This window comes from Geotrypetes seraphini, chromosome 3, assembly GCF_902459505.1.
Source record: "Geotrypetes seraphini chromosome 3, aGeoSer1.1, whole genome shotgun sequence".
Lineage (NCBI taxonomy): Eukaryota > Metazoa > Chordata > Amphibia > Gymnophiona > Dermophiidae > Geotrypetes > Geotrypetes seraphini.
In genome coordinates, this window is record NC_047086.1 from 93830419 (window position 1) to 93974597 (window position 144179).

The 144179-nt window shown below is 43.3% G+C and overlaps 1 protein-coding gene across 2 annotated transcripts; it reads left to right on the top strand.

Moving 5' to 3' along the window:
• Positions 1-12431: 12431 nt before the first annotated feature.
• TRIB2 (tribbles pseudokinase 2) lies at positions 12432-78645 on the top strand. Of its 2 annotated transcripts, none has more exons than XM_033939729.1 (3): positions 12432-12501; positions 47215-47507; positions 76837-78645. In XM_033939729.1, the coding sequence occupies exons 2-3, from the start codon at positions 47353-47355 to the stop codon at positions 77303-77305; spliced, it is 624 nt and encodes a 207-aa protein (XP_033795620.1). In that variant the 5' UTR covers positions 12432-12501; positions 47215-47352; the 3' UTR covers positions 77306-78645. The 2 variants fall into 2 exon arrangements, with proteins under 2 accessions (XP_033795620.1, XP_033795617.1); XM_033939726.1 differs by lacking the exon at positions 12432-12501 and adding an exon at positions 13272-13887.
• The last annotated feature ends 65534 nt before the right edge of the window (positions 78646-144179 follow it).

Consider the following 144179-nt stretch of genomic DNA (forward strand, 5'->3'; position numbering starts at 1 on the left):
AGATTAAGCAGCAAATTTCTGCATCTCAATGGCCACAAATTTGGTTTTGGAGAATGAGATGTACAGTGTCTGCATCTATGAGGCAAACTTGGTTTTTTTTGTTGCATAGAGCATTTTGGACCCCTGTTTGTTTACAAAAGTTAGATTGCTCTAAGTCTAATAGATGCTGGCACTGTAATCTGGAAGCGGGGACACTGGATCATTTACATTATTATTGTCCCTGTATTAGGATATTTTGGAATTCAATTTGGACTCAAGTAAATTGTCTATTAGAAAACCATGTTGCACTTTCCTATGATACTATTCTGTTCGGCATGTCTATGAGGAAAAAAAGTCAAATATCATCACATAATAACATACTTTTATTAATCATGACAGGGGTTGCCATTCAGCATATTACCAATAATTGGAAAATTTATACTAATCTCAATTATACATTTTGGTGGAATTCGCTATGTCATATTTTTTAAAATGGAAAGAGCAATTGCTATGCAGAAAGGGAATTATAATAATTATATAAAGATCTGGGGGCCGTTGGAAAGATGTTGTAATGAGTAAACATAATTTTCCTTAGATAGATAGATATACACATAGAGGGGGGTGGGGGTTGTTATGGAATTTTTACTAAATAATGTGATTATAATATATTTAAGATATGTTTGATTGCACTAATTGAGGAAGGGTGGGTGGGAAGGGTTATAATTTTTGTTTTTAGGATTATATGAGAAAGAATTTCAAGTGTTATATTGTAGTTATTAATGACATATTCCTGTACACTTGCTGTAAGACTTTAAAATGAATAAATAATTTATTTAAAAAAAAAAAAGTTTGTTGTACACGCAATGTCAAGTACTTCAAAGCGTATAACAGTTTAAAAATAGGAGACAAAAATAAAAACACGCTCCAGGGAGGGTGTTTTCCCCTATAACAGACTCCGGAAGAGCGTTCCAGTTTTCTACCATCCACAGTAACCATTATCTCTTCATCTCTCTAAGAGATCATCACTTTACAAATTAACAAATACCCCCCTCCCCCTTTATGAAGCTGCGTTAGGTTTTTTTTAAAATTGTAGGCCACGGCAGTAAAAGCTCTGGTGCTCAAAGAATTCCTATGAGCATCGGAACTAATATTGTTATGACTGGTGATAAAAAAAGCCTAATGCAGCTTCATAAAAGGGGGCCAAAGGGGGTGGGGGAATAAAACATAAATAGAAAATAATATAATACCATTTTATTGGACTAATACATTTTTCAATTAGCTTTCAGAGATCAGAACCTCTTTTCTCAGGTCAGTAAATATATTGCTGTTACAGTAACCTGTCCTGATCTGAAGAAGGAGGTTTTGGTCTCTGAATTAGTCAAAAATGTATTACAATTAGTCCAATAAAAGGATCACCTTATTTCCATTTTATATTTCTAAATATTTATCAACACAGTTACAATACTACTTTATCCTAAAGCAAAAAAAAATAAATAGAAATGTTTTTTTCTACCTTTGTCTTCTCTGGTTTCTGCTTTTCTCATCTTCTTGTCACCTTCTTCCTTCCATCCACTGTCTGCCCTTTCTCTGCCTCTTCTATATGGCATCTTCTCTCCTTCCATGCCCCTTCCAGAAACTTCTCCCTTCCATCTCTCCCTTCACCCCATTGGTCTGGCATCCATCTTCTTCCCTTCCCTCCCCTTCTCCAATGGTCTGGCATCTCTCTCTTCTCCTTCACTTCCCTCTTCCCACACCCCCATGGCCTAGCATTTTACTCTCTCTCCTCTCCCTTCCCTTTTCTTCCCTCATCTTCCTTCTCAGTTTATTTTCTGCATCTGACTAGATTAAGTTCTTACTACCCTGTCATCAATTTCCCTTTTCACTGTCTACCTATAGCTTGTCACCTCTTTCCCTCACCCCCTCCAGTATTTCACTAACTCAATCCTCTTCCGCCCATCATGTGCCCTTTTTTATTTATCCCCTCCTTCCATCATGTGCCATCTTTCTCTACCCCTTCCATCCAACATCTTCTCTCTCTCTCCACCAGTGTTCCCTCTAAGCGGGCGGGTGTTGTGAGCAAACTTTTTTCACTGTGAGCTAAAAATATCGGGCGCCAGCAAGTTATGAGCCAAATAAATATGTTGCTTTCTACCACAGAACTTCCTTACGTTTGTATGGAATCTATCCCCTTTCAACTTTAGAGAGTGCCCTCTCGTTCTCCCTGCCTTAGCTACTAAGTCTATTCCCTTCAGTACCTTGAATGTTTCTATCATGTCCCCTCTCAATCTCCTCTGCTCAAGGGAGAAGAGGCCGAGTTTCTCTAATCTTTCGCTGTACGGCAACTCCTCCAGCCCCTTAACCATTTTAGTTGCTCTTCTCTGGATCCTTTCGAGTAGTACCGTGTCCTTCTTAAAGTACCAGTGCTGGACGCAGTACTCCAGGTGAGGGCGTACCATGGCCCGGTACAGCAGCATGATAACCTTCTCTGTCTCTCAGTCCAGCATCTGCCCCTTCCATTCACTGTCTGTCTTTCCCTGCCATCTCTCCTCCTGCCCCCCCCCCCCCCCCCCAATTTGGTCTAGCATCCATCATCTTCCTTCTGTTCCCCTCATGGTCTGGCATCTCTATCCTTCCCTCCCCCCTGTGGTTTTTAGCATATCTCTCTTCTCATTTCCTCCACTCAGATCTGATCATTCTCTGCTCTCTCTTCCCTTTTCTTCTCTGGTCTTCCTTCTCTATTTTCTGCCTCCATCTAAATTAAATTCTTTCTTACTATTTAGTCCCGTTTCCCTCTTTTCACTGTGTCTACACACAGCTTGTCACCCCTTTCCCTCACCCCTCCATTATCTTACTATTTTCTTCCCCCTTTATTTATCTCCTCCTTCCATCCAGTATGTGTTCTTTCCCCACTTCCATTCAGCATCTGCTCTCCCTTCTCAACTGACATCCATCTGCCTTCTGCTCTCTCTCCCTTCTTCTCACTTCCATCATCTGTCCCCTTCTCTCTCTCTCTCATCTCCTGCATTCCATCATCTGCCCCTTCTCTCTCTCTCTCTCTCTCCCCCCCCCCAACTTCCATCATCTGCCCCCCTTCCCCTCACCTTTGTGGGTCACTTTCTTTCCCCTGAGGGTGGCTCATGTCACAGGGGAAGCTTTGGCCGAGCAGAACCGCTTGATTGACAGTGGAACTTACTTGATTGATGTCGATGCTGGGGCCCGTTGCCGTTAGAAGGAAAAAAAAAAAGGTGGAAAAAAGGAACCTGTAAAGGCGAGAGGAAGGGAAACCTCCAGGACAGCTGCTTTTTGCCCTCCTTCAGCGGCCCAAGAGTTCAGACCAGCAGCGGCAGCTCTGTATGCTTTTAACTTCGGCACAGAGCTGCCCCTAATCAATAGTTTAGCGCGGTTTCATGAGGCAGCCTCGGGGCCTTTGATAGCCGGCCCGCTTCGATGATGCGATGTGGGCCGGCCTAGCAAAGGCCCCGAGGCTGCCTTATGAAACCGCGCTAAACTATTGATTAGGGGCAGCTCTGTGCCGAAGTTAAAAGCATACACAGCTGCCGCTGCTGGTCTGGAGGTGCGGAGACAAGGCAGGAGGCAAACGCGGTGGAAGGCAGGAGTCCCGGCGAAGGCAGGAGTCCCGGCACAGCGACTGCAACAGGAAGTTGCAAGTCAGCTGACGCCGGCCTTTCGTTGCGGCGGGGACCGAATCCTTCGCGGACCGGCAAGATTTTGTTTGCGGACCGGCGGTTGAAGAACTGTGCTCTACACTGTGTGCGCTGTGACGAGAAACTTGTGCGCTGCGAGGTAATATTTTGTGCGTCAGCGCACCCCAGCGCAGCTTAGCGGGAACACTCTCCACTTCCATTCAGTGTCTGCCCCCTCTCTCCACTTCCATTCAGTGTCTGCTCCACTCTTGTTCTCCTCCCCCACTTCCTGCATCTGCTCCCCTCTTTCTCTCTATCCTTCCCACTTCCATACAGCATCTTCCTTCTCTTTCCCATCTGTACTTCCATCCACCATAGGCTTCTCCTCTACCCTCCCCACTAACATCCAATGTCTGCCCTTTCTCTCTCTCAATCCATCCCTCTCCCATCAGCATCTGCCCCATGTCTCTCCATTCCCCTCATTTCCATCAGCATCTTCCCCCTTTCTTTCCCTCCAACTCAATTCCATCCAGTATCCTTCCCCCTTATATCTCTCTCCCCTTTCCCTGCACGCCAATTCCATCAGCATCTGCCCCTTTCTCTCCCTCCATCACCCTTCCATACCAGTATCCTGTTCCCTTATTTCTCCCTCCACCCCACTTCCTACTCCCTCCACCACCCATTCATACCAGTATACTGCTCGTATTTCTTCACAGAGAGAGTGGTTGATCATTGGAACAAGCTTCCATTGCAGGTGATCGAGGCAGACAGTGTGCCAGACTTTAAGAATAAATGGGATACCCATGTGGGATCCCTATGAGTGTCAAGATAAGGAAATTGGGTCATTAGGGCATAGACAGGGGGTGGATAAGCAGAGTGGGCAGACTTGATGGGCTGTAGCCCTTTTCTGCCATCATCTTCTATGTTTCTATGTTTCTCTCTCCCTCCTCCCAGTTCTCTCTCCCTCCACCACCCTTCCATACAAGTATCCTGCTCCTTTCTCTTTCCCTCCATTCTAATGCCATGCAGCAAGTTCCCATGATGACTGCAGCTGCTGGCTCTGCTCCAGAACAAGTAACGTCAGAGGGGGTGGGCCGGCTGCCAGTCCACTCCTTTCGACGTCACTTACTTGTTCCGGAGCAGAGCCGGCAGGTGCAGTCATCGTAGGACCTTTCTGCACCTCTGCACAGTTACCGGTCCATCCCCTCCGATGTCACTTATTTGTTCCAGAGCAGAGCCAGCAGCCACAGTCATCACAGAACCTTGCTCATCTCCCCACAACTGCCAACTCTGCTCCGGAACAAGTAAGTGACATTGGAGGGGGTGGACTGGCAGCCACGGGGAGATGCAGGAAGGTCCTGCAGCAGAGTATGGCGGGGGAGGTTCCGTACCCGGTATGCCAGCTCTACACCCCCTTAGAGCGTGCACCCAGGGTGGATCGCCCTTGGTACGCCACTGCCCTGAAGTAGTCATTATAATGAAACTTGACCACAATGTATTCTTTAATGTGAATCTATAAAAATCTCTTTTCTAGTTGTATATCTATGAATCATTTATTTGCTTATATTAAGGGTCACACATGATCTGCTTTTTCTTCTGCGGAGGTGAGGGAAGTGATGTTACTGATCCACAGAGGATTGCCTTTGTTTTGTGGTCCCCACTATATTCTGCATGGATAGCTTTTTCCCTTAACGCTGGTGACCTTTGCTATTTACAACTGTCTTATTTTGGTCACACCATCAGAAGAGAGAAATCACTGGAGAAGGACATTGTGTTTGGGAAGATCAAAGGAACCAGGCGAAGAGGGCGACCTGCAGTCAGATGGCTGGACATGTTGAAAACAACCATGGAGATGATGCTGGAGGACCTTTCCGGAGAAGCACAAAAATGATTTCTTTTTAGATCCGCAATTCATCAAGTCACAAGTCGATGCAGTGGTGTAGCGAGGGTGAAAGGTGCCTGGGGCAGTGGTACCCCTCCCCTGTCTTCATCTCCAGCCCCCCCAACTCCTTCCCCGATTCCACCTACCACACGCACATCGCCGTTCCCTTCCACCATACCTCTACTTGTTCACTGCCATGAGCAACAAGAGCTTCAATGTGCTCCTCACGACCACATCATCTCTCCTGCTGATGTCACTTCCTATACATGACACCCAGAAGTGACATCAGCGGGAGAGATGACATGGTCACAAGGAGCATGTTATAGTTGTTGCTTGCAGCACTGAACAACTAGAATTACGGGGAAAGGGAAGGGGGGTGCACATGGCGAGTTGAGGAGTGGGAAGAGACAAGGAAGAGATGAGAAGGAGTGCAACATGATGCCCAGGGCAGACCGCCTCCCCTTACTACGCCACTGAGTCGATGGCACCTAACAACAACAAAACATTTGATTCGATGTATAGAATCAAGGAATTTGGATTTAGCTCACTCTTTTATTGGTAATTCAAAGCAAGTTATATTCAAGTACAGTAGGTATCTACCTTTCCCAGAGGACTGCAATTTATGTGTGTACCTGATGTAATGGAGTGTATTCGACATGCTGAAGATTATAAGGAGCAGGTGGGATTTGAAGCTGGTATCTCTGATTCACAGCCCTCAGTGATGCAGCAGAGGGAAGGCCCTGGCGGAGAAGGCCGCGAAGCAGCCTGTTTTAGTGCCGCCGCCGCTGTTTGAAACAGAGATATGTCGGCCTCGCAGTGAGAGGGTCGTTGGGGTTCTGCTGCACGGGGGGAATGGCTTCGTATTATCGGTTCCAGAAAGATCTCAAGACTTTTTTTTATTTCAGAACTGTTATGACATCTGAAATTCAGTTTGTTTAAGGATGATCTGTAATTTGTTTATTTGTTAACCATTTAAAGCTCTACTTTATAGGGAAGATGTGGCACACAAGAACAAGGCTTAGATTAGATTAGATCTAACGCAGCATAATGAAATTGCTTTTGGGGTTGTGCTGCAGGGGTGATGGGAGGAAGGGATATAAAAATGCTGCACAAGGGGATGAATGAGAGATGATCGTTGTACGTACACACACACACAAAAGAAAAATACATCCCCCGAAAATAAGCACTTTTTGGACCCAAAATTAACATAAGACAGTGTCTTATTTTGGGGGAAACATGGTATTATTCATTAGACAACAGCCAATAAATTTGCCTTAAACAGAATTTTCATCCATTATATGATTGAGGGATGGAAGTTTTATTCTTTTTATTCTTATTATTATGGGAAAAACCTAGGGGTCATGTTAGACCCTTCTTTTTCTCTGTTACAATGCCTTCTTCAAACTTGATTTGGAGACTTAAACCTTTTCAAAGCATCTATAATTTAGTCACTGGTCACTGGTTACTATAATGCTATATATTTAGGGCTGCCTATTGCTAACAGTGCAGAATGCTGCATCCCATATTGGTTCTAGGGCATAGACAGGGGGTGGGTAAGCAGAGTGGGCAGACTTGATGGGCTGTAGCCCTTTTCTGCCGTCATCTTCTATGTTTCTATGTTTCTATGTTCTAGGATCATATATTTTCCATGTTGTTTGCTCTGCAGTGGTTGCTCATTCAATGGCAAATCAAGTTTAAAGTTTTGCTGATGATCTATTGTGCATTAAGTGGCAATGCTCCATTGTGCATATCTACTTTGTTACATATTTATAAGCTCACAAGAGCCCTTCACTCTGCTAAATTTAATCTTCTGGATGTCCCTACAGTACGTCAACTCTGTTTATGTGAAACTCATGCTCATACATTTTCTTTAGCTGGAACCACTCTTTTGTGATAATTAACCATCTGATTTGCAATCTGAAGAATACTTGTTAACTTTCTAAAAAATAAAATAAAAACCTTGAGAAAAAAAAAAAAATCAACAAGCATTTCCACAGCTGGTTTGAACAGATAATGATTTTTCCTCCCCTTTCAACTAAAGGATATGGATCCTGGCAGATGCAGTAATAGCCTCTGACAGTTGTAAGAATGACAATATTATGCTGGTTATTGCTTTTCCATATGTACACCCACCTTGAACTTCAGGTAAGGCAAGGAGAGGAGGAGTGGCCTAATGGTTAGAGATTCTGCTTCAGCTCCATGAGGTTGTGAGTGTAATTCCAGCTTATTCCCTGTGATCTTGGGCTAGATAGTGATGTGAGCCTACCAGGACAGATAGGGAAAATACTTAAGAGTCTATTCAATGCATTGTAAAAGCTCTTTGAGTGAATCTCTTCATGGAAAAGGCAAATAATAATAACGTAACAGGTATTTTAACATTACCTATGATGTGCTGTAGCTCATGAGGCAACTATGTGGATATGGATGTCTGTTAGAGCCAGACACACAGGTGATGGTGATACCCTATGTTGAGGGCTCTACACTGACACATGGGTACTACTGTCACCCATATAATAGGTCCCTGAAACAAACTCTCCTCATCCCTGCAGTCCGTAGAACTATTTTGTAGATGACAACTTCCAGGCACATGGCTGCAGCTCTATTCATCCTGCCCCCTTTAGAACAGGAAGTTGATTGGGAGGGGGGGAACCAGAGAGCCAGCAACTGCATGGATAGAAGCTCTGGCCCCATGCAGTGGAGTATCAAGGGTGAGTGTGCCACTATCCCACCCTATTCTCCATCCTCCTCCTTTCCAACCCCCCCTGTTGCATGTGTGCCCCCTTCCCTACTCCATACTTTTTTAATTTTCCAGGTGCGAGCAACATTATCCCTCTGATGTCACTTCCTAGGCATGGGGACTGGAAGTGACGTCAGAGAGAGGTGACACCAACATGGGCAGCAAGTTTGTAATGCTGCTTGTGCAGGGAAAATTTGAGGTACGAGGGAAGGGAAGGGGCGCCCATGCATGGCAGGAGTGGGGGGCAGGAAGGAACGAAGGGGGGTGGAGAGTAGGATAGGTGCCAACGCCCCTACCAAGACCATGCCCGGGAGCCTGAGCCAATCAGGACCTTAGGCTCCTCCCCGGTGCATCCCATAATGCATCAGGAAGGGGAAGGCAGACCTGCTGGCTGGAGAGAGGAAGCATCCCTCTGGCTGACATCTAAAAAAGGTATTGGTGGGTTCTGGATGGGTTTGAGGGGGTGTTGGGGGCATGCCTTTCAGGGGGGCGGGTTCTGGCTGGAGGGACTAGGCATCCCTTCTGCAGATGATCTTTGGGGTGGGGGGAGTTCCGGCAGGAGGGAGTGGGCATCTCTCCTGCTGGGGGCTGTCTCGGGGGGGGGGGATGTTTCTGCCTCAGCTACTAAACTGATTGCGGCTAAACTGATTGCGGCAGGGAGATTCCCTTGCCACGATCAGCTCAGAGGCAACCCGACCTATACAGAGTCTGGCCCTTAGACCTAGTTTTACATCGTCTAAGGCACAACTTATAAGTTCCGTCCAGGCAGCCTCGTAAAACTTTTTATTATCCCTGCAATATGACTAAGTCTAGGTCGGCTAACGTCCCACCCAAATCCTGCCTTCACTACTCTTTCAAAATTGCCCCTTTCAGCTCTGGGCACACAATGGCATTCAGAGGCCTAAAAAAATCTCTGGATACGTCTAAAAACCCATTTTGATTGTCGGCACTTGGACAACATGTCTTTTAGGTCATCTAAGTGCCAACTCAGGCGAGTTCTTAGAAAGAAATCTGAGCACAGTTTCCTGCATATGCCCCCCTGCCCCTTATCCATGTACCTACAAATGAGGTCATACCCATGTGTTACTTTCTCGCCTCTGAATGGAGAACAAATCTCAGCCTTTATAATTTAGCTCAGGCAACTGCTTAGCTATGTCACACTGTTTATAATATCTACATCCTTTCAGAGGTACCAGATGTAACAAAATATTTTATAACCTAGACATGCCATCAGAAAAATCTCACTCTTTGGCACTATACTCTATCAGGAACAGTACACAGATATTAGACACCATAGATAAATCTGAAGCCTTGAACCCCATTAAACTTTAGTCCCATGGGCCCCTTCAACAATTATGATCAACCTTCCCTCCCTCCCAAACCATGTAGATGGACTATGTATAAACTGTTCACCCTACCTATTGGTGAAAAAACCTCCTGCTGTTTCTTTCAGTTTGTGTGGTTGGGTAGGAGTACTGTATGGCTCCAAAAAAGGGAGGACGGATTGAGACATCCGGGTTTTACTTCTACTGAAAGCAATGGAAATAAAACCCGGATGTCTTAATTTGTCCTCCTTTTTCTAGAGCCATATGGTAACCCTAGATGCAGGGAAGCAGTCTGCCTCAGGTGCAGACCATAGGGGGTAATTCCATGGCTGGTGTCATGATCTGGGAACCTCTAACCCCTTGTAGCAGCGGCAGTCTTCACCACTCATTGCTCCTGCCGGCATTGGACCTTCCCCTCTGCTGGGTCCTGCCTTTGCAGAAACAGGAAGGAGGCAGGACCAGCAGAGATGAAGGCCTGATGCCAGCAAGAGCATTGAGTTTTGAAGGTTGCTGCTGCTGATGTAGAAAGTGAGAGAGAGGTATCCATCCTTTAGAGGGGGTAGAGAAATGCTGCACCCGATTGGTAGTTGTGGAGAGATGGTTAAGGAAGAAAGCTGTCCAATGGGGGGGGGGGGATAATAAGGAGGAAGACCAGGGAAGGGAGAGGAGAGAGATGCCAAACCATGGGGGAGGGAGGGAGGGAAAGGAGGGAAAAGAGATGCCAGAGCATGGAGAGGAAGGGAGAGATTGAAGGAAAGCAGAGGAGAGAGATGCCAGGGCATGGAGGAAGGGAAGAACACAAAGATGCCAGATAATGAGGTAGGGTTTGGTGGGAAGGAAGGAAGAAAAGGAGAAGATAGAAATGTCAGAGCATAGGGGGGGGGGATAGGGAGACAGAGAGAAAAATGGAGAAGGGGTATAGCTGAAATGAATCATGTACTGTGTAAAAGAGAGAAGAGACACAGGATAGACAGTTTAAGGAAGGTGCATAGAAATAAGTAAGATGCTGTATGGAAAGGGGAGAGGGCAGACACCAGATGGGAGAGGGTAGACAGTGGATGGAAGGGGCAGAGAGACAGAGAGAGGGCGGACAGCGGATGAAAGGGGTAAAGAGAGAGAGGGTGGATAGTGGATGGAAGGGGCAAAGAAAGATAGGGCAAATACTGCATGGAAGGGAGAAAGAGGACACACGCTGCATGGAAAGATGAGGAAAGCAAAAACCACAGATGACAAAAGGTAGATAAAGATTTTTTTGGTGCTGTTGCTTAGAACAAATGTTTATAAATTTAAAAAAAAACAAACAATGGAAATAATGTAGTCTTTTTATTGGATTAATTTCAATTTTTTTAAATAACTTTTGGAGACCAAAACACCCTTCCTCAAGTCAGGACAGGATACTAACAGCAGTATACTATACTGACCTGAACAAGGAGGTTTTAGCCTCTGAAAGCTAGTTGAAAAATGTATTAGTCCAATAAAATGGTATTTTATATTTTCCATTTTTTGTTGCTTGGAAATGGACATTGTCAGTTTGTACAGTAAGTTATTTGTGTGTAATATTCTGAAGACTGTTGTTATGCTTTGCACATGAATAATTAGGACTAAAATATCACTGGTATTGAGCTGATGTTTGTTTTTCTGTTTGCAATGCAGAACCCTGCATATTGTACTTTTATTGATGTTCAATCAAAATAAAAGTGGGAACCCCCCCACCACCACCACTACTATAGCCTTAAAATGTTTATTTACAATGCCTTAGAGTAGACCCATAAAATTGCAAAAAATCATCTTTCTGCTTGGAGTGGGGAAGAAAATTTAGACTGTGAAGGGACAGGGATGAAAAATGCAGGGATGGAGGGGATGAAAATGAATCTTTGTTCCCTAGTCATTCTCTAAAGCATACAAATCATTAAGGCTGAGCTGTTCCCTGTGGTTTGAACAGGAAATAATGTGAACGTTGTGACAGTCGCAAAATCTACACGTTTATAGCCATTTAGCTTTTGACACTAAATGCTCTTTGCCATGTGCAAACGTGTTATATATTACATCTTAGCAAATAAGGCTAACTATTACATTGGCCTCAAAGTTATTACGCAATAATAAGAACCATCCGGCCGTTACAAATAAATTATACACCTTTCCAAATTCCAAGGAGCCTTGATGCGATTAAAATTCTGCCTCCAGGCAGGGGAACTCCTCCTACATAATTACACAGGAAGAATCGGCTGCAAATATACCTAGATTGCCAAGAAAAGATGGGGAGAAATTCATTGAGAAAACTCACTTTGCAGCTCAAGCCCAACGCTGCCAACATGCTGTAATGCACTCACATGCCAAAATCTTTCAACAAGACATTGTGTTCGAATAAGCCCTTTAAATATGCAACCTGCCCTTTAAGTATGTAACCTTTAATAGGAAAACAAAGCAGTTAACAGACAAATAAATAAATGAAATCAAACCCCTACCACTAGTAGAAAATAAATTGCCTAAAGAAAGGAAATGGAATAGCCAGGCAGACTGTAATATAAATCTGACAGCTCCTAGCGTTGAATCAGCCAAACAGCAGCACCTCAACAAAGCACCAGTTTCCGAGACTGAGCGCGGAGGGATATATCTCCTCGTTTACCCTTACGCTGGCTCAAAGGGGGAGCTTGCAATAGGGAACGCAAGAATTACACCACCGAAAAAAAAAAAAAAGAATGAGAGAGACAGGGAGCCTCGTGAGCTCATAAGCCCTTGGAATGCAGGGTTCTTTTATTGACAGCTGGCCCAACCAATAAGAGATGGGTTTACCGGGAAATGGGTGGGCCCTATTCTTAGGCAAGCTAGTGTGCAGAGAAGGAAAGGCTCAGTTATCCTTAGCAGAAGAGGTTGGTGTAAATGAGCTGCTGACAGTCAGTGGTGAGGGAGGTAGACTCGGAGATTCCTGGCCACGTAAGTACAATCAGTACATCTTGGGAGATGATGTCTTATTGAAAGGGATCGGCCTAGGCGATCCCGTTTTTTGCTACCTCTGCAAAAAAAAAAATAAAAAAAAATTATATATATATATATTCATTTTCCTGAAATATTTTTTTAACGGAATCTACAATTCCCCACGTTCCTCTCCTTGTAAGACAATCATCTCAAAACTTACCCCAGAAGCCGTTAGAATTCTGCAGTATTTTTCTGTTGTATTTTTGCATTGCCAATTAGGAAGAAAGGCCCTGCAGGAAGAGCCCGTACCGTGGAAATCTGAAACCATTGATATTTCCTTGTCCTTGATTGCACTTTTTTTTTTTCTTAAAGCTAGCATTGCAGTTTTTTGAACACATTTTTGTGCAAAATTTGACTGGACTGACTTTTCTTCCCCCTGATTGCAAGTATTAATATTTTTGGGGGTGATTTAAGAGTTTCTAAGTGAAATGCTTTGTGGTTATTTTTTTGTTTAATTTGTGCACAGCATTTGGTATCACAGAAGGTCCAACGCCATCTACAGTTAAAACCTCTGCAACTTTTTTTTTTTTGTTACATATTACAGTATGCAGCTGTAAATCCGGACAAAGTGCTAAGCTTTTTTTTTTTTTTTTTTTTTCCTCTTTTTATATGTATATAGTCTGATTTTCTTGACACTCTAAAAGCACAAAGAAAAAAAAAAGAACAGTTGGATCTATTCTTGGTTCGCCTGCCTTTTTTTTTTTTTTTCTCTCCTTGTTCCATTCGTTTGCTGCAGCAGCTGCTGCTCCTTGAGGTCAACCGGACTAAACCCTCAACATTTTAGTTCTGGAACTTATTTCTTAACAATTTTGAACTGCATCTTTCAATCTTGCCAAACACCAGCACCCTGCTTAGTAATCGGAAAATCTCGAAGAATTCCCATCTGTGATATTGTTACACGGGACCCTCTGCCTCGCATGCGGTTCATATTTTCCCCCCTTTTCTGCAGACAATAGAGGCGCTGCTGTTTTAACTAGACTTCTCCCAAACCCTGGGCTCTGCACAAAGACACCTCTCTGGACTTGTGGTGATCACCGGTTATCCCCGCTGGAGTTCTGTGGCTCTCCCATCCTCATGAACATACAAAGGTCGAACCCCATTACTATAACACGTTATGGGAGATCACGGAACAAAACGCAGGATTTTGAAGAGTTGCTGTCTTTGAGGTCCACCGAGCCGAGCCAGAGCTTCAGCCCCAACCTCGGTTCCCCAAGCCCGCCAGAGACTCCCAACTCATCGCATTGCGTTTCCTGTATTGGAAAATACTTATTGTTAGAGCCTCTGGAAGGAGACCACGTTTTCCGTGCCGTGCATTTGCACAGTGGAGAAGAGCTTGTGTGCAAGGTAAATCGTTGTCCTCTGTTTTGTTGTTATTTTGCAAAAAATATATATGTTATTTCCTCACAAGAAAGGCCATTGCATTAAAAAATGTCTATTCATAATAAGTTTTCGTTATGCATTAGATCAGATCAACAGATCAGATCATAGAGAACCGAGTTTTAGATATGTATTTTTTATAATTATTATTTTTAGTTAGACACTATCGATGTTACGTAAAAGATCAAGACGTTATGGTATAGTCTGGGTCTGAGCTTCCTATTGTTTCTCAAAATAGAACAGGGAATCCCTTGCTAATTTTTAAGCTGCTGACGACTTGCTGTTGCAGCCATTGTTCTTCGAAACGTGCAGGTGTACAGACAGCTTTGCTCATTTTTAAAGCAGGAAGGCATTGAGGTCAGCATACGGTGCACTGATCCCCGGCCCTCTCTCTTTCTCTCTCTGTCACACGTACACACGCTACCCTCCTCCCAGGAAATAATTTGAAAACTGTCTTTGTGTCCTTTGTCACAAGAGCAGACTGCAGGTTTACAGCATGCAGACTTACAGACTTTGAATTAAAAAAAAAAACTGACGGTAGGGATCATTGCCTGCACTTTTGTCAGAACGGCCGCACTGTACAAATAATGTTTTAGAATATCTTTTGCCTTAAACTGCTTGTTTCTCTGCTGGTCTGAGTAGTCGAGTTTAATCTGTCACCAGAAAACGATGGTTCTTGTGCATTTCATTTAAACGATTTGAGCAATGCTTTCTTTGATGCTGGTTAGGTCATATCAATTTTGTTTGCAGCTATTTTAAAAGTTGAGTTCAAAGAAAAATGTACATGCTGCCACCATGGCTTATGAATGAGTCATGTAATATGCCCCCCCCCCCCCCTTCTCCAATGTGTGTGGTTGCAACCACACCCTTGTTTAATATCCCTTGGTTTTGATCATTGCCTTTCCCTAACCTATTCAGTTTTCCTCCCCTCCCCCTCCTGATAATGCTAGCTGCAGATTTTATGTAAACAGGGTGCCTTTATTTTTAGCTTCTGTGTCTCTTTTTTTTTTTTTCTTTTTCCTACTATTTCTATTAAAATTTGCAAGTGTTATCATCCTCCATTATCCCCCCCCCCCCCTCCTTCTTTAACTTGGAGAAATTCTGTTTTGCTGTCAAGGACAAATAAGCCTAAGTAATTTGATTTTGTTTTCTGCTACAAAGATGACTTCTTAAAACTACCAGCCAGGGTTTTCATAATATACCCTCCTCCTCCTCTAACTGCCTTTATTTTTTTATTCTTGAATAGGCAGCAAGCAGGACAATAACAGGCAGCCCTGACGTTTCCTTGATCACCATCCATGAGCTCATGTCCCATTCACTTTCACTTGGGACAAAGTAGGACTTTTCCTAAAAGACTGACACAGAGACATACCGGTTCTTTTGCAAAGCGGCGCTGCTGAGCCGCCAAGCTTTCATATTGGGAAAACATTAGGCCTCAGCTTCATTAATGTAAAACAGTTGCACCCAAAAAAAAAAACATAACTAGTACCCAAACCAGTTAATATGCATATCTCAATGGAACTATACAGTCCTGCCGTGAGCTCCGGAAAGATTGCTATTTTTTGCCACTCAGGGGTGTGGTAGAGGGTGGCACCCACCATGAAGCAGGGCGTCCACATCCCGTACCCAGACCAGCCCCAACATGAGCCCCTTGTTCATTGGGGTACATCAACTCTCTTCCGCGGTGACAGTCCTCCACTGTTATCATCAATCTCTTGTCCATCTGGTTCAACCTGTGACTTGGGTAGGCCCACCACCAACCCAGGGTAGTACTGAGGACTTGCCCCAGGCATCCCCAATGACTGGCTGTAGCCTAGCTGTCAGTTTCTCACAACACTCTTTCCAGCCCTTTCTGTAGATCAATGTTACGAGCAAGGTAGTATTGATGCCCCTGTATAAGACTCTGGTAAGACCTCATTTAGACTATTGTGTACAATTCTGGAGACCGCACCTTCAAAAAGATATAAACAGGATGGAGTTGGTCTAGAGCAGGGGTGTCAAACTGAATCACATGACTAAGTCGTGGGCCGAATTTTTTATTAAGATACTTAGGGGTCCTTTTATTAAGGTATGCTAACCGATTTAGCGTGCGCTAAATGCGCACCTTAATAAAAGGACCCCTTAATCTTAGTTGACGTATAGGGTCACAACCTCTCCAACCTCTCTTTTAGGACCTAGTTTATGCCTACTGTCTAACACCAGCTCTGGCAGGATTCACATTTCAAATCTGACATATTGTAATCACAAAACAGAAAATAAAATTATTTTTTTCTACCTTTTGTTTTCTGGTCATTTTTCAAATCATGTTGTGGTCCCAAGCTCTGGTTGTCTTCTGATAACTCACTTGCCAGGGTCTCCTTCTTTCTCCATGCTAACCATTTATCTTCCATCTCTGTCCTCTTCTGTTTCCCTTCCCTCCCCCCCGAGGTCTGGCATCTTTCCTTTTTTCTCATCACCTCCCTCTTTCTTTCATGCTTTCCTCCTTTTGTTACACTTAGTGATGTCACATCCTGCTCTTGCTCGTGTTTCTGCTCCAGCTCACCATACCTAGACATAGTAACTGCAACAACTGTAAAGCTCTGTTAACTCATCTGTCTCCCCTATTCCTGACTCTCTCCAACTCATCACTCTCCAAACAGCTCAATCATTTGTCCTCTCCTTTCTTCTTCCCCCTTCCTTATTCAATTCTCCTCTATCAAGATTGCTCCCACTGTTTTTTCTACAGAGAAAACTTCCTCTTACCTCCACCTCTCCTCCCCAGTCCCCCCAAATACTAGCATCCCCAATCCCCCAACTTGTAAGTCTCATCAGTAAAAAAGATACTCTTGGTTTACTAACCTGTCCAGTTGCATCATTTCTACTATTCCACCTTAGACCTTGATACTCAATCTCTAGCAACCTCTCTTCCTCATTGTATTACAACCAGAACGAAAGAAGTTATCCTGCCATTATATCGGGCGATGGTGCATCCGCTTCTGGAGTACTGCGTCCAATATTGGTCGCCGTACCTTAAGTAGGATATGGCGTTACTCGAGAGGGTTCAGAGGAGAGCGACATGTCTGATAAAAGGGATGGAAACCTTTCATATGCTGAGAGACTGGAGAAACTGGGTCTCTTTTCCCTGGAGAAGAGGAGACTTAGAGGGGATATGATAGAGACTTACAAGATCCTGAAGGGCATAGAGAGAGTAGAGAGGGGCAGATTCTTCAAACTTTCAAAAAATAAAAGAACAAGAGGGCATTCGGAAAAGTTGAAAGGGGACAGATTCAAAACAAATGCTAGGAAGTTCTTCTTTACCCAACGTATGGTGGACACCTGGAATGCGCTTCCAGAGGACGTAATAGGGCAGAGTATGGTACTGGGGTTCAAGAAAGGATTGGACAATTTCCTGCTGGAACAGGGGATAAAAGGGTATAGATAGAAGATTACTGCACAGGTCCTGTTGGGCCGCCGCGTGAGTGGACTGTTGGGCACGATGGACCTCAGGTCTGACCCAGCGGAGGCATTGTTTATGTTCTTATGCCACTTGCTTTATTTGTCCTAAGAATGCTTCTGTTCATCACCATTTTGATCAATACCATCTGTGATTTAAACAAAATAAAGCAACCTGCAGAAGTTTGCCGTCAGCTGTAGCGATCCTAGCAGGCTGCAGTCGGCCTCTGTAGCACATTTCCTCTGCTTTGGTCCCGCCCCTCCTCTGACGTACGGGAGACCACGGCAGAGGGAATGTGCTGAGGAGGCCACGGTAACCTGCTAGGATCGCTACAGCTGACGGCGATCCTCTGCAGGCTTTTCTTTTGTCCGAAGCTCATCTTCATCCTGAGTTCCCAGATTCTCTTGAAGAGCAGCAGTAGCGGTGATTACGCTGGTGGCAGGCAGGGTGCAGGCAGGGATGGAACGGCGGGCCAAATCTCTGCGACGACAGGAATTGTCTGTTAGAGAATCGCGGGCCAGAGTTTGACATGTCCGGTCTAGAGGAAGGTTGCTGAAATGGTCAATGGTCTTTGTTATAAGGTGTACGGGGACAGACTTAAAGATCTCAATATGTATACGTTGGAGGAAATGTGGGAAAGGGGAAATATGATAGAGATGTTTAAATACCTACGTGGCATAAATGCGCATGAGTCGAGTCTTTTTCATTTGAAAGGAAACTCTGGAATGAGAGGGCATAGGAGTAATCTAAGGAAAGGGTGGTACATGCGTGGAAAGCTCCTGGAAGAGGTGGTGGAGACAGAGACTGTGTCTGAATTCAAGAAAGCATGGGGTAGGCACGTGGGATCTCTTAGAGAGAGAAATAGATTATGGTTACTGCGGATGGACAGACTAGATGGGCCATTTGGCCTTTATCTGCCATCATGTTTCTATTTCTATGTTTCTATATCTGATCGGTGACTCCATCCTTTCAGTATAATCCCACGGATTTGGGGTCCACTCAGTATGCAAGCCTTTCAGTTGACAGGGCCATACATTCCCCATCTCTACCTCTTTGATTGCATTTTACTGCTGATGATTGGCCAGATTATGTGTGTATTTTCAAATAATGGCACAGTTACAGAGATCATGCCTGGTAGTGCGGACCAGCTGTACATAAGACCAAGTCCCCAAGTTGTTGCTGATGAATTAGATAGCGATAATCTTAGGCTGTTTCATTTTCTCGTGTCAAGCTTTGAGGAAAGGAAGTGGTTGTGATCTTCGCATGCCCCCTTGACTCATCCTGTAAACCTGGACACCTCTATGGGCCAGGGCCAGGCCCAAGCAGCTGCCATACTGTCTCACTTCTGCCCGCTTGCTGACCCAAGACACGTTAGAAATTTCCCACGATTCACATCGACCTTCCTCATAGTGCATGCCCTGTGGGAAGAAAATGAACAAAAGTCATTAGCAATGTGACTTAATTAGTGTATTCTATAAGCCCTTCCTTATATATGACTTGTAAGCATCTGACTTCCTTCTACTTATGTGTTGTATTATGGTTGGCAATATAGGTTGCCTCCTGCTGCAGAGGTGGCTGTCCTAATCCTGAAGGAATGGGGGCCAAATGATTGTGGATCATAGCCTGCTTTTACTAGGCATCACTTTAACAGTGCATTGAACTGGAATTGGACATGGGGGTTCCACTGGTATACCAGGAGGTTCTCCCCTAATGGAAGTCTCTTATCTAGATGTCTCCTGATATTATCTGCTGGTCAGATGGGCAGCTCGTTTAACTGATGCAGAACTATTTCCACCCCTTTACCTAACTGATTTGATGCTACCCAGGCGTACTAAATCTGCTTTTCAATATCGCCCAACTGCACATTTCTGATCAGTGGTCCTTAGTCTGCCTCACTTGCCTTTGATGGAGCCACCAACTCACTAATCCTTAGTGCTTCAAAGAAAGCCAGTGAGGAAGCTTCCTGGAACAGACATTGTTCAAATCATTTTCTTCTATGTCAGACATAGCAAGCCATATATCCAGTAGAAGAACATCATGAGTGATGGACTGCCTTTTGCCAGGTGGCAAGTCAAATGCGCGCAAGACAAAAGCGCGTGGACAATTGCGCGCAGACAACTGAGCGCAAGACAATTGAGCGCAGCCACAATTTAGCGCAACCACAATTCAGCGCAACGACAGTTCAGCGCACCACATTTGTCTTGGCGCTCAGACATCTTCGCCCAGTTGTCTTGCGCTCAGATGTCGTGCTCGTGCATTTTACTATGAACCATTCGCGCTCAATTGTCTTGTGCTCAGATGTCTTGCGCTCACTTGTCTTGGCGCTCACTTGTCTTTGCACTCAGATGTCTTGCGTTCACTTGTCTTCGCCCATTTGTTCGCACGCATATGTCTTGTGCGCATCTGACTATGAACCCTTTTGCCAAGGGGGTTTGGCCCCATCTCTTTAGCTCAAACCATCATCACCCTCTTTACTCAAAAAAGTTTTTGGTAGGTTCAGCTTGCCTCTCTGCCTGCGCAAAGAATGCCAACACAGCGAGGTGAGAGACAGCTATCCCCTTGAATGTGCACATAGCCCGTGCATGCATAACATAATCCATTTGGGCATCAGCCCCTGTATCCACTCTTTCTCACGTGCTAGAACCCTTGGGAATAAGCTCTGTGATGGACAGATGGAACAACTTTCATGCTTCTTGACTGCAAATTTAGGACTCTCGCTCCCTTGGGGTCTACCTATGGGGCTAGTTTCCTGAAAAGAGCTCATTTGCAGTGTGAGAGAAAATCAACTATTTTTCAGCTATTTTGTTTGCTCACTCTGTATCATGCTGTAACTTTTAGCATCAGGCAGTGTAGCATAAATACCCTCATCATGTTGACTTACTATCTCACAATGTGCTGTCTGCCTATTGATTGCCTCAACTACTGCCCTATTGTCCGACCAGAAAACTGCCCTCCTGTGCTTTAAATTCTCACACCATACAAAGTAATTCTTCAGCCAATCCCCGCTGCGATCCAGGCATCTGGCCACTAGGTGGCACACTAAGTTTTTTGAAAATATATCCCTAAGTCTGTACCTCCTGAGGCATCAGAATACAGTTCCAACTCTGTACTAGACTCCTGCTCACCCTGCCATACAGAGAGGCCATTGTAGGCACCCAGGAAGGAGTCCTTTATGCAGAAATCTCCATCTGTGGGCATGGCGATTCTTATGAAGTGGGATGGCCTGCTGTGACCTATGATAACCTGCTCAGTAAGATGCGCCTCATTATGATAACTCTAAATGCAAAGTTTAAATTGCCTATCAGCGATTTTATTGCTTTCAAAGTAACTTTTCTTGACTTCCATGGTTTGCAAGATCAAGACCCTCAGCTTGCACAGCTTCTCCTGGGGAGTCTAGAGGGTTTGCAAGATCAAGACCCTCAGCTTGCACAGCTTCTCCTGGGGAGTCTAGAGAATGACACAGTGACAGAATTTGTCACCGTGGTTATCTGCGGGAAAGCATTTCTATGTCATTTTTTAAGGAGAGAGGAAAGAATCAGAGTATGAATAGGCACAATCACTGACTATCAAGCCTTGCATTGAAGAATGCTGGTGTAGAAGGACTGAGGTTGAGATAGACACTAAATAATTACAGTCTCTAGTATCCAGAGCAGATATTGTGATGTCATAATGCCTCATTCCACCAATGTCTAACAGCCAACCTTATCAGTGATGTCACAATGGGTTCATCATCCTATAGCTGGCTCACATAAAAATCAGGGCATGAATGGGCACAGCCACTGACAAGCCTTGCATTGAAGAATGCTGGTGTAGAAGGACTGAGGTTGAGATAGACACTAAAGAATGACACGGAATGGTTTCCCGCAGGGACAGTGACCCAATTCTGTCACTGTGTCATTTTTGACAGAATCAAGCTCTTTGAATGCATAAAAATACCATGCATGTTGCTGGATCCATCGTCTTCTCGTGGACCAGGAAAATGCCAAACTGTTCCGCCACTGCCCTGAAATGCTTCAGAAAGGATGCACATCCCTTGGACTTGCCAGGCCCATAAAGAAGAAGTTATCCAGGTCATGCACAATGTTTCAGGTTGACACCCCGCTGGCCATCACCCAGTGAAGAAAGGAGCTGAAGGTTTCAAAATGTGCACAAAATACAACACATCCCATAGGCAGGCATTTTGTGAAATAGTATTCACCTTCAAAGCTAAAATGGAGCAACTAGAAATTGTCCAGGTGCACTGATTGTAGCCTGAAGGCAGGCTCTGTGTTTGCTTTGGCCATCAGTGCACCAGGGTCAAACTTTTGGACTAACCTTACGGCCTGATGGAAAGAGGCATACTGAATGTTACAGTACTCAGCTGGGAGAAAATCATTTAGGGATCTTCCTACACTTGCTTGCCTCTTTGGGGAGATAACTGCTAGTGATGACAGAATCAAGGGATCAAGTGGGGGGTGGGGAGAAACAGGGAAGAGTCCCCCATTTAAACCATGTTTAGCACCATAACAAAGTCCTACACAGTTGTCTTCAGGAGAAATCTTCTTCATATTGGCTGGATTCTGGAAAGCAAACAACCATTGGAAAAGGAGAAATAGAGTGTAGAAACAGGAAGTCATGTAGCAGTGCTCTTTTTTAATACTCTCAAAATGGTCTCCCTAAAACAGTGTCCTTCAAACTTTGTCGAGCTGCGGCACTCTAAACGTAGTGGCCGCGGCTTGTGGCACCCGGAAATGCGCAGATGTCACTGTGATGATGTCACACGCATGCATGACATCATCACATCAACATCTATGCATGCGTGAAAGCCCTCCAGACGGGCCCTGAGCTGCCAGTGGGGGGGTGCCAGTATGGAAAAGGGCCGGAGAGAAGGAGAGGCGCCGGCTGATTGCCTATAGGATGTGCCTCTCATCGCGAGAGGCACGTCCTATAGGCAGCCGTAGCCTCTCCTACTCCCCAGTGTGTCGCGGCACACCTGAAATCTCAGGAGGCACACTGGTGTGCCATGGTACACAGTTTACAGTACACTGCCCTAAAAGTTAACCTTCAAAGGTAGGTGGAGATGTGGAGGAGGATACAGGAGAAGCAGATAAAAGCATGAATAACAGCAGAACCTTGCATAGAAGAATGGGATGTGCTGAGGAAGTCCCTTAGGCAGGAGATCAGCACAGACCAAACCCCACGCTGAAGAAACAGGGGAATCCCCTGAGGTCAAGCAAGCCTCTGGTCAAAAAATGACTCTTAAGTTAGGAAATCACAAAGGAGCGCCTTGTAGACCTTACATGGGAAAACTGTCATTCAAAGCCTAAAAAATATAGAGTACAACCAGAAAACAGGCTGAGCATATTAGCACTGCACAAGTTTCAAATAGTAGAGAAAAAAAAGACCTTAGTTATCTTGCTCTAAGTCCCAAGTTCATGAGACTGCATATATTTTATATATAGGAGCTTCTCCATTCATTAGTAAAACAACAACAAACCAAATTCCATTTTAAGTAGTACACCACTCTATTGCAATCTTTAAATAAATTGCAAAAATGTGTCTTTAAACACAGTTTACAACCAAAATGGTTGGGAAAAAAAAAAAGGAAAAGTCCATTTGTATTCTTTATCTCACATTCACAACAAAGCCTCCAGCTTTATCAAGGGCTGCAGAATTAATTCTCTATCAGCAGTCTTCTCTTAACACAAAATTCTTTACCCCCACCAAGGGATTGCACCAAATGGTTCAAAACACAGAAGAACACTGTCGTGCAACAACTCCTGGGCTGAGAAATCATAAAGGGCCAGGTTAAGTAAATGGCGCTCTGATTTAGGCACCGAGAGAAATCCACGATAACCACTGTTCTACTGAATAAATTGCCCTTTATAGAATAATGTTTGGAGTGGATTCTTGCATGAAGTCTTATGCCTAGGGTAGTGGTCTCAAACTCAAACCCTTTTGGATTTGTAGGTACTTGGAGGGCCTCAGAAAAAAAATAGTTAATGTCTTATTAAAGAAATTACAATTTTGCATGAGGTAAAACTCTTTATAGTTTATAAATCTTTCCTTTTGGCTAAGTCTTAATAATAATATTATAATTTATAGCTAATGAGACATATGATCAAGAAACTGTTTTATTTTACTTTTGTGATTATGATAAACATACCGAGGGTCTCAAAATAGTACCTCCGGGCCGCGAGTTTGAGACCACTGGCCTAAGGTTACCATATGGCTCCAGAAAAAGAAGGACAGATTGAGACATCTGAGTTTTCCTTCCATTGAAAGCAATGTCTCAATCTGTCCTCCTTTTTCTGAAGCCATATGGTAATCCTACTTATGCCATTTGAAATCTGATGTAAATTCTAGTCTGCAAGTTGGGCACATAACCCTGGTATTTTTTCACACTGTGCCCATATATTTTGAATGCCTCATTTTGGGTTGCATATGAGGCACTTTGGGCAGGCAGCATTATAGAACAGTATATAGGCAGAAGTGCATGTAAATCCAAATGAATGCCAATTAACTTCAATAATTAGTTGTTAGCACCAGTTGACTAATTAGTTTACACACACATCTGGGATCTGTTCCCAAATTGACCTATATAGAATCTGGGGGAATGTTCATCTTTCTAGAATTCTGTGCACCCTGCTTTGGGCTTCAAAACATTCTTTGGATAGAAAATGACTGCTTGTGTCAAACAAGAGTGGGGAAGACCTTTATGGCGGGACCTTACGGTTAGACTGCTGTCTAGGTGGAAAGCAATCTGCTTCCTGGCAGAAAGAAAGGCTTTTCAACCATTGAGACAGATGTCCCAGAAGGTACTTGATAAGAACATAAGAATAGCCTTACTGGGTCAGACCAATGGTCCATCAAGCCCAGTAGCCCATTCTCACGGTGGCCAATCCAGGTCACTAGTGCCTGGCCAAAAACCCAAGGTGTAGCAATATTCCATGCTACCGATACAGGGCAAGCAGTGGCTTCCCCCGTGTCTTTCTCAATAACAGACTATGGACTTTTCCTCCAGGAACTTGTCAGTGAAAGCTACCTTGCTTCCTCTCTCCACACCACTTGCAGAGGCATACTCTGAGAATGCAAAAATAAAAACAATTGTCCAATTTTATCAAACAAAACAAGCTATTCAAAACACTAGCCTTGGCAGAACAAGTAGGAGTACATTTTCACTTTGGCATAAGGTAATGGGAGCCAAGAGCATTGTAATGACCAACAAAATGTCTGGAAAGACGGAGCACTGGCTGGCATCATCAGTTGTTACTTACTAGACTGTCATGGGTGCTTATACCATCAGGTGGAGCCCCTTAATGAGCCTCGGTGAGAGTGATGCTTTCTATTGTGCCACGGCTATTTCTCAATGAGAAAATAAGGCCACATCTTAGTGCCTTAGGGTAGATGAGATTACAGTCTCCATACGCCCAATGAGACGCTGTAAGAGGTGATGAGGGCATAATACTGACAAGAAGTGGACGAGGAGATTCCAGTGATATACATCAGCCACTGGTGTATCTGTTACTTAAACAGGTGATGGTGAGAGCTATTTCTTTGTTGGAGAATGAGATATATCCTTAAGAAGTGCCTGAAGGTAGGGTTACCATATGGCTCCAGAAAAAGGAGGACGGGTTGAGACATCCGGGTTTTACTTCTACTGAAAACAATGGAAGTAAGGAGGACAGATAGAGACATCTGGGCTTTACTTCTCTTGAAACCAATGGAAGTAAAACCCGGATGTCTCAATCTGTCCTCCTTTTTTATGGAGCTTTTAGTCACAGTTATATCTTCTAAATATATTATTGCTTAAAACTAATAAGATAATATGAATATATATCATAAGGTGATATTTGAAATCATGGTTATGGATTTTAACACTGCACGTTAACACTTTAATTTGGTCACTGATGAGGTTTAACAAAGACAAGTTCATCTACACTAAGCCTCCCCATTCAGATAAGTACAATCTTGGTGTTATAATAGGCTAAGAATATTGAGGGAGGGTGGGGACAGGTGGTTGCAATGATGGTCCCCTTGTTAAACCCATTATAGTGATTGCACTATTTATTGGGTAAAAGGTCTGAGCACATCACCTTATATATATTCATATTATCTTATTAGTTTTAAGCAATAATATATTTAGAAGATATAACTGTGACTAAAAGCAGTGCAATATTAACGTGAAAAGTCACAGTATATAATTTAATATCTCCCCATTTATATCACACTCCTTTTTTATGGAGCCATATGGTAACCCTACCTGAAGGTGAAAACAAAATAAGTGGTGAAGATAAAAAGTGTATCTGAATTCAAGAAAGCTTGGGCCAAGTACTTAGGATCTCTGTGGGAGAGGACATGGAGGGCAGACTGGAAGGCCATATGGTCTTTATCTGCCTTCAATTTTTTCATATTTCTGTGTAAAATAGCATGAGTTCCTCCCCCCTTCAGCTTCCCAGCCATCTTAAGTCCTCCCTTCTTCAATCTCCAAAGACCCTGTCCAGGAAAAGCCCAGCTGTACCTTTCATGCAAAAGTAACATTGGCGCGATATCTTTGTTTACACTAACTGTGAAAATGGTGTTTTGCTGAGGAAGAGAGAGTTGGTGTCTAGTTTTTGCAATAAATTAGATATTATATGATGCAAAGTGACTTACTGCTGAGTTACCTACAAAGAATAGGATAGGAGGCTTAAATATGTTATGGGAAAGATTGATGAAACTGGTATAACAGCAAGTTGGAAGAATAGCAACTACATGGGGAGAACTTGATCATTGCGTTATTGATGATGCAAGACATCTTCATGCCCATATGTCTGCTTGGGGAGGGCATGTTGAACAAATTCTGAGACTGAAATGAACCTTATCTTTTACTTTGCAGCAGTAGCTCTTGGTTTGTTACTAATGGAAAAAGGTCACCTAAGTGCTTGCTAAATAAGAACATAAGAATTGCCGCTGCTGGGTCAGACCAATGGTTCATCTTGCCCAGCAATCCGCTCACACGGCGGCCCCCTAGGTCAAGGCCAGTGCTCCAAATGAGTCCAGTCTCACCAGTTCAGCATGAACTTGTCCAACTTTGTCTTGAAACCCTGGAGGGTGTTTTTCCCTATAACAGATTCTGGAAGAGTGTTCCAGTTTTCTACCACTCTCTGGGTGAAAAATTTCCTTATGTTTGTACGGAATCTATCGCCTTTCAACTTTAGAGAGCGTCCTCTCGTTCTCCCTACCTTGTTTATTTGTTTTGCTCCAATTTTTTGAGTCTTTTATTTTACAAGGTATTTAGTAACAGCATTGGAGTGTGATAATGTCTATTATTATTGCCTTGTTTTCTATGCATTTCTGCACCTTTACTTCCATTAAAAGCAATGGAAGTAACACCCAGATGTCTCAATCTGTCCTCCTTTCTCTGGATACTCAATCTTCTAGGGAGATATAAATAAACTCTGTGATGATGATACAATATACCACTATTATCACAGCTCTATTAATAATTAAATACTAATTATAAGTAAAGTGCTCAGACCCTTCAACCAAAATTGTTTAGTGATGTCACCAAACTATGGCTGCCATTGGGACCATCATTGCCTTTACTGTCCCAATTCCTTCCTTCTTTTATCACACTGATATCACCTAGTGTAATATACTCTGGAAAAATAATTAAGACAAGAAAGGACTTATTTATTTATTTATTTATTTTCATTTATTTATTTAATTATCTATACCGTTCTCCCAAGGGAGCTCAGAATGGTTTACATGAATTGATTCAGGTACTCAAGCATTTTTCCCTGTCTGTCCTGGTAGGCTCACAATCTATCCAATGTACCTGGGGCAATGGGGGGATTAAGTGACTTGCCCAGGGTCACAAGGGTCTTTAGTTGTTGTTGGGAAGGCTAGGTGAAATCACTTTAGGCGTCCATAGACTGAAGCTTTGTGAACGTGCTAATGCTCATAAGCGAATGCAGCAAATGCCATTTAAATAAAATGGCCCCTATGTGCTCCTTTTTCTGGAGCCATAAGGTAACCCTGAGAAAAATTGGCGATAATTCACCTGAAGAAGGGGTTGATAAAACCAGGGATTAAATTGAATCATGGAAGGGATACAAACTAAGAGAGAAATGGAGAAGGTAGAACCTGAGGAGGGAAACTGCTGTGGTGGTGGTGGTGGTGGTGGTGGTGACAGGATTATTTCTTGCCTGGGGAATTCTGTACAAGAAAATTACACATAGAGAGTGTTCAGAATTTTCAATTATTTTGTGCAGAATTCCTCCAGGAGTAATCTAAATAGCAACTGTGTAAAATTGCTGTCTGTAGATGTTTGCAATCCAGAAGTGTACTGTAAATGCTTCAGAAATGACCTCCATATTCAGCAGTGCTATCCGGTTCAAAGGAGGACGATATGGCTCAATGTGAACTGCCCTTCTCTTTTTGCTGTGATCACTGTTTAATGTGTGTTGGGGGTGGAGGTGGAACCATGCGAGACACTATCACTGCTGCTTGGTTCCAATGCATAACTCTATGCACAAAAGGTATTCTGAATTGCACAGCTGGATAGAATTTCCTCAGGAGTACACTGGGAGAAAGGAAAGAAGGAACACCAAAAGCAGCAACATGAATGAGTTGCATTCTCTCACCAGCAAGAAATACAACCTGACCAGAGACAATATGGACTTCCAGGAGTCTCAGCTGTAGAAACAGTCTCAGCAGGGGTTGAGTACTTTCCTCTTTTCAAAGAGGGATACCTAGTCAGCATCCTACAGGGGAGTTATTTCTCTCCAGAAAATAACGTATAAGATCATTCTCCTGGTAGTTACATTACTACAGTTGGCTATCCACTCTTTCTGGCACAACACTTGACCCCTTATCAGCTTTCCCACACTCGCCGGCTCTGGCCCAAAACATCTGTTAATGGTTCCTAGTCCGAGACAGATTGTGTATGATTACACTCCCAATGCAATTTTTTTCCATTGTTGGTCCCACCTTATAGAGTGCCTTACCAACCCACTTGCATTTACAGACCTTCCTGAAAAGGTTCAAAATCGACTTTACAATAAAACCTTTCTTTTCAACAATGCCGTCCCTCAGATATGATGGCAATTCTTAGCTTTATTTATGTATTTATATTCACTTCATTAGTTTTCCTCTCCCCCTCCCCCTGCAGTAACACCTCTGATGCATCTTTCATTCCTTCCTTTACCTGTTCTACCTGTCCTATCAATTATTGCAGTTCTTATTCTCCCCCTCCCCTTTCTCTGTCACTCTCAAATATTTGATGTGCGGGACAGCAAGTTTTGATTAAACTTGGAAACCTCCTAGAATGGCACAGCAGGACTTAATTGAGCAGTTCCACAGGCTTGTTGATGGGGTTAAATTGGTGCAGGCTGATGTGCTGGACGTTTGCATCATGCCGACAGGATTCTGTAAAGGACGTCTAACTTTAGGTGTCCACAATGTGGACATCCATCGACTTGGACGCCCAAATAAAGTGGATAATAATCCCAATTAACAACTTTAACAAGCAATAATTGACACTTAGACATCCAAAGGCTGGACGCAATTACCAAATAGGCATCCACAATTTCATGGACGCCCATTGAAAAAAGCTGCGCCTAACAGGATAGGCATGGCTTTGATACAGACATCCATTTACAGAATTGCATGCCGCCCAGCATCCTAACGTGTCTACCTAATGCCTAAAATATAGGCGTTGCAAAACCAGGTCTACTTTTGGGCATTAGGTGGAAGATGTTTAATAATGCATTACTTAAATAAAGCACATTAAAAAAAAATATATATATATATATATATATATTGCATACTAACCCTTCTAGTTTTGGGGGTAAAGAGGACTCATTTGATAATAATAGAAAAAAGATGTTTAATAATGCATTACTCAAGCAAAGCACCTGAAATATATATATATACACACACACACACACACACACAGTATATAGCATACTAAACCTCATTTATGAAAGTTTAAGAAAATAAAAAGAGAAACCCTATTCACAATGGCTGTGGTTCAGAGCAAGTGGATGTGTCTGATGCACAATCTTGACATCATTGTGCTATCATCAGTAGGCACCTAGATGACAGAATGTCACAAAAAATAATAGGAACCCCTGCCTGGAAGGAAGCACCTGTGGCTCAGTGGTTAAAGGCATTTCTTACATCTTCCACAGATCATGAGTTCTAATCCCCCCCCCCCACCCAAGCAGCTTCTTATTTGGTCTCATAAGAGAATATGGATTGTGGACTTTGCCATTTACATTTGCACTCTGCCCTTTCCAGTATTCAGGAACTAATTTTCCCATCCTGTTCTGGCGAGTTCTTTTCCTGTCCCTTCCCCATTCCTGCAAGCTCTGTCCTCATCTGCACAAGCCTCAAACACTTTAAAATAATTAGAACATAAGAATTGTCACTGCTGGGTTAGACCAGCAGTCCATCCTGCCCAGCAGTCCACTCACACTAGCAATTTACAAACCTTTTCTTCCTCTAAAGGAAAATTCTGAAAGTACCAGTGGGAGGCCTGAGGCTCTCTGTTGTGAAACCCAACTTCACCATCACTGCACTATGGCTGAAGAACAGTACTACATGGGGGTCTGTGATATTAAGAAATTTGACAGGTAGAACTCGGTCAATTTATAAGAGGAAGCCTGTGCCCTCTACAATGTGAAGGAAAGTGATGAATCTGATATATAGTTATCTTTACTGAATATCAGTCAGTGAGAATCAGTGAACTATTTTTTCTAAGGTGATCAGCAAGGCAAGGTCCTTCTCATGGTTATCCCAATCACAAACAAAAAGGGTATAATTAAAACCAACTCTTCACTGGCATCCAAAGTATACAGGTGGGCCCACATCCAGTGGAAAAATACATATCTCATGATCGCTACAGTCAAGTATGTATGTTGATAAAATTCACCACACAGCCCTCAACTAAGGGCCAGATTCTGTAAAGGACGTCTAAATATTAGGCGTCATTTTAACGTCCCGAAGCAGAATGCTGAGTGCGATTCTATAATGCACAGACGCACTACAGAGAATCACGCTCAGCGAATCTAAGCGCATCTATATATATTTTTTTAATTTATATTCTTTTACAAATTGTTAAACAACAATTTTAGTAGAAATTAACAACTGAATAAGAAACAAAATATAAATTATAAAATAATTTCACATTTATGACTAATTCAAAGTCCACAAACTAAAGAGAGAGAATCCATCACCTCCAAGGGCAATTGGTTCTAAAAATAACTAATAACTAAACCACATTACAGAGTGCAGTTGGATTACTTAACTATCTGCCTGGTTTTCGAGGGACTCCATGGGAGGACCTGAAGATCTTCGAGCTGCCTGAAGTTTGAAACCATGAAATTCCACATTATCAGTCTTATAGAATAGACGAAGAACTGCTTCCTTATCCTGGAGAAAGATGAAGGTTACCAGTAATGTTGCTCTAGTAGATATTACTTCTTGCAAAGATGTTTCCAACATACCAGTAAGATCCAGTTCTCCTGGCATGATTCCTTTGCCTTTATCCTCTTTAGGAATATTCAAATAATATAGCTTTTGCAGCGGTGGCATATTATTTTCAGGAAATTTCAGTATGGATTTTAAGAAGGAATTAAATAGATCTCACGATGTTTGAAATTTGGAAACCTGGAAATTTAAAAGTCTAAGATTCAGACTTCTATTTGCATTTTCCAAATTTTCCACTTTTCTAATAAGCAAACATTTTTCCTTCAATTGTGAATTAATGGAAACCTTGATTTCTGCCATTGATTTTTCTAAATTATCAATTCTATTGGACTGTTTTTGAAACTTCTCTTCCAAAGTTTTAAATTGTATGCTAATGCTTTGCACTGAGGAAACAAATTGAGAGCATACCTTATGTAGAGATTCCAGTCCACTCCAAATTGCCTCCATGTCGATCACCTCAGGTTTTATTAAAGGTGGAGGAATAGATATTCCAGGAACTACCCCAATGGGTCCCTCCTCCTCCTTCTCTGCCTCAATGCAGGCTCCGGTTCCTCCATTCTCTAATGTCAACTGCAGAGAAGTCGACAAGCTGTGTACTGCATCCGGGGTCAGGGGTGAAATCTGCAGCGCCGACGGAGAAATCAGCTCCGGCGCCTCCTGAACTGCCGACGGCGTCCCCGACATCCTCCCAGGACGCGGGGGAACTCCAGGCCCCAATGGGCTAAGCGAAACGTCGCCAAGACCGAGGTCTGCCCACCTTGATCGCGGATGAGCCCAATCCAACTGGGGCGGCGTATTCTGTTATTGCCGCCTACCGCGATAACGATGTAGCAGAGGAGGCTGGAAGGCTGAGGAGGCTGCTTGCCCCTGCGCTTAGGCATAGTAGAAGGAAAGAAATACTGGTTTGAATATGGGTTACCAACAAAGTGCAGGAGCAACCTTCAGACGCGACTCACTCTGTCGCATCTTGGATCCCTAAGAGCCTATTTCCCTAAGCGCATCTATATTGTTAGACGTCCTATGCAGAATTGCCTTTTGAGCATTGCATAGATGTCCTAATAATGTCTATAACATTATCATGTGTTAGCATTATGACATCATTAGAACGGTGATTTTATGATGTTTTTGTTCATTAAAATGCTGGCACCACTATTATATTTATTTATCTTTTAATCTATATTCTATGGGGTATTTAAATTTGGCTCCTTTATCATATTTATCTTCTGTTCTGGTTGCCTAGTGTCACAAGGGGGGATTTGAACCAACAACATCAGGGTGCTAAGGCTGTAGCTCTAACCACTGTACCTCAAACACTCAGATAATAAACCCTATGTCAATTCCAAAACCAAGCTTATATCCTCTTGATTTCTAAGCAGTCATTTCTATATGGTAAATATCAAACATGTAGCTTCAATACTTGTCCAGTTCCTCTTTTGGCCTCTATGTTCCTCAATCAAAGCACATTAAAAAAAATATATATATATATATATATATTGCATAGTAAATCTTCTATTTTTGGTGGAAAGAGGACTTCTTGTAAAATCAGGTCTACTTTTGAGCGTCATTTGGGTGCTAGATAGGCTTGAGTTAGGAGGTCGCAACTTAGGCGTGCTTGCTGCGTCCGCCGTGAATGGGGCTTCTATTTTGGGGGGTATAGAGGACTCCAGTTTGATATTAATGTCAAAAGATGTTCAATAATGCATTACTCAAGCAAAGCACATGAAAAATATATAGCATACTAAACCTCATTCCCAAAAGGCTAAGAAAATAAGAGAATCCCTACTCATAACAGAGCAAGTGGACATGGCTGATGCACAATCTTGACATCATTGTGACATCATCAATATGCACCTAAATGGCAGAATGACACTAAAATATAATAGAAACATGTGCTGGGGTTCCTAACCATATGAGGGATTTGAACCCAACACCTTGAGAAGATGGAAGAAGTGTCACAGGATATTTATTTTAAGCAGGGGTTCCTGCATTGTGAGATGATACCTTAGGAGATCATAGCCATCTCAGGGAAAACTAAGTTTCCCTCTGCATCTTGGAAGTGACAGAGTGTAAATAAAGTCCACAATCCATATTATCTTATGAGACCAAAAGGAAGCTGTTAAGGTACTGGGGGGAGGGGGATTTAGACCCCTGACCTCTGGAAAATTGAAGAAGTACCTTTAACCACTGAGCCATAGGTGCTTCCTTTTAGATGGAGGTTCCTGCCATTTGAAATGGTACCTTAGGAGATCATAGCCATCTCAGGGTAAAAATAAGATTCTTTCTGGACTAGAGAGTGACACGGGGACAAATTTTCCCCATCCCCGAAGAAACTCAATTTCCCATCAGATCCCCGTGAGTTTTGTTGCTGCCCTGTCCCATTCCTGTAACCTCTGCCTTAACCGCACAAGCCTCAAACACATGATCGAAACGTTCAAGATACTGAAGGAAATAGACTTAGTAGATAAAGACAGATTTTTCACCCTCTCCAAGGTAGAGAGAACGAGTGGGCACTCTTTAAAGCTGAAAGGGGATAGATTCAGTACAAACGTGAGGAAGTTCTTCTTCACCCAGAGAGTGGTAGACAACTGGAACGCTCTTCCGGAGTCTGTTATAGGGGAAAACACCTTCCAGGGATTCAAGACAAAGTTGAACAAGTTCCTGCTAAACTGAAATGTACGCAGGTGAGGCTGGAATCATTTAAAGCACTGGTCTTTGACCTGAGGGCCACCTCAGGTACTTTCAGAATTTTCCTTTAGAGGAAGAAAAGGTTTGTAAATTGCTAGTTCAGGGGTTTTGGCTGGGCTGGAGCACCTTAAAGGCAGACCTTTCTTCACTTTCTGATTGATGGGATGTGGGGAAGGTCTTCCTCAAAAAGCTCTGCCAAGACTATGACAGATGCATCAACAGGGAACAGAACAAAAAGATCTGACTTCATGTACCTTCATTATACTAGATAGTTTATGATTCTGCCCGATCAAAAATCTTTAGCATAATAGCCTCAACTTTATGAAATTCACTACCCATACACCTCGGATCAGTAGGTTCTTTTCCAGAATTTCAGAGCTCACTTAAAACATTACTTTTTCATGACATTTTTTCTGATTAACTTTACTATACCCTGATTACTATCCAGTTTTTTTTCTCCCTTCCAAAGTTACGGGACTGTGACCTAGCGTGGAGGGGCATAATCGAAAGGAACATCTAAGTCCGTTTTCATCTAAGTCGCAAGTCGTCCAAAGTAAAAAAAACAGCCTAGGACACATTTTTGAAAAATACGTCCAAAATTTTTTTTTGTTTCGAAAATCGTCTAACTATACGTCCTGCCGATCTGGTCGTCCAAGCCGCTAAATCGTCCATCTTTATACCACATTTCCGTCCAACTTTTCGTCCAAGTCAAAAACACCTAGAACAAGTCCTGTTGGACGTGGGAGGGGTCTGCAAAGTCATGGACTGAACATCCAGACATGGCACCTAAATAGTGGTGGTACCTTACAGGGCACTGCTGTGAACTTCACAAAAAGGGTGCCATGTCTTCTCCTCACTACAGCTCCCTTATAGGTCATGGTGAGCCACCCAAACACCTCCAGAATCCCCTAGACTCACTTATTTACCACCCTAATAGCCGTTAGGGCTGCAGGAGCCACTTATATGCCAGTACAAAAGGGTTTTGGGGGTGTATAGGGGAGTGCACATGTTTAAGTATCAATGCAGTGATTAAAGGGGCTTATGGGCATGGGTCCTCCTCTCCATGAGTTCCTAACCCACCCTCAAGACGGCTTAAGCTACCTCTGTGCTGGACAACTAGGCTTTCCTATGCCAGGCTGCCAGGTGATGATGGTCTGGAGGTAGAATTTTAAAAGTGTGATTAATATTTTTATGGGGGTGGGGAGGGGGGTCTGTGATCACTGGGGTAGTGTGTGGGGGTCTGTTTTATGTGTTTGCTGTGCTTATCTGGTGATTTTAGGTGGGTTTTTGTTACAGCTCCTCAAACTTGGAACTCCCTCCCTATTTATCTCAGAGAAGAAAAGAACTTAGATAAATTTAAAAGTAAACTTAAGAGCTTTCTTTTCAAAGACGCTTATGATATTTAGGAGTCCCAGCCTATTTTTGCTTATTTTCATAAGGCTACTTCTTTTATTTCCCTCCTATTGTTTTTTTACCATAATCGTCCTTCTTTCTATCATTATTATTGTATTTCATTACCCTGCCTTTCCCTTTGTTTTCTTTTTCTGTTTATTCTTAGTCGTTAATTTAATATGTTTTGTTTAGTGTCCATCTGTCTTTTATAACCCCCTGTAGTATCTGTAAATTGAATGATTTGTTTATCGCTTAGATATTTGAGTAAGCGATTAATCAAATACTTAATAAACTTGAAACTTGACTTAGACCATGTTTTACATGGTCTAAGTCACAACGTCCAAGTTCCGTCGATCCTGGGCTGTATAACTTTTGCTTATACATGCTGTAGGACTAAGTCTAAGCCGGCCCATGTCCCGCCCAATGCCCGCCCTCGACACTCCTCCTGAAATGCCCCATTTAGCTTTGGTCATTCAGCGGCACTATGAAGGCCTAGGTCAGGGGTCTCAATGTCCCTCCTCGAGGGCAGGAATCCAGTCGGGTTTTCAGGATTTCCCCAATGAATATGCATGAGATCTATTTGCATGCACTGCTTTCATTCTATGCTAATAGATCTCATGCATATTCATTGGTGAAATCTTGAAAACCCGACTGGATTCCGGCCCTCGAGGAGGGACTTTGAGACCCCTGGCCTAGGTCATTTAGAAATACATCCAAAACCCATTTTTATTATCGGCACTTGGACGTATTTGGATAATGTTCGTCCAAATGCCGGTTTTTGGATGTTTTTCTCTTTCGATTATGAGCCCCATAGGCTCTAGACCAGGGTTAGGGTTAGGGGTCTCAAAGTCCTTCAGGGCCGCAATCCAGTCAGGTTTTCAGGATTTCCCCATTGAATATGAATTGAAAGCAGTGCATGCACATAGATCTCATGCATATTCATTGGGGAAATCCTGAAAACCCGACTGGATTGCGACCCTCAAGGAGGGACTTTGAGACCCCTGCTCTAGACATTTCCTTCTACCATTTATCTGATCTTTCATTTAAATATGGATTTCCCCTCACTTGGATTTCCCTCTTCTAACTTTCTACTTTCCTTATTCTTAATAATTATGCTCTTCCTCAATCTATCAATATAATTATATGAACCGCTTAAACAGCTTGTTCCCCAAGCAGTATATCAAATTCCATTAAATACTTGAAACTAAAGAGACATCTTGAGGCCCCTCTGTCTAAGTCTGAGGATCAGGAGGTGCTACAAATCAAACATTTGGAGAAGTATACCCCTCAAGATCTTTAGTGGTAAGGCTGGGGGCTTTCACTTCATTTGGGAGACAGATTGGCCATTCTACTTTTCAGATATCCAGCCTGCTGTCCGCTGATGGAACTTCCTAATCAGAGAATATGAATGAGGTTCAGAGGCTTATCACTCTTTTCCCTAGCCCCAGCAATCTGCATGGTTTTGTGAAAGGGCTTTCTCACTATCAACCAAGACAGCAGAGACATGCTAGATTAGTGATTCTCAAACCTGTCCGGGGAGACCACCAGCCAGTCAAGTTTTCAGATATCCTTAATGAATACGTACAAAGAGGTTTGCATATAATGGAGGTGACAGGCATGCAGATCTGAAAAACTGACTGGCTGGTGGTCCCCCAGGATAGGTTTGAGAACCACTATGTTGTGCTGGGTTCTGGATAACCTCTGTTGGTTGTGGGGTTGATTTTTTGGTTTGTTTTTTTTAAAATTAGGATTTCAAATAAAAATCAACAAAGTAATCGCATCTTGAAAAGAAATTTCTCATCACAGAATTACACAATTATAATAGCAGAAGAAAAGAGAAAAACAGGAAATCTTAGGGCTCCTTTTACAATGCTGCGCTAGGGCCTTAACACGCGGAATAGCGTGCGCTAAATTGCTGCATGTGCTAGCCGCTACCGCCTCCTTTTGAACAGGCAGTAAATTTCTGGCTAGCGCGTGCTAATCCGGTGTGTGCGTTAAAACCGCTAGCGCGGCTTTGTAAAAGGAGCCCTTAGTCTACAGTAAGAAGAGATCCAAAATTAAAAAAATTTAGGAGAGCAGTATTTCAAGAGGCAACCCCCCCCCCCCCAAGGTTTATTAGACTACCATCCCTGTCAACAACAATTAAATATCTTCCTTAAATTATGAGATGATCTATCCATAAACCTAAGGGACAGAGATCTAGAATAACCGCTCTGACTACCACGCTGTACTAATGTTCCTGAGATTGTGCTAGACATTCTAGGGATTGTTTTTTTTACCTCAAGTGATTTGAGATATTGAAGCAGCAGAAAAAGATGCAGTTTTCTCCATTTACATTGAGATCTAATGAACAGCATTTGCTGACTATCCCTTCTCTTAAAATTATCAATACAAGACGGCAATTTATTTTTTCTATCACAGCCCCCCAAACATGGAATTCGCTTCCTATCTACTTGAGGGAAGAAAACAACTTGGAAAGATTCAAGAGTAAATTAAAGAGCTTTCTTTTTAAAGATGCCTTTGATATTTAGCTAGCTAGTTTCCTAGCCAATTACTGTATAATCTTATTGTAGTATTTTAAATTCCCCTTTCCTCATGTACTCCCCCTGAATGTCTTGTTTTCTTTCAAATAACTTGTAGTTCTTTTCACTTCCTCTCCTTGTGTTCTTAGTTTTGTCAAGTCTGTTTATAATCCTACTGGACTTAGCTTTTGTTAGTATTGTATTGTTTCCCAAGCTTTGTAATTTTATTATCATGTACATCGCTTAGAATTATGATTAAGCAATTAATCAAAACCTCATTAAACTTGAAACTTGAACTTGACCCCCATATAGAGAATGACATGGGGACAAATTTGTCCCTGTCCCTGTGAGTTTTGTCGCTGTTCCTGTCCCTGCCCCATTGCTGTAAGCTCTGTCTTAACCGCACAAGCCTTGAACACTTATGACTTTAAAGCAGGGGTAGGGAACTCCGGTCCTCAAGAGCCATGTTCCAGTCGGGTTTTCAGGATTTCCCCAGTGAATATGCATGAGATCTATTTGCATGCACTGTTTTCAATGCATATTCATTGGGGAAATCCTGAAAACCCGACTGGAATACGGCTCTCGAGGACCAGAGTTCCCTACCCCTACTTTAAAGTATATGAGGTTTGTGCAGATGAGGACAGAGGCAGAGACAGGAAAATAACTTGTCGGGATGGGACGGGAAAATGAGTTCCCACAGGGACGGGGAAAATTTTTTCCATAGTAGCAGGAGGCCAATGCTCAATCCAGGATTTTGCCAGGAAATCTAAGTCTTTTCCGGATGTTCCCGCTGCAGAGGACGAATTGGAGAGCGCCTCTCTACTGGGCAGCCAGGATTTGCTGAGCCCAGTGATCCTATTTTTTAAAAAAATGTATTTGTTTATTGGGAGCTCCCTAATCCATTGCCTGCACTTTGCGGCAAGATGGAAGATTGGGGGTGGGATACAATTCAACATTTGGCTCCAACCAAGGTGTTTGACAAAGTAGATCATGGATACTTTGTGGAAAATATGGAGGAGTATGGATTTAATCCCTGTATTGTAGGTCTTCTCTGCATTCTGTATTCATCTGCAGAGTACCTAGTAAAGTCAATCAGTTTAATTTGAGGAACTCACCCAGGATGACTTACACACTGGCAAATAAGCCTTTTCTATGTCTGCCACCTAGATCTGGTAATGCAAAAGCCTGACTTTCAGCATATGCTGATGATGTGTTCCTTTTGACCCAATGCCCAGCTGATCTGGAAAGGGTACAGGCTTGCTGCCACATCCTGCAACAGGATCAACTGGGCCAGGTGGTCTGGGCTTTCTGTAGGGCTGTAGCAGGTGAATAAGATCCTGCGTGGGTTTAATAACCTTTTCTGGATCCAGAGGACCCTGCTACATCCATTGTCTACCTATCTGTACCAGAGACCATGGTCTCTGTCAACTGAAGATTGTTGGAGGTTCATACGTTTATTTTTATTAAAAACTTTCTATACTGCATAACAGCCTAAAAAAGGAGCTAAGCGGTATACAATATTAAATATATTCAATAAGAAAGGAACTCCATTTAAAAATCGGATAGAAAAGAGTAAAAGCAAAAATTTTTTTAAAAATGGCAAGCAATCAACATCTCCATCATAATAACAATTCTATTAAAAACAGTAAATCTTAATAAACTATAATTAATGCATAGAATTAAAAAATGTATCCATATCAAAAATTAATCATTATATGATGGCTGCAGCTGAAGAGCTTAGTATCCCTCTGGAGAAAGGTTTTAGTGTTTAATCAGCTGAGGTCAGTGTGCCGAAATACTACTAGCTGACTGTCCTCAGCTTGCAGTACTCTGGACCTATGTTCCCTCTAATGTGTGTGTGAGCGATCGCTCATAGATTTTAAGAGCATCGCTCACAGATTTCTAATGTTCTCTCATGCGCAGGGCCGCTCTGCTCTGGCACACGTTCGGCTGTGTTGATCCTATGCTGTGGCCACTGCTAATGTTTCCTTCAAAATGCTGAGACTTCATGTGGCAGCCTTGTGAGATTTGCGGAAGTATCACGAGGCTGCCATGAAATCTTGAAAGAAACAGCGATCCTCCTCAAACTCCTATAATATAATGTAGCATATACATCTGCAATTCCTTATATTGTAAGTTGCCTTGAACTTATTTAGGCATAGTGTGACTCAGAAATACTGGATTAGATTAGATTTTAAGAGGATACTGCATTGGAATGAGCCCTTTAAAAAATTAACAGCAACAGAAAACCAAAATCTCAGACGAGGCAGACTAAAATATTTATTATATATAAGGAAAGAAATTGAAAAGCTTCATCTCTAGGGAGAGCTGTATAGATATGACAGTTCCTAGCACTGAGTACAGGGGGATGAAGGTATTAACTCTCAAAGCAGTGGTTCCTGAAGCTGAGCTTGAAAGGACATTTTGCCTTGTTTACCCCTGTCCTGCCTCAAAAAGAGATCTTGCAAAAGGAATGCTAGAAATAGAATGATAGACATGGAGACTTACAAGATTGGAATACTAGCTTCGATTGACAGCCAGTCCATCCAATAAGTGACAAGCTTCACAGGAAATGGGCAGGCCTAGATTTCTAGGTATTCTAGTGTGCAGAGGAGGGAAGGTTCAGTCAGTTTCTAGTGCTAGTGTGCAGCTGACAGTGGTGAGGGCAGAAGACTGAGATTACTAGCCACCTAGGTACCATCAGTACATTGTGGAAAATGCTTTTTTGAAAGGGGTTGATCTGGTCATCCCTTTGTTTTCCCTACCTTTGCAAAAAAAATAGTTTCAGTTTTTAGGAAACTGTGTTTTGGCAGACTACAATTTCCCATTCCATTGCAAAGCAGTCATCTCAAACTTTAACCAGAGAAGCAATCAGAATTCTGCAATATGTGCAATATTTTACAGTAAGTAACGAAAGGCTCTCCTTCACAAAGCCGAGCTAGTGTTTTTAGTGCCAGCCACGGTGGTAAGAACTCTGATATTCATAGGAATTCTATGAGTGTTGGAGCTGTTACTGCGGCTTTGTAAAGGAGGGGAAAGAGAGGACCTGCAAGACAAGCCCCTGCTGTAGAAATTTTAAACCATTGATCTTTTCCTAAGGGCACTTTTGAAAATAAAGGGTGGCGCAGGGGTTAGAGCTACAGCTTTATCACCCTCAGGCTGTGGGTTCAAATCCCTTGCTGCTCCTTGTGATCCTGGGCAAGTCACTTAATCCCCTTATTGCCCCAGGTACACTAGATAGAGTTTGAGCCCACCGGGACAGATAGGGAAATATGATAGAGTACCTGAATGTAAATCATTCAATGGCTGCTAAGGCATGTTTTTGATTTTGAGCAAGTCACTTGGCCCTCAATTTCCTCAGATATAAGTTTAAATTATAAGCCTTTGAGGACAGGAAAAGACCTTCTTAATGGAATGTAGTAAGTTTTAACAGAGATTTCGGCAGTTGGAACCCAAGCACAGTACTGGGTAAAGCTAAGAAGAAAAAATTAAAAAATTTAAATTGAATCAGGTTGGGCAGACTGGATGGACCATTTGGGTCTTTATCTGCCATCATCTACTATGTTACTATGTTACCTCACCTTAAGTGACTACTAAAAAGTCATCTGTTAGCACAGTGTATTGCAAACAGTGTGCCGTGGTGTAATAGTGTGCCACGGTGAGATTCTAGGTGTGCCGCAAAAGAGATGAGTCTGTCACTGCCGGCGCCAGCATCTCTCCTCTCTGCCCCCCCCCCCCCCATAGTGATGGAGGGATTTCCAAAACTGGGCAGTTTATCCGGGTTCTGGAAGGCCCCTGAGCTCAGGGCCGCGCTTATAGAGCCTCTGGGCATACACGGACGTCGAAGCGACGACATCGTGCACATGTACGTGACATCACCAGTCAATATCTGTTAATGCTCAGAGGCCCTGTAGATGCAGCCCCAACTTTAGTGTACCGCAGCAGAAAATGTTTATGAGACACTTTGCTAGTAGATGGAAAAGTGTGTGTATGTATGTGTGTGTGTGTGTGTGGGGGGGGGGGGTGAACTACAACCACAGCCATTGTTTCCCACAGAAATCTGTCTATTCTCTCCAACCCACTAACCCAGGGATCTCAAAGTCCTCCTCGAGGGCCGCAATCCAGTCGGGTTTTCAGGATTTCCCCAATAAGAACATAAGAAATGCCTCTGCTGGGTCAGACCCGAGGTCCATCGTGCCCAGCAGTCCGCTCACGCGGTGGCCCAGCAGGTCCAGGACCTGTGCAGTAATCTTCTATCTATACCCCTCTATCTTCTTTTCCAGTAGTATGCATTGAAAGCAGTGCGTGCACATAGATCTCATGCATATTCATTGGGGAAAACCTGAAAACCCGACTGGATTCCGGCCCTCAAGGAGGGACTTTGAGACCCCTGCTCTAACCATTGTCTTCAGAAAAATTAGTGAGCAACATCAATTAACTATACTTGCTCCTCTGCTAGTTTTTCACTGATGTCAGAACCAGGTAGGGCCTATATGTACAGTATATATATATATATAATTTATTGTTTTGTATTTATATACCACTTCCATACAGCCTAAGTGATTTACATTCAGGTACTCAAGCATATATGTACAAGAGGGAGCCTAAAGGGCTGATTGCCTAGAGTAGAAAGTCATACGGGGACAGAAATCAAACCCATCTCCATATACTTCAGAAGCAGTTATTTCATTTAATTATGTTATTGAATTAGAGCCTCTGGTAGAGACCCATAAGAACATAAGAACTGCCATAGTGAGACAGAACGAAGGTCCATCAAGCCCAGTATCCTATTTCCAACAGTGGTGAATCCAGGTCCCAAGCACCTAGCTAGATCGCAAGTAGCAAAACAGATTTTATGCTGCTTATCATAGAGCAGTGGATTTTCCTAATCCATCTCAATAACAGCCTATGGACTTCTCTTTTAGGAAAGTATCCAAACCTTTTTTGAACCCCACTAAGCTAACTGATTTCACCACATAAACTCCAGCGTTTAATTACACGTTGTGTGAAGAAATATTTTCTCCGGTTTGTTTTAAATCTATTTCGCAGTAGCTTCATCGCATGCCCCCTAGTCCTAGTATTTTTAGAAAGAGTGAACAAGCAATTCACATCTAACCTGTCTACTCATTATTTTATAGACCTCTATCATATCCCCCTGAGACAACCTATTTACAAATAAGCAAAGACACATCATTAATTTGGAAATATTCGTTGGGAAGCGTACAGATTTTGTACTCCAGCTGATGAGGACCCTCAAACCTCCTCTGCACATGGTCAAAATTCCCTTTTACCAAGCTTGGCATCAATGTTCCCTGAAAGCCAGTGTTTCGCAAACTATGTGCCTCCTGAGATTTCAGGTGTGCCGCGAGACACAGGGGAGGAGGAGCAGCGTCAGTGCTGGCTGATTTCCTACAGGATGTGCCTCTCGCAGCTAGCCGGTGTCAGCGCGTCTCCTTCGCTCTGCATGTCTTCTCTTCTGGCAACCCGCACTGGCAGCTCAGAATCCATTTGTAGGGCCTTTGCACATGCAAGGACGTCAACGTGATGACGTCAGGCATGCAAGTGATGTCATTGCGTCAACACTTATTAATGTTTCAATCTGCGTCCACTACATTTAGTGTGCCACGGCTTGATAAAGTTTGCAAGACACTGCTCTAAGCCAAGGAAGCAGATGTGCAAGTCATGATGTGTTCTGACCAGCAGTTGTTTTGGCCTGGGCTGGTGTGTGGTGGTGGGGAGTTGCAAAGATGAACAATTTTTGAAAAGTATGCCAAATTATATTTAAAAAATGTGGTTAAATTATTTCTATTGAAATGAAAAGAAAACATAAAATTGTACATAAAATATATGTATACTCATATACCGTATATACTCAAATATGTTGAGACCCCCATTTTTGCTCCCCAAAAGGAGGAAAAATGGTTGACTCAAATATAAGATGGGGGCTTAATTTTCAAGTGCCATGCCCTGCTAGGATCTGCACCCAGTGTCCCCTCCCCTGCTAGGCTCTGCACTCAGTCCCCCCTCCCGGACAAGTTCTGCACCCAGCCCCCTTCCCTCCCTGCCCTGTAAGGCTCTGAACTCAGCCCCATTTCCTACAGGCTCTGCACCCAGCCCCCTTCTCTCCTTGCCCTTCCAATGTCACAGCCAGCGGCGCACCTGGCATGCAGGAACAAGCTTTTTGATGCCTAGTGATGCAGGAGCAAGCTTTTTGAGCTCCCGCTTTGTCCTGCGCCGCTCTCTGAATGGCTGCTGGCCATGAGATTGGAAGGAGGGGTTCAGCATTGGGCAGGAGTGCAGAAAGCTCGCTGTTGCCCATACACCGCTGTACTGCAAGGTACGCAGGGGAGGGTGTGTGTGTGCAAAATATTGTTCATATCGTCCGGGACAGGAGACAGGAGGGATCCCTCCTGTTCCGGCCTAACAGCAGGCTTGCAGCAAATTTGGGAGGGTATTGGTGGTCACTGGATGATGTCTGAATATAGGACGAGACCCCAATTTTTGGGCCATCTTGTCCTATATCCGAGTATATACGGGTATATATTGAAACACGATTAAAAAGTAACTTGGGCCCCCTTTTATCAAGCTGAGTTAGGGATTTTTATCGCTGTTGCTGAGGTAAAAGCTGAAAAAAATTCTTTGAGCGTTGGAGCTTTTACTGCAACAGTCAGTGATTAAAAAAAACCCTAATGCAGCTTCATAAAAGGGGCTTTGAATAGGAATTAATGGCACAGCAAGGATAGGCACCTGGGGCAGTGGCGCCCCCACCCTCTTCTCCATTCCCTGCCTCTTCGAACCCCCTCCCCCTGCCATGTGCGTGCCTTCCCACCGTACTCTTAAACTCTTCGCCAATGCAAGCAGCATCTCCAACCTGTTGCCCACGCCGGCCTCGGCTCTTCCTCTGATGTTAATTTCTGGTTCTACAAACAGGAAGTGACTTCAGAAGGAGAGATGAGGCCGGCACGAGCAGCAGGTTGGAGATGCTGCTTACGCCGGTGAGGAACTAAAGAGGTACAAGGGGAGGAGCAGAAGTGCCAGTGCCTCCACACTCTTCCTTGAAAGAACCTGTGGGGAGGGAAGTGATACCAAGATTTCTTGGAACAGTATATCTGTGGAGGGGCATTTTCGATAGTGCGTCTAAATATCAGGGCGGGGAAAAGGGAAACATCCATTTTCAAAACCACTAGACATCCAATTTTTTTTGTTGTTGTTAAATGACCTATTTGGACGTCTTGGCCTTTAGGACGTCTAACTTTTTTGGCCATTCTCGAATACCGAAACATCCATATTTAAAATGTCCTAATCCAGACCATTTAGATGTGGGAGGGGCTAGTATAGTAATGAATTGGCCACCTAGATATCCCAACAGAGCAGTGGGGCATCTTAGAGAGCACTTCTGTGAACTTCACATAAAGGGTGCCAGTTGTACGTATATCTCACCATAACCCCTTTATAATTTGTAGCGAGTCCCCCCCAAATCCTACTATACCCACCTATGTACCACTCCAGTAGCCCTTATGATTGCAGGTGGCACCTACAGTATATGACAGCATAGTAGGGTTTGGGTGGATTTTGATGGGCTCATACTTAATACCATAGATGTTGTGGTTAGAGTGGCTTATGGGTCTGGGTCTTCCTCTCTATGGTTCACTAGCCCACCCACAAGGCTACATATGACACCTGTGTGCTGCTCTGATAGACTTTCCCATACCAGATGCTGCTGTTAGACAGGTATGTACCTTTCTGTTCTCATTTTTTGTGTGGTAGAAGGGAGTCAGTGAGCACTGGGGAAGTGTGGGGGTATCTTACCTTGATGTATACAGTGGTCTTCTTGGGCACCTTTGTGGCGCTTGGACGTTTCTAAAACAGATCTAGCTCCAAACGTCTAAGTTCCATCCAAGACGTCTTATAGAACATTTGATTATTGCTGCAAGATGTTCAAGTCTAACCAGCCCTTATGCATGCCCGAAACCTGCCCTTAATACGCCTCCACCGTGCCCATCTCAAGCTCTTGTCGCACATAGGCTGGGACACCTTGCTAGGCATCCAGTAAAAATGGTTTTGATTATCGGTACTTTGATGTCCTGGCAATTAGGACATCGAAGTGCCGATTTAGGACACTTTTCAAGTTCAAGTTTCAAGTTTATTAAAATTTGATAAATCGCTTATTACATACTAAGCGAGTAACATTAAAATATAAGATAGGTCAAGAGTTAATTATACAATTTTAAAAGGGGTTAAAAGCAAACTGACAAAACAAACAGACTCAGATACATAAGGGAAGGAAAGGACGAGAAGACAGTTACAATATTGATATTTTTCATAATTAGGAAAAAAAAGAAAAACCAAATAAGGGGAAAAAACATGAGGAATGGGATTGAACGTTAAAATTTTTTGATTATGAACACCATTGTCTTTCCTTTTTATATATATTTTTTTAATTTATAAATTATATTGCCATGAAACAGCTCATTACTCTGCTGGTGTGCACTGGGACGCAAGTCTGTTACTGGAGAATGATGCTTTTTATTTAATGAGCAAAAAGGCTAAGAACATTGGACAAAATCAATTTTGGTTTCAAAGGGGAAGGTACCTGCTGCCACCACTTATAAATGGGGCATGCAATTCTTTTTCACTGTTTGCATTTGGTATGCTGTTTGCTTGATCTAAGTGACTTTGGGCTCACTAACCTTATGTAGGCTTCATTCTTAATGTTGCTCAACCGTGCTGGGAAGAGTAAGGAAGCAGCTTTTATGAATGAACATGATATACCTTACTGCTGTTCGTCTTAGCACAATATAAACAGGTCTTTTATATTCTCTTTTTATGTACTGTATCCTTCTGTACAAAGGGTATCATTGTTACCTTTCCTGGAAACAAGTGTGCTTTGTTACTGTGTTTTTTTCTTGAACACAGTATTTCTTAACTCTGTTCCCTGTTTCCTAAATTCATCTAAATGTGTACCTGCATTCACTGTCAATTCTTAAATTTAAGATTTGGTATTAACACAAACTGTAAAGAGACCAGATTTATTAAGGACTTAGGGCTAGATTCACTAAGGACACCGATTGTGTCCCGACCACTTTGCGATCACTTAGCAACCCCGACCCGATTCACTAACTTTTCTCCTGATCCGATCCGCACATGCAAATGAGGGGGAACGGCATGCAAATATAGGCAGGCAGTGATTCACTAAAAAAAAAAAAAAAAAAGAGGGACACTGACTGGGCTGGACGATCAAAAAAATAAGTGACTGCTGAGGACCAGTCGTTCAGGTCCTTTCTGACTGCCCTGCTCTGTGCCGCCCTGCTCTCTGCCCCGACTCTACTCTTGCTGCCCTGCTCTCTGCCCCTACTCTCATGCCCTTCCCCGCAGTGCGAGCCCATGTTTTTAACCCGCAGGTTTAAAGCGGGTTAAAACCACGGGCTCGTGAAGTAAAAAAGTAAAAAAAAAAAATTCAAAAGCTCTGTAAGCATGTGTAGACCATCTACAGGCAAAGAAGATGGTCTGCGCATGCGTTGGGATCACTGTTCAGCGATCCGTGCGGTCGTTTGGGGGTGTGATTCTGATCGCCCCCCATTTGCATGCGATCACGTCGTGAATCGGGTGGCCGGCAACCTCACGGATCGGATCGCTAACGGACCGGATTGAATCCGTGAGGTTAGCGACTCTAGCCCTAAGTTACAAGGTCCCTTTTTGAAGTGCTGAATAAAAATGCTGATTTTCTAGAACCATCTGACACTGTTCATATTATGTGAAATAGAGTTCTTGGTTTCTTTGCTTAACTTTGATCTTCCTGTGTTCTAGGTGTTTGATATTCGCTGCTATCAGGAGTCTTTGGCACCTTGTTTCTGTCTGCCTGTGCACAACAATATCAACCAAATTACTGAAATCATTCTTGGAGAAACAAAAACCTATGTGTTCTTTGAAAAGAGCCATGGAGACATGCATTCTTTCGTCCGTACCTGCAAAAAGTTGAAGGAAGAAGAGGCTGCCAAGCTCTTCTATCAGATCGCTTCAGCTGTAGCACACTGCCACGACGGCGGGCTGGTTCTGCGAGATCTGAAGCTGAGAAAATTTGTCTTCAAAGACGATGAAAGGTATGATTTCAGTCTCACGATCCAGATGCCTTTAGTTTTAGACGTGTGATGATTGCTGTGGGTAGTTAAATGTAATAGTCAAGACCAGTGACGGTTTGAGGAGTGAACAGATCATGAACTGGTGCCTGTCATGTTATTGCATATGACATGAGTCCTTTTACTAAAGTGGGTTAGGCTGTTAACGTGTTGGTTAGTGCATGTTAATAGCTAATGCACTGACTCATTAACAACCATATGCAGGGCAGGATTAATTCGTCGAGGGCCCCTAGGCACACCAGTACACTGGGCCCCCCTGCCCCGCCCCACCCCACCATGCGCCCAGGCGGAAATAGGAAGCTGCGTCAGAGGGAAGCTTTGGGCAAGCAGCACCGCTTGCACAATTACAGTTCCCGTTGCCTTTCTTACCCGCGTTGCTTGCTTGTCTTTCCGTCAATGGGTGGGGCCCGCGTTGCCGATCGATGCTGGAAAAAAACCGTTTGGAAAAAACAATGTTGATGCTCTCCTTCATCGGACCCCTCTGACCATTTTGAGCCCTAGGTGTGTGCCTACCTGGCCTATTGGTTAATCCTGCCCTGGCCATATGTGGTATATTTGCAGTTAGAATGTGGTCATTTGTGCATTACGGCCACTTTTTTTTTGAAAGGGGGCAGAACTGGGAGGAGCATGAGTACTGAATGGGTGTGGAGAGTTTTTGGCATGAAACACATTGCACTTACTGCGTTTTAACTCAGGCCCCGATGTTCTAAACTTTCTGTGTTTTTAACTATCAACGCTAAATTTATTTATTTATTTATTTATTTATTTATTTAGATTTTTATCCCGTCCTCCCAATAGCTCAGAACAGTTTACAAATGAACATACACAGTGCGGAGTAACTAGACATATAAGTAGTACAACAGGTTTAGTGATTGGATTTATAGTTTTTGGAGAGAATTAAATACAGGGAGATTAAGCAGAGAGAGAGAAGGGGGAAATACAGTAGTTTAATTTAAGGAAAGTTATAAGCGTATAGGTGCAATTTGTTAGTGGATAGAGTAAGAGAGGGTCATACTGGAATTTCGGGAAGGAGATAGGAGAGTGGAGGGTGGGGCCTAAGGGGGGGAGAGACAGAGGAGATCTTTAGTTGAAGAGGAGGGTCTTTACCGATTTACGGAATGTTAATAATGAGTTCTGTTGTCTAAGTTGGGGGGGAAGTTGGTTCCAGAGGTGTGGAATGAAGTGGATGTAGGATCGTTTGTGGGCAGTTTCTGTGAGCAGGGATCTTCCGGGGGGGACGCATAGGCGTGTCTCTGACTTTGAGCGGAGGGTGCGAGTGGGGTTGTAGATGGGAAGTTTGGATTTTATGTAGGAGGGGGTGGTGGAGTAGATTCTCTTGTGGGCAATTGTTAGGGCTTTGAAAGTACGGCGTTGGCTAATTGGGAGCCAGTGTTCAGCATGGAGTGCCGGGGAGATGGAATCGCGGTAGTTGAGGTTGTGTAGGAGGCGGATGGCTGCATTTTGGACCCGTTGGAGGCGTTTGATATTATTTTTGTTTAGTCCGTTGAATAGCGAGTTACAATAATCCATTCTGGAGAGGACATATGCATATAGGAGTTGGGCGAGGTCTGGTGTGGAGATGTAGGGTTTGATCCTTTTCAGTTGGCGAAGGTAGTAGAAGGAGGTGGAGACTACTTGGGATATGTGGTTGGATAAGGATAGGTGTCCGTCTAGGGTTACTCCCAGGCTGCGAACTTGATCTGCTGCCAGTCCTAACCAGTTTAGCATTGAAGTATTTTAGCTCCCAATTCACATAATGGCTCTGCGCGGTCTTTCCTGTGCTTCGTATCATCCTCTGATAATTCTATGTAAATGTACATAAGAACATAAGAAGTTGCCTCCGCTGAGTCAGACCAGAGGTCCATCCTGCCCAGCGGTCCGCTCTCGCGGCGGCCCATCAGGCCTAATTGCCTGAACAGTGTCCCTGACTAATTTTGTAACTGCCTCTAATCCTATCCCTATTACTTACCTCTACTCCTATCTCTACCCCTCAATCCCTTTGTCCTCCAGGTACCTGTAGTACAATGAGCACTCCGGATGAAGCTCACCATTCATCTTCTATCTCTGTATATGTCTTTTCCCACTCGGTCTCCTATACTTCTAGTATTTCCCCTATGCTCATCTCCCTGCCTTCATCATCAACACTATTCTGTGTCCATATCCCCTCCGTGTCCAGTGCCAATCCTCTGTGTCCCTATGCTCCCCGTCTCAAGTCCATCATCTCTCTTCTGCATTCCTCTTCTCCCTCATGTCTAGCCATCTTCTATGCCAATGTACCCTCCTATGTCTGGGATTGCCCCACTGATTGTATCCATATACCACCCCTATAAAGTGTTCCCCTTTATGCCCCTGTTCCTATGCTCTCATCCATTCTTTCAACACTCCTCAAGGATCCAACACCTCTCTTCCTTCCCTCTAGCCCCTGCTCCCATTGGTCCAACATCTCTCCTCTCTAGCTCCAGCTCTAGCTCTGAGGGATGCCCTCTCCCTCCTGCCTGAACGACACCCCCCCCCCCCCGAATCCTCCTGCATGAATGACCAAAAACACCCAGAAACCCCCCCCCCCCTATTACCTTGACTAGAGTCTGGAACAAAGACTGTCAAGAGGGATGCCTGCCTCTTCAAAATGGTGGGCCTTCCCCTTCCCAGTGCTCCCTGGGAAGCACTGGAAGGGGCCTAAGGCCCTGATTGGCCGAGGTGTCCAAGGCCCCTCCTAAGTAGGAGGCCTTGGATACCTGCCTTGGACACCTGGACCAATCAGGCCTTAGGCCTCTCCCAGTGCTTCCCAGGGAGCACTGGGAAGGCCTGCCATTTTTAAGAGACGGGCTTGCTGGCAAGAGAGAAGGAATCCCTCTTGCTGGTCTTCGTTCCAGACTCCAGTCAAGGTGGGGGGTTCTGGAGGGTTTGTGGTCATTCAGGCAGGCGGGAGGTGGAGGGCATCGGGGGTGTTGTGAGGAAGCAAGGAATAGACATCCCTCCTGCTGATTGGGGGGGGGGTCTTTGTGCCAAACGAGCTGATCGTAGGGGTATCGCCGATCAGCTGAGCTGGCAGGACTTCCCGAAGCTGCCGACTTCAGCTCTTCCCCTCTTCCAATGTTGCACTCCAGGGAGAGGAAACGAGAAGAAAAGGACAAGCCACTGGAATTTGGAGGGGAGCCAGGGGAACTGAGGGATGCGTTCTCTTCAAGATGTATTGTAGGATTGTATGACGCAGGACCTGCTTACATTGGAGAACTGGTCCTCAACATGGCAGCTGGGGTTCAACGCCAAGAAATGTAAGGTCATGCACCTCGGTAGCAGGAATCCATGCAAAACCTACACCTTAAATGGAGAAACGTTGACCAGGACGATAGTTGAGCGAGACTTGGGAGTGATCATCAGTGCAGACATGAAGGTTGCAAATCAGGTGGAAAAAGCATCATCCAAGGCAAGACAAATGATGGGATGTATCAATAGAAGTTTCGTAAGCAGGAAACCTGAGGTCATATTGCCACTACAGAACCATGGTAAGACCTCACCTGGAGTACTGTGTGCAGTTCTGGAGGCCACATTACCGCAAAGATGTGCTTAGAGTCGAGTCGGTTCAGCGGATGGCCACTAGGAATATTTCGGGGCTCAAGGGTGTCTCGTATGAGGAGAGACTGAACAAACTGCAGCTCTACACTCTGGAGGAACGCAGGGAGAGGGGAGACATGATTGAAACGTTTAAATACATCACGGGTCGTGTCGAGGTAGAAGATGACATCTTTCTACTCAGGGGACCCTCGGCCACAAGAGGGCATCCGCTCAACCTCAGAGGAGGGAAATTTAGGGGTGACATTAGGAAGTATTTCTTCACGGAAAGAGTGGTAGGGCACTGGAATAAGCTTCTGGAGCAGGTGGCCAAGGCCAACAGCGTGCTTGACTTTAAGAATAAATGGGACATCTACGTGGGATCCCTACAGAGGCCTAGTAAGACACTCAGACTTGATAGGGCGGGTCAGTAGAGTGGGCAGACTTGGTGGGCTATAGCCCTTTTCTGCCGTCACCTTTCTATGTTTCTATGTTTCTAAGATTGGTGGGGTGAATATAAAAACAGTGAGTTTTGCCGAGCTCTAAAACAGCATGCAGGCTTGGTGAACCACGTAAGCCATGTTTAATATCGGTAAAGGATGATGGGGTGTTTCTCACTGTGGGGACAAGGATATTTACTATTCTCAAGGGCGGTGAGAAGTTTGGTCACCGTTCCCATGGAGAGAAGGGCGGATAAACCACGGGTCGCTGTTGTGTTTGTTCACCGTGTCATTCTCTAGTGCATATAAAGTAGGCATGCTTAGGCGCCGTTTCTAGAATCTGCTCCTGTGCTTCTGTGCTAACTGCAAATTGAGTACCACCTGCCGGCAGGCCCCTCCCATACACACACACACAAAAATACTGTGTTAATTTCCTTCGTTGAAGCATATAAAGTTCAAAATCATAACATCATGCGTTTTATCTGCGTAAACATGAGTTCTATGCGGTTTACAAAAGATTATAAACTAAAACAGCAAGAAATTATTTGACCAAGTATTTTGAAAAGAGATAAGTTTTCAGTTGAGTTCTGAAATGTTTATATGAACAGGCTCCAAGCAATAACAATTGAAATTCTCTGTCGTGTGAAGCTGTTTGGAATGCTAAAGTATGGTCTAGAAATTTCTTACTTTTACAGCCCTGTACTGACGGAAAGGTGAATAGGGCGTGAGACTTTCTACACTTCTCCCTCCGTATTTGCTGTGATAGGGAATTAACAGATCCGCAAATACAGAAAAACCACGAATAACTTTTTCATATATTATTCGCTGTTTTCTATTCAAAACCATCTTGAATATGGTGAAACCGCGCATAACATGGTGGGAGACCTGGCCTGTTCCTGAAGGAGAGACAAAACACGGTGAAGAAAGTGCCGGGAATCGGCGATTTTCTCTGTAAAAGCTTGGAATCAGTGATTTCTCTATGCAAGTAATTTGGGGGGAGGAGCCAGCAAGCTAAAAACTGTGAATAATCAAAACTGCAATTGCTTCTCCCTCCACAAATACGGAGGGAGAAGTGTACGATTTTTATACAATGCTAGAGAGAATCTATTAACCATATAAAATGGAGCGGTACCATACATGACCTTATAGCAAAAGCAACCCAACTTAAACAAACACGAGCCTCCATTGGCTGTATTCTGAATCAATATGAGTCTAACCATGTCTTTCTTGGGAATTGTTAAATACACAATATTACAATAATACAAAAGACTCAATAATAAAGATTGTAACAGAAGTTTAAAAGCAGAAAACTCAAAAAAAGGTTTAATGGTACACAGTTTCCATAGCATGTAATAACCCTTATGTACCATAACATCTATTTGTTTTTTCATAGTCAGATGCTGGTCCAAAATAACTCCCAATATTTTAATTGTTGGTTGAATGTGTACAAGAGCCCTATAAGGGTGTTTTCTCTAGTACAAAACCCCCACCCCTTATAAGAATGCTTCAAAGTTACTGCTTGGAAGCAATAATCATTAAAAGCACATCAGCTATATTTCAAAGACTGGAGTAACAGGAATAGAAAAAAAATTAGATACCTAATAAAAATAAAAAGAATTACAGTAGACTCTCAGTTAACCGGCACCCATGGGGATTCATAGATGCCAGATAAATGTAGTTTCTGGTTGCTTGAGAGTTACTATTAAAAATAGGCCTAACTAATACTATACCCCATACCAGGGGTAGGCAATTCCTGTCCTCGAGAGTCACAGGCAGGTCAGGTTTTCAGGATATCCACAATAAATAGGCATGAGATAGATTTGCAATGCATCTCAAGGGGGCAGTGCATGCAAATCCATCTCATACATATTCATTGTGGATATCCTGAAAACCTGACCTGCCTGTGGCTCTCGAGGACCGGCATTGCCTATCCCTGCCCCATACTATGCCAAACCATAAACTGTTCCAGACAAACTACCAGACATGCGGTAGGCAAAGCACGGGTGTACTCAGGTACGGAGTGCCAAGTTTACACTTAAATTTCCACCAGAAATGGATTTTATTTTCATTTTTATGTAAAATATTACAGTTTTTATTTGATTTTTTTTTTCTGGTTGCTTGAGTTCCGGTTACCAGAGAGTCTCCTGTAGTCTACATTTTGGCATGTCAAGGTGTGTACTGTATGAGTAGGAAGGAAAACAGTATATAAGTGCAGAATTTGAGAACGGTTGAATTCTTAGCCAAGGAATTATTAGTTAGCCTGTACAGACTTAGTAACTATTCTAGAATGGCTTCCTTTATTGCCCAAGATTTTACAGCAGTCAGCTGATTCACACATAGTGGCAGTAACCTTTTGCCCTTGTTCAGCATGAATACTGAACAAACAGCTTTCGAGGAGTCAAGCTGTTAATCGGCTTTAGGGAAGATTTGGTGCAGTGTAAGCTGAGTCACCCAAAAAAATTAAGAGGAAAACATCCAAATTCAAGTTTGTGGTATGCAGGCAGTAACCTTTATCTGTGGATCTGAAAGAACTGTGTTTTTGATTTGAGCAGGGAAAGATCTGGTTGGTGACATATTAAATCATTTACTGTACACCTGAGAGACGTGTGGGCAGCTCTTATGGGTCCTTCTGAGCTGTACAACTCATAAGTGAAATTAAAAATGAGAAAGCAGAGAACATCTTAATAGTTTCAGTAGGCATCCCCCAACCTTTTAATCATTACCTAATAGCTTTGAGGTTTGTAAAATAGAACCAAGAAAGCAAGGGAGAGTCAGCTCAACGGGTGGTGGTGGTACCTTCAGCTACTTCTTGCTTTTGCATTCCTATCTTAGGGGCCATCCAAATATTGATGGCTAAGCTTAATTGGGTCCCCTTAGCCAATACTTCATGTTACTGGACACTCATTAAAATTTGTGTTCCTAATGCCCAAAGCATGTCTTCCAAAAGTGGGTGTGTCCATGGGAGGGGCATGTGTAAACACAGAGGTGTTCTGAAAAGATATGTATGTATTTACAGAATACTGGATAAGTGTGTCTGACTTGGACACCAGCATTGACACCAGCTTTCAGCAGGTGTACGTACATCTGGTATACAAAGTTAGCCGTGGGAACTGGCACAATTAAGAACTGGCATGCCTTTTATAGAAGAGTACTGCTACTAGTACTATCATGTTTCCCTGAAAATAAGACCTACCCCGAAAATAAGCCCTAGCATGATTTTCAGGGTAGGTCTTAATATAAGCCCTACCCCCAAAAATAAGCCTTAGTTGCCGACAGCAGCAGTGCTCTCCCCCCCCCCCCCGCCGACCTCCCCTCCCTCCCGCCAACCCATCTCTCCCTTCCATCCGAACCATGAGACAGAAATAAATAAATGTACCTTATAATAAACCAGCAGTGTCAGCAGCAATCTAGACAGGCTGCTTCGTGGCCTGGGCCGTTCCTATGTTGTGTTGCTGATGACGTCATCAGTGATGCGGCAGAGGAACGGCCCAGGCCTCGAAGCAGCCTGTCTAGATTGCTGCCGACGCTGCCAGTTTGTTATAAGATACATTTATTTCTGTCTCGTGGTTCGGATGGGAGGGAGAGATGGAGTGGCGGGGGGGAGGGGAGGGAGCGGGGGTCACGGCAGTGGCGGGAGGACATAGAAAGATGCTAATGGGATGGGAGGACGGAAGGGATAGAAGCTGCAAGGAATGGGAGGGAGGGATAGAAGCTGTAAGGGTTCTGCTGCACAAGGGATGGGAGGGAGGGATAGAAAGATACTGCACAAGGGGATGGGTGGGAGGGGAGGAAAGATGCTGCACATGTGGGGGAGAGAAAGGAAATAGGAAGAATTGGGATGGAGGAGAGGAAGGGCGAGATGATCATTGTACATGAAAAAATAAGACATCCCCCAAAATAAGACCTAGTGGCTTTTTTTGGGCCCCAAATTAATATAAGACAGTGTCTTATTTTTGGGGAAACCCAGTACTACTTATTTCTATAGTGCTACCAGATTCAAACAGTGCTCTAGATTAACAGAAGAGACAGTCCCTGCTCAAAAGAGCTTACAGTCTAATGCATAATTCCAAATTGTTTTGGCACCCAGTTTTGAATGCTATATACAGAATTTCCTCCTGTGTTTTGCACATGAATGTAACATTCACCTGCTTAAGCACTTATATTCTATAATCCTAGCTAAGATTATAGTATTAGGGGGCAAATGTTTTAATTTGTAATTATCCCCCTACAAGAGACAAACTGTGGAACCAAAAGCAAATTCGAGGGGGCTGCTGAAAAGTTCTCAGCCCAAGCAACTAAGCTGGGGTAGTCCCACTTTTTTCGTTCTGTTGGAAAATACAGAACAAAAAAAAAAAGTGGGAAATGGCTGGTCTAAGTGTATAGCCCACCCTAGAGGCTGCCCCAATTTTGTTGGTTGGGCTGAGAAACTTTCAGTGGCCCCTCGAACCTATACATCATGCAGTGGTAATGTCATGTCAGCAGATTCCCGAATGAGCCTTGTGTTAATGCTCTTCCTCGGTGTTCTGTTTGATTTGGATCTGGTCATGGCACTTGTAACTGCTGTTCTGGCACTTTTTTTTGGCATGCTATTTTTTTAAACACTTTCAAGCTTATTTTGCAGATGTCATGGCTTCTTTACTGTACACTTAGATTGCTTTGTAGATAAAACCACATACATTTGACATCTATCAAATAGACCTGTTGACGTTCACTGTTAATGCAAACTGCATAGGTTTGAAATTCCATGGCATTTTTAATAGGGCTTAAATAAACAAAGGGGAATATTATTTTTGCTGTGCACAGTTGGAACTGCAGCATCATTCTCAGTGGGATAAGTTGGTAAACTTTATACACAAGCTTAGAAAACCGTATCGTAGAAACCAAAAGGATTTAGTTTTAGAGGATTTAGTTTTCTAGTTCCGGCACACTAAATGGAGCAAATGTTTTTTTTGTGGCACATTATAATTGAAAAGATAAAATTGCAAAACCAACAAAAAATTAAATTTGAGAGTTATTTATTTAAAGTTTTTAAAGTTATATGTGGGTAATTGTAACAATGGTGAAACTAAAGTAATAGAACAGAATCGCTAATCAATGTGATGGATGTGCTTGTTTTTGAATGTAAATTATCACAAAACGCGGCTCGATAGTCGACAAGCAAACGTGCATTTCATCATCCACCATCTGCAGTTGTCCTCTTTTTTTGATTTAATTTCTGTCACAGCTAACTAAGGTGCGCTAGCGGTTTTAGCGCACACAGCATTGCCATGTGTGCTAATCCCGCGCTATGCGCGAAAAACTAATGCCAGATCAATGGTGGCATTAGCGTCTAGCACACGCGCTAAAACCACTAGCGCAGCTTAGTAAAAGGAGGATAACTACTGCAAAAAAAAAAAATTGCTTTCCATTTGGGCCTTGAAAACTATCATGCCAAAGAATGATACTTGTCTGAGCGGTTGTATCCTTACACACACAGAGGCTCATAACATTGACAGACTCTTGTTTACGTGACACACATGTCTATTCTAGTGTATACTTATGAAGGAAATTTTTGAAAATAAAGTAAAATTCTGGAATCTCTCATGGCACACATGGAATCTCTTCAGGGCACACCACTGTGCCACGGCACACAGTTTGAGAGATACAGTTTTAGAGTATGCTTTTCAGCATAGCCCCTTGCATGTCTAAGTTGCTGGATTTCAGCTTTGAAAATGAGGAGTTTCTGCTACTGTTAAATGAAAAAGTTTTCAGACATGCACAGCTTCTTAATAACTACAGTATAATAACTTTTTATATGTGACTATCACAGTATATTCAGTAAATATGCACCACCATCCCAGGCAATTGTGTCTGAGACAAGTGAATTACTAACACCGCCCTCTAGTGATCAGGATTTGTAGTTACATGATGGGGGATTGTATGGTTTGTCTCTGAATCAACCCGCAGACATCTGGGATTAGTTGCTGGGGGCTTTGAAGTGGATGGTTTTGTGTTTCGGAAAGATGATTTGGGCAGGAAATGAAAAATGGTGCTGGAGCACAACAGAAGTAGCTTTAATATAGGTTGCACATTCATATCCTGCAGTTCTGTGTACATTGTACAGAGGAAAGAGAAAATGAGCACCAGCAAATTGTGTTTCGTGTTATTTGCTAAGACAAGGGTCGGCAACCTGCGGCCCCCAAGGCCATGGGAAGTATACACAGAAAACATCATCAACCAGAGTTTTGGCAACTTTGCAAATATTTTCTGAAAAGCTACACCAGCAATTTGTTTCCATCATTTTTAATTAAGATTTTGCTTATTTATTTATCACAGATGTTCTACAGAGCTCTGTGTATTTCTGGTTCTGACATTGAGTCCTTTCACTAAGCTGCGGTAAGCAGGTTAAAAAGGCACTACTGCGGATCCTGTAGTAGTTTTAGGACTAAATATCATAAGAATATGCAATCGTACTAAATTTAAGCACTTTTAATGATCATTTCACCCCTTTTAGGATCCTCAGAATTGAGCGCAGTAATCCTTCATGATTTCTTAGAAAAACTGCTCAAATCGTCATCGATCCTTTTTTAATGTTTTCATCTTTTTTTTCGTAATGTTATTCTAAATACTTTTTGCTTTTTTATTTAAATTACTGTATACTTAAAACGCCCCAAAATCAGGCACTTATCTTTTGTGTTAAAGTTCTATTGGCTTGGAACCTGTTTTAGGACTGGCGCACACTTCCCACGTGCTAAAAAATAGATTTAATTTTTTAGCGCAAAGGGTGTATTTGGGGGTTAAGAGTAAGTATGCCCCTTTACTAATCAGTTAACACAGCTTCATCGCCGTGCAGTAAACAATTAGTACATGGTTGGCACAAGAACCCTTTCTGCCTAGTACATAGGTAAGGGCTCACATGCTGGTGGCACATTGCTAATTTGGAAATTAGCATGTGGCCCTGAATTCAGAAAATGAAAATGCGGCCATTTTACAGCTGTGCTAAAAGTGGCTTCAGCATGTGAGAAGGCCACATGCTTAATGGCACAGCTCAGTAAAAGGGCACCATATTGCTGTAACCTGCTAGGGTAGTACTGACATTCATACAGCTCTCTTTGTGCTAAGAGATGTAGACTTTTCAGTCGGATTCAAAAACTGCTAGACTTTTCAAACATGTATTTATAGCCTTCCATGATTCAAGCAGGGCTGTGGAGTCAATAGACCAAACTTTCAACTCTAATGTCTCTGTTTTCCTACTGTCCAATTCTGACTCCTACTATGTAGTAAATCTAAGAGAAATTTGATTAATGACAGAAACACAAGATACTGCTTTATGTACAAAATTAGGACTAATACACAACAAAATGCATTTATTTAAAGTTTGAGCAAAGAACTTGAACAAAACAAATGCTGTCAAATGAAATATACAATAAAGAGATTAGATTCTTACCTTGCTAATATCTTTTCTAGTAGATGTCTCCGAAAAGATGGGAATATGCAGGTGGGCCTCCGTCAAATCCAGAGAGACCAGAAATTCCCCCAGTGCTACCGCCAATATAACTGACCGTACTGTCTCTATGCTAAGTGGAGAATTTTCAGCATCGCATTGATATATGTAAGATCTAGAATGGGTTTCCAAACTTCTGAGCCTTTCTTAGGCATTCCAAAATATATGGAGTATCTTCCTGAGCCCAAATCCTTGGATGGCATGGACTCTATGGCCTGAATATCTAACAACTGTAGGTATCTAACAGCTGTAGGTGCGACCTTGCTTGCTTTCTCTGGTTACCCTGCCAGGGAGTCTACAAACCAGTCTGTTAAAGGCTGGGCAAATTCATTATTGTAACTGCTCCAAAAGACCTCCAGAACCCAACGGTCTGACAAGATCTGCGCCCAAGCCTCCGCATACTCTGGAGCTGGTGTCATTGTGCTTTCTTGGAGGCTGAAGCAGGACAAGACCTGGAGGCTTGGTTCTGTCTGGGTACTGAGAATACCATACCATATTGATTTTTGTATTCCACAAATGTCAACTAGGAATCATTGCGGCTTACATAATATTAGAAATGATACAGAGGCATAGACATTGTACAGATGACTGCATAAGAAAGATCAGTGCAGTGAGGAAAATAGATCTGATTTCAGCGCTTTCCTGAATTGGAAGTAAGTAGGAGTTTGTTCATGAGGCTGTTCCAGATTTTGGGGCCTTCTTCCAGACCAGACACAGGGAGGAAAGAGGTAGCTTCCAGCGTTGGATTGTCCTCCAAGGATTGTGTGACCTGGATGGCGGAAGTGAGTCAGCTGAGTTTTCTCCGTATATGGCCTTATGGACCATGCATGCAATTTTGAACTGGACCCTGTCCTTGACTGGTAGCCAGTGTATTTCTTTAAGTAGTGGACTTGCCCTCTCAAACTTGATCTTGTGCAAGTTTAGCCTTGCCACTGTATTTTGGAGTAATTGTAGCATCTTAAGGTCTTTTTCAGTGATGTAACAGTAAGAGGGAGTTACATTAGTCTAAATATGGGAGGAGAACTGCCTGAAATTGGTCATGCTTAGGGCTGATCTAATTGTCCCCAGCTTCCTTAATCGAAAGAAGACCTTCTTGACCAGTGAGTTGAATCTCTGTCTTGACCCCTAGTAGGATCTCTGAGAGGAGGCTCCTCCTGAATACTGCCCAAAGTGCCTGGAACAATGAAAATTAGACCGCCCGGAGCCTCTTGAGATTTGCAGTATACTATCAGGTAGAGATTTTGGCCGATGATCTGCCATGTTGGCCATGAGATTGTCTAGCCCCTTTTTAAACATTTGTCTCTTGAAGTCTGCTAAGAGTAGCCTTGGAGGTGGAATCTTCCACCCATTGCCTGATCCAGAGTATTCTGTGAGCCAAGACCGAATAAGTCGAGACTTTACTCATGACTCTGATGATGTTGTAGGGAGTATTGGCCAAGTAATCCACTCCTGCTAATAGTAACTAAAATGACAGGTAACATATTGACTGCATAATTTATTACAAGCATTATCATCATTTTAATCGTAGCCAGATGACCCCATCATGACAATTTTACGTTTTCCCAGTTTGCTTGAAGACATTGGGCTCCTTTTATTAAGCCGCGCTAGCGGGGTTAACACGCGTGACTTTTCATCACGCGCTAACCCCTGCGCTGGCCTAAAAACTACTGCCTGCTCAAGAGGAGGTGGTAGCGGCTAGCGCGGCCGGCAGTTTAGCGCGCCTGACAGGGCGGGGTACATGAGTATTAAGCCGCCCGACTTATATTCGAGTCAACCATTATTCCTCCTTTTTGGGGGGGAGGGGATCTCGACTTATAGTCGGATCGACTTATATTTGAGTATATACAATACTTCTTTAGAATGCAGTTTGAAAACCAAGACTGGCCAAAAATATCCCTGCTGGGACTGTCTAAGTTGGCAGCTGTGAAAAACTAGGATATAAGTGTGTAGGAGGGGGAGGGGGAGAATTATGAACCTTCACCCACTCTAGTGGATTTTGGTTTGTTCTGGGTGTTAGCCTTCAGGCCTGCACTATTTTCCAGTGGCAAGATCAGAGCTGTCTGCAGAATTCTCAGAACTGTCTACTGTTGTAAGAGGAGAGAAGGGAAAGGGGAAGATGCAAGCTTTAGTTTTCTTTGGGAGAAATCAGTGGTGAAAAACAGCAACATCCTTTGGAACCTCCATTTTGTTTTCCAGTTAAATCCTGTCATGGACCGATGTGCAGAATTAGAGCAGCGATCTCTCTCCTGAGAGGTCTGGCAGCAGCTAACAGCACGAGAAACAGGAGTGAGGTGAATCACGCTGCAGAAATGCAGCACCAGGCGGGTTCCCAAAGCTGTCTGTCAGAAGTGGATGCATACAGAGGGTTGGGAGGGAGGAATATTCCAGAAAGTGCTGATTGATCAGGCTGCCTTTAGTAGTCTGAGTGCAACAGTGAATGGCATATTGATAAAGAACTCAAAGTGGTATTGTGTTTTTCATGGGTTTCCCTGTCTGTTTCCATGGACACAAAGACGCACTTCCTGTCTCTAAGTACTGCCGCTGCCCTCTGATTGCTCTTCTGTGGTTTCATTCACTAGTAATGGGGAAAGCATTCAGAGACAGAATAGCTTCCCCTTTTGAAATGGCTTTGATTCAGTTTAGAGTAAAAATAAATAGATAAAAACCCCATTAAGCTAATGCAGCGTTTTGTCAATGACCACCAGATAGATACCAATTCTGTGTGTAAGGTCGGAAAGTGCTCTTCAGCTTCAGTATTAAAACTTGAATCAACTCTTATACCCAGCCCTTTTAGTCCTTTAGGGCCACCCACAGTGGCCTACAAAAAAAAATGTAAACACAGTTTCATAAGTAGACAATATGATAACCATACTAATGTGACTTTTTTTTATTTTGGGGGCGGGTGGGGGGTAGAATGGGATAGATAGTAGGAAGGGAGAAGTTCTTGGTACGTTTTTTTGCACTGACCCGATGAGGATTTATTGAACAGCTAGTAGTCACAGATATTTGTTAGCCCGGCAGAACAAGACTGCGAACTGTGTTACTTTTAATTTCTTCACACTAAGGGCTCCTTTTATCAAGCCGCGCGAGCGGGGTTAATGCGCGCAACTTTTCATCACGCCTGTTCAAGGGAGGCGGTAGCGGCTAGCGCGGCCAACGGTTTACTGCTCGGTATTACATGCGTTAAACTGCTAATGCAGCTTGATAAAAGGAGCCCTAAAGGTTAAAATTAAGCATTTCGGGAGAGTCTGTGCGAAAGCCTATGGCATACTGTATCATGTGTACCAGTGACATTTTCAGACACAGGGGTGGTTTTTTTTTTCCATTTGAACTTTAGCATCTGAATGTTTATAGCAAAGCAAAATCTCTGGAGTTTTAAGCTAGAAAACGGAGATGCACTGTTTTTGGACCAGCTGCAGTGGCTGTAGCCAAAATTCCTCTCTAATCAAAACCTTTTCAAGTAAAAGGGGATTTGTGCAATACACATAAAGAACATAACATTATGAATTGTTAGCACATTGGTAATCTTTACTGTTTTTTTTTTTCCAGACCTTTGAAGTTGAAAGATTTTTGTTGAATTTGGCGGCAACTCTTATTTGCTAAGGATTTAGAGCAGTGTTCCTCAACTACCGATCTGCGATACGATTGATGCGGCGTTATCTTCGGGCCGGCTCACTCTTCCTCACTGCCGCAGTGCAGAAATCCGCGGGCAGCAGCTCCTAGCGTGTCCTGCATCTGAACCGGGAGCCTTCTCTCTGGCGTCGCAACGTCAGAGGGAAGGCTTCTGGGCGAGGCACAGGAAGCGTGAGGAGCTGCTGCCCGTGGCTTTCTGTATTGCGGCAGTGAGGAAAAGGGAGACGGCCCGAAGATAACACCGGGGGTAGCATAAAACAGCCAGGTGAGAGCAGGCCAGTAGGCAAGGAAGCATAATCTAATAGCTATGTCAAATTTTAGATTTCTTTAGATGAGTAGACTAATATCTGATACTATCTGCAAAGCTGCTAAATAATTTATGCCATGAGATGAATGCATACTTTTTACAGAGTTGCATCTAAAGTTCCCTTCTTTAGAGCACATCATAGTCATAGTAAAACATTCAAAAAAATATATCTACAATTTAAACAAAACAAAGGTAGGAGGAATGATTTTATTTTTGAATTTAGTGATTGAATTGTGTCAATGTTGAGAATTTACATCTGCTGTCTGTATGCATTTGTTTCTTTTTATCTGGGGTTGTACTGCATGCAGAGTCTTGAATCTTAGTGTTTCCTTTGTATATATTAGTACTTTTAGTTTTTAGTCCCGTATTTGCATAGGAGTTATCTGTGTTTTGGTAGGAATGAATGTTGAGAAGCATACAGTGTGCTTTGTGTAGTTTAATTTTGTGGTTAACCATTATGTGTTGTTAATCTATATATATAAAATCGGAGGTATGTATGTGTGTATGTGCCGCGATCACACAAAAACGGCTTGACCGATTTGAACGAAACTTGGTATGCAGATCCCTCACTACCTGGGGTGATATGTTCTGGGGGTCTCGCGGCCCACAACTCTATGTTGCTTGCTCAAGGGTGGGTTCACCCAAGAATTTATATGTTCTTGCTCCAGGAGGTGAAACTAAAATTGTTGTTTATAATCACGTTTTGCGTTAGTTGTATTGTATTCATTTTGTCAAATATTTCACATTATAATTTGAATATTGTACTTTTTATTAAGCTGTAAAAAAATAATTTCATTCACCACTATAAAGTATCTTTATTTGAATCCATTTACAGTGTTATTGCTATAATTAAATACCCGTGCAACGCCGGGGCATCAGCTAGTAAGATTATATTGTGTGTATATATGAAAAATGAATGGAAAAAATAGTGTTACAATTAGTACTATTATGGGGGCGGGGTCTGGGGCGGAGATGGGCGGAGGTCTGGTCCACGACTTAGCCCAGTGTTCTTCAGCTGCCCGTCCGTGGACTGGTACCGGTCCTCAAAATAATTCTTCTATTTTCGCCAACCCACAGGTGTAAAAAGGTTGAAGAACACTGGTTTAGAGTTTAAATGAGGCTGAGTTCTTGAAGACCCATTTAGACGAGCAGATGATACATACAACTTTACTCCTTTGGGGACTTCTGCACAACTGTGCAATACAGAACTTGCACAAAATTCTGCTAAGTTGCCAGCTTCGGGTCTATATCCTCCTTCCCTGCAGTGATCATGAGGCAGGAGGAGGAGAAAGTGAACTACCATATTTTTCGCTCTATAAGACGCACCTGACCACAAGACACACCTAGTGTAGAGGAAGAAAAACCAAGACAAAAAAAATTCTGAACCAAATGGTGTACCTTGTCCCACCGCCCTGCCCTGTACCCTGTCCCCCCTCTAGTGGTCTAGTGGTAGGCAGGGTCCCCCGCCATACCTTTTAAAAAAAAATTTTGGTGGTCCAGCGCTGTAAGTGTAAAGCAGAAGAGGATGCCAGAATTTACCTCCCTCGAGACCAGGTCTGGAAGCCGCCAGGACACATAGGTGCTTGAGCCCCTGGGCTTACTGCTGCAGCGATATCCCTCACTGGACAGCTGCCTCCTCTTGTGGCAGAGCAGTGCAATAGGTAGGTGCAAACTTTACGTTCTGCCTGGCCCCGTGCCACTCCCTGAATGGCTGCCATCAGTTCTCGCAGGGCTCCAAGTGCACCTGGATAAGCTGCCTATACACGTTACGTCTTATGAACTCCAGAAAGAAGCTCTCTTTGGCACAATACAAATACTACGGCAAGCATTGACAGTAAATTTGAGAGCCTGAGATCACACTCCACATACCCCGGCTTAGGAGTGAGGTTCATTTCTGTTGTGGTATGCACACAACTAACCCATTTGGAGAAATTGCTCCCCCCCCCCCAGGAGAGTGTTAGACCCTTGGACGACTTGGATAATAGTTAATGGACATCCTCCAGGAACTTGCACAAACTTACACTACTGGCCATAACCTAGTCCCCCATAGGCAAATTCTACTGCTTATTGTGTGCTTATTCTTTAAACTTGGTTTGAGGTGAGGTCAACTGATATGTTTGGGGTTTTTTTTGTTACATTTTGTAGACATGTTTGAGATGTCTTCTGAATTCTGTGAAGGATAAGCATAAGAGAATGCCTGAATCTCATAAATTTGCTGTGGCTAGAAAGGGAACCACTTAATGCCACACAGTCAATACATGTTAATTTGTAGGTTAATGAACATTTACATATTTTTAATGTTCCTAAATTAATTTAAAGAGGGGCTAACAAATTCACATCTCTATTTTACACCTAATATGTGCTAACAGCCAAAATGAACATCTGTTAAGTGTAACACCTCTACATTGGCTGTTTGGAGGCATTCCCAACATTTTGCCATTCAGTTAACAACCAGAGGATATTCTTTAATGGATGCTAGCTACTGGCAGATAACATGAAGCAGTTAGCTACATCTTTTGAGGTAGCAAAAGTGCAGAGCATTTCTTGCCATGTTAACCACTGTCTTAACTGGAAGACACTTTATCCCAGGACAAGCAGGCAGGTATTCTCACTAGTGGGTGATGTCATCAGACAGAGCCCCGGTACGGACGTCTCACAAGCACGTGTTGCTTGTAGAAACTTAAAGTTTCTAGATGCCCGCACCGCGCATGCGCCGGTGCCTTCCTACCCGGAGATCCGGGCGTGTCTCCTCAGTTCTTTCTTTTCCGCGGAGCTGAGAAGTTCAACTTCTTCATGCGCTAGCTGAATTCAGTTAAATTTGCCTTCCTTGTCCGCGTTTTCGTTTTCGTTTCTTTTAATTACTTTAAACAGTTCTTTTCTTTTTCAAAAAAAAAAAAAAAAAAAAAGGAGAAGATTATTTCCTCCGGCGGGTCGAACGGGCCGGCCACGTGGCTCAGGCCCACGGGCTTCGACCTCGCGGCAGAGATTTTCCGGCCTATGTCCCGGCCAATCACCGGTTTTAAAAAAAAAGTGCAGCAAGTGCCAACGCGCGATTTCACTCACGGACCCTCACTGGCGCTGTTTGCAGTGTTTGGGCCCTGACCACATCCCGAAATCGTGCGGGCCTTGCTCTACCCTTACGGCACGCTCATTCAAGCGGCGTTGCCTATTGTGGGAATCGATGTTCAAGATGGACGCAGCTAAGGATCCCTCAGCCTCCACTTCATCTGATACCTCCCCGGTGCGGGCGAAACCGGCATCGACTCCTCCTGCATCGAGTGCGGCGAAACCGGCATCGCTCGCCCCGACACCATCCACGAGCTCGACGTCGGTGCCTGCCCCGGTCTCCTCGGTTCAGGTACCTCTTCCTTCCACAGTGCCACCAATGGTCATCAAAGTGCCGAAAGCTACTAAGCAGAAGCACTCGACCTTGAAGGAGCGCGATGTCCGTGCAGGAGGACCCCCTTTCGGTGCGGATCCCTCCCTATCGGCTTCGCTACGGTCCGTGCTGGAAGCTCAATTCGTTGAGCTCATGCAGACCATCGGACCCGGGCTCATCGCTGCCATACAGGGTGACCTCCCGGTACCGGTCCAAAGGGGCGGTCCGCCCCCTCCCCCTCCCCCACACCGTTCGACCTCGACAACCGACGAGGACGAACGAGGGAGGGCGGCGATACCCACGCGGCAAGCCTCGCTTACCGACATGCCGCCATTAGAACCCATTACGCCTCCGCGCCAACATGGGACCAGACCTTCGATCGATACTCGAAGCCCTGGGCATAGTCAGGAAGAGTTCCTCCGTACTCCTTACCAGACTTGGGTAGCGTCGCAGGAACCCGCATCGCAAACCCAGTGGCGATCCACTGCTTCCAGCCCTATCCACTTGGGGACCTCGGGAGACCATGCGATGCACAGACGATCCCGATCCCCGTCCCGCCACCGAGACGGACACCGATCGAGACACTCATCCTGGCACTCCTCACGCTATTCGGAGGTGTCACCGCAGAAAAAACTGCAACGTAGGGGATACTCCTCATCAGAGGCGTCCCCTCCGAGGGGCCCAGAGTACGAGGAGACACCGGTGCCCGATTCTCCTTGTCACTCCCCGATGTCCACGGACCTGGAGGCCTCCTCCTCCGCCAGCCCGTCCCACAGACCGACGCTGGCGGAACAATTATCCTTTTCATCATTCCTCCGACAAATGGCGGACGATCTGGATGTGACCCTTGACACGGGCTCCCGATACTCCAAAGAGTATCTGGACACCATGCATTTACCTAACCCCCCAACGGAGTCGCTTCGGCTCCCCCTGCATAAATTACTGGACCAGACCTTCATGCAGTGCTTCGAAACGCCGTATTCCATACCGGCGATCCCTAGCAAACTCGATGCTCGATACCGCATCGTGCACCATAAAGGGTTCGAGGGCCCCCAACTCTCCCACCAATCCCTGCTGGTCGAGTCCTCCCTAAAACGCTCTCATCCCTCCCAGGTCTACGCCTCTGTACCGCCGGGCCGAGAGGGGAGAACGATGGACAAATTTGGTAGAAAATTCTACCAAAACTCCATGATGGCGTCACGGGTGCTAAACTACAACTTCTTTTTCTCTTCCTATTTGGAGTTTTTCTTGCCGGTGCTCCGCAAGTTCACTCCGTTCATAGACAACCAAGCTCGATTCGAGTTCGAGGAAGTGGTAGCCTCCCTCTCCCAATTACGCCTCCAGCTGATGCAATCCTCCTTCGATGCATTCGAACTCTCGGCACGCGCCGCCGCAAGCGCGGTAGCGATGCGTCGCCTGGCATGGCTCCGTACCATCGATATGGACCCCAACCTTCAGGACAGACTCGCCAACGTACCATGTGCTGGAGCTGACCTGTTCGATGAATCTATCGAAACTGTTACCAAGAAGCTGTCGGATCACGAAAAATCCTTTCAGTCCATCCTGCGGCCTAAACCCAAGCCTCAACAGTCTCGACCTCCCAGGCCACCCCTGATTTACCAGCGGCGTTACATGCCCAGACAAACGCCTGCTGCGAGGCAGCCTGCGAAGAGACAACCTCCCCAGAAGTCTCAACAAAAACCTCAGCCACCGGCCGTACCTAAGGCCCCCCAGCCCTTTTGACGCCCCCCCCGGGAGCATAACCTCGGCCTCTCCCATAGGGGGCCGCCTCCATCTTTTCTACCATCGATGGGAGGCCATAACTACGGACCTATGGGTCCTCACCATCATAAGAGAAGGATACTCTCTTCAATTCCACCAGGTCCCTCCGGACCATCCCCCAAGAGAGTATCCTTCAAGCTCGACGCAGACCGCCCTTCTTCTTCAGGAAGTCCAAACCTTACTCCAGCTTCGGGCTGTCGAGCCGGTCCCGTCAGACCAATTGAACCGAGGGTTTTACTCCCGGTACTTCCTCGTCCCGAAGAAAACGGGCGACCTGCGACCCATTTTAGACCTTCGGGCCCTCAACAAGTTCCTGGTCAAAGAGAAGTTTTGCATGCTGACTTTGGCTTCTCTATACCCCCTCCTCGAGCAGAACGACTGGTTATGCTCCCTGGATCTCAAGGAGGCCTACACTCACATCCCCATTCACCCGGCCTCCCGAAAATTCCTCAGATTTCGGGTGGGAAATCTGCACCTACAGTATCGAGTGCTACCATTCGGCCTATCTTCATCCCCCAGAGTCTTCACAAAGTGCCTGGTGGTAGTGGCCGCAGCACTCCGGGACAGGGGTCTACAGGTATTCCCATACCTCGACGACTGGCTCATCAAGGCCCCGTCAGCCCCAGAGGTCACTTCGGCGGCCGTGGCTACAACCTACTTCCTCCAGAATTTGGGCTTCGAGATCAACTTCTCCAAGTCTCATCTACAACCCACCCAGTCCCTCCCCTTCATCGGAGCGGTCCTGGACACCACCCGACTCCGAGCATTCCTACCTCGGCAACGCATGGAGTCTCTTCTTCATCTCTGCCAGTCGGTGTCGACTCGCCAAACCCTACCGGCGAGACAACTGATGGTGCTCCTGGGCCATATGGCCTCCACAGTGCATGTGACACCCTTTGCCAGACTCCACCTCAGGATCCCCCAGTGGACCCTGGCATCACAGTGGAATCAGACATCCGATCCACTATCCAAACGCATCTTAGTCACACCTGCTCTTCGGCAGTCTCTACTTTGGTGGATGACCTCTTCGAATCTATCCAGAGGTTTGCTGATGCACTCTCCCCCCCATCAGAAAGTCCTCACGACCGATTCGTCGAGTTACGCATGGGGGGCCCATCTGGAGGGTCTCCGCACACAAGGATTCTGGACCAATGCGGAGAGACTACACCAAATCAATCTACTGGAACTCAGAGCCATCTTCAATGCGCTCCAAGCTTTCCAACACCTACTCCACGACATGGTAATCCTCATTCGCACAGACAATCAGGCCGCCATGTATTATATCAACAAGCAAGGAGGCACGGGCTCGGCCCTCCTTTGCCAGGAAGCTCTACGAGTCTGGGACTGGGCGGTGCGCCACAACACCCTACTCAGAGCAGTATACATCCAGGGGGAGAACAACGTCTTAGCAGACAAACTAAGCCGTCTGCTACAACCGCACGAATGGACTCTCCATTCCAGCCCCCTTCACCAAATCTTCACGCAATGGGGGACGCCACAGATAGACCTCTTTGCGGCTCCCCACAACGCCAAACTGCCTCAGTTTTGCTCCAGGATTTACACTCCTCATCGCCTCGAGGCAGATGCTTTTCTACTGAACTGGGGGAAACGATTTCTATATGCGTTCCCACCATTCCCGCTGATCCAGAAGACTCTGGTCAAGCTGAAACTCGAACGGGCCACCATGATTCTAATAGCTCCTCGGTGGCCCAGACAACCTTGGTTCTCCCTCCTACTTCAACTCAGCAGCAGGGAACCAGTACCACTTCCAGTGTTTCCTTCACTACTTACTCAACATCAAGGATCACTACTTCATCCCAACCTGCAGTCTCTCCACCTGACAGCTTGGTTCCTCTCAACGTAACCCCTCACCAATTCTCACAAGAAGTGAGGGAGGTCTTGGAAGCTTCCAGGAAGCCCGCCACTCGACAATGCTACTCCCAGAAATGGACCAGATTCTCCTCGTGGTGTGTTTCTAAGTCAAAGGAACCTCAGCGAGCTTCCTTATCCTCCGTGCTGGACTATCTCCTACACCTATCTCAATCTGGGCTCAAGTCCACGTCCATACGAGTCCATCTGAGCGCTATTGCGGCGTTCCACCAGCCTCTACAAGGGAAACCCCTCTCGGCCCATCCGGTGGTCGCCAGATTTATGAAAGGACTCTTCCATGTTAACCCTCCTCTCAAACCACCCCCAGTGGTTTGGGACCTCAATGTAGTCCTTTCCCACCTCATGAAGCCCCCGTTTGAACCACTCAACAGGGCCCCTCTGAAGTACCTCACCTGGAAAGTGCTTTTCCTTGTAGCCCTTACGTCCGCTCGCAGAGTCAGCGAACTCCAGGCATTGATGGCGGACCCACCATTCACAGTATTCCACCATGACAAGGTGGTCCTCCGCACTCACCCGAAATTCCTGCCTAAGGTGGTCTCCGAATTTCATCTCAACCAATCCATTGTACTTCCAGTATTCTTCCCTAAGCCTCATTCTCACCACGGAGAATCGGCCCTTCACACTCTAGACTGCAAACGTGCCTTGGCTTTCTACCTGGATCGCACCAAGCCACACAGATCCACTCCTCAACTTTTTGTCTCCTTCGATCCTAATAAGTTGGGAAGACCCATATCGAAGCGCACCATCTCTAATTGGATGGCGGCTTGTATCTCTTTCTGCTATGCCCAGGCTGGATTATCACTTCCTTGTAAGGTCACAGCCCATAAGGTCAGAGCAATGGCAGCCTCAGTAGCATTCCTCAGATCAACACCAATCGAGGAAATTTGCAAGGCTGCCACCTGGTCCTCGGTTCACACATTCACCTCACATTATTGTCTGGACACCCTCTCCAGACGGGATGGACAGTTTGGCCAAACAGTATTGAAAAATTTATTCTCTTAAGTCGCCAACTCCCCCTCCATCCCACTGAGGTTAGCTTGGAGGTCACCCACTAGTGAGAATACCTGCCTGCTTGTCCTGGGATAAAGCAATGTTACTTACCGTAACAGTTGTTATCCAGGGACAGCAGGCAGCTATTCTCACGTCCCACCCACCTCCCCTGGGTTGGCTTCTCAGGCTAGCTACCTGAACTGAGGAGACACGCCCGGATCTCCGGGTAGGAAGGCACCGGCGCATGCGCGGTGCGGGCATCTAGAAACTTTAAGTTTCTACAAGCAACACGTGCTTGTGAGACGTCCGTACCGGGGCTCTGTCTGATGACATCACCCACTAGTGAGAATAGCTGCCTGCTGTCCCTGGATAACAACTGTTACGGTAAGTAACATTGCTTTCCCTGCTCCCTTCTTGTTAGCTATTAACCTAGGAATTGCCTCACTCGCTTTCCTTGATGGACTCTTGGTTCCCGTATGTTACTTCCAGATCACTTTGGTCGACCCAACAATCCCTTCTTGCAAGTCCCTCCATTCGGCAAATATTTTATGACACAACCCGAAAAACAATTCTTACAGTGGTGGCCCCAACGTTGTGGAACTCGTTGACACTCATGCTGAAGCAATAATCTAATTCCTCTAAATTTAAATCAATGCTTAAAACCTTTCTCTTTTAAAGAGGCGTATGAGACCTAGACCCAGAGCGTGACATAAAATTTGTAGCATATCCTTTTGTTTTTTCCCTCCCCACCGCTTTTTAAAATTTTTTTTAAGCAGTGTAATCCTACCTTTTTTCCCTTTTGTATCTGGTGTAGCTGTTTAAGTGATTTGTCTAGCAATGTATTCCTATATGTAACACCCCCTATTTTATCGTTTTTTTAAATTTTTAACATTGTATGATGTAAACCGCTTAGGAATGTAAAGCGGTATATCAAGCAATAGTAAACGTGAAACCCCACTGACCCTCACACCCGCCCCCCCCCCTGTGCAGCATCTTTCCATTTCCCCCTCCCATCAGAACCTCGCTGACCCTTCCACCGCGAAACTGACATACCTTCCTCCAAAAAGCAGCGTCGGCAGCACTTTAAACAGGCTGCTTCGCGGTCTTCTCCCGCTGGGTCCTACCCTCTGACGCATCACTCTTTATGTACTAGGTTGAAAATAGTTCACTACCCTTTCTTTCAGCAGTTTAGGGGTGGCTTAAGAGACTTTGCTACCTGAGATGGGGCCTTTCAAAGCTCTGGTTAAGGGGGGGGGGGCAGTGTTGGTCAAAGTACTTAAGGAGAGGAAAAATCCATGTATTTTTAAATAGTAAAGAAAAAGTACAGTGAAGTACAAATGTTATTGCCTAATATAATACTTTTTGAGTAAGAAGTAAAAATATTGAAACTATAATAAATGCAACTATTGTTAATGTTTTTATTTCAACGATTTTATTCTACATTTCAATCCACTTTGCTGTTAGTAAAACTAAATTTTGAAAATGACTGTCACTCATTCAAGCTAAAACTGTGAAAAGTTCCTTCAAATCAGGCCAGGCTGCAGTATTACTGTCTTTTGATTGAGTCTTCAGATATTAATCAAGGAAATCTCTATTTGAAAGACTTGACTTCTGTAATGCAAAGCATACTTTATCATCATCATTGTCATTATCATCGACATTAGAAGCAATGCTGTATAATCCATCACTTGCATCTTCCTCTTCCTTTTTGTTATCCTCAAGCTGGCCAATTACAAAGAAGGCTTTCACAAAGATGGAATCGTTGTCTGTTGTTCTAACAGTTTTTCATTTGATGTCAATCTCTGAATATCTTTGAGAACTGATATAAAAATATCAAATGTATAGGAACCCTTAGGGCCAGACAAGCCGGCTTCCTCTCTAAAGGCTATCAATCCAGTAGACATAAAATTTCCCTTGAGATGACCAGCAATCTGTTTTGGTAGAGATATATGTCTGTCCACATAGAATTGCTACCAGCTTAAGTTTCGTTCCCGCTTCAAAGCGACCCAACTTGTCACTATGTTTAGCTGGAGACCAGTACTCAGTTCTTATGGGCTATATTCACTGAACAGCAAAATTTAAGATGAAATAATCCATTGCAATAGCAAAATTCTGTTCCAGGTTTTGCTGTTTGATTTGGTTTACTGAGGAATAATTTACATCTTTTTTTTTTTTTTTTTGCTTTTACTTTTTACTCTTAACTTCAAGCATAAGATATAACTAGGTAAAAGTAGTAAAAATTGGTGAAATTATTACTTCAGTAAAAATAAAAGTAACAAATGTTATCCTATACTTCTTTACAAGTAAAAGTAACAACATTTTACTTAAGTAACATAGAAACATGATGGTATATAAAGGCCAAATGGCCCATTCAGTTTGCCCATCTGCAGCATCCACTATCTCCTCCCCTTCCTAAGAGATCCCACGTGCCTGTCCCACACCTTCTTGAAATCAGACACAGTCTCTGTCTCCACCACCTCTTCCAAAGAGCCTGTTTCTGCATTTACTACCTTTTCTGTAAAAAAGTATTTCTGTCGATTACTCCTGAGTCTGTCACCTCATAACTTCATCCTATGCCCTCTCAATCTGGAGTTTCCTTTTAGTTGAAAGAGACTCGCCTCGTGTAATTCTAGTGCAATGTGTCTAGTAGTCCTGACTGCTAAGGTTATGCATCTGAACCCACAAGCTGCTTGCAGAATGATATCACTCATCTTTCAACTCCGCTTCCTTCCCATTAGCACCATGGATTGCTCCTACAAGTTGCTCAGATGTTTTTCTGATCTGATCTGTAGTTTTATTATTTTGGTGTTTTTTTTCTTGTTGTTTTTAGTTTGAGGCTCAGTGCTCATAGGTTTCTTTTTGTTAGAACTTCTGCCTGGAAGAAGACAGACTTGCATGACAAAAGTCTGCTGCTAGCAGGATCAGCTCTCGGGGACACCTGTCTAGCCAGCCTGCTGTAATATTTTTGGAGCTCGGAGGCCGTCCCTAAGTAGCTGCTCACATCCCTGATTTATCAGGAGCTCGAGTGCAGATTGTTTGATTCCTTCTCGGCTTGGCTGGGATTAATAACGAGCCGACTGCATGGTTGCCAATATTTTTACATGGAAGCTGCTGAAAGAACATAAGAAATGCCTTCACCGGATCAGACCGAGGTCCATCAAGTCCGGCGCTCCGCTACTGCGGTGGCCCATTTAGGTTCTCTATTATGAAAACCTGAAATTACCGTATCCCTCAATATGATTTGCAAGAAGGTGTATATCCAACTTGTGCTTGCCTCTCTACTTTTGTGCATGTGTATATTTGCAAAATGGCTGCTCCTGCAACATTCGAGCAAATAAACATACAATCCTGTACATCCTTATATATTATTTTACAAAATATTTCATTTGGCAGTGCCTTTGTTAAATACAGGGAATATTTGAGCACGTCCTGGCCTGGAATTCTCAAACCCAACAGCCTATATAAGATGGACCTTATGCTTACAGAGATGCCAAGTTCCCCAGTTCCAGGTTGGAGATTTTGTTCAACCAGTCCTGGTTTTGAACTTGCATTCCAAAGCAGCGTGGGATTTGTAGATCTTGATCCTGCCCATTGAAATCAGCGCTGCGAGTCTCTTAATGCAGCAGGATAAGTGGTCAGAAATCCAGGATTGCCCCCAAATCTCCAGCCTGGAACTAAAAAGGTTTTACGCTAAAGGAATTATGTGCTAAAGTTATCAAATACTCAGTGCAGTTACATGCACAACTGAAAATTAGTGGAGTGATCTAGGGGTTAGAGCAGCTGCCCCAGTACCCTGAGGTTGGGAATTCAATTCCCAATGTAGCTTCTTGTGACTCTGGGGAAATCACTTAACACGTCACTGCCCCAGGTACAAAATAAGTACCTGTCTAAAATATGTAACCACACAGAAAAACAGTAGATCAAGTCCCATCCTCCCCCCAATTATATCCAATTGTGTAACATTATCTCCTAATTTAACAATTAAGTTACATGTGTAACTTTCACATGCAGTTTTCCACAGTAAGGGCCCGATTCTTATATAGCACCTAAAAAATTGATACTCATCATAACAGCACTTAGTGCAATACTATAAAAGGCGCATGCCATATAGTAAATCATGCTTAGCATTTAGGCCAAGGGAAAACCAGGCCTAAATACCTGCACCTCTAAGTTGTGTCCAGATTGAGCGTATTCTATAACAGTGCATGTTGACAATCCACCCATGCTCCTACCCTGGCTGTGTCCCTTTTCCAGATTTGCAGAATGGAAATGACTCGCACCACTTTTTAGAATGCGTCTCTCAATCTGTGCTTATAATTTCTATTTAGTGCCAATTCACATCATTTATTAGTTGCTTATTATGAGTGTCAGTTGGCAATGGCGTACCTAGGACATGCGACATCTGGGACCAATCAGTTTTAACCCCCCTCCATATAAAAGGAATCGGAGGAGCACCCCCTAAGAGCTGCACCCGGGACAGACTGCCCCCCACCCCTCTTGGTATGCCACTGCCAGAGGAAGGGGATTTGGTCACCAAAAGTTAGTAAAAAAATAAGTACAATAAAGATTACCTTATTTCCAACATTTATCAGTACAGCTACAATACTACTTTATTCTAAAGCAAAAAAAAATCTACCTTTTCTCTACCGTTTCTGCTTTAATCATCGTCTTCACTGGCTTCTTTCCATCCAGTGTCTGACCTCTCTCTCTCCCTTCTATGCTGCATTTGCCCTCTCTCACTGCCCCTTTCATTGAGTGTTTGCCCACTCTCCTTTCCATATGGCATATCCCCTCTATGTCCCTTCCATAAACGGTCTACTCTGTTCCCCTTCTCTCTTTTGTACATGATACATTTTAGCTTCAATCCCTCTCAATTTTTCTCTCTCTGTCTCCACCTCCTCCCTTATGTTCTGTCATCTCTCTCTTCTTCTTTCCCTCCTTCCTTCCCACCCCATGATCTTGCATCTCTGTCTTTCCCTTTCCCCATGACCTGGCATCTCCTCTCCATCCCTTCCATCTATCGCCTCCCCCCCCCCCATGTTCTGGTTTCTCCTCTTTCCTTTTCCTCCCTCTCTTCTTTCTTCCTGGTCTAGCATCTCTGTTTTCCTCCCTCCATGCCCTGGCATCTCTTCCTTTCTCTCCATGGTCCGGCATCTCCTTTCCTTCCTTTCCCTCCCTCCCTTCCTTCCCTATGATCTGGCACCTCTTTCCACTCCTCTCCCTTCCCTGGTCTTCCTTCTCCCTCTCCCCAATTGGGTGCAGCATTTCTCTCCCCCTCCCTTCCTTTGTCAACCCCCAGTCAGCAGCGCAACATTCAGAAGGTGCTGTTCTTGCCGACATTGGCCCTTCCTCTCTGCTGGGTCCTGCATGCTTCCTGTTTCCACAAAGGCAGGACCCGGAAGAGAGGAAGGCCTGATGCCAGCAGAGAAGCAAATTCTGAATGCTACCACTGCTAGAAGATGTTCCCAGAGTTGGACCATGATGCTAGCCCTCGCTCGGAACACTCTCTTGGTATGCCATTGTCAATTGGTCTTGTTATACAATTTAAATTGTGTGCACAGATTGGCTGTACAGCGATTTGTGTGCGCAGTTTATAGCGCTGTATACAAAATTTGGGGGTAAGGGTGAAAATGGCAATGCAAGATTATTGAATTAGGGGAATAGTGGCCTGCTCATTTTCCTCCGGGTTTACCTTGTAAAGCCCTAAGAATCTTGTACCTTAGTAAACTGTTGCCACTAGTTACATTCTGATTTGCATTTTCTGAGCGAATATTGAATAGTCAAATTCCTTACTACAATTAATTTTTTTCTCTCTTTTTATTTTTCTCTCCATACAGGACCAGGGTAAAGTTGGAAAGTCTGGAAGATGCTTACATTTTGCAAGGAGATGACGACTCTCTTTCTGACAAGCACGGATGCCCAGCCTATGTGAGTCCGGAGATCCTGAACACGAATGGCAGCTACTCAGGCAAAGCAGCAGATGTGTGGAGTCTAGGCGTTATGCTTTACACAATGTTAGTCGGACGTTATCCCTTTCATGACATTGAGCCCAGTTCCCTCTTCAGCAAGATTCGCCGTGGGCAGTTTAACATTCCAGAGACATTATCCCCCAAGGCTAAATGCCTCATACGTAGCATCCTGCGCCGGGAGCCGTCAGAAAGGCTGACCTCGCAGGAAATCCTGGACCATCCTTGGTTTTCTACAGATTTCACTGCATCTAGTTCAGGATATGGTGCTAAAGAAGCGTCTGATCAGCTGGTGCCTGACGTCAACATGGATGAGGATTTAGATCCATTTTTTAACTGAGCACAAAGAAGGGTATTTAGTAGGTACTGGATGTGGCCACGTGAAGGAGTCCTTGACTGTATTAATCACATCCTGCATCGGCCTAGCTTGGTAGCAAGAGTTGTTCCTATCGAGTTCCCTAGCTTGAGAGGGAATGCCCACAAGGAATTATTATACCAATGTAGCATGGGGACACTTGGCGGGGTGGGGAAGAGGGGGAGGGGAGGGCTCTGCTAACCAGTTAATTGAATTTGGAGAAAAAGCAGCATGGAGCAATTGTAGCTTCTCACCTTATGGAGCCAAGGAGACTGCACATGCCAATTCCGGTGCAGCTTTATCACTTCTGTTTATTTGTTCCATTATATACTAGTTGCAGTTCACACCAGATTGAAATGTTGTGCATCAATATCCATCTTGGCATCGCACTGTTAGATATGTTTCTCCATTATTCAGAGGAGGTACAATGGGTTAGTCTTTTTTATTCTGATGGCACACATTGAAAAGGTTGTACGCACAGACTGACATGAAAAGTGGGTGCTAAAAAAAAGTTCAGTTTCTGTCTCTTGATAGGTGTTTTTCATCTCTTTCTTCTACATAAACTACTTAAAATTCTTGCCAGGAAATGGCATTTTAATGCTTTGTTCCCATAAGGGGAAGTAACTGTGTTTTTTTTTTTTTTTTTAACAAGCTGTTCTGTTCTGTGTCAAATGGTTCATTGCAGGAAGCTATTATATACTTCAGCCTTCCATCACTACTACTTAGTATGTGTGTATGTATGTATACATTCACATATACTGAAAACAAATATATATATATACAAATCATTTGAACATAATAAACGGGGTTTGAAATACTGGCTTCCACATTTGCCATGCTGCACTTAATAGCTACAGGGCAAAAATGCTCTTAGACTAAACGGTGCCTTTCCTTGCAGTGGGGGTGGGGGAGGGGAACAAAGCAAAAAAAATGTCAAAAGTGGGTTTTCCTCTCCTATTTGGTCTGTAGAAGGCGATGCGTTTCCTTATTTTTTTTCTAATTACCAAAACCCTAATTAATTGTTTTTTTTTGGGGGGGGGGATTCTCAAAGGCACATAGTTAAAGTAAAACGGAAGGGCCTGAATAGCAATAGATTCAGATAGTACAGGGTGCCGGTGCCTTACACTTTTGCACTGTAAGCCCTGATTGAACTAGCCCGTTGGGCTGATTCAGGGTTTACACTCGCGTAAAGCACTCCGTGACGGTCAACATTTTTTTTGTTGTTGTTGAATCGGCACTTATTTCATAGCATATTATAGTCTTAAAAGGCAAAAAAAAAAACAAAACACAAAAAAACAACCTAAAATCTTTGGTTCTAATATAAAGGCAAGGGTATTAATAAGCTGATTATTGTAATACAGATAACTCCCCATAAAATACACATACATTATTATGCACCTTGTATTGTCAAGAATTATATGGTATTTATTGAGGAAAAAAAATGTCACAGTAGTGATGTATTAAGCCAGTACTTCAATTACGGGTTGACTTAGGATGACATGTTACATGCTGTAGTTAACATCTTATTTTGTGTGTGTATGTTCAGGTATTTCTGTCCCTGGATAACTTTTTTTGTTTGGCTTTTCTAGGTAGGATATTTTTTTGTTGTTTTTAAATTTAGATTGGCACATGTTTTTATTACCGCTTTTTATATTGCTATATGATATTGAAATCTCTCAGCATAAATATTTGTGTTTTCTAGTACCTCAGTTGTTCTGATTATACTGCCTGTATATGTTTTGTGAAAGTGGTCCTGTTTTTTGGTAGGTACATGTGGACTCTGTAGTATGTAAATGTTACTTGAATTTGTGCTTTAGAGTATGTGGCATGTGCGTTCCGCTACTTGGCATTTGACTATTGGACACTATCCGCCTGCCTTGCAGGGAAGATTTGGTGCAGATCTACAGAAGTTGGTTCATGGTTCTTGATCAAGAGACAAAGCTGCAGCTGACCTGCCTGGATTCTATTTTGGTAACAAAAAAAAGAAATGGTTTTTACAATTAGAAGATGGTGCTGAGTTGGTGCTGTGTAAAGGAGGACTTCTTTTTTCAAGTATGTTATAGGAGGACAGTTGGTGGTGACATGCATGGTGGGGTTTATTGCCTCTGGTGCTTTGATTGTCATGTATTTGGTTTTAATGTTTCTTTCTTTTTTTTTTTTGTCCTGATCTCTTCAATAAATAAAATTGTGCATATTTAACTAACCTTCATTTGTAAAGATTTATTTTGTGGATTTCTTGCTCATTTGTGTTGTACAGAATGTGATGTTGATGATGGATGATGATGATTATTATTTTGGCCTTTGAATGTGAAGTTTTTCCAAGCAGACCTGTCCCAATATGGCCACCTCTTAGACTGCTTTCGTTATCAACGATCATCACTTGATGTCCATACGATCAATAATTGTCTCCCAGTCCAGTACATGGTATAGAATAGTGGTTCTGTAGCCGTCACTTACTGAAGATAAATATATACAGGAAATGAATACTCTAGTGTGACTTCTTGCTTTGCGATCTAATTTTTGCACGGTCAAAGCCTTTGGGCAGACATGATCTTATAAAAATAAATAAATAGTCTCTATATGCATGACAATGGGCTAAGAAGTCTATGTTACTAATTATGGTACAAACCAAAATTTCAGTGTTTAAAAAGAAAAAAAGAAGAAGAAACTTAGCATGTGATTTTTACTAACCAGTACAAAGCCTGGCTCTTCTAGCATGTACTTCATATTATTGCCTAATAGAAAAATGTTTAGGTTTTTTTAGTTTTATTTATTCTCTGTCTCCTAATTGCCTCTGGGAGTTACTAGGTAACTAGTCTTATGGATGGCAGTTCTGAGCTATCCAATTTCTAAAATGACTTAAATGGCCAATTGTAAAAGAGCAAGGAGCCCTAAGCTGGACCTAATCAGATCCACATTGAAGTAAGACCGGACTGTCTCAATCTCTAACATAGGCAGGGTTTTTTTTTGAAGGGGTACTCAGGCTATGTCACTCAAAGCCCAAATGATGAAGTTATGACTGTCTTATTTTGGTCACACTGTCAGAAGAGAAAGATCATGGAGAAGGACATCATGTTTGGGAAGATCAAAGAAACCAGGTGAAGAGGGCTGGACACGTTGAAAACAACCATGAGGATGATGATGCTGGAGTACGTTACCGGACTAGCACAAAACCAATTTCTTTTTAGATCTGTATTTCATCAAGTCGCTAGGACTCGAACACGAGTCGATGGCACCTCAGAGATACTGAGTACATTTTCCATTGCTTGATAAAAATGACTCATGGTCCTCAAGTATTAATAATTCAAATTTATTTATAACCCGCTATACATTGACAGTTCAGAAGTTCTTAAACAGATTTATCAAAACAAATACATTCCAAATTATATTATTTGTTTGGCTTAGATTTCTTAAATAAATTTATCATAGAGATAGTGAGTTCACAAATTGACCACTTAAGGTATTGTACCATGTACTGGCCTGGTAAAATAAAGTTTTGTCAATGAACCTTTTTACAATACACCCTTTTAGCGTAGGGAAAGAGAACAAGAGATTTTCTACCTGGGTTGAGAGTTCATAGAGAGTATAAAGTGATTAATAAGTGGGAGTAAGTCCTGACAGCATTTTGTAACATAAACATGCTTGTTTGAATATAATTCTTGCCTCCACTGGCAGCCAATGTAGTTTCTTATAGTTTGGGGTAATGTGATCTGATTTTTTTCAACCCATATAACAAGCGTACTGCCGCATTTTGAATGATTCTTAATCTTCTGATTGTTTTTTGTATGATCCTAAATAAAAATGATGTTACAGTAGTCCAATGTGCTCAATACTAAAGATTGAACCAACAGTCTGAAGGATGAAAAGTCAAAGTATGGTTGTAATGTACGTAATTTCCAAAGAGTGCAGTAGCATTTTTTAATCAGGATGTCGGTATGAGCTTCAAAGGTTAAAGCTTGATCTAATGTATTAAGGTTTTACAAAAAAAAGCTTGATCTAATGTAACGCCTATAATTTTTATTGTGGAATTGATCAAATAGTTCAGCTCAGGTTCTACACACTCAGGGCTGGATTCTCTAACAGGTGCTATTGTCGGTGGCCACTGATCATGTGTCAATCATACAACAGCGCCGGTTACAGAATTGCGCCTCCGGCAAAGGTAGGCACCGAAATGTAGACGCCTACTTTTCATGTGATTCATGCCTCAATAGGCGCTTTAGGGTGCTTAATGCCACTTCCAGCATTAGTTACACTCACAGTGGCATTAGACAGCCTAAAGCACCTTTAGAGGTATGGTTCTGGTGCCAGGAGACGCCTTGAAACTCAGTTAAAAGCATTGTTTCAAAGCTGAACCAGAACGTACGCAGGTAAGGCTAGTCTCAGTTAGGGCACTGGTCTTTGACCTAAGAGCCGCTGCGTGAGCGGACTTCTGGGCACAATGGACCACTGGTCTGACCCAGTAGCGACAATTCTTATGTTCATTTTTTACTGAGCGTGGGTGCCTACTTATGCCTAAAATACCGTCACCATTTAGAGAATCCGGGCCTCAGTGCTGTCTTTTCTTTTTTCATATATAAACTTTATTGATTTTCCAAATATTGACAGTGCAATAAACAAGTATATAAATATATAATACAACAAATATAAATACAATATATAAAACAACAAAAGCACATTCTTCTTACAGATATCTGATCAATCATTTTAACCTACCCAACCACCCTTGACTAATCAATAATAGCATAAATACATATATACATTCAATAACCTTCCCTTATGTAAAATAATAATGCAATCCCACCCAACTCCCACCCACTCTAGATGTATAAATTCAAAGGTGAAGAACTAAGATAAATAGAAATATTCCCCTTCCCCCATCTACTCCCCCTTCCCTGGATGTGCGTGTGGAAATAAACAAAAAGTTAAGACATAGAAACAACTATAATGAGGTGATAAAAGATGTCAACGGGCTCCAAACTAATGTAAATATATTGCTATGCCCCAACATATAGAAACATAGAAAATGACAGCAGAAAAGGGCCATAGCCCATCAAGTCTGCCCACTCTAATGACCCCACCCTCCTGACTTTACTCCCCTAGAGATCCCACATGAGTATCCCATTTTCTTTTAAAATCTGACACGCTGTTAGCCTCAATCACCTGCAGAGGTAGTTCGTTCCAATGATCGATCACCCTTTCGGTGAAGAAGTACTTCCTGGAATCACCATGAAACTTCCCTCCCATGATTTTCAGCGGATGCCCTCTGGTGGTCGAGGGTCCTCTAAGACAGAAGATATCATCTTCTACCTCGATACGGCCCGTGATATTCATTTTCTCATATCTATAACTGGAGCACAAATTCGCCCACCAAAAGGGAAAATTGAGGCGATCAAAATTTTTCCAATTGCGAGTAATCATCTGCATGGGTATCCAGTCATAATTAGGAAAAGCCTACATTTATATCGATCCATGGGAGGCTTAATATGTAATAATGTTCCGCATATGACTGCCTCATATGTCAATGGAATTGATGATTCCAGTATGGCATTTATCTTTCCCCAGTGCTGCCTTTTCATGGATTCTGTGTTACAATAAATGCCCATGAGGGAAGTCGCTTTCAATTGAAAGGAAGTTCTGGAATGAAGAGGCATAGGAAGAAGGTAAAAGGGGATAGGCTAAGAAGAAAAGACTTTTTTCATGAAAGGGTGGTGAATGTGTGGAATGTCCTCCTGGTGGAAATGGTGGAGAAGAAAAATGTTCAACAAAACTTGGGATAAGTACATTGGAACCCTAAGGGATAGTAGATGGCATGGTTAGGTAGACTAGATAAGCCCATATGATCTTTATCTGCCTTCATTTTTTTATGTTCCTGTGTTTTGGTTGCAGAGGGCCTGACTGCTGTGGGATGGGTCTCTCAGTAAATGACCCCAACACCCCATTCCTAAAGAATGTCCTTGTATTTGAATACCAGCACTTTTTTGCTAGAAAAAAAAATGCATTGAATATAGGATATTAAACATAACTTGATTGCCCAGGATCTCCTATCCAGTGATAAGTTCCTGCACCAAAGTACAGTTCAGTTTTTCTCAAATTTGATCCAGTTTATGTATTAATTTACATAGTAGGGCTTTTTCCACTACAGTTCATATTTAACAAAGTCTCTTCAGCAAGCAACAATTTTATAGAAAATGTTTTTCTGCCTACAGTTTTGTGGATAACAGGATTCGCATGTGCATTAGTTAGGCAGTAATGGTGCAGTGCTTTTCTGAAAGATAAACACATGTAAATGGATTTCCTGTGACTGGTCACCTGCTCTAAGTCATGCAGTGAAAACTGTTTCTAGCAACTGTCAGAATAAACTTACAGTTCAAAAAAAAAAAAAAAGTCATCTTGCACTGCAGGGAACATCCAGTCAACTTCTGCAGCTGCATTTTGCAATAATAATTTTGTGTTTAAAGCCTAACTTTTGAAGAATAGTCAAGGCTGCTTACAGGATTAATTTGAATTCAGATACATTAAAACTCTTCAAGCAAGAGTTTACAGCGTAAGAGGCACCCTGTTATAAAGCCCCCTTTTGCCTCAAGTAACCAATCTGTCTTTATTTTATTTTTATTTAGAAGGTTGTTTACTAAGGAGCGCCAGCCAATTTAGCACATGCTAAATGCTAACGCGTCCTTAGTAAAAGACCCCCTTAGTTAGTTGGTTTTTTATCCTGTCCTCCCAGAAGAGCTCAGAATGGGTTACAAGTTATAGATTAGATAGAGCAACAAAAGTTAGAAAATAAGGGGACTAATTTGAAGAAATTGCAATAGAAACATGACAGATATAGGCCATATGGCCCATCCATTCCGCCCATCTTTGGCATCTACTATCTCCTCTCCCTAAGAGATTTCACGTGTCTCTCATGCTTTTTTGAATTCAGATACAGTCTTTGTCTCCAACACCTCTGCCAGGAGTCTATTCCATGCATCTACCACCCTTCCTTAAAAAGGTATTTCATAGATTACTCCTGAAGGTCCATCAAGCCCAGTATCCTGTTTCCAACAGTGGCCAACCCAGGGCCCAAGCACTTAGCTAGATCTCACATGCTTCTTATCCTAGGAATAAGCAGTGGATTTCCTCAAGCCATCTCAATAATGGCCTATGAACTCCTCTTTTAGGAAATTATCCAAAACTTTTTAAAACCCCGCTAACTGATTTCACCACATTTTCTGGCAATGAATTCCAGAGTTTAATTACATGTTGTGTGAAGAAATATTTTCTCCGGTTTGTTTTAAATCTACTACTTAGTAGCTTCATCGCAGGTCCCCTAGTCCTAATATTTTTGGAAAGAGTGAACAAGCGATTCACATCTACCCTTTCCATTCCACTCATTATTTTATAAACCTCTGTTATATCACCCCCTGAACAGTCTCTTCTCCAAGCAGAAGAGCCCTAGCAGCTTTAGCATTTCCTCATAGAAAAGTCATCCCATCCCTTTTATTATTTTTATCGCCCTTCTCTGTACCTTTTCTAATTCCGTTATATCTTTTTTTAGATACGGCGACCAGAACTGCATACAATATTTGAGGCGTGGCTGTACCATAGAGTGATACAAGGGCGACGTTGTACCACTGCTGTGGCGCCTTGCTGAAGAGCTTATGAGCACATTTAAATATTTAAAAGCCTTTAAATGTTATATGATGATATTATTTGAGAAACTTGCCCAGTATTGATGAGAGGGGGATCTTTTGTGTTTTGTTCTATTTTGAAAGTATTGCCCCCTCGAGTGGACTGTATTTCAAAATCCCTGGTCTGTTTGGATCATACATCCATCTTTAGCATTAACTTTTAACATTCAACTTCCTTCCATTTTTCTGTTTTCTTCTCAAAACCTACTTTTCCATGCCTTCCCTTCCCATCTATCCATGTGTATCATCTCCTCCCCTACTCCCATCTATCCATAAGAAGCATTTCTTCTTATCTCTTCCCTGTCGCACCCATTACTGTGCACCATCTCCTCCCTTTGTCTCCCCTTCCCCTCCATTCCTATGCACCATCTCATCCCTCTCCCATGGTCAGACATATCTGTCTTCTCCCTTCCCCCCCTCACCATATAGTTTGGAATATTTCTCCTCTCCTTCCCATAGCCTGGAATCTCTCTCCTCTCCCATGGTCTGGCATCTCTCTCTCTTTGGGGAGAGTGTAGAATAGTGGTTAAAACTACAGCCTCAGCATTCTGGGGTTGTGGGTTCAAATCCACACTGCTCCTTGTGACTCTGGGCAAGTCACTTAATCCCCCCATTGTCTCAGGTACATTAGATAGATTGTGAGCCCACTGAGACAGACAGGGAAAAATGCTTGAGAACCTGAATAAATGCATGTAAACTGTTCTGAGCTCCCCTGGGAGAATGGTATAGAAAAAAAGAATTGAATTTCCCTCCCTCTTCCTGAGGTTTAACTTTTCTCTCCTCTCCTTTCTGCGGTCTGGCATCTCTCTGTCCCCTCCTTCCCTTCCATTCTGGGATCTGGCATCTCTCTCTCTCTCTCCTTCCTATTCCAGTGGTCTGACATCTCTCCTTTCTTTGTGTCATCTCTCCTCCCTCCCAGTGTAACATTTCTCCCTCCCTCCTCCCCACCACTATCATATCCAACAATTCTTCCTCTTTCTTCCTTTCCCCATATACATCATCTTTCTTTCCCTCTCATGCCACACATCTATGGCCAACAATTCTCCGTTCCTTTTCCCTCCCCCACCGGCAGCATTTATATCTCTACCTTCTCACTACTTTACCTGTGCAGCATCTCTCTTTTCCTCCTTTCCTAAGCCTCCCCCCCCCACAGACCCGTGCATTTGTCCTTCCCAACCTTCTCCCAGTACGTGCAGTATCTGTCTTTCCCAACCCCCTGAGCATCTGTCCTCCCTGCCTTCCCAACTCATTACCCCCGGCACCCAGCCTCTCCCTGCCGGGCTCTGTACCCAGCCCCTTCCCTCCCCTATAAGGCTCTTCACCCATCCCCCCTCCCTCCCCTCTTCACCCAGCTCCCTTCCTTCCTTCCTTTCCTCCCCTGTCAGACTCTGCACCCATCCCACTTCCCTCCCAACCCCTGTCAGGCTCTTCAGCCCCCTTCCTTCTTTCTCTCCCAACCCCTGTCAGGCTCTTCACCCAGCTCCCTTCCTTCCTTCCCTCCCTCCCCTGTCAGACTCTGCACCCAGCTTCCTTCCCTCCCAACCCCTGTCAGACTCTGCACCCAGCCCCCCTCTTTCTCAGGCTCTCCAGTGCACCCTGCCCCATGCTCCTACCTCCTCTTGGTCAGTGGCAGCTGATTTCTTCTGCCACTGAGCAGCAACCAGCAGGAGCATGCTTTGGCGCTGCCTGCTCGGCGCTCATTGCTTCTTTGACTGGCTCCTGCAAATTCTCACAATTTGTGAGAATTTGTGGGAGCCAGTCAAAGAAGCCGCTAAGCACCAAGCAGGCAACGCCAAAGCGCGCTCCTGCTGGTTACCGCTCAGCAGCAGAAGAAATCAGCTGCCACTGACCGGGTTAACAGTGGGCAGGAGTGCGGTAAACTTGCTCCTGCTCGCTGCTCCCCTGGATCACCAGGGATCAAATTTTTGGGGAGACCATAGCTCCTATGGCCCCCCCGTTCCAGCACTTATGCTCTATTTGCTTTCTTAGCCACCACCGCACATTGAGTTGAGGGTTTCAATGTATCTAAACAATGACACCTAAAGTCCTAGATCATTTTCATGGGCAGTGACTCCTAACACAGAATCCAGCTTCACATAGCTATAGTTTTGGTTCCTCTTTCTCACATGCATCACTTTACACTTGCTCACATTAAACATCAGATGCCATTTTGACGCCCAGTCTTCCAGTCTCACAAGGTCCTCTTGCAATTTTTCACAATCCTCTCGCGATTTAACAACTTTGGCCAACTTTGTGTCATCAGCAATTTTAATTATCTCACTAGTTATTCCCATTTCTAGATCATTGATAAATATATAAATACCGTATCGGTCCCAGCACAGGCCCTAGGGACCCCCCACTATTTATCCTTCATTGAGAATATTGACTATTTAAACCCTCTCTCTGTTTTCTATCTTTCATCCAGTTCTCAATCCATAAAAGGACATTTCCTCAGAAGTCTTTCATCCCATTCCCTCTTACTCTGGAGTTTTCTTTCAACTGAAAGAGACTGGCCTCATGCATTTTTATGCAATGTAGTTATTTAAATGTCTCTATTATATCTCCCCTCTCCCGCTTTTCCTCAAAAGTATACATATTGAGATCTTTAAGTCTGTCCCCATACACATTATGACAAATACCACCAACCATTTTAGTAGCCTTCCTCTTGAGTAGAGAGCTGCATGGGAACGGGGTCAATGGGAATCCCGTGGAGTCCATAAGGATCCCCTCCAGATCCTCAGGGATACTGTGGGGATGGGAGTGGTTAGTTTGGGGCTTCCGCAGGTACTACCTTCCTCCGGGTCCACCTGCACTCACTCTGTTCAGGCCACAGACAGCTTTACTTTCTACATACAGCCAGTAACTAACCCAGAAGTCTTCCCTCTAACACATATTATTTCCTTTGTTATGTTTTTTCACTCAGAGAATAGTTAAGCTCTGAAATTCATTGTCAGAGGTAGTGGTAAGAGCGGATAGCGTAGCTGGTTTTAAGAAGGGTTTTTCATAATTTCCTGGAGGGAAAAGTCCATAGGCTGTTATTGAAAAAAAAACATGGGGAAAGCCACTGCTTGACCTGGATTGGTAGCATAGAATGTTGCTATTCTTTGGGTTTTAGGTACTAGTGACCAGAATTGGCTACCGTGAGAACGGGCTACAGGACTTGATAGACCGTTGGTCTGACCCAGTAAGACTATTCTTATCTCATCTATAATAATTAAAAATTCCAATTTTAAATAAAGAAATTTGTAAAGCATTCAGTGATCACACTGAGTCCACTCCAGTTTCATAAAAATTATTCTAGCATTGTTGCTTTTCCAAAGATTATCCACCTGGGCCTTCTCTTCTTAAGGTCTATGGACATTACCAGAAGAGTACCAGATGGAAGGAGTGACAAGAAGGGAATCAATCTTAGCAAGACATCAGTCTCCAAGGAAGTCGCCGTTATTCCAAGTCAAACTCTCCTCAGGTATTCAGTGTTTACCTAAAGAGCCCAAGTTACCATGAGGCCATATATCAGTGTAAATTTGATCTCAAAACAGCTTTTCATCTTTCCATTCCTTTTCACTACACTAGTGGTTCCCAACCCTGCCCTGGAGGACCACCAGACCAGTCGGGTTTTCAGGCTAGCCCTAATGAATATGCATGAGAGAGATTTGCATATAATGGAAGTGGCAGGCATGCAAATCTGCTCCATGCATATTCATTAGGGCTATCCTGAAAACCCGATTGGCCTGGTGGTCCTCCAGGACAGGGTTGGGAACCACTGTACACCACGAAGGCAGATACATTTAACTTATTTAACTTTCCACTGGCTTACCCACTACAGTATGTCTGCTTAAGCATGCTCCAAAGCGGCTCTGAAGGTGCGCCAAAGGGAAGCCTTTTGTTAAGTCCATTTAAATAGGGTTACCATATGTCCTGGTTTCTACGGATATGTCCTCTTTTCTAGGGTTCTGTTGGGGTGAACAGACCTTTTTTAATGTTGTTTTGTCTAGGGGCAGCAGCCTGAGAAATAAATTCCTTCTGTGAATCATCACAGAGACCATGCACACAGCAGGCAGCCAGGAGAGGAGAAAAGAAGAGTCAGGGCCTGCCTGCTTGCCCTGCAACTGACAGAAAGGATGGTACTCAAAATCAGAGTGAGACTTGGAAAGAGGCCATAGGAGCACCAGAATGAGGCTTGGAGTAAAGCGAGAGACTGAGATTGAGCACAGTTGTGAGAGAGTTGTAGGAGAATAAGAATGGATTGTGTGAGGGGGTGAGGGAAAGAAGCAAGAAAGAGAAAAACACGCAGAGCAGAAGGGATGAAATAAAAGAGGAAGGGAAATGATAGAGGAGAGGAAAGTAAATCGTTTTAATTAGGTTTACCATAGAGAATGACACGGTGACAAAATTCATCACCGTTCCCGTTCCCGTCCCCGCGGATAACCACGGGAAATAATCCCATGTCATTTTTAGTGTCTATTTCAGCCTCAGTCCTTCTACACCAGCATTCTTCAAAGAAAAGCTTGAGTGGTTGAGGCCATTCATATGAGTGGTTGAGGCCATTCATACTCTGATTCTTCCCTCTCTCCTTAAAGAATGACATGAAGATGGTTTACCGCGGTTATCCGCGGGGATGGGAACGGTGATGAATTTTGTCACCGTGTCATTCTCTAGTTTACTAGACATCCATATTTACCTGGACATGCCCTCTTTTTAGAGGACAGTCAGGGTGTACAGTACGCACAGCTTTCTAAATTGTCCAGGGTGTGGCTTTCCCGTCCCCAATCTACCTCCTCCACTGAAATTTAATCTTCGGATTGACTGGCAGCATTAGCGAGGTGAGCCTGCTGCCGTCGGCCTCCCCAGAAACTGCCTCTCTGCAGTGACCCACCTACATTGGAACAGGAAGTTGCTGCAGAGAGAAGGCTTCCAGGGCAGGCCGATGACAACAGGTTCACATTTCTGATGTTGCTGGCTGGCCTGAAGATTACATTTTGGTAGAGGAGGTAGTTGGAGGGCAGGGGAAAGAGAGAGACCATGCCACTGGATCTTGTTGGGGGGGGAGGAGTTTGGAAGGAGAGAGAGAAAAAAAAAAGCACCCACAGAGGAGTTAAAAAGAGAGAAGCACCCGCAGGGGAGATGGATTAGAGGGAGAGAGAGAGAAGCACTAAAAGAGTACAGAGGATGGAAAGGGGGACTAAGGAAATGGGTGAAAGGAGGGGGAACAGAGCAGGGATGAGGTTAGGGCATGTGCCCTCTTTTTTGACTTCACACATATGATAACCCTGCCTTTAAATGCATGTCCATGGCCCTGTACTGAGTCTCCTTCAGTTTTTATGGAGAGCACTAACAGTTACTGATAATGTCAGTGAGGGTCAATCCAGCCTGGGATTTCACATTGCTCTACTCTCTCTAGTTAGTAATTGCTACAGATGAAACCAGGTTTTGCAGTCCCAGCCACTCAAACAGGGTGGTTTATTTTCAATCTCTCCCAGTGTGTACTACAGTCGCTCTTAAGTTTTCATGGAGTATACCAATGCCCCCTGATGACATCAGCAAGGGTGGGTCCAACCTGGCATGGTCTCACATTGCCATTCCTCTGCAGGCCACACCCCCACTCCTTGTGGCTCGAAGAGGGCAACTCATCTCCAATCTTCCCCATACATCTCAAAGTATAATGTAAAAAGTATATTCTTGACCTTCTGGTAAATGAATACAATGGCTGGGTTCAGAATAGATAGAACAAAACTAGTGTTCTTTTATAAAGGGATGGGATTTGATATGCTGCCTTTCAGTGGCTACAATCAAACTAGTTTGCATATTATATGCACCTTTTATACCTGGAGCAATGGAGGGTTAGGTGACTTGCCCTGAATCAAAAGCAGCTGCAGGAATTGAACCCAGTTTCCCTGGCTCTCAGGCTGTTACACTAGCAATTAAACTCCTCCTCTCCCAACTCCTCAGAGAATACCTGAGAGAATATGTCCATGATTCTTTTGAAATACCCATCAGTTCCTTCCTATGAGGATCTTATGTTTCCATTGCATAACTGTGTGTGGAAACATCCTCTGAAAAGAGCTGTAACACAAATTTACAACACAGTTGCTTGAGAGTGTAACACTACCATGTTTCCTCGAAAATAAGCCCTAGCATGATTTTCGGGGTAGGGCCTAAAATAAGCCCTACCCCCCAAATAAGCCCTAGTTAAGATCCCTCCCTTCAATCCCTTTGTGCACCGGAACACCACCAAACCTCCCACCGTGTTATACCTATCCCTTCCTCCCATCAGTGATGTGGGAGAGGGAAGGCCCTGGCAGGACCTAGTACATTTTTTGGGGCAATAATTAATATAAGACCCTGTCTTATTTTTGGGAAAACACGGTATATTCATTTGTAATCATGGCAGCAGTACACACGAATTAAGAGAAAACATTGCACAGTTTTTGAGGAATATGAGTAGGCAGTGGCATAGCGAGGATGAGAGGTACCCTGTGGGGGGGGGTGGCACCCCTAACCTGCCCTCATCTCCGCACCCCCTTCCTTCCCCCGAACCTCTAGTAGTTCATTGCCATGACCAAAAACTTCAACGTGCTCCTCGAAACCGTGTCCTCTCCCTCTGGCATCACTTCTTATGCGCGGCGCCCAGAAGTGTTGTCAGTGGGAGCCGATATGGTTGCAAGGAGCCCATTGAGGTTGTTACTTGTGGCAGTGAATTAGAGGTAAGGGGGAAGGGAAGGGGACGTGCTTGCAGTGGGGGGGAGGAGTGGGAAGAGGCAGCGTGGAGAGGAAGAGGGGTGCTGGCACCCACACCATGATGGCGCCTGGGGTGGACCGCCCCCCCCTTACTACGCCACTGTGAGTAGGAAACAACTCCTTGATAGTGTCTTCAATAATAATTGACACACCAGATCCAGCATCAACCTCAATTTCACACTAATTGGTGTGGACTCTTAAGCCTTCCAAATTAAGGCCTTGATTCACTAAGCTTTGTGAGCTTTCTCCGACCCCGACCCGATTCACTAACCTCCTGGCTGATCAACCCCCCACCCAATCCAATCCACGCATGCATATGAGGAGAAATGGCATGCAAAGTAGGAACGCAGAGATTCACTAAATGGAAAAAGGAATACCAACTGGGCTGGCCGATCCAAAAAGAAGCGACTGCTGAGGAGCAGTCGCTCACATCCTTACCGACTGTCCTGCTCTTTGACGCCCTGAAATCCCAGCCCTGCAGCCCTGAAATCCCAGCCGAAGACAAGCTCTGCCGACTCTCCTGATCACTGCTGTCCTGTCCCTGACAACTCTCCTGCTCTCTGCCGCCCTTCCCTGCAGTGTGAGCTGTGGTTTAACCCGCGGATTAAAAGCATGTTCTAATCTGGCTGCGTGTTCTGTTCCATATCTGGCTGCAGCATGTTCTGTTCCATCAGGCTGCAGCTTAGCCGAGCGGTGGGGAGCGTCATTGTGGAGGCCGGTAACACTGGTCCCCAAAAAGAGACGGGTCTGACCTCAGCCGCAGAGGAACTGGGGATTCTGCAAGTGATGGGTTGCTGCTAACTTTCCCGTGCCCCACCTTCCACTACTCAGACTATTGCGCTAGTGCCGGCCTGAGGCTGCATGTCCTCGTCTTGCCATGCCTGTCTTCCGCAAGTGTTATGGCTGCAGTGACAATTTCTTTAGCAGCTGCTACGAGAGAATGCCAATCCCACCCCCCCCCCTTTGTTTTGACCTCGCTTGTGTGGTCCGCGCATACGTCAGGATTGCTCAGCAGCGATACATGGGGTCGCTGTGGGGCGTGCCTCCGATCACCTTAATTTGCATGAGAACGTGTTGTGAATCGATCGCCCAGGAAGACTTGGACACGGATCGCCTACGGATCTCCCAACAAGGTGAGCTTTAGTGAATCTAGCCCTAAGTGATTTTATGTTCTCTACATTCTGTATTTGAAATTGTTTCTTTTCTTTTTTTTTTTATATCTTTATTCATTTTTAACACTTTCATTAAGTGAATACAAGAAAAATTCCATAATTGTTTGGAGATCAGAGCCCTTATTGTTTTCCTTAAGTCTCTAACCACAGAGTTCTGATCTGCAAACATGTTAAATGTGGCCTTTTCAGACTTCTTTTTTTTTTTTTGGTAATATGGCACTGTGCTCCTTGAAATATGTGTACAGAGTGGTGATACTGCCATCCACAATTAACCACATGTTGGCTGCTATTACTTCTACTATTTAACACTTCTATAGCACTGAAGGGTATTTGCAGCCCTGTACATTTTGACATTAGGCAGTCCCTGCTCAGAAGAGCTTACAATCTAACTTGGGCAGACATGACAGAAGGGGTGCAGATGTAGAACCCGAGGAACAGAGTTAGGAGTTGAAAGCAATCTCAAGGAGGTGAGCTTTTAACTTAGACTTGAACACAGCCAGAGACGGAGTCTGCCATAGGGATTCAGGAAGTTTGTTCCAGGTACTGTAGATCAAACTGACAAACTAGTGAGCTACAGTGCTGCCCACTTTGCATGAGTTATAGTTACTTTTTTCTTTTTTAGATTAACTGCCTTTTCATGAAGAGATTAACCCAAAGCGGTTTACAATTTATTAAATAGCAATTAGATACTCTGTAAAGATCAAGATGGTCTGCACCATATGTTTTGTTGGGTTATGTAAAAATTTAATAAAACATTTTGAACTTATTAAAAAAAAAAAAAAGGTCATGGATTACATTATCAAAGCAGTTTATTAAAGCCAATCTGTCGATCAAATCAGGAAGGATTCCGGAAGACTGGAAGGTGGCGAAAGGTTCAAGGGGTGATCCAGGAAACTACAGACCGGTGAGTCTGACCTCGGTACTGGGAAAGATGGTAGAGGCGCTGAGCACCTTGACAAACACAATCTGATAAAGACCAGCCAGCATGGCTTCAGCAAAGGAAGATCTTGCTTGATGAACTTGCTGTACTTCTTTGAGGGAGTTAACAGGCAGATAGACAAAGGCGACCCAGTCGACATTGTATATCTGGATTTTCAGAAGGCGTTCGACAAGGTTCCGCATGAACGACTAGTTCGAAAAATTGCAAGCCATGGAATCGAGTGTAAAATACTCATGTGGATTTAAAACTGGCTGGCGGATAGGAAATAGAGAGTGGGAGTAAATGGACAATACTCGGACTGGAAAAGCGTCACCAGTGGAGTGCCGCAGGGTTCGGTGCTTGGGCACATGCTCTTCAACATATTTATAAATGATCTGGAAATTGGCACGATAAGTGAGGTGATTAAATTTGCAGATGATACTAAGTTATTCAGATTAGTGAAGATGCAGGAGGATTGCGAAGATCTGCAATGTGACTTAAACACGCTCGAGAAATGGGCTGCAGAATGGCAAATGAGGTTCAATGTGGAAAAGTGTAAGGTGATGCATGTCGGTAACAAAAATCTTATACACGAATACAGGATGTCTGGAGCGGTACTTGGAGAGACCCCCCCCCCCCCCCGGAAAGAGACTTGGGAGTATTGGTCGACAAATCAATGAAGCTGTCTGTGCAATGTGCGGTGGCGGCAAAAATGGCAAACAGAATGCTAGGAATGATTAAGAAAGGGATCACGAACAGATGGGAGAAGGTTATCATGCTGTTATACCAAGCCATGGTATGCCCTCACCTGGAATACTGCATCCAGCACTGGTCGCCGTACATGAAGAAGGACACGGTACTACTCGAAAGGGTCCAGAGAAGAGAGACTAAAATGGTTAAGGGGCTGGAGGAGTTGCCCTACAGCGAGAGATTAGAGAAACTGGGCCTCTTCTCCCTTGAAAAGAGAAGACTAAGAGGGGACATGATCAAAAAATTCAAGATACTGAAGGGAATAGTCTTAGAAGATAAAGTCAGGTTGTTCACCCTCTTCAAGGTAGGGAGAACGAGAGGGCACTCCCTAAATTTGAAAGGGGATAGATTCCGTACAAATGTAAGGAAGTTCTTTTTCACCCAGAGAGTGCTGGAAAACTGGAAAGCTCTTCCGGAGTCTGTTATAGGGGAAAACACCCTCCAGGGATTCAAGACAAAGTTAGAGAAGTTCCTGCTGAACCAGAACATACGCAGGTAAGGTTAGTCTCAGTTAGGGCACTGCTCTTTGACCTAGGGGCCGCCGCGGGAGCGGACTGCTGGGCACGATGGACCACTGGTCTGACCCAGCAGCGGCAATTCTTATGTTTTTATGCATGTACATTTCTCTGTCCCTAGTGAGCTCACAATCTAAGTTTTTTGCTTGTTTGTTTTGTACCTGGGTCCTGGCTCTACAGTCATCCCATTGTACTTTGCTTACCTCCAGTTCCATTAGCTAATTGGCATCATTCACTTTGCATGAGAGTTCCTGTGCTGATCTCTGAGGTCAGCCCTCTGTATTGGCATGCCAGGTCTGTTGGCTGATTAGCCCACTTTGCATCAGATATGACATCAACAATTCCACTCCTTTTAGGGTGGTGGATGCCTGGAATGCGCTCCCGAGAGAGGTGGTGGAGAGTAAAACTGTGACTGAGTTCAAAGAAGCGTGGGATGAACACAGAAGATTTAGAATCAGAAAATAATATTAAAGATTGAACTAGGCCAGTTACTGGGCAGACTTGTACGGTCTGTGTCTGTGCATGGCCGTTTGGAGGAGGATGGGCAGGGGAGGACTTCAATGGCTGGGAGGGTGTGGATGGGCTGGAGTGGGTCTTGACGGAGATTTCGGCGGTTGGAGCCCGGGCACAGTGCCGGGTGGAGCTTTGGATTCTCGCCCAGAAGTGGCTAGGAAGAAAAAAGAAAAAAAAATAATTTGAGTTGAGTCGGGTTGGGCAGACTGGATGGACCATTCGGGTCTTTATCTGCCGTCATCTACTATGTTACTATGTTACTATGTGTATCTTGTAGTACTGTTTATTTGTACATTTCAGTCTATGACTGTTGTTTGTTTGTTTTTGTTGGGGGGTGTCTACTCTTCTCCACAATTCCTGTTCTGGTTCCTCAAGTCAGCTCTCTATCTCTTGCTAGGTGATTTAGCCCTGCTCACGTTGGGTGAGGTGACACTAATATTTCCTTACATGTAGGCTTTGAATCTATGATTTGCAGTAACACATGCACCCAAAAAAGGATAACAGACTTCTTTGGACAGCATATTAGGTCTACTGCCAAGCTACTATCATGTCTGCCTGCTTCTTGCTTGATCCCCTTCAATTCATAACCTTTATATCATCAATTCTGATCATTTGGAGCTATCAAGCAGAGGTAGCACAGGTTTTTTTATTTGTTCAATTTTCTATACCGTTCTCCCAAGGAAGTTCAGAATGGTTTTACATGAATTTATTCAGGTACTCAAAGCATTTTTCTCTGTCCTGGTAGGCTCACAATATACTGTACCTAATGTACATGGGGCAATGGGAGGTTTAAGTGACTTGCCCAGGGTCAGAAGGAGCAGCATGGATTTGAACCCACAACCCCAGGGTGCTGAGGCTGTAGCTTTAACCACGTTATAAACCATAACAGTATACTGCCTGGTCACCCTCTTATCATCCATCCATCTCTCTTTGTCTCTCACCCTATCCCTCCCTTACCTCTTCCTCTGAGACTGTCAGAATGTTTTATATTTCACTTTTATATGCTTATATTTTTCAACATTTGCTCATTACTTTCAAAAGCTAATCAATATTTGTATAATTAGTCCAATATAAAAGAATCATTATTATTTTCTCTGTTTGTTTTTTTTTTCTATTTATTATCTTTAAAGTGGACTAACATGGCTAAATCCAGATATACTGACTACAGTACAGTGGTGCCTCACACAACGAACTTAATTGGTTCCAGGAGCAAGTTTGTTATGCGAAAAGTTTGTTATGTGAAACGCGTTTTCCCATAACAATACATGTTAAAAAAAATAATTCGTTCTGCAGCATAAAATATGCTAAGATGACATAAAAAAAGATAAATTTTTTGTTATTATGTTTATTTAGATACATCTAAAAACATAATTATTTTTTAAAACAACACACATTTTTTAAATTTAAAGACAGACTAAGTAGAGTCTAATTTTACAGTGAGAGAGGGCAGAGTCTCAGCGGCAAAAACTGGGACTTACCTGTTCATTTTTTTTTTCTTGGCTTATTTTTGGTTGGCCCGGTGGTTTTCATGTTCTGTGGTGTTAGTTTTTTCTCTTTTTCGGTGCAGTAACATGGCAGCAGAGGTGGTTAAAAGTTGTTTCCGGTGTGGGAAGCGGCAAACACCATCGGGGTTATGCGCTGCAGGGTATGTGGACGCTTCGGGGGAAGATGTAGTAATGGCGCCGGTTGAGTTGGCATTTTCCCGCCCGAATGATGTGCATTCAGTTTCGCTGGCTCTCTCAGTGGATGCAGCCGCATCGGCGGTGCAGGACCCACAGCTGCTTGATACCGTGCTTCTTTCCCTGCCGACATCACTTTCTCTTCTCGGCGGGGTGTCGGCTGTAGCGCCAGTGCGACTTCGTTGTGTGAAACGAAGTTCGTTGTGGGAAGCAAGACCTGAAGTTCGTTGTGCGCAGCGTTCGCTGTGCGAGGCGTCCGTTATGCGAGGCACCACTGTACTTAGAAACTAATCTACATGTGCCACTTTTATTTTTTTTTTTTTTTAAATCCCACTCAGCTTGCTGTTTCTTTCATAGATTTTACAAATTATCACTTTAAATCTGTCACATCTTACACATATAGTACACATACCACACAAACTAAAATATTCTTCCTTTCTCTCTTCCCTTCATGCTAGAGCAGAAAACATGCTCTTCTGACCTCTCGGAGTAGGAACATTCCTTCTGCTACTTGGGAAACAAATCCATTCTTTTTCCTAATGAAATATGTCTTGTATCTCATCCCTTGTGCTTGGATCCTGTACTTTGTAAACAATATGAGATTATTTCAGTTTGCAGAATGTCAGCTGTTCAAAAGAGTTCATTAAGGGCAGGTGAATATCTATTTTGTACAGTTTAGAAATAAATCTTTGGAAAAACCGTCACAGATGTTCTCATAATACACCACAATCAGTCGCTGAACTAGCCTGCACTTACATAATCTTATTTCCCTCCAACCTGGATATATTTATTCCTGCTCTGTGCAGGAATAACGTTTGCAGCATAATTTTTCACAGTGTAGTGCCAGCCATTTCTATTTTCTTCTTGCTTATGGAAAATCATTGAAACTTCAGCTATGTTGTTTGTTTGTTTTTTTTCTTTTATACTGTATATACATTTACATGCATTAACTACTGCTACTATTACACAGCATCAAGGGCTAGCCCCTACACTCTAGAATTTACTTCCAGAGGAGCTACAACTAACTCCAGACCAGCTCTTCAGGAAGCAGGTGGAAGTCTGGCTCTTGTGACACCGCCGGTGCCGCTTAGACGATGGCCCCGCACAATGCTCAGGAAAGCCGGCGTCTCACGTGCTTCCAGTAGAAGTTGGAAGTCCTGCTGGTTTCTTAGTCATTCCAGAAATACAAAACAGAGTCAGGAACACAGTAGTTCAAAGCAAAAATAAAGTCTCCCCTTTATTGAGTTCATAAAACCTCGCACAGGTTTCAGTCCATTCTTTCCATGGACAAAAGTAAACAGGAACAAAAACTGGGTTGTTAAAACAAACACCCCACACTTTCCTTCCAAGTATCACAGGTGAGTAGTTCCTTAAACTGTAATAGTTCAGTCTTTGTGAGTCTGCCTTAACAAGCAGGCAGGAATAAGGCTATAACACTTCCTTTGAAGCATGAAAGTGTTGCACCCAGGCCTGGATTGAAGCAGGCCTGGCCCCAACCAACTCAGAAGTAGTTGGTGGGGGAGGGGAGTAGTTGAATCCACTAATTTAAATCTGTGTTTAAACAGAATGCCAAAAATGGCCCCACAATCCCTCCTAAGGATCTTGTGTGGATTCTCCTCACAATCTAGCACCCCTGCACCAAGTCCTTATTGTAATTCCCTTAATCCTAAAAAGGGCAAACAGAAACAAAACTTTTCAGAAAAATAAACTTGCATAAAGGTTTCCAGCTTTAAGCACCTTGCAGTGAGCCCAGCACTGCTCAATGGCTCCACACAGGTGCAAACAGGTTCCAATAAACAAAATCCCTTACAAAGGCAAGTCACAAGACAACAAAGGAATCCCAAAATGGAATTTATACAGGGAACTATAGGGAACTCAAGCGCTCACAGCTAACAGCTTGATGTATTTTACAAACTGAAAACCATAGGGTGAGCTATCATCGGACCCTTTAAGTTCTTCCCCAGACTATTTATTTATCCAAAAAGACTTTAAGTTATTGTCTTATTTTTTATTTTAATTTAACTGTTTTCTTAAAAACTTCTTCAATATTTTGCTTTGTTTCGAATAGCAAACAATACTTTATAAAGTACTCTATATAACTTTAAGAGTACTTAGCTTGATAGCTTGGTGACAGACAAAGACGACGGAAGAACTCCGTTTCGCTCATCCAAATATTATTAAGAGAGCTTCGTCAGGAAAAAGGCCACCAAATTCACTAAAGGATAAAAGCAAAATAAAAATTGAAACAATATCAGAATTTATCTAGAAATCTTTTACGCTTGTAATAAAGAAAGCTCTAAGGCAGTACTAATGGCTATACTCATAAACATTTTTAAAAATTTTGTACTAAACTAAATATCCGTCCTTTATTAGTTAATTAGAAAAATCTCGACGAATCAATAATCATGAAAAAATTCTCTATTTTAGATTCATGAAGACTAAAAAAGGCTTCTAAACTACCACAGCAGTTAGGAGCAGTTTACATACCTATTTATATCAGCGGCAATCAGAGCCACAGGCAGGCATTCGGAAATAAGATATAACAGGCTGAAGCTTTTCTACCGCCTTATTCAGCGTCGTGCCATGCCCCCCTCTAAGTTGGAGGAATGAGAGCGTCTGATGTCATGTCCGGAATAGGCTCCGTTCAAACAAAGAGCCCTTTAAAGCTTAAGTTGATGTCATATCCGGCTGTAACCTGATCCTGCTATCAAGACCGTCACATTGGATTTTTATCTTTTAAACGATTCTAATGTATTAAAGAAAAACCTGCCAATTAATAGATATGTTTAAGCCAGTTGGATGTAGGCTATGAAGGCGATCTATCCACCTTTGCTCTAGGCGCAACAGTTTTTTCCCCCTATCCCCTCCCCTTATCGATGCCGGTGCTAGATCGATAACCATACATTTTAGTTCTGTGAAAACATGATGGTGTTTCAAACAATGGGCTACAAGTGGAGCTTCTTGTCTTTTAAGTTTCAAGCAAGATTTATGCTCTGCCATACGAATGTTAAACTTTCTGGTGGTTTTTCCTATATAGACTTTATGGCAAGGGCACAATATTAAATAGACTACAAAGTCGGATCTACAAGTGGTGACGTATTTTAATTCATATTTTTTATGATCTAGAGGATTTTCAAAAAACGAACCCTGAATGTTCAAAGGGCAGACTTGACATTTCCCGCAACTTGAATGCTGTCCCCCTCCTATACTCAAATTTCTTGGTGTTAGATCTGGTTGCAATCTAAGATATTCTTTAAGATTGCGTGACCTTGAGTAAGTCGCAGTTTCGAATTCTCAAAACAGGGATTATTTTGAACAATCCTCCAGTGTTCGTGAATTATATCCGCTATCTGTTCCGATTCAGCATTGTACTTCAGTACAAAAGTTTGGACTTCATCTATCTGTTCTGAATAAGAATTATCTTCTTTCTTTTTATTGAAAGGTTGTAATAACCATTCTTGATGGTTAAATTTTGCTCTCCGATATGAATTCCTCAAGCATTTTTCTGGATATCCTTTATGGCGTAGATTGTTAGCTAATTTCTTAGCTGAAGATTTAAAATCAGCTTTATGAGTACAGATACGTCGAAAACGTAAAAACTGAGCTAATGGTAAGCTGTTTTTAAGTGGAGTAGGATGACAACTATCATAATGTAATAGGCTGGTCGTGTCGGTAGGTTTAATAAAGAGTTTAGATTCAAAATGGTTCTCACTGATGCTAACCCATGTGTCTAAAAAGTTGATACCCTCAGTGGAATGATTTGTAGTAAATTGAATGTTAGAATCATTGGTATTTAGCCATTCTGTAAACTCCAAGAGCTGATCCTTAGAACCTTGCCAAACCATAAATACATCATCGATGTATCTCTTCCAGCCTAATATGCAATGACTCCACTGATGAACTGTCAAAAACGTTTCTTCGTATTGTTTCATGTAAAGGCCTGCTATAGACGGGGCGCAAGTAGCACCCATTGCCACCCCTTTTGTTTGCAAATATAGGTCTTTACCGTCAGTAAAGAAATTGTTGGTTAAAGCTAATTTCAATAAGGACATAATGAAACCAGTAGGACTTTGATGGGGACGGCATCTAGATTGGAGAGCCTTATGTGCAATTTCTAAACATTTATCCTGCGGTAATGAAGTATAAAGTGAAACTATGTCTAGAGTCACCAGAATCACAGGACTATTTGCTAACTCAAAACTTTGAAGCCATAACAGGAATTGAGAGGTGTCTTTAATATAAGAAGTACCTGTGGTCACTATAGGTTTCAAAAATTGGTTGGCATATGTCGAAAGAGGCTCAAGAATAGAATCAATCGAGGAGATGATAGGTCTTCCGGGAGGTTTATTCAATCTCTTGTGTACTTTTGGAAGAAGGTACATCCATGGAATGGTGCTATTTTCTCTATTAAGATATTGAAATTCTCTTTTGGTTACATATCCATCGTCGAAGCCTTCTTGAGTTAAGGCCAAAATAGTAGCCTTTAATTGCAGAGTTGGATCAGTATCTAATAAAGTATAGGTAGCACTATCTGAAAGTTGTTTGCTCAGTTCATTTTGATAATCTATCATATTCCAGATCACCGTACCTCCACCTTTATCTGCTCTACTGATCACAATCGAAGAGTCTTGTTGTAATTTTAATAATGCAGAGTGTTCATTCTTAGTCAAATTATATGTTTCTATTCTTTTGTACCGAAAAGTCGCCACATCTTGCAGTACTAATTGCTTGAAAGTATACAGGAGGGGATCAAGAGGACCTGGAGGACACCAAGTAGATTTTTTTGTCACTATTGATCTATCACATTTGGATTCTTTATCATAAAAGAACTTTTTTAGAGATAAAGATCGGATAAACCTTTCCAGATCGATTTGGAATTGGAAGTGATCAAAAGGGGCTGTGGGAACAAAAGTAAGCCCTTTAGATAAAACTTTTGCCTCCTCTTGAGTCAGTACACGATCTGAGATATTAATAATAACATTAGGTGTCCTTAGATCTAGTAATTGTTGTGATTGCTCCTGCGTCCTCTGCCTCTGCTTCTGGGTCTTCCCCTTCCTCTGCCTCTTTGGTAGTTTTTTTGCTGATCAGAGTGAATGCTTCCTACTCCGTCAGTACTAGATGAGCCAGATAAAGATTCTGTACTATGATCAGATGATTTTTCACTATTTCTATGTACAGAAGTGTACATCCATTTATACACTCTATTATTAGAGTAATCGTTGGCATCTCGGGAGGCTTTTCGTTGTTTTTGCTTCCTGATGTTCTCTCGGTATATATTAATGACTTCATGGACCTCACCCATTTTACGATCAAATTGTTCTGATGGTAAAGCAGTTTTTTTAATTTGTAACAGTTCTTCCAAGAGGCCCTTCTGATGCAACAGTTCCCTATAGTTCCCTGTATAAATTCCATTTTGGGATTCCTTTGTTGTCTTGTGACTTGCCTTTGTAAGGGATTTAGTGTATTGCACAAAAATTTTTTTGGGGGTTAGTTAGTATCCAATAAACAAAACCCAAAAAGTTCAACAACTTAAGCACAACAAAAAGCAAAGGAATTGTACTTAGCTTCCCTCCATAGCACAAGGTTCTGTATCCATGCTAGCATCCATAAATTCCATGGACTCTGATTCGGCTGGCTGGTTGGCTTCAGAGACTGGGGCTGCATCCAGCATTTCAATATCCTGGAAATGCTGAGGTTCAGGAGAGCTATCCTGCAAACCTCCTTCCTGGGCTGACCCAGGGCAGACTGCCTGATTCTTCCTCAGTGCTGCCTCAAGAGCACTGAGGCGACCACGCCCTGTTCTATGAGGGGGCAGGGCAACCTGCAGCTTCTGCTTAGGTTTCCCAGGGCTTCTAATTAAACCCTGCAGCTGTGTGCAGCTGTGTGTTAGCTGAGCTAGTGGAATTGTGCTGAGGCTGTTCCAAGCTGTTCCCCTCATAATCCTCACCTCCCCAGGGTTTTGTAAACTGGGTTTTAAATGGGAATGCAGCGCTTTCCTTATTACTGGTGTCTAGCCTGTCACACTGGTTGGCCCTCTTTAAGGCCAGGCTAGGTTTAGGCAGAGCCTTCCCTGGCACAAGCCGAGCTTTAGGGCTAGGGTTGTGACACTCTTCACCCAAGCCTTTAATATGTGGAGTGGCATTTTCACTAGGACGACTAAGACTAATTTGGTCTTTTTGGAAAAAAGTCTAGAAATCCAGTAGAGAAAACGTCCATTCTCAAAAGAGTCCAGGAAGCATTGGGAAGGGAAAGGCCCATCATTCTGAGCACATGGCCCTATAGAAAGGAGGGAGTGGGCTTCCCTCCTACTGATTTGTTAGCAGAAGGTTTGGGGGTGTCGGTGTGTGTGTGTAATCTGGGGATATCAGGGGTTCCAGAGATGTTGGGGGGAGGGGGGGAGTTTTCCGGAAATGGGATATCAGGGGGTCCAGAGATGTCAGGGAGTCTAGAGATGTCGGGGGATGTCAAGGGGATGCTAAGGGGGGAGGGGTCCTGAGATGTGAGGGGGGAGAATGTAGGAGATCAGGGGGTGTGAGAGAGGGAGATACAAATTTGTTTTTCTCTCTGCCGATTCAGCTGATCCTGGCAGGGCCTTCAGGACTGCACCAAAACTGTCTCAGCTGATGGGGATTTTCCTACTGTGATCAGCTTTGTTTAACCTTGGTATTCTTTACTTAATATATTGTATTTTTTTCCCATATCTCTAATGTATCTTGTTGATTGTCTATCTGGATATCCTTGCATTTGAAAGAATATGAACAAATCGCAGCTGACAGATTACACTCTTTAACAAAATTTGAGCGAATATGGGCCCCTTTACTCGATATGTTTCTCCCTATGTAACTTGAGTCTTTTGCCATAATTTTCCTTGAAATGGGTTGATTATTTGATGAATATACAAAATACATCAGCTACATACACACTTATCAGTACTTCATTATGATTGATTTCTTAGACTGACATCTAGGTCTTCTTTATGTTTTCGTATTATTCATGACTAGAGATTCACTATTGTTATTTCCTTTATTCTTTAGTATCGTTCTTATTTTTATGTTATGTTCACTTGGTATTTCTAGTACATTACTCAGATGCTACGAATTTGTTCAGAACCATTGTGAACTCATGTTTGTTCTTGATTTGGTGCAAAATTCAATAAAACTTTACTGAACTTAAATATATATATATATTTTATTTTTTTTTTACTTATTTTTAATGTAAACCGCTTAGACATTTGATGTGTGGTATATCAAACTTTAAGTAAAGTTGAAACTTTTACTGTTTTTTTTTTCCGCTCTTTGAGTGGTGGAAGGGAATCATGACCCTCCAGTGGTCTTCTTGTCAGTTTGAGTACCTTGGTGGAAGTTAGATGTGACTAAAACTCCCTGCGTCTAAGTTCTAGTTTCAAGTTTCTTTGTTTTTGATATACCGTCTATCAAAACAAATGTCTAGATGGTGTACAATATAAAAAGATTGTAAGGGAAAAATTAATATAGGTAAATAAAAGCAATATTTTATCAAATATTAAAAATACTAGATTAATTCGGGTTAACGTACCTGAGACGGAAGGAAAATAGGGGAGGGAAAGGTTATTTAAAATACATTGAAGGACAATCCTGGGAAAGCTTTGATTATCCCTGCAGGCCATCTAGATCTAAGCACATCCGATGCCCTCCCATAACATACCTCCCAACACACCCCTTTGAGCTCTGGATGTTCAGCAGCTTAGAAGTGATGCTCAACGTCCAGAAAGTTGGTTTTGATTATCGGCACTTGAACATCCCAGCTATTAGGACGTTTTAATGTCGACTTAGGTGGGTTTTTAGACATTTCAAAGTTTTGATTATGAGTCTCATAGGGTGATTGACTATACACTCTTTCTGCACCAGGACCAGCTTGCTGCACGCACTTTAACTAAATCAGTTCCTTATATCTTGTTTGTGTAAATTGCTTGCCTTGAGTTTAGCCTCCCATCTGCTTATCCCAACGGACTCTGTACTACCCATCTTGTCTCCATCTATCTAATATCTGCACTCGATGAAGTTATAGAGAAATACTTTTAAAACCAATTGGAGGAAAAACATTTTCACTCAGAGAATAGTTAAGCTCTGGAACGCGTTGATAGAAGAAGAGGTGGTAAGAATGGAAAGGTTTGGACAAGTTCCTGGAGGAAAAGTACATAGTCTGTTATTAAGGAAGACATGGATCGGTAGCATGGACTATTGCTACACCTTGGGTTTTGGCCAGGTACTAGTGACCTGGATTGGCCACCATGAGAATGGGCTACTGGGCTTGATGGGCCATTGGTCTGACCCAGTAAGGTTATTCTTATGTATGGTAGAAAAGCATTAACATCATATTTTTGTTATTTGAATGCTCCGATATGCTTTTTTTGGTGTTTCATAAGTATTATGCTGATACTGCATTATATCTCTCTTATTTGAATATCAGTGCTGTTAATGGTAGTCCATTTATTAAGTTTCAGTTTACTGATATTGAGTTTACCTCATTAATTGTATTTATGTTTCTATTTGATCTTTTTATTATGTTATGCTATTAACAAAACTGTAAACTTTCTGTTAAATTATACTTGTATATTGCATTGGGTGAATCTCCTCATAATGAAGGTTAATAAATTCCAGTCAATAAATACATAAATACACTGAGGTAAAGATCTCAAGTTAGAGTCATTTCTTGGCACTTTTAAGGCAATAGTACAGTTGTATTACAAAAAATAACAATGTTATTCTTTCTAAAAGCATTTTGGTTGATCCTGCTTAATGCATAGACATATTAACTCTCAAGGGATTATGGTGTAATTAGTTACTCCACTCTTCAATACTGTGATGTTGTCAAAAGTTGGCAGTCCTTAAATAATGAACAATTAGAACATTGTCACATATACCCCGGGGTATAAATTCTTAAATATGCAGCCACTAATTGGTCAACTGCTGATAGACACAAAACTATTCAGTAACAAGTTACTACAGAGCAGATGATTTCATAACTTAGTCACACATTTCAAATAGAAATGCTAATGAAATAAATGGATCCCAGCTGACAGAAACTGGATAGAATTCTCACCAATCTCCATAAAAGAAATTAAAACCTAGATAAAATGACTTTCCCCAAAAAACTGTTGACTATACATCTGCCCAGCACGACTATTGGAACAAATTACACCAGAGTTCATGCAATGGTTGACAGCAGTGGTGTACCAACTCTGGAACCAACTTCCCTCTCAACTCAGACTACAGAACTCACTAATGACATTCCGGAAAATGGTAAAGACCCTCCTCTTCAACTAAAGGTCACCCTCAGTCTACACCCAAACCCTTAAACCCCACCTCTACCCTTCTTTCTCCATTCTAATCTGCCTAAATTTCTGTATAGTCCACTCTCAGCCTATACTCAAATAACTTGTATCTAAACTAAACTACTTATGTTTAAACTACTGTTCTTAATTTGCTGTATAGTCCCTATATTTACACTGCTGCACAGTCTCGTATGTCCAAGTATTTAAATCTACTGTTTAATCTTGTATGTCCAATTCACTCCATTGTGAATGTTTGCTTGTAAACCGTTCTGAGCTACTGGGAGGATGGGATAAAAATCTAAATAATAAAATAAATAAAATAAATAAATATGTGAAGATGTCAAAAAATGTAAGACAGGAACAGCATAGACCTAACTCAATCCAAAAAATGAAGGAAAAAGCCTCAGAAAGGGCCCTCCCACCTCACCAAAACAGCTCAAAGAGGTGGTCGAGCGTTCACCTCACTGGCAAAAAACCTTCATTGTATGATAAAGTCTTATGCTGTGCTGTAATGTGCCAATGAAAATTAAATAATAGAGGAAATATTCCACTTATCTTCATACAATGAAGGTTTTTTGCCAGTGAGGTAAACGCTCGACCACCTCTTTGATCCATTTTGGTGAGGTGGGAGGGCCCTTTCTGAGGCTTTTTCCTTCATTTTTTGGATTGAGTTAGGTCTATGCTGTTCCTGTCTTATATTTTTGGACATCTTCACACTCTGTTGAAAGTGTTTACTCTATTTTACATTGGTTTTTCATCACATCTGGGTTACCAGTGGGTACCTAGCATATGTGACACCCGGGGCCCATCATGTTTTGACACCCCCCCATCTGTATGAAAAACATGATTTTTATTAACAATCCACACGTCACACAAGAGTGTACCTAGGAAAAGGCAGCATATTACATACTGCAGTGAATAGTACATCAATACACCCATTGCAAAACTAAACAATCCAGACTAGTATAAATCAATCCTACACAGTCAATCCTAACAGAAAACCATGTCTTTTTGAACACACAGTACACAAAAAAACACCTTCGCCTAGCATGGAATATGTCATCACAAACTAGCCCCTCCCCCTTTCACAAAACTGTAGTGTGTTTTTTAGCCACGGTGGTAACAGCTCAGACGCTCATACAATTCTAAGCATCAGAGCTGTTACCACCACAGCCAACGCTAAAAAACGATCTACAGTTTTGTAAAAGGTAGATAAAATAGAAATACATAGACAAAAGTTAAACTAAAGCACCAAAAAGCTGGACTCTGCATACAATGCAACACCACAGAAACAGCGATGCATCTCCCCTAAAGCAAAAAATTGAATTTTTTTCTACCTTGTCGTTTCTGCTTTCCTCATCTTCTTGTCACTCTCTTCCTTTCATCCACTGTCTACCCTCTCTCTGCCCCTTCTATATGGCATCTTCTCTCCTTCTATTCCCCTTCCAGAAACTTTATGCCTCCCCCTTCCATCTCTCCCTTCACCCCCATTGGTCTGGCATCCATCTTCTTCCCTTCCCTCCTCCAATGGTCTGGCTTCTCTTTCCTCTCTTCTTCCCTCTCCCACACCTCCATGGTCTGGCATTTCACTCTCTCCTCTCCCTTCCCCCCACTTCCATCAGCATCTACCCTCTTTCTCTCCCTCCACCACCCTTCCATACCACCCTGACCCCCTTTCTCACCCTTCATCACCCTGACCCCCTTTCTCTCCCTTCCCCACCCTTCCATACCACCTTGACTCACTTTCTCTCCTTCCACCACTCTGTTATGCTCCATTCTTTCTCCATCCAAATCAGCAAGATCCCTGCTGCCTCTGTTCCGGAAGAGGTAAGTGACGTCGTAGAGGAATGGGCCAGCAGACACAGGGAGTTGCGGTAAGGTCCCGCAATGACTGTGGCTGCCTGTCCACCTTACCTCCAACGTCACTTACCTCTTCCGGAGCAGAGGAGTAGACGCAGTCATCGCGGAACCTTCCTACACTGGCTGCCGATGGAGGAACGTGTGAAATTCAAGTTTGGTTGTTTTTGCTTCAAGGTACTTTATGGCTTAGCCCCTTTTCTCTTTCACAACCAACAGACACAGGCGAAGCTCACACCCGAACTTTGTTTCTCCACCAGTTAGAGGTTGTAAATTTAAAAGTCATCACCAACATCTTTTCTCACATCAAGCAGCACTATGGGGTAAAGATCTAGAACAATTACTCGTGCCTACTACTTATAGGAAATTCAGGAAACGCCTAAAAACACACCTGTTCCTGAAATACTTAGGAAACCAACCTATACAATCTTAGTCCTCAACAAACGATCTCTAAAACTGTTAATCACTAAGTCTGTACTTTGTTTATTCCACTCAATCTGTAACATCTTTAATCATTGTAAACCGCATAGAACTTCACGGTCCTGCGGTATATAAATTTTTATTATTACTATTTCCAGAGGGTCTTTGGGATTGATTCCCAGTAAGTACAGACCCTTTGAGTGTCCATTGAAATACCAAATTCTACCCTCCCATCCTTCCTTCTTTTTTACCCCTGATGTTCCAAGTTCTAACTTAACCCTCTCCAAGCTTCACCCTCTTCAAGGTAGGGAGAACGAGAGGGCACTCTCTAAAGTTAAAAGGGGATAGATGCCATACAAACGTAAGGAAGTTCTTCTTCACCCAGAGAGTGGTAGAAAACTGGAACGCTCTTCCAGAGTCTGTTATAGGGGAAAACACCCTTCAGGGATTCAAGACAAAGTCGGACAAGTTCCTGCTAAACCGGAACGTATGCAGGTGAGGCTGGACTCATTTAGAACACTGGTCTTTGACCAAAGGGCCGCCATGTGAGCGGACTGCTGGGCACGATAGACCACTGATCTGACCCAGTAGCGGCAATTCTTATGTTCTTATGTTATGCAGAGTTTACCTTACCATCCCCTCCTTTTACAAACGTGTAGCACGGGTTTTAGCGCCTGCAGTGGCGGTAACTGCTTCGACGCTCATAGGAATTCTATGAGCATTGGAGCAGTTACTGCCACTGCCGGCACTAAAACCCGCGCTATGCGTTCATAAAAGAGGGTGCATGTGCATTACTGTGCATTAACTGCAAATATAGAATAGATTAGGGGTGTCAAACTCAGGCCCATGGACCAAATTTGGTCCGCGATTTGGCCCTCTATTCCTTCCCTCCCGGCTTCCCGGTCTCACATTAAAGCAGCCTGCAGAGGATTGCTGGTCGGATGTAGCAATCCTAGCAGGCTGCAGTAGCCTCAGCAGCACGTTCCCTCTGTCGCGGTACCGTACATCAGAGAAGGGGCAGGAGCGCGGCAGAGGGAACGTGCTGTGGAGGCCGATGGCAGCCTGTTAGGATCACTGCAGGCTACTTTAATGTGAGACCGGGAAGTCAGGATGGAGGGAGGGAAGGAAGGAACAAAGGGACAAATCTCGTGCCAAAAGGAAAGATGCATGAACTCCAGGGGAGGGAAGGGAAATGGAAGGGGAGGACAGAGATGGAAGATGAATGGTTAGCATGGAGAAAGAAGAAAGCAACAAATGGTCAGGAGACCCTGGCAAGCGAGTTATCAGAAAACAACTAGAGCCTGGGACCAACATGATTTGAATAACGACCAGACAACAAAAGGTAGGAAAAATAATTTTATTTTCTGTTTTGTGATTACAATATGTCAGATTTGAAATGTGTATCCTGCCAGAGTTGGTGTTAGACAGCAAGCGTGAACTAGGACCTAAAAGAGAGAATAAAAGTCTTTTTTATTTATGTTGTTTACATCACAGAGCCGGCATGGGGTTGGAGAGGTTGTAACCCTATACTTCTACTAAGACTAAGGGATCCTTTTATTAATGTGCACATTTAGTGCACACTAAATCGGTTAGCGTACCTTAATGAAAGGACCCCTAAGTATATTAATAAAAAATTTGACTCTCAATTTAGCCTATGTTATTGAGTTTGACACCCCTGGAATAGATATAGGATAGAATAAAATAATTGCTGCACTTTTTCAAGGGAGTTAACAGGCAGATAGACAAAGGTGACCTGGTCAACATTGTATATCTGGATTTTCAGAAGGTGTTTGACAAGGTCCTGCATGAACGACTACTTTGAAAAATTGCGAGCCATGGGATTGAGGGTGAAATACTCACGTGGATCAAAAACTGGTTGGCGGATAGAAAACAGAGAGTGGGGGTAAATGGACAATACTCGGACTGGAAAAGCGTCACCACTGGAGTGCCACAGGGTTCTGTGCTTGGGCCTGTGCTCTTCAACATATTTATAAATGACCTGAAAATCGGAACGACTAGCGAGGTGATTAAATTTGCAGATGATACGAAGTTATTCAGAGTAGTGAAGACGCAGGAGGATTGCGAAGACCTGCAACAGGACATAAACACGCTTGAGAAATGGGCCGCAACACGGCAAATGAAGTTTAACATGGATAAGTGTGAGATGATGCATGTCGGTAACAAAAATCTTGTACACGAATACAGGATGTCCAGTGTCGTACTTGGAGAGACCCCCCAGGAAAAAGACTTGGGAGTACTGGTCGACAAGTCGATGAAGCTGTCCGCGAATGTGCGGCGGCGGCGACAAGGGCGAACAGAATGCTTGGAATGATTAAGAAGGGGATCACAAACATAAGAACATAAATATTGCCGCTGCTGGGTCAGACCTGTGGTCCATCATGCCTAGCAGTCCGCTCCCATGGCGGCCCCTAGGTCAAAGAGCAGTGCCCTAACTGAGACTAGCCTTACCTGCGTACGTTCTGGTTCAGCAGGAACTTCTCTAACTTTGTCTGGAATCCCTGGAGGGTGTTTTCCCCTATGATAGACTCCAGAAGAACGTTCCAGCTCTCCACCACTTTCTGGGTGAAGAAGAACTTCCTTACGTTTGTACGGAATCTATCCCCTTTCAACTTTAGAGAGTGCCCTCTTGTTCTCCCTACCTTGGAGAGGGTGAACAACCTGTCCTTGTCTACTAAGTCTATCCCCTTCAGTACCGTGAATGTTTCGATCATGTCCCCTCTCAATCTCCTCTGTTCGAGGGAGAAGAGGCCCAGTTTCTCTAATCTTTCACTGTACGGCAGTTCCTCCAATCCTTTAACCATCAGATCAGAGAAGGTTATCATGTTGCTGTACCGGGCCATGGTGCGACCCCACCTGGAATACTGCATCCAGCACTGGTCTCCGTACTTGAAGAAGGACACAGTACTACTCGAAAGGGTCCAGAGAAGAGTGACTAAAGTGGTTAAGTGGCTGGAGGAGTTGATGTACAGTGAGAGATTGGAGAAACAGGGCCTCTTCTCCCTAGAAAAGAGGAGACTGAGAGGGGACTTGATCGAAACATTCAAAATACTGAAGGGAATAGACTTAGTAGATAAAGACAGGTTGTTCACCCTCTCCAACGTAGGGAGAACGAGAGCCACTTTCTAAAGTTAAAAGGGATAGATTCCGTACATACATAAAATTTTTTCACCTAAAGAGTGGTGGAAAACTGGAACGCTCTTCCGGAGGCTGTCATAGGGGAAAACACCCTACAGTGATTCAAGAGAAAGTTAGACAAGTTCCTGCTAGACCAGAACGTACTCAGGTAAGGCTAGACTCAGTTAGGGCTCAGGTCCTTGAACTAGGACTGCTGCGGGAGCGGACTGCTGGGCACGATGGACCACTGGTCTGACCCAGCAGCGGCAATTCTTATGTTCTTATGTACTTCAAACATTGACCACAGATTTTTTTGCAGTTACAGAAAGCTGACCTTGGTTGTTAATGTGTGTTAACTGCCAAATCTTAACATAGTAATAGGGTGAATGAAAGGAATCTTTATTTTTGTAATAGTTTTTTTGTGAAAGAATAATAGATTTTAATACCATGAGCAAGTGATCTAAAGTTTGTTAATAAATTAAATTGAAATTCCTTTTTAAACCATGAACTTGATAGGCTAGAAATGAAAAAAAGAAATCAATACTGTTTTAAATTTCAAAATGTCTTCTACTATGAAACCTATGGGGTTCATAATAAAAAAAAGAACAAACGTCTAAAAAGTGTCCTAAATAGCTACTTGGACGATCAAAAAGCCTGATTGTCCAAGTACCCATAACCAAAGCTTAGGCCTTTCCCCTGCCACTAAACGCACAGAGAGAAAAGAGGCGTGTTTAGAGGAGGGGAAAGGGCGGGCGGTGGGCGGGAGGTGGGCCGACCTACACCTAGGCGTGCAGCAGGTATAACTAAAACCTAGGCAGGTTGCCTAGTCGGCACTTATACCTTTTTGACAGACAAAGTCAAAACAGGTCTAAGTGCCGAAAAAGGGGCCTTAGGCACATAGGCCCAACCCGCCCATGTACCTAAGGCCCCGCCCACAGGAGGGGCCTAAGACTCCTGGGCCTATTCTGATTGGCCCAGGTGCCTTAGGCCCCACCTGTGGGTGGGGTTTCAGCCGCCTGGGCCAATCCGGCCCCATTCTGGAGCCGGCTGGCCTGCCGGACGAGCGGGCTTGGCACCCATCTGTCCGGCCAACATTTCAAAGGTATGGGGGGTGGGATTGGGGGTGAGGGGAGTCATGGGGTCAGCAGGAGGTCGCGGGTCAGCGGGGGGGGCGAATGGGGGTTCGGGGGCGGTCGTTGGGGGGTTGTGTCAAGAGCAGGAGGGCCTGGGATCCTTCCTGCCCATATTGTAGTGGGGTGTGGGGGATAGGGGGTCCACCTGGGCAGGAGGGGTTGGGCTCCCTCCTGCCCCGATATTGTCAGGGGGGTCATCAGTGCTGCGGGGCAAGAGGGCTTGGACTCCCTCTTGCCCCGATGCTGTCGGGGAGTCAGGGAGTCGGCGGGGCGAGAGGGCTTGGGCTCCCTCTTGCCCCGATGCTGTCGGGGAGTCGGCGGGGCAAGAGGGCTTGGGCTCCCTCTTGCCCCGATGCTGTCGAGGGTTAGGGGTGCTGCTGGGGCAAGAGGGCTTGGGCTCACTCTTGCCCTGAATATAGTGGGGGTTTGGGGTGCCGCAGGCCAGGAGGACTTGGGCTCCCTCCTACCTGGATCGTTTTAAGGTGGGGGGGATTCTATAACCGGTGTTGTTTTTGACAGACACCGGTTACAGAATGCAGCTTTTAGGCGAAGGACTGGCTCCTCCTTCGCCTAAAAGCCCTTGTGTTGGACGTTTGGGACTTAGGTGTTTTTTGGTTCATTATGGGGTATAAGTGTAGACATCGTGGGGGGATAAGTGCAGACGTAGTGGTGGTCTGGGCCTTTAAACATCTGAATATATAGGCAGGCCATTATCAAAAAAAGGACGTTTTTTTGGGTTATGGACATCTTCCCTGCTTCTGCTTTCAACGTTTAAGGCCTTAGGCCAAAAAGGGATTTAGACGTTTTTTTTTATTATGCCCCTCCACTTCTCTAACTTTTAGCTTCTAAGCTTCCATGCAAGTGAAAACAGACTCTAATGTTGAGAGCTGTATTTTATCCATTTGCATGATTATAGCCTTAGCTGGTGTGAAAGGAAGTAGCTCAAAGTTGATAATATTCAAATTGTAGGTCTTGGCAGAAAAGCTTTCCAGCATATATACATGTCCATTGCATTTGCTAACTGAGAGCTATTTTAATTCTGCCAATTGCTAGCTTTAGATACTTTTAAAAAAATATAATTGGATGGGATTATAAATGTTCTGCAGTACTGGGCTGTTGAATTTGGTTAGTTTCAAATTAATAAGGGCTTGAGCAGGCCATAGTAACAAAGAGGGAAATTCTATAAATGGCACCCAAGTTTAGGCGCTGGTAAGCATCCTACCTGTGCCTAAGTTAATTGAGAAACACCATTTAAAATGGCAACTAACAGTGAATTTAAAGCACCTGCCAGTGCCTAAACTAAAGGCGCTGGATTGGTGCCTACATAGGCACCTACCAGCACCTAATGCTGCTATGGGCGTGGCTAACACTGGAGGTGGGATTAGGCACCATAATCATAATCATGTAGGCATGATTCACAGCAAAGATAGGCACCAAAAATGTAGGCCTGGAAAACCATGGCCTACATTTCCAGCGTCTATCTTTCCTGGAGATGCAATATGGGAGTGTGTGGCACAGTGGTTAAAGATACAGCTTCAGCACCCTGAAGTTGTGGGTTCAAACCCACGCTGCTCCTTGTGACCCTGGGTAAGTCACTTAATCCCCCTATTGCCCCAGGTACATTAAATAGATTGTGAGCCCACCGGGACAGATAGGGAAAAATGCTTAAGTACCTGAATAAATTAATATAAACCAATCTGAGCTCCCCTGGGAGAATGGTATAGAAAATTAAATAAACAGTGTAAAAAGTTTCAGCCTCTGATAACCAGAACTTGTATTGTGACATCATGATGCCTCATTCCACCAATAACTAAGAGCCAACCTCATCAGTGATGTCACAATGGCTTGATTGTCTTGTACTTGGTTCACTTCTACTCCATTATGATTTCTAGAGTGGTGCAGTGGTTAAAGCTATAGCCTCAGCACCCTGAGGTTGTGGGTTCAAACCCATACTGCTCCTTGTAACCCTGGGCAAGTTACTTAATCCCCCAATTGGCCCAGGTACATTAGACAGATTGTGAGCCCACTGTTACAGACAGGGAAATATGCTTAAGTACCCAAATAAACTCATGTACACTTGAGAGAATGGTATCAAAAATTGAATGAATAAATAAATTCTCTATACAGCACCATTGTGTGATTGACATGTTATCAGCGGCTGCAGCTGTTGATATAGGCACCATATAGAGAATCTGGGTCAAAGGGCCCAAATTTTAGAAGCAGTACCTGGGCCGGTCTCTCCTGTTATTATAAGTGGCATTAGGCGGACAGTGGTGCTGCAAATTATTACTGACCATCCCCATACCATCTCTATAGTGTGGACTGAGAAATGACGGTTTCAAGAGTTATCCAGATAGTTAACCTGCTATCTGGTTAACTTATACAGTCAGCAGTTGCCTGTAAATATCACTCTGGTTAGATAGCCAGTTTTATCCGATTATTAAGGTCTAAATTCTATAAATGGCACCCAGTTTGAGCACCAAATAAATGAGCGCTAAGCTCTGTTCTATAAATAGCACTCAAAGTTGGACATGCACCCAATTTTGGTCATGAGGTATATTAACACAAACTGAAACATGATGTAAATCCTTATACTTAAATTAGGCATACTACTACTACCACTACTAGCCATTCAGTTGTGTCTGATCCATGGCTACTTTGTAGGCAAGGCCTCATCATGCTTCCATTTTTCATGGCTTTTTTCAATTGCTTAATGTTTATTCCCGTGTCATACTTGATGGTATACATCCAGCGGACCTTTGGTCTCCCCTGCTTCCTTTTACCACTGACCATTCCAAGTAGCACCGCCTTTTCTAGTGAATTTGCCCTCATCAGATGTCCAAAATAGGTCAGTTTCTGTCTGGTAATCTTGCCTTTCTGGGACAACTCTGGGTTTATATGATCAAGAGCATCTTTGTTGGTGATCCTAGCTGTCCATGGGATTCGTAGACGTCTTCTCCAGTACCACAACTTGAAGGTGTCAATTTTTCTTCTATCTGCTTTTCTAAGTGTCCATGTCTCACAGTCATATGTCATGATCGGGAATACAATGGCAGTGATCAGTCTTTGTTTGATGGTGACTGAGACGTCCTTGCACTGCCATATTTGGTCCATACTCATCATGGCTACACGCTCCAGTGCTAATTGATGTTCGATTTCTGCTGTTGAGCCTCCACTGTGATCAATGAGAGACCCAAGGAAAATGAAGCTGTCAACCGCTTCTATTTCTTCATTGTTGATCTTTATGTGGACTTTCTTGTTGGCGTGAATCTATCTTATTCTATAACACTGCCCATGCCCCCTTTTTGAATCTACACTTAAAAATTTACTCATGCATCTGTATAGAATGCTAAGTACAAAGATGTGTATGTAAATTCAAATTAATGCCAATTATCACTAATAATTGATTGGTGCTAATTGGTTCGCTGTTCAATTAAATTGCATACCCAAATTTGCACTTGCAGTTTTGAGCTCTATCTATAGAATTAGGGGGTAAGTATCAGCCACTATTGTATCTTGTACTGATGTTAATTATTTGGATAACACTATCTTCCTCCCTCGTTCTATAATCTCACAAGTAAATGTGCATGCCATGGGTACACATTTGCACATGTATTTTATAGAGTAGTAGCAGTTACTATATGTGGGTAGTTAATTACTTAGGGCAGTGGCGTAATAAGGAAGGGTGATGGGGGCAGTCCGCCCCGGGCACCGTCTTCCTAAGGTCACTGTACCCCTCCTCTTCTCCGCTCCTGCTTCTCTCCTTGCCATGCACGCGCCCCCCTTGCCTTCCACCTGTACCTTTCTACTTCCCCAGTGCGAGGTTGCTGCCCCTGTCAGTATCGGTGCTCTCTTTGACAATGTCACGTCCGGGATCCGCGCCTAGGAAGTGACATCGAAGGGCGAGCTGACACTGACATGGGCATACTGCTCACGCCAGAGAAGTTAAAAAGGTATGGTGAAAGGGAAAGGGGCGCACACACGGCAGAGGGGTTGGGGAAGAGGGTGGGGAGGAGCGCCATCACCCTGGCCACTGACGTATGGTCAGACTCTGTATAGAATGCCACCAATAGGTGACACTAGGCACCATAATCATAAGATGCCTAACAATGCCTAACTTCAGAATCCACATGCACATTTTTTTTTTCAAATGGCTTAATTGGCATGGTAATTGATTGTGCCAGTTTTCAGCCAATCAAAAAAAAAAAATTAGCAATTGTGAGTTTGGCCTTGAACTCTTAGGACACTTAGCAATACCTAAGTTGAGGTGCCCTCCAACACCTAACAATGCCTATCTGATAAACAGGCATGGTTAGGGGACAGAAAATAGGCATGGTTGATTTAGGCATAGCTAGGCATCTGAGTTAGGTGTTGGTAAATTAGACCGCAAAAAACCTGGCCTAATATACCACTGCTTACATCCAGAATGCTTAGCAATGCCTAATCATGCCTAGGTGCCGCTAGGCAGGATTCTATAAGCAGTGCCTAGTAGATGATGGACAGCCGCTCTGAGCAATGCCTACAATGTTGGTGCCGCTAGGTGCCTTTTATAGAATCCAGCCCTTAAGGCCTCTTTTATTAAGCATGGGTCACCGTGGTAAATACCCCCAAATCCATAGGAATTTAGAGTGCTTCAAGCCTTTTGTCTTGTGGTTTCATAAAAGAAGCTCTTAGATACAAATTGGCATTAACGACCAAACATCAATAATTGGAGTTAATTGGCAATAATCGATGCAAATTTGTAGTTATAAAATTAGTACCTAAATTCTATAAGAAGGGTACGAATGTGGGAGGGGAACAGGTGGGGGCAGAGGTGTGCCAATCACTTATACAGAAATCTGTCTAGAAAATGGGTTTCAAAAATAGCACATGGGAAGGGTTTGATAAGAAAAATGTCCGTCTGCCCCTTTATGCCACTTTTTGGATGTTATTCTTTTTTTGAAAATGAGTCTCATAGCTAGTTAGGTTTAGTTGAATATTTGCATACATTATTGCTTGTCTTCAAGAAGTTGTTTGTTTGGGTTTTTTTAAATTCTTTATTCATTTCTTAATCTTATAACAAGTGTACAAATAATAAAATATTTAAAATTAAATACATCACTTGAATTTCTTTCTAGTATAACATCAAATATATAAATTTATTCCCTTCCCACCCACCCTTTCCTTTAATATTTAATCAAAAATATACAAAAATAAATATTCTTTTCTATTAATTAAACCTACAGTAAAATTTTAATTCACCTTCCTCCCCCCATTTGCAAATATACTTTCAATAGAAAATAGTATCTACTCATTACAGTAAGTTGTCAATGGCCCCCAGATCTTTTTAAATTTATTATAATATCCTTTTTGAATAGCAATTATGCTTTCCATTTTATAAATGTGACATAACGAATTCCACCAGAAGGTATAATTTAATCTACTGCAGTTTTTCCAATTACTTGTGATATTTTGAATGGCGACCCCAGTCATAATCAATAAAAGTTTTTGTTGTTTGATGAAATCTGACTCCTTGTTCTCATTGATGTACCGAATAGAATTGTATCATATGATAATGCTACATGATTCTTTAATAAACAACTAATTTGGGACCAAATTGATTTCCAAAAGGCCATGATAAAGGAACAATAGAATAATTAATGATCTAGATTCCCTGCTTCAAGTTTACAATGCCAGCATCTATTAGACTTAGAGCTGTCTAACTTTTGTAATTGAACTGGGGTCCAAAATGCTCTATGCAACAAAAATAAGTTGTTTTTAAAATACAGTCAAACCTTGGTTTGCAAGTAACCCGGTTTGCGAGTGTTTTGCAAGACGAATAAAACATTCTCGCAAAACTTGTCTCGCAAACCAAGTGTTGACTCGATTTGCGAGCACCCCCCCCCCCAAGAACCGGCATCGCTCCCCCTGCTCGCAAAGGCCCCCCCCGCTCGAACCGGCCTCCCCCCCATGTGAACCAGCACCCCCTGCCCGAACAACTTGAAACTTACCCCCGTCCGGCACCGGCACGCAGCCCACAGGACATGCCAGTGCCGCTTGAAGAACTTCCTGCCTCTGCCGGGCCTTGAGCATGCATCTGCTTGAAGAACTTCCTGCCTCTGCCGGGCCTTGAGCATGCATCTGCGCATGCTCAAGGCCTTCTAATTCTCCCTCTCGCCGAGAATCTCGGATGCATGATCAAGGCCCGGCAGAGGCAGGAAGTTCTTCAAGTGGCACTGGCATGTCCTGTGGGCTGCGTGCCGGTGCCAGACGGGGAGTAAGTTTCAAGTTGTTTGGGCAGGGGGTGCCGGTTCGCGCAGGCGGGGGCCTTTGCAAGCCGGGGGGGGGAGGGGGAACAGCGCCACTGGCCTCGGAGGGGGGGGAGGTTTGGGGAGTAGGAACGTATCAAGCGAGTTTCCATTATTTCCTATGGGGAAACTCGCTTTGATATACGAGTATTTTGGTTTACGAGCATGCTTCTGGAACGAATTATGCTCGTAAACCAATTGATTTAGAAATACTGTATCCAGAAAACCCCCACACATAAATCCTCTTTATGTGTTGCATTGCACCTATCACAACTCTGATTTATGCGGCCAATTATCATTCTCATTATGTTATGTACAATAATCTTTCATTGATATGCTGTCATATGTTAAAAGCATCACAAACATCTGCCATTAGACAGAGGAAGCCTCCTGAGCATTCTTTTACTGTGATGGCTGTTTATACTATGGACAGGAGGACAAAATGTTTTCCAATACTTCAATCTCATTTTAATATAGTCAAAACATGGAAGTAAGGAAAATGAGAAGTAAGGAAAATGAGTACAACATGGGAAACCTGTCATCTTTTATCAAAAAACTATTATAATTAGTAGGAATTAAGGACAATCTAGTTCAGCCGTGACCGAAGAGAGAGCTCTGGTACGTGTTTTCTTCATGGTCCATCATAGGCTGGGTTCTCCACAGGAATGCAAGCCATTCAAGAGAAGTCTCTTCAAAAGCATTGACAATTTAGGGAAGGCAAAAAAGTAGTTCTAAAAGAAACAATATTTAGGAGAGAGTAATGCTAGATAATTTTTAATTGTTTAATTTTTAAAATTTTTATGTTTTTTTGTGGGAGACCTCAGTGTGGATTGATTAAGTCAAGTAAACGTGTTAGCTTTCAATACTTCAACCCATAAGAACATAAGAACATAAAAATTGTCGCTGCTGGGTCAGACCAGTGGTTCATTGTGCCCAGCAGTCCGTTCCTGCCATGATCCTTAAGTCAAAGACCAGTGCCCTAAATGAGTCTAGCCTTACCTGCATACGTTATGGTTCAGCAGGAATTTGTCTAACTTTGTCTTTAATCCTTAGAGGGTGTTTTCCCGTATAACAGCCTCTAGAAGAGCGTTTCAGGTTTCTACCACTCTCTGGGTGATGAAGAACTTCCTTACGTTTGTACGGAATCTATCCCCTTTTAACTTTAGAGAGTGCCCTATCGTTCTCTCTACCTTGGAGAGGGTGAACAACCTGTCTTTATCTACTAAATCTATTCCCTTCATTATCTTGAATGTTTCGATCATGCCCCCTCTCAGTCTCCTCTTTTCAAGGGAGAAGAGGCCCGGTTTCTCTAATCTCTCACTGTACGGCAACTCCTCCAGCCCTTTAACCATTTTAGTCGCTCTTCTCTGGACCCTTCGAGTAGCACTATGTCCTTCTTCATGTGCGGCGACCAGTACTGGATGCAGTACTCAAGGTGGGGGCGAACCATGGCCCGGTACAGCGGCATGATAACCTTCTCCGATCTGTTTATGATCCCCTTCTTAATCAACCCGTGCTTGAGCAAATGCTCAATGCAACACACCATCATCGTGTGTGTGTATAATCATGAATAAGTGTAAACCACACAAAACGTAAATATAAATGTAACTGAAGCATATACAATCTCATAAACATCAAAAATCACAGCCCTGAAATATATAAAGGACTTATCTCATGTTGAAGGCTATCTTAGCTCTGAATGATGGTGACGTATTGGCTAATTTAATATTGTTTCTCAATTCCTCTCTAAGAAGCAGTGGCAGTTCTACCTAATTTCAGTTTCAGATTGAAGAAATAGAGAGTTAATCGGAGCGGCTTATGCTCCGATTAACTCTCTTGTTTCAGCTGAAATTACATTTGCAGTAAGAGGAGGTTCCTGATGAAGGATTTCTTCAATCTGAAACTGAAATTAGGTAGAACTGCCACTGCTTCTTAGAGAGGAATTGAGAAACAATATTAAATTAGCCAATACGTCACCATCACTCGGAGCTAAGATAGCCTTCAACATGAGATAAGTCCTTTATATATTTCAGGGCTGTGAATTTTGATGTTTATGAGATTGTATATGCTTCAGTTACATTTATATTTAAATATTTGCTCCCAAGTTTAGGTGCCATATACAGAATCCGGTTCATAGACAACAATGCGGAAAACAAAGGCGCACGCCGACAACTGAGCGCAAGACGGAGGCGCGCGCCGAAGAAAATTACTGTTTATAGGGGCTCCGACGGGGGTTTTTGTTGGGGAGCACCCCTAGTTTACTTACTACAAATCGCGCCGGCATTGTGGGGGGTTTAGGGGGTTGTAACCACCCACATTTTACTGTAAACTTAAACTTTCCCTAAAAACAGGGAAAAAGTGAAGTTTTCAGTAAAATTTGAGGGGTTACAACCCCCCAAACCCCCCACAATGCCCCCACAACATGGCATGATTTGTATTCCCCCCCATGCCCCCCCCCATCGGAGCCCTAAAAACAGTAATTTTCTTTGGTGCGCACCTCCACGCTGCGCTCAATTGTCTGCTCGCGCCTTTGTCCCGGCGCGCTTTTGACCTGACACCACAGAATCCAGGGGAATATACGAGGGGGTACTGAAAAGTTCTCAGCCCAACCGAGATGGATGCATAGTCCACGTAACTATCAGCATACAGACTAGCCAGCTGGTACTGTCATAAACAGTTGAACGATGGTCTTAGTTGTTCATCATCTTCATGCCGCTATATAAATCCAAACTGTAAACCTTTTGGATTCCCAACAGGATCCCTGTTTCGCGATTGCTTCGTTAGGGGAACCGCTTTAAACCAAGCTACTTGCTTCAATTGTTCTTGTACAAAAACAATTGTTGGCTTTAGTGCATCTGGTCCAAAGTCTGTTATTCTCTCTCAATAAAGCAGGTTATATGAGGGTTGATTCATAAGTCACACAACTGTTTTTTCTCTCTCAAAAATGTTGCCAACACTGGAAATCTAATATATAAATTTGAAAGTGTGCGACATGTACTTCTTTTTTTTTTTTAATCTTTATTAATTTTCAAATATTAACAGTGCAACACACAGGTATAAGAACATATAACAAGTCAAGAAAAGCACATTCAGCTTACAGATATTCAAAATCAATCATTTTATCCCACACACCCATCGGTTAATCCAAAACACAAATGTATATACTCTTTCAATAACCTACACTTATTTAAAATAATATCAATAGTACAATCCCTCCCTCCCACCCTGGATGTGTAAGGAAATGGCACAGAAATTAAAGACAAAAACAACTACAGAGAAGCAATAAAAGATGTCAACATGTACTTTTTAATGTTGCCACCAGATGAGAGATGAGTGCAGCACTCTCTGGTAGGGGAGAAGCAAATGCATAACATCGTTTTATTATGGCATACAGCATACAACATGAACAACAAAGTACAAGTACAAACTGTTTAACTATTAACATCCTTCAAAGCAGTCTCCCAGGTTGTCTTGTGTTTCATCCAGTTTGTGAGGGACATACTGTGAATACACAGTATTACAAGTCATTTCTGTACCACCATCACCTGTGCTGTGCAGTATCGGAGAAACATCCAGAACGGTTGCACAATGCCATAATCCAAGAAAACAAACTGGCAGACAATCCACAAGATCCAGGATACAAAAAAACCCAGTAGATCATAATAGAGGTAAAAAAATTCCAATGCAAATTTTATTCACCACATAAAATCATAAATACAGAAACAATTAAAAGCTTGACATGGCCATGTGTTGCCTTTATAAGGGCTGCAAAAATTGACAATAACCCCCCCCAAAAAAAAAAAAATATTGGTATATTCACAATAAATGATTCAATGAAAAACATAAGAACATAAATCACAAACTGTGCTAACAAATAAGTTCACATTTTGAAAATGATTAAAACATACCCAAAAGGTGTTATTCAACAAATATCACCTATTGGCAATAGTTGTAAAAAAACATACCCAAAAGGTGTTATTCAACAAATATCACCTATTGGCAATAATTGTAAAAAATTAAAGAAGTAGTCATTAGACATCTGTGGAATCTTTTCCAAATTAGTTATAAAACATAAAAATGTAGAATCAGCCAGTCTAAAAAACACATACCTCCTTTCCTCTCCCTTGCAAATTGCAATTGTGGTGAACTGTTGTCAGGAGAAGGACTTTGATTTAAAAAGCCCAATGTGTCAGGATTAAGGGTCATATAAATTAGTTAATTAAGAAAATCTAATACAGTGAGGTTAAGAGATTCTAAAAGGTAGAATGCCTCAAAAATACAAAGACAAAAGATACAAAGCATTGTGCAACCTCAGACCTGCTGAACTGAGCTTCAAAAAAAGAATGACACAAACAACAGAAATCAGACAAAAAGCAATTATAATTCTTTAAAAAAAAAATACCCAAAATCAAATTAATGTGAGAGCACTAAAATGGGAGCACTAAAAATATAGTCAAAATCAATTTGGTACCATAAATCCACAGATGTCCTTAATAAACAGATATAGCCCTAGATTGGATGTTTTTTTTTTTGGGGGGGGGGAACTTTGAGCCCAGCTTAGATCAATCTTAGCATTCTTTGTCTTCTTTCTTATTTTAAACTGTCCTTTGTACATCTAGATCAAGGAATGTGCTACTGAGGTGGAGAGCGGCCTGCGAGATTCGCTACAGCGGGCCAGCGATCCTCAGCAGGCGGCTTTGAAGAGGAGGGCAGACACGAACGAAGAGCAGCAGCGGTGGTAGCGGTTTGTGCCGGTGGGCCAGAAGAGACCAGGAAGCCAGGATGGAGGGAGGGTAAGAATGGCGATTTGGAAGCAATACAGGCAAGCAGAGGGCCAGGGAGAGAGGGAAAGGGGGCTGCTTTGGGGGGAGAGGTGTGCTGGGGAGCAGACAGCAATCATGCTTTGCTCGGTGGGGGGGGGAGGGGGGAAAACAGAAGGGGGCCACGGAGCAGGCAGGTATGGCACAACAGAGAAATGCAGGCAGGCCAGGGAGAGACATAGACAGAAGGAATGACAGACAGACAGACAGGGGGCCAGAGAGACAGACAGAAAGGAAGACAGACAGTGTCCAAGGAGAGAGAGACAAAAAAAAAAAAAAAGACAGACAGACAGCGGCCAAGGAGAGAGAGAGAAAGAAAGAAAGAAATACAGATACACACATTTATTCTAGCACCCATTATAGACTAGTCTAACATGATTCAAATAATGTATATAGAATTCCTAAATCCACCAATGTCCTTAATAAACAGGGATCCTTACATTCTTTTATGGTTCAAAACATTTCGTACCAACAAACAGAAATTCTTGCAATCTAATGTAATTCAGATTATCTGTGTATCCACAAATGTCCATATTAAACAACTGTCCTTAATAAACAGGAATCTTTGCAATCTAAAAAAAAACAGATAAGTCCATTTCCATATTCAAACCTTAAGGGATTACTGTTTGAAATTTAAAAATAAACCTTTGTTCAGTTCTCAGCAGAAGTTAGTCTTTGTTGTCTCCTCTCCATAACATCTGGGTACTGCCAGTGCAAAGAAACTGTACTCTTCAAAAGCATGACCGGCTTCAGTCTTTAATTGTCCTTCTAATGATACTCTTGTGTTCAATAATCCTCAGACTGAGTCTCCTTTTTGTCTTGCCAATATAGTTAAGATTACATGGACAGATAAAAGCATAAACCATACCAACAGTTTTGCAATTGGAAACATTATTAATCTTAAACTCTTCACTTGTCCTAGGGTGTGTACATGTTTTAATTTCAAAATTAACATTGCATACTGAAAATGAGACACATTTAAAATGACCAAATGATAAATGCTATACGGCATAACCAATAGCTGGTAAGTTGAAGGTACCAACATATCCTTTAAATTTATTTTTCTCTTGTAAGCTATCAAATTCTTTTGAAAAATGTCACCAAATAAGAGGACATGGTATTAGGCTGAACTCTCAGTAAATCTTTTCTTTGTATAGCAGCTGCACACTGAGAGCAAGCATCAATACATTTATATGGAAAACGTTTCTCATGAAACCTTTTTCTAATATATATTTTTTTAGGTATTTATATACCACCTATCAAAGTTATCTAAGCGGTTTACAATCAGGTACGCAAGCATTTTTCCTATCTGTCCCAGTGGGCTCATAATGGTTCTAATGTACCTGGGGCAATGGAGGATGGAGTGACTTGCCCAGGGTCACAAGAAGCAGCATGGGGATTTCTTTAGATTGCTCCTTATATATAACTGGGTTAGAGCATAACCTTTTTAAGCTCAAAAAACTGACTAAAAGGAAGGTTATTCTTCAGTGACTGACTGTGACAGCATCTATAGTTCAAAAACGTATTAACCTCAGTCGGCTTTCTATAAACATCAGTTGAAAATGAACCATTATTAACTGATGTCTAACTGGTTCACCCAACCATAAAATTCTTGAAGGACCTCTATGGTGTCCTGCCAGATAATAAAAACATCATCAATGGTTCTCTCAGTGACTAATTTTTATATGGCAACATTTGAAAAAATAGATATTTTTCAACACACCGATTCACTGAGAACACTATACTTTGGAAGAGATATATTGATGATGTTTTTATTATCTGGCAGGGCACCACAGAGGTCCTTGAAGAATTTTATGGTTGGGTAAACCAGTTAGACACCAATATTAAGTTTGTAATGCAGTTTGACAATAAAAATATACCCTTTCTTGAATCCTAATTCCAGTTAATAATGATTCATTTCCAACTGATGTTTATAGAAAGCCAACTGCCTTAACCACACAAGCCTCAAACATTTATGATTTTAAAGTGTTCAGAGCTTATGCAGATGAGGACAGAGCTTGCAGTAATGGGGCAGGGACACGGACAGAGCTCCCAGGGACGAGACAGGAATAGAGAGATCCCATTGGGGAGGGGGAAATTTGTCCCTGCATCATTCTCTATTAGACACCACTAGGCAGCATTTACAAAATCAGGCCAAAGAGCCAATCACCATAAATTCTGAGAGCACAATGAAGCAGAATGACCATATCATTTAATAAGAATTAAGCAGTTCAGCTAGGCCAACAGTCTGATCTATGCATCTCAAATGATGCTGCAAGGTACACAGACTGTGCCTAAGTTGAAATAATTGCAAAAAGTTAGCATTGGTAAAGAGAACAAAGATTATGATGAGGCAAAATCACACAATTTGGTATCAGTTAAAACTGGTGAATGTGACATATACCAACTTAAGCCCGGTCCTTCCAGTATATAGTCAAATTGGGCCTCAAAGTGACAGACTGGGTCAGGAACTAGTTGAGTGGAAGGTGACAGAGGGTACAAGTAGTCAATGGAAATCGTTCTGAGGAAAAGGATGTTACCAGTGCTGTGTCTCAAGGTTTGGTTCTTGGGTCTGTTCTTTTTAACATTTTTGTAAGTGAAATTGCTGAAGGGCTTCCCAAATTATGATGGGAGAAATATCTGGAGTAGAATTGTGAAGAAAAGACTCCTCGGTGTCAGACTGCACTTTAGTTTTAAAATCGTCCTGAACTAAGAAATCTGTAATTACCAGCGAGGGGTTTTCACATTTGGTAGAACCATGTCTATGTCTAAGCCAACAGTAGCATGATCAGAAGTATAACAGTAGGCTTAATAAAAATATTTTGTATAGTATAAGCCAATGTCCTGGGCACAAGAAAATATTCAATCCAGCTATAAGAGGAATGAGGAAAAAATAAAATAAAAGGAGTAATCTCTAGCTACAGGATGTAACAATCTCCATATATCCAACAATGCAAAATCGCACATCATATTTTTTAACAGTACATGTACATCTTTAGGCCCCCTCCCCAACCCGTGTGTCTGGCAATGTACAGCACTGCATGTGCCTAGTAGTGCTATAGAAATAATAAATTGTTGTTGTTGTCATAGGAAGAGTTCCTATCCAGTATTACATCTTGTAGTATATTGTGGTATATTGGGGGGGGAGGGGAAGGGAGTAACTGGCCCCCAGTATAAGCGAGACACCAAGAAATAGGGCCAATGCTTTAAATAAATCTTGAAAAAAAAAATAAAGAAGAATCAGCAGTTGGTGCATATATGTTACAAATGACATACCTAATTCCAGCTACCAAAACATCACTTTTAATCCATCTACCGACCATATCTGATAACTGAGAGCAGATTGAAACTGATAATGAAGATCTAAACAATCACCCCATTTTTCCAGGCTATAATGAATTTGTCAGAACCATAAGTAGAAAAATGAGACTCCTGAATCAATTCTCCATCAGCCGGCTCTTTCTTAAAATAATGAAAACAATTTTAATGGGGTGATTAACACCGTTGTCTTTCAGTGAGATAATATGCAACATCAGTAAAACAAAGAAAAAATGGTCCTATATCTACTCTCAGTTAAAAGATCATTGGTGAAACCATTGCTGCGAGGAAGCAAATATCTTTACCAAAGATAAGCCCTGATTAATAACCAAAAACTTTAAACAAAACTAAGAGAGCAGAAATGAGTACATTCTAACATGTCATACTGAAACCACACAGTTACAAAGAGGGGGAAGACTTGGCACACTGGCCCATGGCACTGCATAGGCAGCCACGTTTAACTGATATTCAAAAGTATCAACTAGAGCACAGTCCAGTTTGTTAGTAGCCAGAAATTAAACAAAATGTTCATTCACCCATATCAGGAGTATTATGTTCAATTTCTAAAATAAAAAACCCCAAAAAAACCTGTTCAGATCTTGTGCAGAAGTGAAAGAATGGGTCTGATTATGATTACCAACATCCGTGCAGGATAAAGTAAACCATATCACGCTCCCATATCTTTCAGCTGCATTACAGTGCAAATAAGGCCTTATTTTTCTGCACAGTAGCACTAGTAAAATCGGTGCTATTACTATTTTATGACCCCCAACTTGTATTGAGGGCATCTTGAGAGATGCTTGCAAAATTGCTTGAACTTCTGAATAGAGTAACAACTTAGCCACAATAGGGCAAGATCCTTGATCGCCAGGATGCGTTGGGCCAGCTCTGCTTCTAAGACAGGAGTAATTTCAGCCACTTAATTGCTTCAGATAATTTCAGCCACTGTGAGAGATGCATCTCCAAATAGGCTACCGTGTCTTTACCCTTTGATCCTTCCGTTAACCCCAATATACTGTACATACATTGTTCCTTCTGCAATAGTTCGCCAAATCATCCAGATCAAACTGCAACAGTGAGCTTGTATTGGAAATTTGTTGAATTTGGCATTCCCAGCCTTCAATCCGGAAATAATTTTCCTCCAGTTCTGGAACGTTTTGGAACATTGCCTGTCTCACTGCTGTAACCTCACGCAAGCGTTTTCCTGTGTCTGTATGCAATTTTGAGGTGGAGTGGAGAGGACGATCACGTACAGACGCAGGAAAGCGCTTGTGTGAGGTTACACAGTGAGGCAGGCAACATTCCACAACGTAAGGTAACCATTGGCGGCAATGCAGTTTGTGCGTGTGTACATAATCTCGTGCTGGAGGTGAGAGCTGAAGGCGGTTGCGGCCATGACCACCAGACACTTAAGGCACAAGTTTTCCATAAAGAATCGGTCTTTATAATACCGAGGGCCTCAAAATAGTTGGTCCAAAATCTTGTCTCATGCAGTTGATACTTTGATAGTTTTTCACTTTCTTCATGTTGCACTGCTTTCAGCTGTGTATAGCTGAAATTATCTGAAGCAATTAAGGAAAGATTTATAAACTATAATGAGTTTTACCTCATGCAAAGTTGTCATTTCTTTAATATGCCATTAACTATTTTTTCTGTGGCCCTCCAAGTACCTACAAATCCAAAATGTGGCTCTGCAAAGGGTTTGAGTTTGAGACCCCTGCTCTAAACCAGTGTTCAACCTTTTGACACCTATAGACTGGCAGAAATAAAATAATTATTTTGTGGGCTGCCACCGGTCCGCAGACCGGCAGTTGAAGAACACTGGGCTAAGTTGTGCAAATCTCCACCCAATCTCCACCTCAGACCCCACCCCCATAATAGTACTAATTGTAACACCATTTTTTCCATTCATTTTTCATATATATATATACCCACACACACACACAATATAATTGTATTAACAACACATAATGGTTAACCACAAAATTAAAATACACAAAGCACACTGTATGCTTTTCAACATTCATTCCTACCAGAAAACAGATAGCTCCATGCAAATAAATGCAGGACCAAAAACTAAAAGTACTAATATTTACAAACAAACCCTAAAATGTAAAACTCTGCAAGCAGTGCAACCAAGAGGAAAAGAAACAAATGCATTTCTTTCTGAACAGACAGCAGATGTAAATCAATCACTAAATAAAAAAAATAAAAGCATTCCCCCTACCGCTGTTGTCTCTCTCTCTCCATGCTGTGCCATGCCTTCTGGCTTGCCACCTGGTGTTCGGGCCGATCCACGGTGCGATCAACTCGGCGTATTCAGGCCAGCTACCTGAGTGCTGCAGTACACAAAGCTGTGGGCAGCGGCTCCTCGCACGCATCCTGCAACTCATCTGGAAGCCTTTCCTTTGATGTTGTGACGTCAGAGAGAAGGCTTCCAGTTCAGGTGCAGGACACATAGGAACCTTTTCCCATGGCTTTGTGCACTGCAGCACTCAGGAAGCCGGCCCAAAGATGCTGTATTGATCGTACTGTGGACTGGCAGCTGCAGAACACTCTCTTGGGCCCAATGGAGGTGCCTGCCCTGTGGACCGGCAACATTCCACGTCCGGCGGTTGAAGAACACTGCTCTAAACCATGCTGAAGTTCTCCACCTACATTCCTACCAGTGGAGTGGTTTTTCAATATCACATTTTCAAAAGTGAGGGACAGGCAAGTTCTACAGGACTCCAGAGGACCTGCTTGTCCCTAGGGATTGAAAATATAATGTTGAAGAACCCCCTCTCCCCCCCCCCCCCGGCAGGAATGTGGTTGGAGGACTCTTGCACAGCTTAGAATAGGGGTGTCCAACCTTTTGGCTTCCCTGGGCCACATTGGCCGAAAAAATTTTTCCTGGGCCGCACAAACACTAACACTAGCTGATGAGCCAAAAAAAGGTTGAGCAGGTCCAAAATTTGCAATCACTAATATAGAAGATGGACGTATCTAATAATAAACCTTCATTAAAGGGACACTGTGGAGAGCAACCCAAAAAAGCAGTAATACTTACCCAGAATGAGTGATCTTCCGCGTACACCGCTGACAGAGGGAGCAGCCATAGGCTTCTGCATCCTCATTCTGATGAGCAGCGATGCACTCTTCTGGTTCTCCCATTCACTTCTATTACAGCTACGGTGAGCCTCTTCAGAGGTGAGCCTCATCAGAGCGGGGATGCTGAATCAGCTGTCAGCAGCACCCGTGGAGGATCGTTTAATCTGGGTAAATATTACTGCTTTTTTGGGCCTCCCACTTTGAGTTTAGGCTCCCTCAAAATGAATTATCTCCCCTGCTATAGCTAGTAGGGATCCCCAAGCCTCACCAACTGACAGCCACCTCCTCCCCCTCCAGCTTCCTAAGTTCTGCAGCTGGCAGAAATATTGCAGAGCTGCTGCCTTCCCTCCTCCCTGCCCCCCCCCCCTTCCTTGGCTTTCATGAATGCATGAAAGCAGGGACAGCTTGAGGATATTGCCATTGGCTGCAAAGCTTGGAGATTTTGAGTTGCCAGACTGGAGGAAGATGTCTTCAGGTGGCAGGGCTTGGGAATCCCCACTAGCTCAAGTATTTATAAATTGCACTCAGGCATGGAGAAACTTTGGTGCCCATCCACTAATTTTGGGCTCCAGTCCCTCCCCCAAATCAGATGTATATGACTAAGCCACTGAATACAAAAATAATTGTGATGTACATATCCCAAAGCTAACATATTCCAGTTAATAAATTCAAAATAAAACAAATTTTTCTACCTTGTTGTCTGGATGTTTTGTTTTCCATCATCTTGGTCCCAGTTTCTCTTTCTGATTTTTCTCTATCTTCAACTAAATATCTTTCCTGTGTCTGCTGTCCTTTTTTTTCTCCTCTTCTCTCGTTCCATTTCCTTCTTATGCCTGTCTCCAACATATTGATTTTGCCTTCTTTCTCACCCTTCTTCTTTTTAAATGTTCAGCTACCTCTCAATTCTCCATCTTCTCTCAGTCTCTAGCTCTCCCATTTCCCATCTCACTTCTTTCCCAGTCTCCTATTCCCTTCTATCTACTTCCCATTACCACATTTCTACCACTGTACTCACTGCTGTCTCACTCATCTTGTCATCTCCCTTTTGACCTCATCCACATGGCTCACCACTTTCAGAATCCCCCTCCCTCTCTCGCTTCACTTCTGGCAGTGACCCTTAGCGAATTGAACACACAGGTTTTTGTTGTTACCCTTATTCTTTGCAGTATATCTTATACCTTATTTACCATGTACCCCTGATGAAGGTGTACTGTCCGAAACACGGACCGTGTCGGGTCCCTTGGTTGGTAAAAAGGTTTTTATATTACTGCATTTTAATTTGGTACAATAAATCCTGCCTGCATCTTGTACATTGCCTGCAGTTTCTGTTGGTTTTTCCGTTTTGGTGATTTTTTACTGCAGCTTCAGTTTGATTTTTCTGTTGTTGCTCCTTCCCCTGGTCCACCATTTCTTTCTTTCTCTTCCCAACAGTCCAGGAGGATTCTTCAGCCCAGCATGTTCTCCCCCTTCTTTCTGCACCCATGCATCTCTTCTCTACCTCACTCTTCTCCCACCACCATGTCCAATAATTCTCTCTCTGTCTCCGTCCCTCCTCTCTCTGCCCAACAGTTTTCCTCTTTCTTTATTACCCCAATTGCACCATCTCTTTCCCTCTCTCAGACACCCAATTCTCCCTTACTATTATCTCCCTCACCTCTGCATCTCTTTCCCTCAATTCCTCCATTCTTCCATCTTATGGCTCATGCTCCCGTCTATCTTTTCCTTCATTATGTGTCCTAAGTTCATGCCCCTCCCTCCTTCCTTCCATCATTTTTCCTGCTTGTGTTCCCTCCCTCTCAAGTCCTCTCAAGTTTCACGCCCTTCTCCCTGCCTCCCTTCTGTGCCCTGGATGTTTACCGTCAGGCTAGCTCCCTCCTCACTGTTAGTCATTTTTTACTAAAAACCGCGGGCAGTGCATCCCTCTCAAGTCCTAACACACCCTTCTCCCTCCCTCCCTTCTGTGCCACGAGTGTTTACCGTCTTGCCTGCTCCCTCCTCCTTCTTGCTGCAGCGTTCGCTCAAAGCTGCGGACAGCGGCTTCCATGCACCTCCTGCGGCTGATCTGGAAGCGTTCCCTCTGACGTAGCGACATCAGAGGGAACACTTCCGGGTCAGCCGCAAGAGGCACATAGGATCCGCTGCCTGAGGCTTTGAGCAAATGCTGCAGCAAGATGGAGGAGGGAGCCGGCAAGATGGTAATTACCCGGGGGCAGCAGAGGAAAACACCACATCGCTCTTGAGTGTGAGCGGGGCCACACAAAATACTTCAAGGGGCCGCGTGCGGCCCATGGGCCACAAGTTGGACACCCCTGGTTTAGAAGGAGCATTGTTTTCAGACTCTGCCTTTATTAGTTCCTGAGTCCACTCTTTTGCATTTCTGGGGTATGAAGTTTTTTTGGAATAATATATTTTATTGAATTTCAAAAAGAACCAAACAATTACAGAACACCACAGTGTACAAAGTACAAAAATGAGTACCGACATTCTTATCAGAATTCACCATGGTGAACTGATTCCCACCTCCCCTCCCAAAAGACCCAAAACCAACCAAAGTCAACTCACTATCCCCATTCCAGTGTGTCACTAACAGAAAAAGTTAAACATTCAGCAAATGACCGCGGGCTCTGGGCGTCAGAGTGGTCCAAAAGGGTTCCCAACAAGAACAAAATGTACATCCCTGCATTGTGTCCAAATAAGGTACTTGAAGTCATTCCATGGATGCCAATTCTATCATCAGAATACGCCAATGAGACAAAGTCGGAGAATCAGATGATAACCAGCAATGAAGTATCACTTTCTTGCCCAACAAAATTGCTCTTTCCAAGAAGCCCCTGAAACCCTTCGGAAAAGGTCTCAGTAGAACATCGACAGTGAACAACAGGTGCCAAAAGGTTTGTATCCTTGTACAAGTCCAGAACTGATGTCCAAGAGTAGCAGGAGAATGATGACACTTAAGGCAATCAGCCAAAGCACAGAGGTGTAGATTGAAACAAATACACCGGAGACCTGTAGAGGCGTAACAAAAATTTGTAATTCAGTTCAAAGTCACTCTAGAGGTCAATTTGGCCACCCTACGAAGTCCGCTCTGTATCATTTGATCTTTAACCATACAAGGCAAATCCAAAGTCCATTGAGTCGCATAATGAGCGTAAGGCATATCACCGAACGATTCCTGCAGATGATGATAGTGATACCGTAAAGGGATCAACGTCTGGGCTGACAAACATAAAGCCTCAGAAAGAGTTTCCATCCATCTATCCGTTAGACAGTCTTGCGGCAAGGAATGAACATAGTAAGAAAGCTGGGCGTAGGGGAGCCAATTATGAGCTGTCCAACCATGCTCCCAAATGAGGTCCTTCAAAGAGTATAAGGTAACATTAGAATGAACAAATTGAAAAATATATTGAGAGGAAGCATTCTTCCACACTGCCGTCTCCACTGGGGGCATCCCTAGGGCAAAGTCTCCATTTCTCTGCAATGGTAAATAAGGAGTCACATTATATGGGATGTGTATCCGTTGGCACAAAATCTTCCAAACTGGAAGCAAGGGCAACAAAAATAAGTCTCTAGCAGAGGATGTCCTCGGAGGCAAACGCTTCGCATGAAATAAATAACTGAAATGAAATGTACCACAAAGAGACAGTTCTTGACTTGTAGCTGAGAAATGGCCCATCCCCCAAACCAATCGTTCAAATGTCTCATTTGACATGCCACGGATAACATCCTCAAAATGCGCAGTCCCAAGTCACCCTGGTCCCTAGGTCTTTGCAAAGCAGACAAGGATAATCTCGCTTTCTTTCCATTCCACAAATAGCGACGTAAACAGGTACCCAGTTCCTTATCGTGTTTGGTAGAAAGGAGTATTGGTAACATCTGAAAGACATAAAGCCACTGTGGTACCAAGACCATATTATACAATGCTATCTTCCCCATAAGAGAAAGAGGATAAACCTGCCAGTTCTGCAATTTTTGTTTGGTGATGGTCAATAGAGGGGCAATGTTCAAATAATACAGTTGAGAAAGATCCAGAGAAACATAAATGCCCAGATATTTCAACCGCCCCGGGGTCCAGACTAGAGGAAAAGTGCCCTGCCAGGCACTTTGTACATCTGGAGAAAGAGCCAATACCATGGATTTCTGTTTATTTAACACCAGGCCTGAATACATACTAAACTCATCGAGGAGCTCCAGGGCTCGAAGAAGAGATCTCTGCGGATTCCCTAGGGTCAACAGAAGGTCATCCGCAAATACCAACACCCGCAACTGCGATTTGCCCTCCGGCAGATCCTGAAGATCATCATCATGCTGTAATGTGCGCAAAAAAGGGTCCAGGTAAAGAAGAAACAAAAGAGGTGATAAAGGACTCCCTTGACTGGTGCCATGCGCAATCGTAAATGAAGATGTGCGATGGCCATTGACCAGGATACAGGCTGTAGGATTCATGTACAACAGCCGAACCATGTCTAAATACCAACCAGAAATGCCCATATATTGGAGCACCTGAAAAAGATAATGCCAGTTGACCTGGACAAAGGCCTTGGCAGCATCCAGGCCAACCAAAACCCCCTTAAGAGCCGCATCCTGTGTACGCTGCATGGCAGTGAGCAACCGACAAACATTTAAAACAGAATGGTGATATTTCACGAAGCCTACCTGTTCAGAGACAATCAGTGCCGGTAATAAGAGTGCTAACCGGTTGGCCAAGATCTTATCCAGAATCTTAAGATCCACATTTATCAGTAAAATAGGATGATAGGATTCAAGATCTGTGTCTGGCTTCCCCGGCTTTGGTATTAACGTAATATAAGCATGATTCGTTCCAGGAGGAAACCCACTGGACTCAAGGGCCGCAGAAAAGTAAGCCTCCAAGGGACCACATAATGATGAAAATAAAATCTTATAAAACTCTGGGGATAATCCATCAGGACCAGGAGAAGTACAATTTTTGAGTTGGTTCACTGCGACTTGAATCTCCTTCCCCTGAATGGGCCAATTTAATTGGTGGCGCATGGGAGATGACAATTGAGGGACCCCTGTATCCGCCAGGTAATCTCCTACATCAGGGCCCCCAGAGCTTTCCCTCAAGGAATAAAAGGCTTTATAGTATTGGAAAAACTCCTCTGTTATCTCCGGCGTAGTAGTCACCACCCCCCAGAAGGAAGTTTAAGACAAGGAATATAACGATTAGGCCGCTTAGGCTTTGTCAGTGCTGCCAGAAGGCGACCCGGCTTATTGCCCTATTTGTAGTAATGGAATTTAGTATAATAGAGATACTTTTGAGTTCGCTCATGAAGTAGAGCGTTCAGGGAAGCCTGAGCCGTAACCCAGGCTTCCCTAGATTGAAGGTACAAATGAGATATATAAATGTTTTTAAGTCGCCTACAGTCCCTCTCCAACCGTATTATACCCTGGGACAACCGTTTTCTCTGGGCCACCATATAAGAGATTATATCTCCCCGGAGTACCACTTTTGCCGCTTCCCAGAATAGTAATGGAGTGTCCTTGTGTAAGGAGTTAAAAGACACATAATCCTCCCACTTTTTGATTAAATATTGTGTGAAATCCGGATTTTTTGCCAAATAGGAGGGAAATTTCCAACTATCCCACACCAGAGAACCATCATTCCTAAGCAAATTTTCCCAGAAAGGCAAACAAAATGCTGACCACCCCTGACATACTGGAATATACAGAAATGTGACCCCACAAAACCCACCCCACTCCAATTCCCCCAAAACAGCCCTTCCGCCCCCAACAACCACCAATCCCTCCCCATCCCACCAAACCCTCTTTTCCCCACCACCAAGCACACAGCCAACCCAATGTCATACGGAAAAAAGGGAAGGCAGATCACACTACTGATGCCTTCAGTGCCCTACCCCTAAAGAAAGGTGAGTACAGTCAGAAGATACTGGTGTAAAAAGTACAGAAAGAACAAGTAAACAGCCAGGGTATCATCCTGAAAAATACTGAGAAAAAGAAAAGCAAAAAATTATGAAATGGTCAAGTAGGTAAAGAGGATGGGGGGTTCCAAGCGATTAATAAAATCTCCGGCAGTATCCACAGAATCAAATACATGCCACTTGCCATCGTGTTGAACTTTCAAAATGGCTGGGTATAGAAATATAAAGTGGCGTTTCTGCTCCACCAATTCAGAACAGAGAGGATGAAAAACCCTCCTTTTGTCCGTTAAGGCCACAGAGTAATCTTGTCCAATCATCACTCATAAACCAACGATTCCCGGCTTTACCTTATCTCACTCTTTTCTAGTAGATTTGGAAGACATTGCAGGCTGAGATTTCACCAAGTATTTGTCCATATAGTCACCAGCTTCAACTTTATGAAAGGCAGACAAAATCCGCTAATAATTCCCCGAAAATAGACAAATTAAGGAGCAGGGCACTTGAGCCGGCACTGAGAGCAGCTCACCGGTTCACAGCATCACGTGATCCCCTGGGGCATGAAGTTTTAAAAAGATCACTTTCTCAAGCCCATAATCTCTTCAATTTCTGTCTTTAACAGTTCTCCATCAACTTTAGTTTTACTTTTTGTCACGGTACAGTTGCTGACTCCTCTGTCAATGGATGAGGTAGCTCCCTACTTTCTTCTACATACTCACCAGTGCATAAACCTCTTCTGCAAGAGGGGATTAGGGACCCTGCTTCTTTCATGCCTGCTAGCGTTTTCCTCCATTTACAAGCCACTCAGTGACCAGAGAAGGAAGATTTAGAATAGAAATTGGTCATCAAGAACTGCCTGCTCCTGCCTCATCCATCCCCTTTGAACAATCTGGGATCTCAGTGATTGACAAATGTATTATTAAAATTAGAACATTTGAATCGGTCAGATACATGTCTTTGTGTCATGCTTATAGCATGCATTTTATATCCTGTTAAAATCCACAAGTAGTTTGTAAGTATGCACAGAGCTGCATATAATTTTTCAAGATTCAGGCCCACATACTTTGCTTCTCCCCCCCCCCCCTCCAGTTTCCCTCTTCCTCTCACACGTATTCATTTTGCACACAGTTCAAAGTTTGTTCATTATAAAATATCATTTTAACTGTTTGGGGTAGGATGGGGCGGGGCATTTTCAACTTGGGAAATAAACCTGGGCTAACTCCTTTGAAAAACATCCTCCATATTTTAAAGATTACCAATGCACTACTCAAGAAAATTATGACATAAATAAGGAAAAAAAAAAAGGAGAAAAAAGTTTGAAAAGATGCAAAACAATGAAGCATGAAGAAGACGGGAAATAGCAAATTGGTTCTCAGGACTGAATAACAATATGACAATAATCAATTCCCAGAAATCACTGTACCTTGTCTTCACTGGAACTGTAAAATGTGCCAGTGGCATTATCTTCACGCACTAGTAACCTACACTACTTACAGAGAGAGACAGGCAAGCTTTGCTAACCTTTTGTTCCATAATAGCTCACCTGCAAATGCTATTTCCTTTCTTATAACACAGAAAATTGGCTAATATTTCCTTTCTTTGAAAACCAGGAAAACAAAATCATCAGAACCTGGGTGGGGTAGTCCCAAAAGCAAAATTATGTCTATCATGGACTGCTAACAAGCAGGATCATGGAAATTTGGAGGACAAAAGATGATTTTTGCAAGTGTAAGGACAAAAAAAAAAAAAAAAAGACTTTTTCATGTTAAAAGTAAGGATTAGAGCAGAGTTCAGGTAGACCAGCAGGGCGGTTGATGAAACTCTGCAAAGTGTCTGAATCAAGTTATAATGAGCATTACAGTCCAACAAGTATAAACACTTAAATATGTAAAATAATGCAGGTTTCTTTGCAGTTTCACTGTGCAGAAATGCTGACAAATGAGCATTTTTGGAAAAATAAAGAGACTTTTTCATATTCAGTGTTTATGAAAAACATCTTCAAAGAAAGAGGCTCTTTATGTGAATGCTTTCAATCCAAACTGGATAAAATAACTGCAGTTTTGAACTATAGAACTGTACTCTTCAATATAATGTATTCAATTAAAACCTTTATTGTGTTGACTGAATATGATTAAGTATGACAGGAAAAATGCCCACCTCAACATGCAATTCAGGCAGAATTTAGAAATGAACATTAACAGTTTATTTCATATGGAAATCTAGTTTATTCAAAACCCACTACCTACTCCATCCATATCAACACTCCTAACTCTTTTCCATCTTTCAATCATGTATTTTAGATGTTTCCAATATGACATTTTCTTCAAAACCTTTGGGGACAGATTTCTGGCTAGTAGGTCTTTCCTAGAAAAACAACCCAAGCTTGCTGGCAGTGACAGTAGAAAAGGTTCCCAGATTTATTTAAAACATTTCCTTTGACTTTCTTTTTTTCTATGCCATCAGTAGCATGCAATGCTATTTACCGTACATCTCACAAGGTGTGGCCTCGTGAAGAAGTGTTTGTCTGATACATAGTAATGCAATAAATGTTGACAAATAAAGATCCTCATTGTCTGTCCAGTCTGCCCAATAAGATGTCCATAGCTGAATCTGGCACTCTGTGAAAATTCCACTTCATGATTAAATACTGGCATCATAAAAAGGACAATTGATGACTTGTCTTTTTAATCTCATATGGGCAATTATATGAAACTTTGGAACATAATACAACAATACTGTTGCTTTCAACCATAAAAATGTTTCCCCTCCCCACCACAGATTAGCATCACTTATGATTCTACCCTTCCCCATAGAGATATGCAGCACTTGCAAACATAGGGGGTACCACGGGGGATAACACAAATGAGATGCCAGTCCATCACTCTACCTCCCTTACCCCAGTGGGAAACCTCTCTACCTTCCCCACACTGCAGCTTATAATCTTCAGGCACCTGCAACTTAAATGTTCTGCATTTGATGACCCGGAAGCTTTCCCTCTGCCTTTGTGGGGATAGGAAGTTGAAACAGAGGGGAAAGCTTCTGGGATCACTGAAGGCAGTGTATTTAAGCTGCCAGTGACCCAATAGTCTTATCTACTACTTGGTAGATAAGGACAGGTAGTTCACCCTCTCCAAGGTAGGGAAAACGAGAGGGCACTCTCTAAAATTGAAAGGGGACAGATTCCGTATAAACGTAAGAAAGTTCTTTTTCACCCAGAGAGTGGTAGAAAATTGGAATGCTCTTCTGGAGTCTGTCATTGGGGAGAACACCCTCCAGGGATTCAAGATAAATTTCTTCTGTTCCCATTCTTCTCTTCTCTCTCTATTCTTTCAGCTAGCTGCACGCCGAGCTAACTCTCACTCAGCTAACCCTTTCAGATACCCTCAGCTCTTAACTTCTTATTCTCTCAGACACCCAAATCTTTCATAATCTCGCACTAGCACTCAATAGGATTTTTCTAACTCTCTTTTCTTTTTCTAATTTATTGACAGGCAGACCTATTTCACAACTTGGAAATGGCAGGGAGGACTAGAAGCGCCAAGGCTACAATCAAATCCAGCATTCCAGCCACCATGGGGACCTGGAGGAGATCACGGACGGCGTACGAAGGGAGGAGGACTCAGGACGGTGGACAGAGGTCTCCGTGCAGATCGAATCCACCCCCCGACACTACACTACAGTCTCCACGCAGACAGAGGAGGCTGCTAAGCTGGATGGAGCCCTCATGCAGGAACTGTGGAGCCTCAGGGAGGAGGTGGTTCGCCTAAGAAGCATCCGAGAGGATGAAGCCTACATCGACGGAGTCGTTCAGGAGTTGTCCCAAATTACAGAGCAGACCCACGACAAGTCCATTCTTGAGACACCCAAATCATCAGCTTTGAAGCCAACATTTGGGATACAAGAAATGGCTGGCAGCAATGACACCTGGCAGTTGGTGACCTCTTCCACAGGTAAACATAGAAGATCCCCCCCCCCCCTTTTCAATCTCTTCATCCTCTTCTTTTTCTTCCCAACAGGCCAACCCTACATCAACCCCTCAACTCGTCCTGAAGAATAGATTCCAGATTCTTCAGGAAGAAGCTGCCGACAAGGTACAGGAGCAGGCTCAGCACGAAGAACTCGAAGAACAGGAGCAGGCCCAACACGCAACCCCATCTACTGACTGACTTCCCCCTCCACAATGGAAGAAGCGCAGAGTTATAGTCATTGGGGACTCCATGCTGAGGGGCACCGAGGGACCAATCTGCAGAACGAATGCACACTCAAGAGAGGTTTGCTGTCTGCCTGGAGCCAAAATATGGGACGTCACCACCAGCCTGGGGAAACTACTTACACCTCATGACCATTTTCCTATGCTTCTTATCCATATAGGTACGGATGACACTGCCAGGAACACCCCAGAGACCATCACCAGAGACTTCGGAGCTTTGGGTGAGAGGCTGAAGCAGACAAGTGCGCAGGTAGTCTTCTCATCAATCCTCCCAGTTAGAGCAAAGGGAAGAGCCAGAGAGGAATGCATCCTGAGAACGAACAAATGGCTACAGGGATGGTGTCGGAATATGAACTTCGGATTCCTGGATCATAGAGAGGCGCTGCAGGGACTACAGGGACCAGACGGACTCCATTTGACCAGCAGAGGTAAGAACATCTTCGGACACCGACTAGCCTGCCTGCTTCGCAGGGCTTTAAACTAGGTAAGTTGGGGGAGGGGACCTACTCATATACTGGTGTGGAAAGAAACTATCCTGATGGGATGAGTCGACACTCTGTTTCCGAGGTAAGGACCCAATTTGCAAACAGTTCACTAGGAGCCACACAGACTCAGTCAGGAATAGCCTTACAGGGACTTAGAAAACACAAACACAAAGTGTGGAGGGCCATGTATGTTAATGCACACAGTTTAGGCAATAAAATTCTAGAACTGGAAACTGAAATAAGGGATGCCAACCTGGACGTGGTGGCAATATCCGAGACTTGGTTTACGGACGCACATGGGTGGGATATGGCTATACCGGGGTACAATCTACTTCGTCAGGACAGAGAGGGCAGGTTAGGTGGAGGGGTAGCACTATACATTAAAGAGGACATCAAAACCACCAGGATCACTGAGGAGTCCCTCTGGGTAAACCTGGCAAGAGGTGTCAAAAAATGCCTGTATCTTGGTGTGGTATACAGACCTCCAAGACAACCGGAAGATATGGATGCAGAATTAATTGAAGACATAGAGAATATAACTCTACGGGGCGACACTGTACTGCTAGGGGACTTCAACATGCCTGATGCAGACTGGAACACATTTTCAGCAACAACCAGCAGCAGCAGGAGGCTTTTGACCTCCATAAAAGGAGTACATCTCAGACAGATGGTAACGGAGCCCACTAGGGCCCAGGCGATCCTAGACCTGGTACTCACCAACGGGGAAAGCGTCTCAGAGGTCTCGGTGGGAGATACGCTGGCCTCCAGCGACCATAACATAGTATGGTTCAACCTTGGGAAAGGGTCCCCTAAATCAATTACAAAAACAAAGGTGCTCAAATTCCGGGGCACCGACTTCGCACGCATGGGAGATTTCGTTCATCAGACGCTGCAGGACCAAGCAGAGACCGGCAATGTGGAAACTATGTGGTCGTACCTGAAATCATCCATACACGAAGCAACTAATCGCTACATAAAATCAGTAGATAAACGACAAAGAAACAACAAACCCCAATGGTTCACTGAAGAGATCTCGCACCTCATTAAGGAGAAGAAAAAAGCATTTCTTTCCTACAAACGTACGCAGAGAAGAGAAACTAAAGTAGAATATAAGACCAGATCTGCAGCGGTTAAAACAGCAGTTAGGGAGGCCAAACTTCGAGTGGAAGAAACTCTGGCAAAAAACATTAAAAAAGGGGACAAATCCTTCTTTAGGTATATCAGCGATAGGAAAAGGAACACAGACGGTATAGTACGCCTTAGACAACTGGACGGAAACTACGCGATGGCGGATTCAGAAAAAGCAGAACTACTAAATGAATATTTTTGCTCAGTCTTCACCTGCGAAGCACCAGGACACGGACCACAGTTGATGATAAAACAAGACGTGGATGACCCGTTTCAGAATTTTGTGTTCACACCTGGGGACGTCTACAACGAACTGGCAAGGCTAAAGGTAAACAAGGCCATGGGACCGGACAATTTACACCCAAGAGTGCTCAGAGAATTGAGAGATGTTCTGGCGGAACCGTTGGCAGTGCTCTTCAATCTCTCACTAAGTACGGGGAAAGTTCCGTTAGACTGGAAAACAGCCAACGTCGTTCCTCTACATAAAAAGGGTTGCAAGGCTGAGGCTGCGAACTATAGACCGGTAAGCCTCACCTCAATAGTGTGTAAACTCATGGAAACACTAATTAAGTATAAATTAGATACGATCCTGAAAGAGGAAGATCTCTGGGATCCCAGCCAACATGGATTCACCAAGGGTAGGTCATGCCAGTCCAATCTAATCAGCTTCTTTGACTGGGTAACAAGAAGACTGGACTCAGGAGAGTCTTTGGACGTCATGTACCTGGACTTCAGCAAAGCGTTTGACAGCGTCCCACACCGCAGGCTGCTGAACAAGATGAAATCGATGGGATTAGGAGAGACTCTAACTGCATGGGCTAAAGATTGGCTTAGTGGCAGACTTCAGAGGGTGGTGGTTAACGGTACCCTCTCTAAAATGTCGGAGGTGACTAGCGGAGTGCCACAGGGTTCAGTCCTGGGCCCACTCCTCTTCAACATATTCATTGGGGATCTGACTCAAGGGCTTCAAGGTAAGGTAACCTTATTCGCTGATGACGCCAAACTATGCAATATAGTAAACGGCTATAACCTACAGAATGCTATGGAGCAGGACCTGCATACTTTGGAAAGTTGGTCCTTGATCTGGCAGCTGGGCTTCAACGCCAAGAAATGTAAGGTCATGCATCTCGGTAACGGAAATCCTTGCAGAACTTACACCCTGAATGGAGAAACTTTAACCAGGACTACGGCAGAACGAGACTTAGGAGTAATCATCAGTGCTGACATGAAAGCAGCCGCTCAAGTGGAGAAGGCTTCATCTAAAGCACGGCAGATGATAGGTTGTATCAAGAGAAGCTTCGTCAACAGGAAACCTGAAGTCATGATGCCATTGTACAGAGCCATGGTGAGACCTCATCTGGAATACTGTGTGCAATTCTGGAGGCCACATTATCGTAAGGATGTGCTCAGAATTGAATCGGTTCAGCGGATGGCCACCAGGATGGTCTCGGGGCTAAAGGGTCTCCCGTACGAAGAAAGACTGAGTAAATTGCAGCTCTACACTCTCGAAGAGCGTAGGGAGAGGGGAGACATGATTGAGACATTTAAGTACATCATGGGACGGGTCGAGGTGGAAGATGATATCTTTCTTCTCAAGGGACCCTCGACCACAAGAGGACATCCGCTCAAGCTCAGGGGAGGGAAGTTTCGTGGAGACGCCAGGAAGTACTTCTTCACGGAGAGAGTGATTGAGCAGTGGAACAAGCTTCCAGTGCAGGTGGTCGAGGCATGCAGCATCCCAGACTTCAAGAACAAATGGGATACCTATGTGGGATCCCTACGAGGTCATGCCAAGGGATAGAGTCACTAG

Excerpts from the sequence above, each read along its gene's own strand:
- TRIB2 (XM_033939726.1), top strand. The coding sequence starts at position 13,618 with ATGAACATACAAAGGTCGAACCCCATTACTATAACACGTTATGGGAGA. Across the intron at positions 13,888-47,214 it reads GAGAAGAGCTTGTGTGCAAG|GTGTTTGATATTCGCTGCTA; the intron begins GTAAATCGTTGT and ends CCTGTGTTCTAG. Across the intron at positions 47,508-76,836 it reads GTCTTCAAAGACGATGAAAG|GACCAGGGTAAAGTTGGAAA; the intron begins GTATGATTTCAG and ends CTCTCCATACAG.